Raw genomic sequence first — 141,721 nt, forward strand, 5'->3', positions numbered from 1 at the left:
GTCACTCCCAGGTTTTCTCCTGGTTCCTGGCTATTTCACACCTCCAGCAGGGACTATTATCCTGTCAAAGGGCTTCTCTTCACATCAGCGGAACGCTTCGCCCCAAGAAAGTCACACCCTCCTGCCTTGTTGGCCGGTGGAGCGTGGAGTTCACACACTGGTCTGAAGATGGTCATCGACAATTAGAATGGATGGGGGGAAAAACAAGGCCTGGAGGTGAAACACAGGCCGAGTGGGGTTGAAAACAAGGGCTCTGAACCTTAAACTGTGGGCAATAGAGACTTATTAAACTTTCATTATTATTAATTAGTTACAACCAGGAAGCATTTTGAGGAAAAACATTTTGCTCCAGGCAGAAACTAATAAACACACCCTCTATGCTTATATTGTCCTCACCTCAATATATTAATATAGCAATTTATTTAAGCAGTGTAACTCTACAGTTAGCACTGGGCATATAGCTCCTTACTCAAAAACCATTGCTTCTTTGCCAAAAGCGCTTGGTTTTTAAAATGAATAGTGAAAAAAATATATAATGGATAAAAAATAAACTTGAGCAATAATCTAAGACAAGATGGGATTTGTTGCATCATACTTCTTATAGTGACAGGGTAAAATGTCAGATCAGCACTTCCAAATTTGAGGAGTTAAGGCCTTATCAAACTGTAGGGTCATTCCACTGGTAATAAATATTACTCATTCTGATCTTGATCCTACATAAACTGTCATTTGGTCTGTGAGGTAACCTTGAGTAAAATTTATCATTTCTAAAAATAACAGGTCTGGTATATTAACAGTCTCAAGTAAGATGACAACTAAGTTCAACCTGAGCAACTAGAGATGAAGGTATATGTAGTTATGAGGAAGTGAAGACATACTTAAGGAAGGTGTGGATGTTTATGTTTACTAATGTATTGTACATCTGACACTACACATTTAACAACTATTTTCATGTTGGCATTATGCTACACAGGGTTAATTAAAAAAGTGTGTATTGTTTTTGGTACATCTTAAGTGCTTTTGTCTGAACCGATTCATGATTCTGATTTCCAAAAGTTTGATAAGTGTGGTACTGCCCCCTACTGGGGAAGGAAAGTAAAGCTCCTCAAAAACATTAACCCCAAGCATACATCAACTAACAGTGATGGAAAATATTTCAATAGGAACAATATTCATTTTGTTTATCAAATGTATTTTTGTATTTAAAAAAATACAGTGTAGGAATGCTTGTAAAATACAGATATCGGCATTATTAGTCAATTGAAACTGTTAAAAAGGTAATGTCTATCTTTAAATACAATGTCAGTTAAAAGGTTTGGCTCTTTAGGTTTAAAGAAGTAGTCTAACACCAGTGCTATTTTCATATTATTCAAGTAACTACACAACAAAAACTACACATATTAAATCATTGTGACAGCAGACAACAGGTCACATTCACATTCATACAGGTGAGAAAAATAATGAAAAATACACTGTACATTAAATCAAGATGTACCAAAAGAAAAAACTACCTGCTTTAATCAATTGAAAATAAAAATGACTTAAAGAAATAATAAAAGCATACTGCATGACCATAAACACCGCTAATGTAAGACTTGTGTGTCATTAGCACTTTGAAATAATCTCCTGACAGCTTTTGTAAACTTTCACTAAGCAGTTCAGCCTTGGCTTCGAACTCTGAAAAATGAGAAAAGAAGGTCCATTAGAAACCGGTTACTGTGAATGACACTGTGTGCATTAGAATCCTATACACAGGAATTAAACAAGAAACAAAACACAAAAGCAAGTTGCTCTATGGGATATGCGTACACCTTGCATTCAACCTCACCTGAAACAATGGCACAACACTTGACACTGCATCTGGATCTGAAGGCTCCTTCAACAGCACACAAAGGTAGTAGATGATTTGATGCTGAAATAAAAGCATTAGATGTCAATGCGCTCTTCCTACAAAAAGCCTAAACTGGCGTAACTGTAGTATGAATAATATAGAATAACGATGTTTATAATGCAAATGTTCTTATTCACCATGTAAATAGCTTCATTGATGACAATGTCCTTGATCTTGCTCATCTCAATGAATGTGGTGGTCTCGCGGCCTGAGGCGTAGCTGGAGGACACTTGTATGCCTAAGGAGCCAATGACAAGCAGGGACTCGTGGTCTACCTTCACAAAGTGGATGTGAAGCATCATGCCAACCAGGGTGATGAATATAGCGCTGGACAGAACAGCGGTGTTCTGCAAGAGAGGGAAGACATATATACACACGAAGATCTTCCTAGTGTTAACATGTTCATATGAATCGTTATATACCACTCAAAAACAAAAAGAATACTCTGATCATACACATTTACAGATCAAATGGGAGCACCACTAATATTCTGTCCACTAAAAAGTATGACAGTAATAAAGATTTAGAAAATTGTATAATTAGCTTTAACTTAATGCTACGTGTATAGAAAACTATCACAGAAACAGCGCATGTTGTATGCTGGAGTAAAACTATGTCACAGTACATTGATGTAACACTTGTGGACATGGTTTTGGTCTAGTATTTAGCGATCTGGGCACAGTGATTCAGTTGGGAGTGACTCATATGTCTTACCTCTGTGAGGAAGAACACAGCGTACGCCAAAAGCCAAACGCAGCAGGTGTACACCATCACCTTGCCGATGGACACTTTGGGGACGCTGACAATGAACTCGCTGCAAAGGCTAGAGTGACTCTGACAGTGCAGAGATATGCTTTTGCCATTAATGTCGGTGAAGGCTTCATCTTCCATCATGAACCCAACAAATACCGGGAGAGTAACGTGAGAGGAAGAGCGAACTCGCAGAAACAGTTAGCTTAGCCAGCTAGCTAACACCAAAGAACTTCTAATATACCGTAGACCGGCTTTGCTAACACTGAAGGTTAGCACTGAATTAGCTTTGGCTATCTGTAAACAGGCAAGGTCAGTCGCATTCAAAATCATGAAGTAGTCCTTTCTTAGACGGAAAATGATACATGCATACTTACATACATACATAAAGTTACATACATACGATGCTAAGTCTCTCCAGTTAAATATAAGAAAAAAAGTGAGGCAAAAGAAAAATACTGAATACTCGCAACTGAATTGATGTCACAATCAATTCTCACATTAGATGCACTCGTTACTTACACCGGGTTGTTCGGTTGGATGTTGTTAGAGTAAAAAAATAACGTACGGTGCGGGCACCGTCGTTCTGCGTGTTTACAACAACCACAGTGAATTAAATATTAAATTTACTTAGTAATAAAACACGTATGACGCCGAAATTAGTTATAACACGGTGTGTACCAATATCAGTTGCTATCTCCGTCTAACTTTGTAAGCTTCGGTGTACGCCGGATACAAATAAAAGTGAACACAGCAGCTGGAAGTTGCAAAGCATTATGGGCAACGGTTAGTATCTTCATCCACATTTATTTGTTTAACTAGGCGGGTGGCTGATGGTAGCTATTGTCAAACTACATTTAGAAACCATTTCAGGAGTATGAGTTCGTGTGTGTACTATCAAATAGTTATAATTCCGATGTAATCCTCGTCTTTCTTTGCAACTCCCAAATCCTGCATTTCCCAAAATGCATTCTGTTTTATGACTTATGAACTCTGGATAAAAACAAGCCGATCAGCTGATGTAAAAGCAACAACATCTACAAGGGTCTGACACAGAATAGCTCAGCTAGCTAACCTTTTCAACAACGTTTGCTATTATGTGGCAGTCGGCGGTATGGTGCTAGACAGTATACGTGTCCAGTTTTAGACTGTTGAGGCAGCATTTTAGTAAGTCGTCGTCCGTCGGACTGGAAGCCACAGCTAGGTCAGTCGATAGAAACGAAGGTTGCTTGTTTCTTCAGTGTGTCTCTTTGTGTCGCTATTGATTGATAACATAAACATATCTATTTATTACTGAGTTTGAGAACGTAATTTTTTTTAGACACGACGAGCATACCGGGCTACTTTTAAATAGCAACGCAGCATCGACAACTAAGCAGCAACATTACCAAAACAAGACAAGAGATGCAAGGCAGCAACTGTTAGCTACACTAGCAAACTGTTGTGCCAAACATAAAGTAATTACTATTCTGAACAAGTGTTTGAAATTGCTGCCTGGTCTTGCTTTTACTACCGACTGAATACCCTTAATAGTAAGCAGTAATTGGATCCTCGGCTTAACGTCATAATAGGCTACTTTATGACAGTGTGAGTGAAATGGCTTTTGGGATCATTTGAACAAAGAAGGTTACATCACATCTGGTCGTGGGCATTTGCTTAACCGAGTCGTTGTGTCTTCCGCTGCATTGCCTTTGCAACCCTAGTTACTCTCACTAAGCCCTGGCCTGTCGGCTTTGAGATGAGTGGTCAAGGTCCAGCTGTAGATAAAGGAATGAACACAGTCTTAGGCTGTCAGGAGAGCTACGCCTGTGGGGGCTCCGATGAGGCTGCCTTTGAATGTGATGAATGCGGCAGCTTGCAGTGTGCCCGCTGTGAACTGGAGCTCCATCGCCAGGAGCGGATGAGGAATCACGACCGGGTTCGGATTGCACCAGGCCACGTTCCTTTCTGTGACTCGTGCAAAGGGGACAGCAGCTGCTCTTACAACGGTGGACGGCTCCGAGCGCTGGTGCGCTGCCAGGGTTGTAAGATCAACCTGTGTTTGGACTGCCAGAAACGCACCCACAGCGGAGTCAACAAGAGGAAGCACCCTCTGACACCCTACCCCCCTGCCAAAGCTCCCCAGGATAACAGTCTGGGTGCTGGGGAGTCCCAGATGGAGATCCTGAAAGGCGAGCTGGAGAAGGTGTACAGCTTCCTATTGGTGGACGAGAGGGAGGAGATGCAGGTAAATATCTTTTAAAATCATGTTTTAATCATTTGATAGCGCCTCATCGTGAGGAGGTTATGACGATGATGGGGCTGATCATGTGTGGATTCTCAGGTGAAGGATGAGGACGACTTTGTGAGCAGACTGGGCTGCAGGTCAGACGAGCTCCTCAAAGTGGTCTCCATCTTTGGAAACACTGGGGAGGGCAAGTCGCACACCCTGAACCATACATTTTTCCTTGGACGAGAAGTGTTCAAGACCTCACCCACCCAAGAGTCCTGCACTGTGGGTGTGTGGGCGGCTATGGACCCTGTACACCGGGTGGTAGTCATCGACACAGAAGGACTGCTTGGGGCTGGTATGGGACTAACAATGGATTAGCGTATTATCACGAAATAAACAGGGTCTAGTGGGAAGCTGTTTTTCTCAATTAACACACATTTACCACTGCGTTGTTTTCACTCTTCAGGAGCTAATCAGGGTCAGCGAACACGCCTGCTCCTCAAAGTCCTGGCTATCTGTGATGTGGTCATCTACCGAACCCATGCCGACCGTCTCCATGACGATCTCTTCAAGTTCCTTGGTGATGCATCTGATGCCTACCTTAAACATTTCACCAGGGAGCTGAAAGCGACTACCACCCGCTGTGGTCTGGACGTCCCGTTGTCCACTCTGGGCCCTGCTGTAATCATCTTCCATGAGACCGTTCACACCAAGCTGCTAGGATCAGGTACCCTTTTTTCCTTTTGTTGGAATTTAATAAACATGACTGGGATAAGAAATTTTTTTTCTCCTCTCTGTGACTGTTCTCCGTCTCTAGACAAACCATCTGAGTCGGCCGAGCGTCTTCTCCAGGAGCGTTTCAGGAAGCTGGGTCTGTTTCCAGAAGCGTTCAGCTCCATCCAGTACCGTGGAACTCGAACCTACAACCCTCCCACAGACTTCAGCGGCCTACTGCGTAGCCTGGAGCAACAGCTGGACAACAACACCACCCGCTCGCCACGCTCTGCCAGCGTCATCTACAAGGCTCTGCAGGTAGTGATGCTTGATTGTACGAAGAAGTGCGTATTAGAATGTGTTGTTATTTACTATTGATTGACCAATAATTGGCCTGGCCGATTATCGGGGCTGTTATTGGGCAATTTTGCAGATTATCTGTATCAGTGTTTTATTTGACTGATAACCCATAAAGTTAATTAATTAAAAAGGCTCCGCTACAGCTCTCTGAGCAGTCTGCAACGCTTGCAAACAAACTGTTGGCATGCTAAAACTTCAGGAAGCTATTTTAGTTTTTATTTATTCATCTTTTTTTACTGTGTATTATGTTTTAAAGTTTCAGTTTTATTAAATAATTGCTTAAAGCATTTAAACAAACTTTTGTGTTGGAAGTTTGTAACATTCCAAAATGTCAATTTTGACTAAAAGATCAACATTTTTACTGTAAATGCATATCGGTTCCAAATATCAGTTATCGGTTTTATTAACTACTAATAATAGGTATCGATATCGGCCCTGAAAAAACAGTATTGGTCGACCCCTCATATTTACAGTGAACGTTACTGACTCTTCCTGTCCCTCCATCTCCTCCCGGCTCCTTCCCTCAGGCTCTGAGCGAGCGCTTTAGCGGGGAGATTTCCGAAGAGTACATGGCCAGCAACTCTTTCTTTCCAGATGAGTACTTTACCTGCTCTAGCCTCTGCCTCAGCTGTGGGTACGTGTCTCTCTGGATCTATAAATGACAACATTGTTAACAAGATAATTATTAAATGAATAAGTAATGGAACAGTGTTTTTTTTTTTTTGAAGAATCAACATTAATATATCCCTTAAATATTCTGGCCTTTGTCTCTGAACTTTCAGTTCAGGCTGTAAGAGAAGCATGAATCACCTAAAGGAGGGACTCGACCACGAAGCCAAACACCGCTGCCGCTACTCTGCACAGTATGACAACCGCATCTACACTTGCAAGGCAAGTACAAGCCCAAAATGCCAGATATGTACAGTATATGTTAAAGTATTCCTGCTTGACGAGGTTCTGAGTGTCTGTTCTGAACTTCTCAGGCCTGCTATGAGGGCGGGAAGGAGGTAGTGGTGGTTCCCAAAACGACGGCCTCGTCTGACTCACCGTGGTTTGGCTTGGCCATCTACGCCTGGTCTGGGTGAGTCCAGCTTCAACACAACCATTTGGAAGATGATTGGAAATGGCTTTCCTTTGTGAGCACAGTGTGATCAACCTACTTGTTAGTTGCTATTAGTTCACAATTATAACAACAGAGCGTGCATAGAGAAATGTATTGCAAGACCAAGAGGCAATAGAATCTGTCCCCTTCATACTGGAACTGAGATTTATTTTGTCTTTGTCCAGGTATGTAATCGAGTGCCCCAACTGTGCAGTGATCTACAGAAGCAGGCAGTACTGGTATGGAAACCAGGACCCAGTGGAAACAGTGGTTAGAACAGAGATCCAGCACATCTGGCCAGGGGTAAGGCCACAGTGGAACAGCCTAAATGAGATTCTGCCTAAACCAATTAAACAAAGTTGCAAGCCAAGATTTCAAAGGTTTTAACTCGAATCAATGTTGTCACATCTATTGCGAGCTGCATGTGCAGTATATTCTTGCAAGTCAGTTGTATGTTGATGCCCAGAAAACTAATGCAAAATGTGGTTTATGACCTTTTTCATGAAATCATGATGACGTAAGCATATACTTAGTCAAAAGTGCTGAGTCTAGAGGCATAAATGCCAAGCACAAATCATGCTACTGCCTAAATGATTGGATTTCTAGCATTCTCTGTGGTGGTCAGTTTTCAGTGACGATGGCGAATCGCACACTAAAATACTCTACTGTAACTGTACACAACTCTAAAATTAAGATTATATTATAAAATTAAGATTATATTACAATATATAGTTACAGTATGATGCGGGTACAACGGAAAGTGTATTCATTTGTATCTTTTGTATGTTCTTCTCTTCTTGCATTTCTTTTTAGTCTGACGGTTTTTTGAAAGACAACAACAACGCTGCCCAGAGGCTGCTGGATGGAGTCAAATACATTTCTCAGTCAGTGTCTGAACTCAGCGTCAAGCCCGCCAAAGCAGTCACCTCCTGGCTTACCGACCAGATCGCTCCCACCTACTGGAAACCCAACTCCCTTATCCTGGTACGTGACTAAAACTGCACAAAATGAACCATTGCATTGATGCGTCGTGATAGGGACGTGGATGATTCAGCATCGATGCAGTGACAGACAATAACCGATTATGATGTTGCTCGATGATTTAGATTTTCCATTCGCTGCTTTTTTAGGTTTTGCCTTTTGTCCGTTGTCTGCTGTGTTCAGAACCATGTGTCGCAATATATAATACATGTGAGGAGGTGGCGCATTGTGATATCGAATCATTGACAGGATAATCGGAATCGAATTGAATCGTGAGACCAGTGAAGATTCACACCCCTAATATAGGGCTAAATTCAGAGAATTTAACTTTTCTTTCTTAAGAAATTACGCAAACCGATTAATCGATAATCCAAATAGTTCCCGATTCATTTAATAGTTCACAGCTGATCGATTCATTTTTGCAGCGCTACGCTGAGAGTGCAATTGTCGATTCAAGAAACAGAACTGAGGGCGACTGGCTAGCTCACCTGGTAGAGCGTGCGCCCATATACAGAGGCTTAGTCCTGGACGCAGCGGTCGCAGGTTCGATTCCGACCTGCGTTCCTTTGCTGCATGTCGTCCAATCCTCTCTCTCCCCTTTCGTGTCTAAAGCTGTTCTATCTAATAAAGGCCTACAAATGCCACACACAAAAAAATCTTTAAAAAAAGAAACCGAACCATGAGTACATGCAACTTTGTACTAGAGTTTCACTTTTCTTCTCACACATTCCAACCTCAGTCACTGCCAAGAGCAAATAAAGTCCACGCGTCATATATTTCCATCAAATTCAACTTGGTACACCGCTCAAGCTCGGGGGTTTTGCCTTTTTACTTCACGTATTTGTGTGTGTGTGTGTGTGTGTGTGTGTGTGTGTGTGTGTGTGTGTGTGTGTGTGTGTGTGTGTGTGTGTGTGTGTGTGTGTGTGTGTGTGTGTGTGTGTGTGTTGCAGAAATGTCATAAATGTGGGGAAGAGTTCCAGCCCAACGACACCAAGCACCACTGTCGTGCCTGTGGAGAGGGCTTCTGTGACCCCTGCTCCTCAAAGACTCGTCCGGTCCCGGAGAGGGGCTGGGGCCTCGCACCTGTCCGAGTCTGCGACGCGTGTTTCCACAACAGGGGAATCCCAACCGGTAAATCCCTCTCGCAATATCCAACGTGATATCAGTTTAAACGTGTGCGAGTGCCTGATTTCACATGTGCACGTTTCCCCTTTTGCAGAGTTACTGGATGCTGCCTTGGAGGAGGAGGGAGGCACCCTGATAGCCAGGAAGGTTGGGGAGGCGGTTCAGAACACTTTAGGAGCTGTAGTCGGTGCCATCGACATACCTCTCGGTGAGCATTACATCCGCTGACGACATGATCAAAACAACGCAGCCAAAAATCACTTCTAACTGAAACTACCCCAGCTGTTGATCAACAGTCATATTAACTAGGGCTGAAAGAATAACTGCGTTAGCAATAATATCGCAATATGTTCAAAGAAGATTTCTTTTAAATCGCAAAGGCTGCAATCAAGCGTCAACTTGGCGCGCTATACCATACCTTGACGGAGCCTGACGCTGCGGAAACTTTAGTGTCAAAAAGGAACAGTACGTCAGTTGTGTGGGGCAATTTTGGCATTAAAGAAGATGCGTCAGGTATTGTGCCAAAACTGCCTCACACTTAAAAAAATAACCGCATATCATATAGAGGTGGGGGGAAATAAATCGATACAGCATAGTATGTTTTCCGTGGCAGTACTGTATCGATACACAGACGCCAAGTTTCCATCTATTATTATATATGTACTGGTCAGTTTGTCTGCTTGACAATCCCATTTTGCAGCAATAAAATTGGAGTGAGATAAACAAACAGAGAAATGTATCTTTTTAGATAAAACAAATGTTGACAAAGTTTCCTTTTGGGGACATCATTTGAAATTGGGAAAAATTTGGAAGTTTGGAAAAAAAGGTAATACATTTCAGTATATTGCAATGTTCAAAATCACAATATCGTATCGTGAGGCCTGGCCTCTGTTGACCCTAATATTAAATAGCAACCAAAATATTGGTAAAAAGAAATCGCAATTAAGATTATTTTCCAAAATCGTTGAGCCCTAATATTAACCGCTGCTTCCAGGCCTGGTGAAGGACGCAGCTCGGCCGGCCTACTGGGTCCCAGATCAGGACATCCACTCCTGCAGCGAGTGCCAGAGGGAGTTCTCCCCACGTCTCTCCATCCACCACTGCCGCGCCTGTGGCCAGGGAGTGTGTGACGACTGCTCTCAGGAGCGGCGCGCCGTCCCCTCCCGCGGCTGGGACCACCCTGTGAGGGTCTGCAACGGCTGCAACCAGAAACCCGGGGAGCTCTAGCAGGACGAGGAGCGGGAGGCAGAGAGGGGACGGTTAAGGAAGCTGGCCTCTGCGAAAACTGGAATTGACAACATTTTTGGCTTAAAGGCTTCAGTTCCCTTTCGTCTCTTTAGTGGCATTTCTTGGCTGCCACTAGACTGTCCTGTGGCAGGTTGGACTCTGTTTTTTTTTTTTTTAATGCCGTCCTCACTTCACGTCAGTCCCCTGATGCTATTTCACTTTAATATGCCTATATTTGACACTGTGAAGAATACCAGTCAGAGTGAGAACTTGACAGCGTTTTATAAAAGTGAGTATTGTACGTGCTTGCTTGCAATTAAGTTCAGGTAAATACCCATGTACCCATTTGATCCTTTAAAACTTACGTAATGATGCACGTGCCCCCCCTCCCTTGGCAATCCCTCCCAGTGTGACACACTAGTACTATTAGCACCTTTTGTAGTCTGGGGCTACATGGGTGAACAGTTATAATAGAATTACTGACTGAGCACCTTAAACTGATTCCGCGTAAAAACTTTTATTCTAAGATCGTTTCTGCAGAAGCCCTGGATGTAGCATTTAGGGCTGGCTTTAGAGGGAACAAAGGGAAAAACTGAAAATATTATCCACCACAATAAATTCTGATCCATTTTGAATGGATCTACAGTAGTTTTCCTCTACTTAAAAGCGTAACTCTCGCCAAAATGCAACCTAGGGTCTTCTTGTGAATGTACCCGAGTCAAACTTTCATTTAAAAGCATAATTAGGACGGAAGCGCCACTCTTAAGATTAAGACCCTTTTTGACTGGCAAGATGGCAGCGAGCTGATAAACCAACTGCTAAAGTGAAAGTGTTCAAAACCTTTTTTAGTAAACTGTGTACACAAACAATATTCACAATGCAGGAGTTCACGTGTAGAGCCCCTGGTGATACTTGGAGCAAAGTTTCATGTTGTGTTGAGACTTTTTAGTGTTTTCAAAATAGCTATTTTGATGCAATCATAGAAGTGCCCCTAGCACTCCCATTCAAAAAGTCAAAAAATTGGCGCTTCTGTCCTAATTATGCTTTTAAGTGAAAGTTTGACTCGGGTCCATTCACAAAAAGACCCTAGGTTGCATTTTGGCGAGAGTTGCACTTTAAGCCCTGCAAGCTTTAGCTTTCCTGCCACTCTTTGGCTTCAGGAGAATTAGAACAATCGGAAGCCAACGATTTATTGTAGCATGGTCCGAGATGCATTCCGACTTATAGAATCACACAGTATTAACTTCTTACATCATCCCTCAATGCTTTGTGGTTGTTTGTCCATTTGAATGGGCAGATAATAGAACAGCCTTAATAATGCTGTCGACCTTGTTATTTTGCATAGAATATACATATATGGGAAAACAGTTTACTTAAATAGGAAGAAAGAAATGGCCTCGTTTTTTAAAATGTTAAAACTGTTATCTAACAAGACAAATCTGACTGCAGTGGGATGAAATGCAACTGCTTTTATAGTGGCTGGCTCACAGAAGCAATATGGAACAGAGAAGACTTGAAACCATCTTTGAGGCTGGCCCCTCAAACCAGGAACTAATTAGAAGAGTAATCGTTTACTCTGTCAACTCAGGCTGTGTGGCTAGTTAGCTAGGAGCACCAAGTGGACAACGTTTTGAGACTGTCCCACACAATTATCTGACAAATACAACATATAATGATGCAGATAGGCTTTTGACTGTATTGATCTGTTTTTTTTCCTATCAGGTTCTGACTAGGAGAGTTGGTTTGGTTACCATTTTAACAAATAAGCTGAAATAACACTTGGACCTGAATCAGTGAACTATCTAATCACTGTCCCTATCTCAGTGAGAGATGTTCAGTGAATATCACAAAGAACAAATCAATACCTTTACATTCATGTATGCTCATACCGTTATGTATTAAACTGCAGAAACTCCGTCTGTGTGTCACTTAGGAGCAAATACAATGCAACAGATCACTGTGTTAACCATTTCTTTCTTTTTTCTTTAGAATAACAGCAATTATAAACTGATTTATAGTATAAACGCAGTATCATTCTTTTCAAATTCAGATCAGAGACATCTTAAATTACATTAGAAATCATACCGTCAATTATGTCACAAGTAAGAGCACTTTTGTGTAAAGGTTACACAAATCTTAACTGTAGTAATTGTGTGCACTCGTGTATATAGCACTTCTAATTCCTTTTGGCACAAACACGTGGGTCAAAAAATAACTTTCCCCTGAGACTTCAATGTAACTCTTCCGAGGTCATCTTCCCAATCAAAAGTTCACTGCAACCTTGTGGAAATGACCTGCACACGTGGTCGAACCCTTTCAATTATAAAATACCTATAGATTTTATATATGAATATAACTCCATCCGTACATTTGGCAAAAAGAAAAAGATGGTGTCCTTGTCTTAAGAATGATTTTTGAGAAGAAGCATTCTGAGTCTTTCCCTAAAAGCTGGCCGGCTGCTCTCCTCCTTCCTGGTAGTCGGTGCTGTATGGGAAGTAGTAAAGGTCGTGTTTGACGGCCATTAGCAGGCCGGGGAGCCCCCTGCAGCCACCCAACTTGGAGGAGAAGACCACGCTCGGGATCAGGTCGTTTGCGGTCGGGTGGGGGGATGGGATAGTCCTCAGTAGGTGGCCATCTTTTAGGCTCCATAACCTTGTGTAGCAATCCTGACCGACTGGGGAAGGAAAACAGAGGATTGGGGGTTGGAAAGCACCTTGGGTGAGAGAGACATCTTTGGCAGGCTTCAGATCTCTCAAACTCTCTCTGAAATACCTTATCTGGCCATAGCTTATTTTTTATCTGCAACTGGCTCCATGTTGACTTACACTAAGTACGTCAGAGCATAGTAACTGTGAAGCCTGGTATTTCTTTGATTAAGACGGTGAAAGTTTTCAACAACAGTATGTTGAGTATGTGGTGTTCTCTCCTACCTGCCAACACAAGCCCCTCAGGCTCATTGACGTGGATGGGAAGGTAGGCGTGCTCATTATAGTGCCCTTTGTACTCCTGCACTGCCTTAGTCACTCGCACATCCCACAGCTTAATCTGCGCATAAATGAAGAAAACACACAAAGCTAAAGCAGTAATAAAATCCATGTGGGTTAATATTTATTTTCTATCTCTTATCTTGGGGTCATTAGCCTCATCTCTGGACCATAACATAGTTAAAATACTAGTCATTTAGAGCTCAATGTTTGCATAACCCACAAAAAAATGAAAATGTTCAAGCCAAGAACCTGACCTGGCCCAGCATGTCAGCAGCAAGCAGGTAGTTCTCATCCTGCAGGACGCGTATGGAGGTGATGGCTGATTCTTGATGGAAGCGGCTGGATTTCCAGCTTTGATCCCTGCGGCCGCCGCGCTGCCGCAGGTCAATGCTGAAGATCTCTCCTGATCGGCAACCGTTAAACAGAACAGGGACCTAAGACAAGAAAAAGGAGGTATTTTACTTTCCTGGCCTTGCTTTTCTTTCTTACATTGATCTTAGCCACACAAAGATAAGTCCATACTACAGCATGGTACAAGTGAACTCAAACATGCTTGAATCACTTCAATGTAACCGATGACTCACCCTAAGGGCAAACTGCTGAGCCAAGACATCGCTGCCGGTGCTGTACGTCTGCGTTCGGCCCGTCTCTGCATCTTTCACTATCACTCTACGAGACAGGCCTGCCAACACATGCGAGAACACATAATTATTTTAGATTCATACGTTTGTGTAGAGGAAATGTTTGTCCCCTCAATTAACAAGCTCTCTTTTCTAGATCCATTTGTGTCATTTGTTATTTTAACGAACTAAAACAATAAGTGACCAGATTACTCTGTATTGCGTGTTGGTGTAGCTCAACAAATTGAGTATGATTTAACACCCCAAAACTATAGCTAAGCCAACAAACTCACAGCTCTACAGAAGCTAATGACTACGATTATCGGTTTATGAATATCATATTTGATCATGGGTTGCAAAACAAATGATGACAGCTGGACATACCAGTGCTAAAAGTCTTGTCAAACTGGGGGTTGAAGCACCACGCACAAGACCAGGCTGACGATATCTTAAAGCTACACAGCATCCCGGGCTGGTCTGATGAAAGAGGAGGACGGACGAGAGAGAAGAAAAGTTAAAATGGGGAGGTAAACAAACAATACCAACATGAAATATGTCTTTTTTTATTACTATCAATCTGCAGACATATACTGTAAGTTAATTACAAATTTAGGAATTTAAAAGCCAAATGAGGGTTAATGAACTAAAAAGGGTCATAATAAATTATTCTGATTACTTTGGTAGGCTTCTGCAATACCAATACCATGCCTTATGTCAAAATCCACCTTCTAACCATAATGAAATATAATAGCCTAAAAGCTGACTACACACGATCCACGGCAAAACTGCTTTGCGCTCGCCGCTCCATTGTTTTCATAAGGGGAAAGCGGTGCCGCTGGAGCGCTGCGCACAAAGTTAAAATTATTTCAACTTTGACCTTGTTGCCAAGGCGCAACCAATTCCACAACGTATATATATCTGCGCTGCGCTTTGCCTCTCTGCTCTGCGCCCTACCTCGCGGTTCTAACGCGGATCGTGTGTAGGTGGCTTAATGTGAACGTGTTAAATAGCGTAAGAAACCTGAGAGGATTCTATTCAGTACAACCTGGGTTGGAGTTGCTGAAGAGGGAAGCAGGAAGTAAACTGACGCAGCCGGGGGTGTCTGCCGCTCCTACCAGACACAGCCTGACAGTCAGCTCAGTCAAGGGAAATACAGGCAGTGTTTTAGGACATGTAGGCTGACTAAAAGCACTACTAAAGCTGAAGAAGGATACAAGACGTGGGAGTCTGGGTAGTTGACCGAGGCCCAGCAGATGGAATTCACCTGAAACGCATTAAGCCGACCCTTTAGCTTACGGGATTTAAAATATATAATAATACATACAGTATAATATAATAATACAATATAAAAGGTGTCCACAAAATGTAAGGTGGAAGTGAAAAACATAAAATGTCTACACATTCAGAGTCACTGCTCCAGCCAAACGCTCCCACCTTGCGATTTGTGAAGTAGAGGTTGTCGCACATTTCCACAGACAGAGATCCCCGGCTGCTGCTGCTGAAGTTCATGATGCCGTACTTGCAGCCTCCGTGTGACACATCATTGACTGTGAACACTCGCTCACATGCAGAGTCCCCCTGAGAAAGACGAGGAAGAGGAGGGAGGATGGCGTTCAAAGAGGATATGCAGACCAGCAAGTACACTATAAGAAATTATTCTCGTGATTTTCCAACTCTGAAATGTGTTTATACAGTGCATCTGTTACGACTGCAATATTGTATTAGCCCTAGCGTGTTTTGTGTGCGTTCTCACCACTATGAGCCGGAAGTTGTCAGTGTTGGGGTTGCTGTTGTCCGTGCTCTGGATCTCTAGTTTGTGGCGTCTCATTCCACTGACCTTCACCTCATGGACCAGCCTGGAGACACACAGTAACAAGGTCAACACTGATGAGAAATATCTGCAAACAATTCCCCAAACCAGAACCAATATCTGACCATGTGTGTCTGTGTATTTATGTATTAAAAAACAGGTTTGGCAAAAGGACGAATATAAATCATTTGGGTTGCAACTGTGTGTGAATTTAATTTATACAATTGAAACTGTCAGGCAGCACAATATTTTAGCATGTTTCTTTTTCGGACTATTTTCAAACCCATGTCAAAATTGATAAGCATCATTATTAGTGGGCCGGCAAAGTTTCAAAGAAAACTCACTCTACACATACAGAACTGATTATCGTTATAGTTAGACTGTTTTTTGCTGGGGTTGTTTGCTGTAATGGATTACAGCTGTGGGTATTGCAATGTGGATAGGGTACAAGGAGAAACAGCTTTATGTCCTCTGTACAGCAGAGTGGTACTGTACCTGCAATAGGAGTTCTCTGGTAACATGCCAAGGTGTCTTTTCTGCAGCAGCAGCGAAGAGTTCAGTCCTGTTCTTGGTGCTTTCTATTAAGAAGATAATATATAAAAAAAAGTATGAAACCCAAGCATGTGGTGAGAAAAAGTATAACTGAAGCTTCAAGCACAAGAAACATCGTAATGCTAAAAGCTAAAGAAGGATTGACAAGGTCCGACAACAGACTCACTTTTCTGGGCTTTTCATCCTCCGCGAGCATCTTGTTTCTCTGTTTCTCTCTTTCCTTCTCCTGCAACTGCTCTCTGGTCAGCGGGTTACAGTTGTTATGTCCAGGCAACAGGCGAAAGTAACGATTTTTCTCCGGGTCAAAGTAGAAACCAGGCAGCTCTGGCAACAGAATAGGTGGTAAAAATGAAGCATGGACATCTCGTCTTCTTGCTATTCAAGTTACACCCCAGGTTATTTTGTTTACATTAGGAATAACCATTTACTGTTTTGCAAGGATTGTGTGTTGCAGTGTTTTCTGATGAAGTCTTCATGTGGGCACCAAATGTTGAATTTACTTCCTCTGACAGCTTACCATCACTAACAAAACAGTGCTTGTTATGTGGTATGGCTCATGACTGAACACCAGAGAACTAATGTTTGTTCAATAATGGAGAAGATTGATGTATGGTACTGACCTGGTGCAGCACTGCTGGTCTTATTAGAGGAAGAAGAGGAGGACGACGAAACAGGCGCAGACTGGTTTTCATTTCTCCTCTGAGATGCTCTAAATGATGGCCCTGCATCATTATGTCCAGACCTGTGAACAGAACATCACTCTTACTGTCGTTGCCAACACTGCCTGTGCTGGGCCGTATTGATTCAGACACATATCACAAGTTTTAAACTTAGCCATGGGTCAACATGTCCTTTAACATACCACTGATCATCCTGTGTTGACCTTTGCCGGTTGCCTCTATACCAACCATGGCGTTGACCAGCACCTCGTCGCCTGTACGGTCGCTGTCCTTCTTGCCAGTTCCACTTCTTCATCCCTGCTGTTTGAGTCCACAAGTAGCTAAGGATCCTCTCGCCACGCTGTCTATTATTAACTTCTAGCTATGTGTTCGAGTGTGTAAGGCTACTTGATGCAGCATGTTTACTTGTTAGCTAGCTAAGTTAGCAAGCTGCAGTCATTAGCATTTTTGAGCTAACGTTGACTACACATCTTTCTCGACACCTTTCTAGTAATGGTGGAAATTAAACACGAGTTAACGTGAATACGGTTTTATTACGTTAATAAACAGGCTTTCGGTTGAATGTAAACATTCTTTATTTTCTTAATAAACTGATGTTTTGTTACAGTTTCAACCCTCATAAGCTAGCTAACTAGCTAACTGCTGTACATTGAGTTCCTGCTATGTTCTCCCGCCTCCAAATGTCATTCATTGGCTGATTGCTAACAATAGTGCCTGACGTTGCAGGCATTCATAGGTTGTTTTCGTTGCGAACGTTTGAGCCACGCATCACACATTGTATGACTTTGTTTTATTTAATTTGATTGACAGACGATGGGCATTCAAACTACTCTAAAGACTCTAAAGTAACACAACATGTGTTCTCTCCAAACTCGCATTACCATTTACCCCAAAACTATTTTAATCAATTGACAAAAAAAAAGGTTGTATTACAGGCTGGTGAATTATTGTCCACATACCCCTAACTAAACAACTATAGTCATGACAGAGCTCATGATGTTTGATATTCTTATTTCCCATTGTGATGTTTTCACTAAAATAAAGACAAATGCATTTTATTACATGCAATTATTATTACTCTGAGGACTGGGACATTGATGTTGACAGATTTCTCTGAGACCACGCCTAGTGTCTTGATGCTAGTGTTGTATTGGTAGGGCGCACAGTGCCCATGCAGGACCGCATTGGCTGTTGTATTTTTTCACAAGGGTCCCAAACTACACCGAGATTTGGAATATTACGTTACTGCAGGAAAATGGCGACTGTCATTCATAATCCTCTAAAATCGTAAGTAAATTTCTTTTGTTTTTTAAACAGTTATTGTATAGTTTGATTGCATGTGATTGATGTATACAGGGTTAAACGTGCGTTTAAATAATTAAGAACCACAAATTAACACTTTCGCCTTTGTAGCCTACTTGGACAGTCCGTGTTATCTGCAGGTACCGTTGCCTACTTTCCGTTTTGTGCAATACTAGTATAAAAGCATGCTCTCGTGCACAATCTGCAGGGAAAACATCTCCAACCCGCGGGTAAATGTCCGCACTCTCTCGTGCAGTTGGTTTCACTTAGACAGAAAGTTGCCATCGTCCTCATTGTGCTTTATAAACACGATTGGCAGAAGTTTGCATGCAGGGCTTCTTTGTCAGTGGTAGACCGGAGAATTTGCATAGATCATTTCATGCAATTATTGTCACAAAGCGCACATTGAAAGGGCGACTCTAATTGCGCGGCTCGGGCTTTTGCTGCGAATGTCAAATGCATGTCAAACAATGGATAGCGGATTATAATGTGTTATTATATTGTATTGACCTCCTTGTATGCATGTAGAAGAAAGTTGCAATGTAATACCGATTTAGGGGGCGTGCAGTTTCCCTGAAGTTAGATTTTTAAACCATGATTGATCACTTAACGGTGCCTAATCGGTGCATGGCAGTTTATGATTTGTAGAAACATCAACCATCGAGCAGCAAACATGCTACCTTTGAGAAAATAGGCAAAAAATGGCCAAAAATAATAAAATAAATTATCAATGCAAAAAGAATTTGTTAATTCGTTTAGATAGATCCCCCTCATGTCTGCCCTGCATTAAGTGCACCTATAACTTTCAGCTCAGCCCTACCTCGCTGAATGCATGTCTAACCTGCTGGCTAACAGCAGATGTTTACCACTTGTCATGTGGAATGTGCAGAGAGTTAGGCAGTTATCACATAATCTGGTGTGCAAGAGGCCATATCCATGATTCTAATGGTGTGGCTAAACCATAAACCATATCTTTTCACTTGAGGTAATTTTGTAATAATGTGGGAAGTATAAAGACATCTTTCCAACTGTCAAATGTAGTACATCCTCAGCTCTACACCCTCTTAGGCTTTTTTTTATTTTTATTTTTTTTATAATTTTACTCAGAACCATTAATGTGCTAAATATCATTTTCTATATTCATATTCACAGGAAAGGAAAAGGAGCATGACATGTTTCTTAAGTACAGAGAGAACTCACGATGGTCTTGTTTTGTAGTGCTCTTTGTTGACATCCAAAAAAGATCCTACTGTACACCCAGCACTTGGGGAAAAAGGCTTTTTAAGCTGCTGTATTCTGCTTAAACAGATTAGGCTGTCGAGGATGTAGGTATGGGTGTTTTGTGTCTGCAGTTGTGCATGTAGAGCAGCAGATTAGGCGTCCCAGTATTCTCCTGGGTCCATCTGTTGAGAGAGGGAGAGGTATACGTAAAGACAGACAGTATGATGGAGGAAGGGAACCCCATCTGCCCTTCATATGTGGCACGACTCTCTCAGACAGACCCCCCTACACCATCCAATATCTGCAAGAAGGGAAAACAATGTGTGTACATGTAGGTTGGAAGAAGGACTCAACCTACCTAAACAGACAAATACGCATAAGCCAATACTGTCATGTAGAAGTGTAAGAGCACATATACAAGTAACATGTGAGGTATTACTATGGGAAATAATTATTGCGGCATAGTTTTCAGGCAGCACGGTGGTTTTAGTCCACTGTCTGTTTGAAACAGGCTTGTCATCTGTCCTCAGGATGTGACTGGTAAATCATAAGCAGCCAGTAAAGGACATGATAATAATCTTCCCTACTCTGGAAGATGAATTACAACCGTCAACAGCTCGCAGTAAATGCGTCTGCCTCTCTAGACTCATTCAGTCATGTTTAGCTGTGCATATTTACTTGATTTATTTAAACTCTCTTTTTTTTTTTTTTTTACAAAGACCTCTTTGTGATTGAAACTGGGTGGCTGTGTGGGATGGGACTAATGAAGAGCTGACGAGAAGTATTCAAATGAGCGATGTCATTCATATGTAGATATGTGTTTATGTGCACGTCCTGTGTCCGTTTACCTCCTTTTTTTTATCATTGGGTTAGGATGTGGGCTAAGATTTAGGGAAATGTAAAGGAGGTGGTGTAGGTGGGTCAACGTGTATGGGGTTGTGTTTTTATTATGTGTGTTTGTTGCATGTGTGGGCGGTTGTGTAGCCACCCGCCCCTCCCCCAATTTGCGTGAGAGGGAGCGTGAGTGATGGAGGTTTGGGGAGAGGGGGGGGGGGAGTTGTCTGTCTGGCTGCAGGCTGCATTTACTGCATACATTTGTACTACCTCAGCACAGGGGCGAACTCTGGCCTTTGTCTACCCGAGCCTGGGGAATGGGAATGTCCGGGAATGGTTTCCAGGCATGGGGAATTAAATGTCCAGGAACATTTTCTATTAAAAGCACCATTCAGTTATCAATCTTTTTTCCCTTTTTGTTTTCTTTTCTGCACATGTAACTGGGACATATTTCTCTCTTTATGTGTTTTGTTTGCATTTGTGTATGTTATTGATCTCCACATAGAAAACAGCCTCTGAAACAGCCTCTGAATCAGGGTTTCCCCTTTGCAGCACCCTTTCCTCCCCTCTCTCCCCACTCCGACCGCACTCTGCACCTTTCCCTTTCCATCCCTTTGTGTGTCTGTTTGTGCACGGACAAGCATGTGTTTGTGTGAGTGCGCTCGTGCGTACATACATCCACGTGTTTCAGAGAAAATGTGTATGACAGGGTTTGAAAGGGAACACGTGTGCCCCGGGACATATCGAACCCCTCCTCTTCCCTCCCATCCTGCCTCCTTGGCTCCTCCTCATCCTCCTCCTCTCCGTCCCCCTCCTTTTCTGCTTCACCCCAGTGCTCTGCCTACAAAGTGCCACAAAAGACGCCCATCAGTGCCCACATGCTGTTGCACTGCCCTGTGTTTCCTTTGGGGCCTCTTACCTATTCCTAGCCAAAAGTGGGCTTGCTTTCCCCTCTCTATCTTTGAGAGATTGTATGTACGTTCTGAGCAGATATGCAAGCTTTATGAGAAAGATGTGTCTGATTGTTGAAGAGGCTTGTATTGTGAAAGAGTTAGTGGCTTATACAGAGTACAGTTCCCCATTACTGTACTCCTGACTCAGTGAGCTGAATGAGGTCATGCGAACAACATTTAAACAGTTCATGCTGAGAAATGTTGTGCCTGTTTAGCCATACAGTCTATATTATCAAGACATCAGTGGGATTTTTCAGTTCTGCATTTTTATGTATGTATGTATGTATAAGGGACAGTATATTTTGTAGAATATCATATACAGTAACATTTTGAGAACCCCTCCCGCCGCCAAGTTGTTAACTTTAGCAAAGGAGCAAAAGAAAGCATTCTGACTGGAAACAATACAATGGGCATGGTTTGTGCACGGCTCAGGACAGGAGTGCTCGGCAGCAGGTGATTAAAAGCGCGTTGGTTCCCATCTACCGAGCATCAGGGATGTATTTAAAGTAGGGCTGTCAAACGATACTTTTTTTTTTAATCGCGATTAATCTCTGAATTTCTAGAGTTAATCGTAATTAATCGCATGTCTTATCACATGATTAAAATTCTATTATTTTGCATTTCAGAACTGTTTTTAAGTACATATTAACAATGCAAAGCAATTCTTACCAGTGTATCTTAATTTGGAATCAAATGAATGCAAAGAAAGCTACTTTATGAACTTGACTTTAAGATTTGTATCAGTTTATTATTTATTTACTGTAAACAAAAGAAGAAAAAAGAAAAAAAAGAAGGGTACTAAACAACAGTCCGGAACTTGTTTATTGTTAAGGCCATGGTCAAAATTCAAGATTTTATAATAATGTAATAACTATAACAATAACTTATTTCACCAGTAAATTGCTGTTGAACAATAAAAACAACCACCAGATGGGAAAATGGTATTTTACAATTACTGTGAATGCACCACAAGGCTACCTGTTTTAAGTGAAAACTGTGTTGTTTAGAGAAGACTGCAGAGAAGACTGTTAGGTCCCGGTGTTGGAATCCTCTACAGTGAAATACAGTCACACTTTACACGTTAGCTGTCAGCATTTTAACCGTGTTTAATCCAGCTGCTAGCTAAAGGTAGGCTAACATTACCTGTCAGGTGTAGTGTAAAGTCAGGCACCGAAATGAGGCACCGAAATTTTCGTTCTTATTCGGTCTCGTTACTACCGTTTAGGTCGGCACGTTTCGGTACGCAACCCTACTTACCAGAGTCAATATAGTGTGCAGTAACTTCTAAATAATGTTGATTACTCACTGACGTCCAGTGATCACTGGTTGATGAGACAGCGTTTGCACTTTGGTTTCAATAACAGGTCGGCGAGTAGCACTCTCCAAAACAGTGCTTTGCCTGAGCCCACTAGCATCAACCTGAGCCACGTTAACTGTACTATGCTTAGCTCGTAGCTGGTAGCTCAAGCTTGACGTGCTTTGGTGATATTTTAATTCGGCTTTACACAATGTGCCTATGGCTTTCGACTTGTTTACGAGCCGTCCGGGAGTTTTGGAAAATAAAAAGCGCCATTCAGAATTGTGTTGCTGCTGCATTTCTCCATCATGCCTGCAGCCTGCAGCAGTAGGATGTGTTAGGAGGAAGTATGGCAGCTTGATGATAAGTAAAGGTGCGGCAAAGGGTAAAAAAAGTAGCCTGTTAGGCACGAGGTCAAGCAGAGTGAAGTGAAAATAAATTAATTAATGGCGGCATGCGATTAAAAAAATGTAACGTGTTATGCTCGGCCTTTAATCACAACGCGATTAACGCGTTAATGCTGACAGCCCTAATTTAAAGACGATACCTACCCCAGCAACAGCCTGATCACCCTGCAGCCATCCAACAAGCGATACAGAAGTCTGCTGTCGTACCACCAGTCCACAGAGCAGCTTCTTTCCTCAGACTGTAAGACTCCTCAACTCCTCTGTACTCCACCATACATTTCTTTTCTTTTCTTGTGTAGCATAAAGGGACTATGACTTGCATTTTGTTGTGCAACCCTGCGCTGTAGAATGACAAAGAATGAAACTTGAATCTTGAAAATGTGATTTACTGCGAGTATTAGGGCTGGGCGACATGGAGAAAATCAGATATCATTGGTGCCTAAACAAAATATCTTCAGACTTAGATTTTAGATAAATAATCGTCAGTAATGTGGACATAATGTCTAAGTGGGGAAAAGGCAACTAATAGAACAGCTACAACAGTCTGGTAAGTTCAGAAAAGTACATCACTTTACTCTAATGTAGCCTTTAAAACCAGGAAAAGACAACATTTATGTCATATCACGATATTACGATATCCAAAATCTAAGACGATATCTAGTCTCATATCACGATATCGATATAATATCGACATATTGCCCAGCCCTAGGAATTACACAGTGCAAAAACACTAGACTATCAGAAAAAAATAGTAGTACAAAAACTACTTCAGTGATTGTGTAGTTAGCACAAATACAATATAGTATACTCCAGCAACTACTACTACAATATTACTACAGCTGTGATTTAAATGTTTATCTCAAAATATTTTATTTATCTCAAAAGTCGACAAATTGTTTTTATAATAAATAATAATAACTTACTAGCTTTTGCCACAGCTGTCAGCCACATCTTGAGGCCTTCCGACGGATGTTTTAATTATATAGCATTTACCTAAAACCACAATTTGTGAAGTAGTTAATCAGAAGACATAGTAATATATAAACTGAATCATATAAGATGCAATGACATTGCGGTGATGTGTTTGAACCCGGGATGTCTACACACAGACGTACTACTGTTATATGTCCATAGGACACTAACAACATCTAACAAGTTCTTTTCTCATGTGTCCATATCATAGCTTCATCTCCTTCAAATGTCATAATAACAGCTAGTAATTACAGAGACAGAGCAACATTTCAACACTACCTTACATCTACTGCACACACTTGCAATAATGACAGACAGACAGACACACACACACACACACACACACACACACACACACACACACACACATCTGACTAAAAGCAGAGTCTGAACTGTTAATCTAATAAGGGGTTTTATTTTGTGGTGAAGAAATGAAACTAAGTTAGTTGGTGGTTGTTTGCAGATCACCAGAGGATGATGTTAGTGTTTCACTTTTATGTTCCTTTGATTTTATGAGGTGAACATCTAAAAGTCTTACGCATTTAATTTCTTATTCTCATTATAATAACACAACATAAATTGAACAGGTTTGTCTGTTTATTTCTGGCGGTCTCATGGATGCTACAAGCTCAGCCATCAGCCTAGATGCTGCCTGAAAGCAGAGAGCTCATTAAAATGACTGACAAAGGTATGGTTACAGTAATCTGAGGACAACACTGACAAAACACTTCCTGCCTCAAGGCAAAATGTGCTTTGTTGCTTTAACACAATAAAGAAACGCAACAATTGTTTTAATCATCCATTAATCTGCATATTAGTATTTTCTCAAGTAATTGAAAAATGATTTGGTTTATAAAATGAAAAAAAAAGTTTCCATTATGATCAACGTGACGTATAACCTGACCAACAGTCTAAATATTGACTTTACTATCCTATATGATAGAGAAAACATTAAAACCCTCAATGTTGAGAAGCTGGATCCAGTGAATGAAAAAAGAAATGCCTGAAATGCTTAACTAGAAAACAAAATTGTTGCAGTTTAATTTATGTGGATTAACAAATCGAATAATGGAATAATCAATTTGTTCAGTACACAAATCAATAGATTCAGTAACGTGACCATTTCACGAACTGCCATGAGACTGGGCTGACAGAAAGTCTGAATAATAGAGCTAAAGTTTGAATATTTATAATGTCCATAATAGGGGTGTAAATCACACGTTATATCACAATACAATATTATATTGATTCTTAGGACAAGGATACAATATTTCCTGAAGTCTGCCACGATACGATTTCGATGCGATTCAAATCAGGGGCCTGCGATCGATATGAGAAGATACATAAGCCCATTTAACACAATCAGTTACTTTTATATATATTTACAAAAAGCAACTAGATTATGATTTGACAATTTCATTGCTAAGCTCTTCCAGACATTTAAATTAAAACAGAATACATATAAGGTGGGAATTTTAAAATAAAGGCACACCTTAAAGATGCCGATATGTATCGATATTTTCAATTTGTATCAATAATATGCGGATTGAATTGATATATCCATTTAGATTGATGTATTGTTACACCCTTAGTCCATAAACTCTACCTCTATCAGTTTTACCTTGAAACATTGAAAAGACTTCCCATCGCACACAAAGCTCCTCTGTGCTAGTATGGGAGCAATTGAGACAATCACAGTGGTATACACAGGCACAAATACATGCATATACACACACACACACACACACACACACACACACACACACACACACACACACACACACACACACACACACACACACACACACACACACACACAACACAGCAACTGCAGATTCCATCAGTATCCAGGAAGCTGTTGACCAAGAGGAATGTGTTCCCTGACATGCAAAACTCCACTTACATAAGCTCCATCACTAGGATCAGCCATACAGTCCACTAATGGGTACAAACAGGAGCACATTGCAATCTCTGATGTTAAAATCTGGTTCGGGGGTTGGGGGAGGATATCGGACATGCACACACAAACACACACACACACACACACACACACACACACACAGACAAGTCTCTTTACTCTTACTAAGCCAAACACATGAGCTCACCTCTCAGACAAATGCATAGCAGTCAAGCAGGCACGTACGCTCACTTATGTAAGAGTTTATGAAGCCGCCCAGGGATGCTACACAGACGCTTTGTTGCTGAAAATGGGACAGAAACATCATGGGATGACACAGGTAGGAAATGAAAGTGGGGAAGACAGATGCCTGTAGGCACACATGCACACACACAAACACACCCATGCGCACACACACACACACACACACACACACACACACACACACACACACACACACACACACACACACACACACACACACACACACACACACACACACTTCAGGCAACAAATAGTGAAAGCAGAGATAACACTTCACCTCTGGGAATGTGAGTTATGTGACAGGAAGTCTCTTCTGGACATTTGGATTTGATTGGATCGCTGCGACTGCTGGTTCGTCATACTGTAAAAAAACACATGGCCAAAAACACCAGCTGCCTTTCTCATTTCTGTAGGTCTCCTGACACAAACCTCAGCCAGCAAATGCCACATGTGTTTAAGCCCAGATGTTATACAGTACAAACACTGTGGCACTGAAGGTGCACACAGAGCCACTATAGAGGTTTTCATTTTTTGCATGTTTGCTGTGCTACTGTAAAAACAACAATTTTTATGGGGGTTGCTTGCTAAACTATTTGTTAGCTGTTAGCAGTGACTTCCTGGAATCTCCTGCAGTTGCCTAGATTAGATAGTATCCCATAGCATAAGGTAGCTGTACTGTCCTATTATGTCATTTGTCCAATGTCCATTTTCCCTTTTTTTTTATTTATATTTCCTTTTTCTCTTTCCAAACACAAATCAAGGACCTTCTCCATACCTGTCTCCTCCCCCTTTCCCCTCCATCCGTACATGCAATACCTGCTTCACTCCCTGCTGCTGCTCACTCCAGCCTCTCACCCTTCTCCCTCCCTCCCCCTCTCCTCTTTCTCCTCCATCCACCCTCTGCTCCCTCCACCTCAAAACACTGCACGTCTTTGTGAGATTCAGTGTGACCAGAGTGCTGGTCTTTGTCCAGCTTAGAATTCTTTACATATCTGTGCTCGGCCAGTCAGAGAGACGGGCTGACGGGCAGGCAGAGAGACATGTATGCACATAAACAGAGAGACAGACAAGATCCTGCTGATTTGGGTATCTTCCCAGCAGCAAGAGATTCTCGTGGCATTATTTTCTCTTTTTTTTCAACCTTTAATTCACTGATTAGATATTTGCATAAATGAGGACGACATCTGGATATCATACATAGGAGATGCTAACAGCAAATTCTACTTTTGGCTGTCTCATTTAGTAAACTAAACAGTAAAGTGTGCCCAAAGATGGTTGACTAGTTCAGTGCACTGCCTCTGGAGCTGAGCCATGTGTGCCTCTGCTGGCTAAATATCAGACCCCATTAGAACTATCTTTCCTTTATCTTCCTCTCTGGATTTCCGCTATGTCATTAAATGAAAAATAACCGACTCAAGGTGGATATTTTATTTTTTGACAAAAGTGAGTTAGTCTTTTTTTTCCTCCAATGATCTTAGCTTTAAAAATCTTACCTCTAGACTAAGAATGTAGAGATTATTAATGGCTCACATACTGATTTATACCTTAGTTTCAGTTGATAGTGAGTGTGTGTGTGTATGGACTTTGATCCAGCACTCTCCCTTATCTATCAATTTGACAGAGAGAAACATTCTTCTCTTCTTATGGTTTCTCATTGTTTTTTTCTGCATGTGTGCCTTTACAGCCCTCATTGTGTATAGATGTCCCTTTTCAGCTCAGTTGTCTGCATGCTTCGTCCGATTCATGCAGCAAATCCAGACTTTACACAACAAACTGAGCTGAAATGCGGAAAGAAGTCTGGGCTTGTTATATTAAGCTAATGTTCACTAGGACTGGACAGGCCCCGCTCATACTTGATTTGCAGACCGTACCAAATCATCAGCCGCCCAGCACATGTTATTGCCATTAACTATCCAAAAATTTTAGCATTTAGCAGCCTGATAGGACTTCAAGAGCAGGGATGACTCAGTGCACAGAAAGCAGAAATCAAAGCAGCATGCAGCAAATAGCTTAGATCAATGGCAGAAATAGGACTATAATGTTACTTGTGGTTAACCTAAGTCAGATGTTAGATGCATGGGGCAGTTAATGTACAAGTAAATGAGCCTGCTTCTTCTTGTCTGTCTATCTGACTGTTTACCTGCCACATTCTCTATCTGTCTATCTGTCTGTGTTCAGGCTTGGTGACCAGTTCTACAAGGAGGCTATCGAACACTGCCGCAGCTACAATGCCCGTCTCTGTGCCGAACGCAGCGTGCGCATGCCCTTCCTGGACTCGCAAACTGGTGTAGCACAGAACAACTGCTACATCTGGATGGAAAAGTGCCACCGCCAGCCAGGTGGGAAACGCCACCTGATCCACTGAACAAATTCATGCTACTGATATGGCTTTCAAAATATGGGAATGTTTACGTTCTAAACACTGTAGATTTGGTTTACTGTTGAAAAAAGTTGTGGTTTTATGGGGGGTTATGTGCTAGACTATTTCTAGTGATTTATAGAAATAGTCGGTTCATTGCGAAATCTAATGTGTAAATTAGGAAAATTGCCAAGTGCTGGTAGGCAGATTTTGTCACTTTTGAAAAGAGCCAGGCTAGCTGTTACCCCTGTTTTTGGTCCTTATGCTAAGCTAGGCTAACTAGCTACTGATTGTATATTGAACGCACAAAGACTGGTATCAATCTTCTCATCTAACTCAAAGCAGAAATGCATAAATATGGATGGATAGCAAGGGTTTATTGTAAAGTTTTCCTCCCGCAATAAAAAAGCAAGTCAACCCCTCTTTTGTACATTACATGAGTTACCACTTGCTGATTTACCCTGAGACATGCAGTGAGAATGCACATTTGGGTCGCCTGCACAACCAGAGGGAACAATCTGCTCTTTACCGAGAGCTGGACACAAATAGCCTGTTCTCCATCTCGTATGCAAAGCCCTTCAGGCCACACCCTATACTTTGTGGCAGACCTAACTCACATTATATGCATTTATTCTGGGTTTATCCCTACCCCCTCCTTCTCTTTTTTTCTTTGCTCCTACTGACAGATATAAAAATATGCTTATTCCCCTTCATCTCTGTCTCCTACTAAGCTAATGGTGGAATATGATTAGACACAAAAATACCCTCAAGAAGTCTGCTTTGCTGAAATAGTGACACAGCATAAGTTCTTAAATTGTTCATTGGGGTAAAACTGAATGTAACCATCATCAACAATAAGTTACATTTCTACACCTTACATGTCTGATAAAGTACCTAAAATTCCAGGTTTTATGAGACTTTCTGGAATCTGAATATAAGACACATATGTGTGGACCATAAGCCTGAGTACTGAAAGCGGGACATATTAAGTGTCAGGAAAACAAGACTGTGTGTGTGTGTGTAGGGGTCTCAATGCAAGTTTTGTTAAAATTGTAGGCCTGCCAATGGTTGTTAAAATTCCTCTTGTGTGCCTGTGTCTCTGCATGCATGTATGTCTATATATATGTGTGTGTGTGTGTGTGTGTGTGTGTGTGTGTGTGTGTGTGTGTGTGTGTGTGTGTGTGTGTGTGTGTGTGTGTGCGTGTGTGTGTGTGTCCAGGCCAGGCAGCAGGACAGATGTATACCTACCCTGCTCGTTGCTGGAGAAAGAAGAGGCGACTCCACCCTCCCCTGGATCCCCAGCTCCGCCTCTGTGAGCTTCGACTAGGTAAGACAAACAATACACACACACACACACACACACACACACACGCTGACATGCATGCACAGTGAATGTCATAGATGCAGCAGTATTGACCACAGTAATGAAATGAAAGCCACTTTAACCGGTGCAGCCACACCTTTTTGTATTCACGCTTCACCTAAATGCACATTGTGTTTGTGCCCTCTGTGCTCTTGTGTAGCTGCAAAGAGCTTTAGGCGTGCTCAGTGGCGTTACTATCTGACCATCTGGCTCTGGTTAGCCCGTCTCTCTCGCCAGGTCTCCAGGTTCATTCTCTCTCCTGAATCAATGCCTCCTCTCACTGTTCTCTGGCAGGAGACACACATACACACATACATAAGCGCACAAACACCCCCACACATGACTCTCGCTCAGAAGCACCCTAACTGGGCCTCTATAATCATTTGTCCATGAGGCATTAGAATGTAAGTGAGTCTTATGAGGCAAAAGTGTGCACTTTTTTTTTCATGTGTGTGTGGTATAGGGGATTTTAGCAAAGGAATGCACCAGGAACCTGATAAGGGGGGAGAAATAAAGGCAAGTCTTTGTTTCGGCTTTGCCACACTATTGTTTCCCCCTCGCTGTCTTCCAGACGCAATATAATACTCCAGAGCGTTCCACCAAGAACGATTCAGCTTTAAGCAGAAGAGTCATTTTCAGAAAAAAAAAAAAAAGAGAATAAACTCCGCAGAAGCAAGCAGCCAACCAAGTAAAACACAGAAAGGGAAAGACTAGCGATATGCTGTAGTTTACAAGAGCTGAAAAGCCTTTGTAGAGTGAAAGAGTCTCCAGTTTTGTTTTTCAGAGATCCATTTCTGCAGTTTGGCCCAGATATCTATCATAACACGACAGAGGAATGTGAGTGCTCCCCTTTCAGGCTTTTGGAAACACTTTATGTTTATTTAATGCTTCCTGAGCAGAGAGGTTTGTCCTTGTGTGTGTGTGAAGATACACAGAGGCTCCGTCACAAGGTTACTTTGAAATAGTACAAAACCAGAATTTAACTCCTTGTTTTGTGCAGTAGACCCTCTGCTTCTCATGTCGCAGCTCCACATGTCAGTGGCCTTGCCTCAGCAGCCATTTTGCTTCCCTCATTGTAAACTCTGATCAGAGTTACAAAAAAGGGGTAAGCTAATGCATAAGAATAAGATATTTTTGAGATACCTAACATTCATTTTAAGATGTACAAAAAAAGCAATGAGCATGTAGTTTAAGTTGACCTCTTTTATTGTATTTTTTTCTCATGTTTTTCTTAGTTCATAACCCTAATTTTAATGTCAGGGGTGCGACGGTATTGGCCAGGTTACATTACAGAGTCACTACAGTGATTTAGTGTTGCACTCCCATAAAGTTATATCCTGATTTTTTGTTCGTAGTATGGGTTAAGCTCTTAAAAGTCTGGATCCTACATTTCCCATGATGCAACTCAAAGGCATCTTTCATTAGACCCCCCTGTCTCCCAAATGCTCACTTCTTTCAAACCCCACATGTCCAGTGTGAAATGCAGACTTTCTGTTAAAAACATGTAAGCCTAAACCCCACCCCACCCCCCCAAACCCAGATAACCCCAATGACATTACTGGGACATCATCAGGGTTAATTTTTCAAACTTTGGAAAGCTCCTCCACAGTCACAGACGGCATTATACAACTGCTTAGTGCTTTCACAAGCTAGAACTCCTTCTGACAAATAAACTGACCTGCATGTGTAAAATTGGTGGAATGCCACTTTAAATTCAGCAATGGATCCAAATCAATATATGTGTGAGCGCGTATAGGTGTTTGTTCGTACGGGTTGGGGGTGTAGGACGTTTCTTTGCCTCTCGCTGACAGAGCCGGACATTTAGCTCCACATTCTCTCCACCGCAATTGCCCCGGAGAGTCAATGGAGGGGTGAGGAGGAGGTTATAAAGGGGAAGGAGGATGGGTGAGGGCAGAGAAAATAGGGGAGAGGAAAGCAAAGTCAGAAGGGATTTAGTATTAAAGGAGGAAAGAGGGTGTCAGCGGAGAACAGAGGTGAAGGGAGGGATACAGAGTGGGGAGGGGAGAAATGTCTTGTCAGTGCCAGCAAGTCAACCCACACAAATAGACACAAAGAAATGAGAGGAGGAAGAGGAGGGGGGGGGGGGACCCAGAGGTGAAGCAGCTCTGTATTCACTAAGAACATCTCAGAGCCTTAATAGCCTTGCACACTCCTTGCCTTTCTTATCACATCCTTACTTTCATTCTGTTCTCATCTCGGTGTTAGAGATCAAAGACGAGGACAGAGAGTCAATGCTGCAGTTCATCCCCATGGAAATGAAAATGAACCAAAAAAAGAGTTTTTTGGTCCATTATTATTATATATTTTTTCCTCTTTCTGTGCACCTGGTGCCACTGTTACTAAAACTCCCTTTACATCCTGTGCAGAGAGAACACATTGATACGGATATATTTTCACTACTTTGGTCAATGGGCATGTTGTTAATTCAAAACAAGCTTTTTTAAAGTGCTTTCTAAATAGGAAAATTCCGATCATGTCATCTGGCACAAATCCGGTTACTCAAGTGGCCTGCAGATAGCCAGTAGAGAACATTTAAGTCATTTAACTTTTGTGTTTAATACGGTCAGCAACATTTTAGTCAAGATGATTAACTGCAAAAAGTTTTGAAATACATTTGCATTGGTAAGGACATTGGCTCAGGCAGACACACACACCTGCCATATCAAATGCTTTTTCTTATTCTCTTCTGCCACTACCTTGTCAGAAGCCGAACTGGCCCCTAAACGCGAGGGGCCCCCAGGGGAGGCCACAGCTTTGGAGGCCCTCCTGAGGGGGGACAGTCTGCTGGAGAAAAAAAACAACATATGTAAGGAGGAGGAAACGTTGCTGGAAATACAGGTATTTTATTACACTTTTATAACGTGTGCATTATGTAGAGTGGTATGTCTATTGTCAAAATAGTAACCCGACAGGCATATTTTAACTTTTACCTAACCCTCCCATTGTCTGTATGTGTGTTTGTGCTCTTTAGAGAGTTCTGGAGGCGGAGGAAAATGGGGACGGTCTCCTTGAGGACGAAGACTTTGACGTGGACACTCCAAAGAGAAAGAACAGAAACAGAGGCAAAGTGAGTGTCACACAGACAGAGACACAGCGTGTACACAGGCACATACATTTGTGTGTGTGTGTGTGTGTGTGTGTGTGTGTGTTTGTGTGTGTGTGGTAAAAGAGGAGAGTAAATCTATTAAATGAAAAAGTGATTATGTCTTGATCCCAAATTGGATTCATTATGTCTTGAATCCAAATGATCCCAATAAACCTTGTTTTTGAAATATGTTTATTCATGTCAAGTTAAAAGAAATGATAAAAAACATTCATACATTGGAGGTTTAAATATCAGAGCGTGTTTTGTTTCCTTTCAGACCAGAGGATCCAGTCGCAGGAGGACAGAGCCCGTTAACATCGACGACCAGGACAAACCTTACGTCTGTGACAGTAAGAGAAAAGGATGCTTCATTCGTTGTACATCATGTGCCATCATGTGATCAGGGTCATTAGTGTTCACTCTACACATTAGCCTACCTAAATTCAGAAACACAGTGTTTCCTAAATCTCAAGGAAGTGGAGAAACTCTCCTCTCCTTAGATTTGACTATTACAAATTCCTTTGAGATATATTGTCCAGAAACTGTTCTCTACATGCCTGTTTCAAATTCTTAGCTTAAATGTTTAGAAAACAGAGACAAATCCAGCAGACGAGTAGTTTTCTCTCATCTTTCAACGATAGCCCCCTCTCCTTCTGTTCTAAGAGCTGTCCTCTGCAGCATGAAGAAAGAGTTTGTGTCGTTAATCCAGACCTGACTAGCATGCCACTTGCATACTTGGACAGAACACCCCCCCCCCCCTCCCCCAGGAATGGATTGCCATGCGGATGTGGATCGAGATAGCCACGCTGACTGAGCCTCGAACAAATGAATCTCATCCTCATTTTGTGTCTTGTGCTGTCCTTCCTTTATCGTTTGCTTTTGTGTCTTCTCTGTTCCAGATAGATACAAACAAAAGCATAACTCAAAAAAGGCTGAAGAAGGTATCTGAACCTGTCGCCATCTTGTCTTTCTAGGGGCTTTATGATTAGCCTTTTTTTCTTTTTTTGCTCATGGGCATCTGGTGTGGGAATGGCTGACTGAATGCTAATACCTTTGGAGAATTCTAACGCTTCAAATGCTTCATGCTCGTCCAGGTTCCTGAATGCAGTGCAAACATTGCATGACACTAACGCTACGCCGTGTGCCTTAATGCTTGCTCATTGCAAGGCATGCACAGAATTATGCCTAAGCTGCGGATCCACTAATGTCGCCCTGAGGGATGCATGTTTCCTTAAAGCTGTGCTCGCTTTGATGTGATCCGCAGATGTAGCCATTGTAGAAGTGTTCACACTAGGTGGACTATTTTAACATGGGATTGGATTGGCAGCAAGTTTACAGGGAGATGGTGAAGCTTTGTGTTAAAATAATGCAAATTGGCAAATGCAAAGACAGAAGAAATGGCTGCCAATTCGGCAGCCATTTCTTCTGTCTTTTCAGACATTTCTTGGGTGTAGCAAGAAAAGCCGCAGAAATATACAGTATAATAAGAAACTTCTATGATGGCTACAGCTCTAATGTGCTCATTAAGTTCTCAATGACCCCAAGAGCTACTACAGTATTAGACTATAGATCCTATTTTTTCTTCATGTGATTAGCACATGAAATGCTTTCAAACAAATCCTGTTTTTATATATTAGATGTGTGACTTCCATTGCTTCACAGTACAGCAACAGCAGGGTAAAAAGGTGTCTGTAAAGCTCTAACCTTGTGTCGGTTTGCTTGTTATATGTTTTTAAAAAGAGTTGTAGGTGTACCTTTGATACATCTCGTGTCCATGTCTATTAGTCGTTTTCCTGGACTTCCTTGTGAAGAACTTATCAATTTCTATGTGTATTTTCATTTCAATTCAATGCCTGCTTTTACGTCAGCTTTCTGACGTTTGCCTAAAATGAGCTATCTTTCAACTTATTTCACTTACAAAAAAAAATGATTGGCATTAAACATTTAGCAGATAAAGCTCCTCGCTCGCTGTCTCAGCAGCAATATCCCGAATCATCTCAACAACTCTGTCTTAAACTAAAGGTTACATCCCATTTATATTCACATACAATGACTGTAAAGCAAACCATCAAACATGAGTACTGATAGCGAGTTGAAGTTCAAATTAAAATCAATTATATTCATATTTAGGCAGGGGTGACAGATGATTTTTGAACTGACCCTTACTCCACTGTACTCTACTGTTGCACGAGTTTTTTTTTTAAATTTTATTTTAGTTTTTTTTACATGTTTCTAATGCACCTGTGACGTTTTATCTGTAGTCTGTGGAAAGCGCTACAAGAACCGGCCCGGCCTGAGCTACCATTACACCCACACTCACCTGGCAGAGGAGGAGGGCGAGGAGGAGAAGGAAACAGAGATGGCCCCATCTCCTCCATACAACGCAGACAACCACAAACGTAAGCTGCTGGCTAGCATTTAATTACATAGAACGACGAAAAGTTTCAGTAAGTGCTAGCTCATGACAGGAACTCCCCAATGCACACAGTCACACGCACTAATAAACATACAATTTACTGTATGATAACCCAGATGGCCACAAGTTTTCAGAATATTAATGGCAGCTCATGCATCTTTCTCCTTACATGGATCTGTTCCGGCCGATAGCTCAAAAGGGCCCAGACGGCAGCATCATCCCCAACGACTACTGTGACTTCTGCCTGGGAGACCAGGACTCCAACAGGAAGACAGGCCAGGCCGAGGAGCTGGTGTCCTGCTCTGACTGTGGACGCTCCGGTGAGTCCCCAATCTCCACAACATGGAGGGTTTCCATCACAGCTTTAGGTTCTTGGTTGACGCCAAGTAGTTTTCCTGCCAATCAAATTAGTGGAATTTAAAGAAATGTTGTGAGTGTTTTCAAAAGCGCAGCAAAAACAGTACTCTTATCAAGGGGAATAGTTCGACATTTGGGGAAATACACTTATTTGCTTTCCTGCCGAGAGTTAGATGAGAAAATTGATACAATTCTCATGTTCATACGGTAAATAGGAAGGGGAGCGTGTCTATGTTCCCCGGGTCCTATGTTCCCCTCTTTGTATGAGACCGGGGAACATATTTTCCCCGGTCTGTTACTTTTTCCACCATTACTGCCAAATTCCAAGGCAAATAGGCCTATGTAACCCTAACCCTAAACCTAACCCCTAACCCTAGGACCCAGATTGATAGATTGCGGGGAATATAGGACCCTTTTTCAGAAAATGGGTCCTATGCTCTCCGGTATGTATTGCTGCAGGGGAACATATGACCCTTTTTGGGAAAAACAGGGAATATAGGAGCTTCTTTCTAAAGAAGGTGGAACATAGGACCCGGGGAACATAGGGATGACCCCATAGGAAGCTAGAACCAGAAGACTGTTAGCTTAGCATAAAGACTGGAAACGGGGAAACAGCTAGCCTGTCCAGAAATAACGAAGTCCACCTAACAACACTTCTACAACTCACTAAATAACACATACAGTATATCTGGTTTGTTTTGTCTGTACAAAACCTAAAGTGTAAAAGTTGTGTTTTTACAGGAGGTTATATACTGGACTAAGTAACTTCCTGGAGTTTTGTTGTTACCGTTTTTGTAGGTTGTTGTACAGATTCAACAAACAAGATAAAAACGTGTTAATAAATGAGCTTTAGAGCTGCTGGTGTTTCCTCTGGACAGAGCCAGGCTAGCTGTTTCCACCTGCTTCCAGTCTTTATGCTAAGCTAAGCTAAGCTAAGCTAACCAGCTGCTGGCTCTAGCTTCATACTTAACGTACACACATTTTCAGAAATGAGTTGTTTGCTCTCATACTTTATTTTGTGTGTACTACACATCTCATTTTTGTTTCCCTTTACTTTCTCTTTATCCACAATCTAGTTTATGTCTGTTCCTCATTTATTTTTGGTACATTGATTTAAATGGTGCTTCCCTAATGGCCACGAATGTGGTGCAGTTTAAAACTCTCCATCAGATATCTATTTATTTTTTATATTTATATATTAATAGATTATTATTACATAATTTCTTTTGGAAGCCACATCAATAAACTATACTATTAACAAGTTTACATTAATGTTCACACAGTTCATTTTAGTCCAATTATTCCAAGTCATCATTGTTCAAACCAACCTTTGTCTTTACCTGATGATGCGATCTGATTATACATTTATGGCGTGCAGTGAATTGAGCTTTCATGTTGCCACAGTGTCTTTTCAATGGGTTGTCAATGAGCCTTGTAGACCATCAGAAGTTTGAGCCAACTGCTGGAACTTTTTGCAACTTTTTCAATAATATTGATTCCTCAGCTCCGCTGCTTGCTTTCATCCTGCATGCTTCTCCATGTCAGCATCGCCCATCAGTAAGGACTTCTGCCTTTAGACGACATGCATTCACTCTTTTGTTGCTCTGTTTTCACCATTACTTTATGGCACATTTGGCTGCATTTTTGTCTCTTTTTCCTCTTTTTTTCCCCCTCCACACTAAGCCAAAGCCGCCTCTGCTGGATATCTCAGCAAACATTTCTCGAATCAGCTCAACCGTCTTACGCAGTAAGAGGGCATTCATTTCAACAAGTGAGATGCTTTCTTGCTACGGTAGACTTTGTTGTTGCGAGAGTGTGTGGCCTTGTCTGTGTTGCTCTGACGCTGATGTTTTCATGGTAGCTGGAAGAGGAGGAGTGAAGAAGAATGGGAGGAAGCCGAGTGCTCTAGAGGAATTGTTCGGCAACACGTCAGACAGCGAGGCCTCCACGTTTCGTGGCTTTGAAGATGCCGAGCTGGAAGACATTTTGTTTTCAGACGATGATGGTGCTGTGGATGACAGCTGATGACGGACTTCCTGACCACCTGGACATTTGAAGACATTTTTTTCTTGGAAATCTCTGATGGATACAATGGCATTTTTTTTAACATGCTCAGGTGGATTTTACTGTTCAACGCATTAAGTAATTTTTCATAAACCAACAATAATCTCCTTACACTTTAACTATGCTTGCGAAAGATAATCAAGATAGAGACTAAACTTCACGGCCACTTCCTAATTAGTTCTGGACTGAAAAGGTTAGTAGCAGACACAGTGGACGAGAGAAAAAGGAATAAATTACATGAGTGGTCGCTAATGTGGCAGGGGGAGGGATGAACGTGGACTGTTGAGTCACTCCATTGGCTAAAGAGGAGAGGTAAGAGCCAATAGGCACTCCATTGCTCCCCTTTGTCTTTATGGACAAGATCTTTTCTTTGCCGCTGAGTAGAAATGCTTTTTCTACTGCTTGCTGCTACAGTAAGTGATATCCAAGCTGATAGGCCATCTTTATAAACTGCCACAGCTCATTTCTCCCTGACTGTTATTCCTCAGTTTAATTTGGGCGACAGGCAGCTTTAAATTTCACTCAGATCACGTTTGTCTTTATTCACCCATCACAGGCTGAATAATGTGCTCAATGTTTCTGGCTGCTTTGCAAGTCCAGATTTAAATCAGCTCATTCTCAATTATGGCTCATTCATGGCTCATTGATACCCCATTGATACCAGGGTGATGCAGATAACTGTGTGCATGAGAGGCTGACAGGGAACAAGCAGACAATTTTATACCAAATATTCTTTTTTGAGTTGTCCCAGCTGTAGATTTATGGGGGGATGAAAAAAGAATACTGCTTGGCTGCGTTTTCCTGTACACACATCACGGCTTGTGTTTTGTTTTCCAGACATATAATCACTTGTCTTTTGTGGCTAGATTTCTTTTGAAGCTACATTTCATCCAGCTGTACGCACTGTCAACACTATGGGGTGAAATTACAGACAAAGTTAACACTTACTGCTGGCTCTTATAAAGACATAGCAACCTGCTTTTGAAGGGAGAAATAGTGTTTTCTAAATGACTTTCCAACTACTACAGCAAACTTTTCAGAGATCAGATAGCCATACTTAATCTACAGCATTAGGAAAGCAAAGTTACAAAATCTGAGTACAATGGAAGGAAATACTGTGTATTTATTCACTTTCATTTGCCTGAAGCAGGCCCTCAGATAAAGCTGCAGATCATGTAAATCATTTTTTTTTTATGGATTATGTAATTATGTTCAGATGTGTGTCGGTCTTTGTCTGCTGTCAACTCCAATTAAGAGCTCCTGCCACGTGTCTCTCAGCTATTACATAAGAAAACACCACTGACTTTGCTTTGTAAACTTGTCTGGCAATGCACCCTGTCACCCTTTCCTTCCTTCCTTCTTCACTTTTCTCTCCTCTCCTCACCGTCCCTCCGCAGGTCACCCCACATGTCTGCAGTTCACTGATAACATGATGCAGGCAGTGAGGACGTACCAGTGGCAGTGCATAGAGTGCAAGTCTTGCAGCCTCTGTGGCACCTCAGAGAACGATGTATGTATACTGTAGGAGAGGGAAGTCTTGTACAGTATGTATGATCCTCTGCGGCTAGAGTTCCCTTTAGAATTTGCTTTCGATGCGCATCACTTTTGACTCGCTTTGCTTTTAATGTTGTGAGCTTTCCAACCGTCAGCATTCACCTTGTCAAAGGCAATACATACAAGCCAAGCAGATATTATACATGAGAAGCCACCCTTGATGTGATTTGTATTTTCCACTCCAGTGACTGGCTCAGAAATAGGTTTTATATGCGTGAACAATACATGTTTTGCTCCTTTGGATAACACGTAAATTATCATAAATTCATGGAATAGCCAAATACGTTTTACTTTCATACAAATGCAGTCCACATTGATTTACAAGATTATATAAACAAAAAAAAACTTTAATTATGAAAACACTTCATAAAAAGGACTTCAGCTTAATAAATAATAAATACCCACGATAGCAAACATTGCATCAAAGGTGTATTATATAAGGTTGCATGTTACTTACCTCTTTTTTTGACAAATGTAGCAGCAGTTTGGGCATAAAAAGCCTCTTTAAAGCTCCATTAGCTGCCAAATTATGTTTTGAAAGCACCCAGTACTACTTGCCAACTCTGATTTACTTACTCCAGCATTTATGCCCTTTTCCTTTTCCAGGCAGGGTTCATGTTTATTTTTCTACCCCCTTATACGTACATATTTCATAGATATTATATAATTAAGATGTTGATTGTGTGCTGCTTATGCAGGACCAGCTGCTGTTCTGCGATGACTGTGACAGAGGATACCACATGTACTGCCTGAAGCCTCCAATGACCAAGCCTCCAGAAGGTACAACAGCCACTCTCATAGCTTTTGTCAGCGTGTTGATACTATATATGTCATGTACTGTATTTTTGAGAGAGGCTATATAAGGAAAAGAGCAAGGAGGACAAAGATTTCAGCCTCTCTTTCTCTGTCTCACTCTCGTTTCGCAGGGAGCTGGAGCTGTCACGTGTGTCTGGACCTGTTAAAAGACAAGGCCTCAGCCTATGGAGAAGCATAACTTCCTTGGACATTCTTCTCAACACACACGTACACACGCAATATATATATTTGTACCTATACATTAACTGTTTGACATGCCCACACATTAGCGAACACTTTCTCTCCGATAGAATCAAACACACACAGGTGCACTCTTTCACACACACACTCCAGTGCATTAGCAGGCTCAGGGCATTTTCCTGTGTGAGGCGAAAAGATCTTTGACCTCTCATGTAGCCGAGCAACGCTCCAAACGGCATCAACATGCAATCTCGACCACAAGTCAGCTGACAGCAGGTCTGCCGTTCAGTAATTTCTCTACCTCACCCCTCAGCAGACGGCCAGAAGCCAAAGCAAGATTGATAACGGCAAATACTGTGTAGTATGTGTATGTGAAATACTCATTTTAAACAAACCGTAGATGTTTCCCCCTGATTTTCATGCGAGTATGATTTGGAAGACGTTCGTCCCAGACTTTCTGCTGAAGCTGTTTCACTTGCTTCCCTGCTCAAGCTGTACAACTGGTTTGACTAATGTTTGTTTAAATGTCTCCTCCCAGCTCTACTCCTCTTCTGTGTTTAGACTTTACAGTGACAGTCGTTTTTTTTTTTTTTTTTATATCTGGACAGACTCAATGTTAGTTATGCCATTTTTCACAGGTTTTTGTCAAGCTTGGTGAAATTTATATATGCGCTAAGAGTCGACGGGGCGATAAAACCGCCTCAACTATCATTCCTGTTGGGAGTGTGGTGACATTCTAATCCATGTCTGTTTTTTGTATCCTTGCAGTTACTAGGATACCATGGTGCTCAATTCGACACTTTACACAAATTATAACATTTCTTTACATAGAATGTTATTATTTATTTATTGTTGTAATGGTCCAATGTTACTGTCAAGGCGATCATTGTTACTGTAAATCAGTGGTTCCCAAACTTTCTCTGTTGTGGAAGCTGGAAAAAAAAATACTGTCCCCTCTCCCGCCCCACCCGAACACATTTTTATCAACTTCTAACAATACTGGGGAAACTAGTAACAAAATGAACTGAATATATTAAAATAGCATTACTGTAATATATACACAAACTGCATTTTCTAGAATTTTCTCATCATTTTCTGGTGTTTATCGTAAAAATAATAATTAAATATTGTCTAAACTGACACACAAAAGACACAAGGTTCTATTGTATTTCAGTAACCGTCAACTCAAGAACAAGATTCTTAATATTTATTCTTACATTCTTACATATTTTTAAGAAAGGTACTTACTTCAAACTCTTGGGTACAGAATATCGTCCTTACACATGCCCCATGTAATGGTACAAGGCTTCAGCATGTGGACAAAAGCCTATTACAGTAACAGTTGCTAAGAGGTGATTGGACAATTGCTTTTGAGGGTAGGAGTTTAGTAAACAGTCAATTTATACTGTAATTAAGTATAGGCCTATATCTGTGTTGGACATTTCAAAATAGACTGCTGGTTTATTCACCTTTTGTGGTTTCCCCCTACATTTTACCCATTTGTAATGTGTACCCCCTGCAATACCTTTGTACCCCTCCAGAGGGCTCCACCCTACAGTTTGGGAACCACTGCTGTAAATTAACCAGGGCAATGTGTGTATTATCAAACCTTGATTCATGACTCATTTGAACAGGCAGTGTGTGGTGAATCATATACATGTCCTGAGGAAGCAGTAGGCTATTTACTGGTTAGTCCTGTCTAGAAGCTGGCACAGGTTATAAGACTTAATTACAGTTCTTTTATGCAGTTACCGTAACCAGAATATATTCTGGACATTCCGGATTTGTATTACCACGAGAGTAAGGGTGAAAATTAGAAATTGGTTTCACATCAAATCTTCAAAGCTCCATCAATGTCATTTATGTTTTTGTAGCACTAATCTAATGCTCTAAAAACATGGTTGATCATGAATAGGAAGAACCACCAAAAATCTCAAAACTAAACAGAAAAGGCCCGTTAAGTACACATTTGTGCAAGGCTTCACAGGATATCACAATCTGCATTTGTGTTTTTTTTTATTATGAGTTTGTATTTGATATTGCTTTTCCACAGACAATCATGAGCAAGCATAATAGATACAGTACATGATGTTGATAATATGCAGAAGGTTTTATTGTGCTTTTCCATGGCGGGTTTAATGACCCTTTGTGTCTTCCTTTTAAAAATGTCTTGGATGTCATTCTTATTTGATGCCATCCACCTACAGTGATTCAACATGTGTGTTGTATTTTGTTGAAGTAAATGTCATGTTTTGTGTTGAAATAAAGACTTTTCCATTAGTCTTGTTTCTTTGCATGTCATCTACCAAATTTTCCACTCATCTTCAGTGCATATCTTGCTAAATATATTTATAGAAATATTATTTTTAGTGTTTCTGAGCCCTTTCGATTATCCATTACCAGGAAACCCTAATGCTGTGTATCCAAATTGAAAATAGGCATCGAGTGTTTTTATGACTCTAACCAAGACTGCTGTGTTTGATATGAATCCATTATAATCTAATGGTCAGATAAGCCACCATTCTCCCCAAAGATATGGCTGCCTTTCTGTTTGTCTGGCAACATCTCTGTGTATGGATCTTCTCTCCAGGGATACAGAAGAAACATTACAAGAGGTTACAAGCAGTCTTTTGAAGTCTTGTGCAACCTGTATGTGTAATCCTCATAGATTTTATCACCATTTTTCAAAGAATACATTTAATTTGATCTTATTATAGGTATTATTTTAAATATCCTTTTCATCACATTACTGAAAATGTTACATGGTTTGTGCTTTGTCCTTTGACAATTCATGATAGGTTAGCACTGCAATCAAATTACCACTAGGTAGAGCTCCGGTTGGACCCTGTCTGAATTATTATTATTTTTTTGTATTTTATTAGTTTATTTGTCAGGGACCATGCACAGTTCAGGCCCTGTACCAGAGTTAGCTATACAGCTAATTTACATCTGTGGTCCCTGGGCAAGGGAACTAAAAGGACAATAAAAAAAAGAGTTATCTATATTATATAACTCTTGGATTATTATTAAGTGCAACACACAATCTTAAAAAAAAAGTAAAATGATGACAGTGAAATTAGGGTTTGTTGATACTTTATTGGGACACACATACTCACAAGAGAGTGACGAGAACAGAGACATACAGAGGTCTACCTGCTTTTAAATTGTAACCTGGAATTCCTGTTGATCTACACCTTCTGAATATTGGCATCATTTACTTTCAAAGAAATATCAATTATGCATTTTTGTTCTGCAAGTGTCTTCTCTTAGGGATCCCTCCCTCTGAGTAATACCACAGTACTCCTGTATTATGTACTGTAAAAAATGACAACTATGTAATTAGAGTTGCTATCTCTCTAAGTTTGTCTCAGCAGCTCGAAGTCATTCCAGTGATGATGGACAGGAAAGTTTGTGTGGCAAAGCTGGGATTCAGTAGGAGCTCCTCCAGCAACTTACTGCCTTTCTCTCTTGTGTTCACTGAACACATGGCACTTTTCCACATACTCACCAATGTCCCACCTGGTAGATGACATGATCATGATCAGCTCACACTAATCCAATAAAATAAAAAGCTTTATTACAGTGTGTGTGTGTGTGTGTGTGTGTGTGTGTGTGTGTGTGTGTGTGTGTGTGCGTGCGCGTGCCCTACCAAGTAGATTGTTCATACTGTTAATCCAGGAGAAGACATAGAGTGTGTGGTTCTCCTCCGAACTCAGATCGGCTATGTTAGGCGCGCTGTCGTCCACCTAGACGTACAGATGTGACAGACAGAACAACAATAAGATAAATACACAAGTTGTAAAAATGTGGTTTAGAAATGAATGAATGTCTGCAGTTCTAGTTACGTACCCGCAAAATACGGCTTGGGAGAGGGGATATGAACATTGAAGATTTTTGCAAATTGGATTGGAAATGAGCAGCAGAAACATACTCAGCTGAGTTCAGCCAGCTTTTTGCAAAGGAAACCTCTGTAGAGGAGTAGTGGCTCTGCCTGAAGGAGAGGAGAGAACAAGAGAGGGATACAGCTTACTTGTTTTGTTGCTGAGAGTTAGATGACAAAAATGATACCACTCTAATATCTCTCTGTCAGATATGAAGTAGTCTTATCTACACAGTGCTGTTTCAATGCTGGATTATGGTCTGACTAAACTGGTTTATCATTCTGGGATAGGTGAAAAATATGCTCTGGGTTGTTTGTATTTCTTTAAACCAATCAAAAATGTCTTGGACGGTGATATGCCCCGGATGCAGCAACAGTGTTTTATCTTATTTTAGCATAAAGTTTAGAAACAGGAATAATCAATTGGGCTATTTCATCATTCCCTATAGACTAATGCCCACCATTTTATTTGAGTGTCCATGAGTGTGTAAATGTATCCATAATATATTTTTTACTCTTTTTTGTTTTTTGCACGGATTACACTAACAACACATAATGATAGATAGATAGATAGATAGATAGATAGATAGATAGATAGATAGATAGATAGATAGATAGATAGATAGATAGATAGATAGATAGATAGATAGTTAGATAGATAGATAGATAGATAGATAGATAGATAGATAGATAGATAGATAGATAGATAGATAGATAGATAGATAGATAGATAGATAGATAGATAGATTACCTGGAGTTGCATGCAGCAGAGGCATAAGTTGAAGCCATTTGGGCCACCCAGTAGAGACCAAGGAGAGAGTCTTTCTTCTCATTTTCAGGGAGAGGAGAGTCAGCTGCAGCCTTGAGGCCCTTTAAACACATACATACAACATTAAGGAGGTACTCCAGCTATTTATAATTGCACCTCCATAAAGTCAGGGGATGAAGAAGAGAGACAGATTATCATCAATCTATGAAACAGTGTCCACTAGAGTGGATTGCTATATTGTATGTGTGTGTGTGTGTGTGTGTGTGTGTGTGTGTGTGTGTGTGTGTGTGTGTGTGTGTGTGTGTGTGTGTGTGTGTGTGTGTGTGTAACTCATATACCTGGAAAAAGGCATCCCACTTAGACATGGCGTCAGGGTAGCTAGCTGCACAGCTTGCATATGTGGTGCAATAGTCCTGTACGCCTTCAGGTATCTGCATCTGGACCTAATAGAATCGCATAGCATAGCATAGCATAGCATAGCTGTAGACTCTTTGTCTTGTTTTCAATTGTCTCACTTTCAGTTTTAGATGTCTAGCTGCACAAGTACCTGAACTCCTTCTCCCATGAAGCCCTGCTTTGCAGCAGACAGGAAGGGCAGTACAGAGACAAAGTAGGTCACACCTGGAGGAGAAAGAAGAAGTTTTGTGTTTTAGTTTTCTACGTGTGTGTGTGTCCGCATGTGCGTGTCATACTTACAGCTCCACCAGCTCTGAGTAGAAACACACATAGTATCTCCTGTTTGCAGGCCGCAAGTGGTAGCACTGGTTGGGTCAGCGAGACGCCCTACAACACATTGTACATAACGGCATCAGTTTGTGTGTAGATTCTTTGGTAGCTGGTGGCGTTATTGTTATTATGATCTCTCAGATTAGGACTCAGTGACTCTGGAACTCACAGTAAAAGTTGGTTATTTATTCATTATATGTGTGAGAAGGTGAAGGAAACAGACTGTGAAATAATTGTTCAAAAAAAGAAAAAAGTTTTTTATCTTACCTGAGGTAAGCATCCATCCCAACTGCAGTGGCAGTCCCCACAGCGGACTGTCTGTGGCATTGGTCCCCATTGATCCCATTAAAGGGTCTGTTGCAACTATCATCAGACGGTAAAGACTCATGCGATGAAGGAAGTTCCATGGGTCGGGGGTCAGGATGCCATTCTGTGTCGGCAGGTCAGTCAATTGGCCGGCCGTTTGGGCCCACAGGATGGGCATGCCATTTTCTAGAAATACAGCAGAGCTGCTAAGAGACACTGCACATGCCAGGAGAAGGCTGAGGAATGATGGACGCAGCATGACTGAGGACCTGGGTAGATCTACTCTGGACTGACACAATAGTCACAGAAATGCACAGCTTATATACTCAGTTTAAATGTGCTGACCCACATATCACATGGACTAACCAGGTTCAATGGACCCTCAATGAAAAACAGATTAGATATTGTGTGTAGAGTTCAATACTATGCAAATACTCAGATCAGAAAGTCTCTCTATCATGCACATACTCAACTCAACAAGTAGATTACCATGATCCATGATCACTGACAACTGACAATGTTTTTCACATCTGAACCAATCAACTAACAAGTCAAGCTGAATGTTCTCAATGGCACATTGGATTTACATTTAAAACTTTATAACTTATTCTATTCACATTGATCCATGTGATACAATTTTTAATATTGCCTTGTTAAGCCATTTGGCTTACATTTTCTGTCTTAAAATAAATACATTCTGAATAACCATAATTCAGTCTATTAGTACAAAATGATTGTCATTTGACCTTTAGCCAGATCACCTGAATCGGCATAGAAACCCAGAGACCTGTTCTGCTGACTGATAACAAGATAAGACCTATGCCCTGTAGGTCAACAGTAATAAATCCACATCTGCAGATGTGACTGACCACCATACTGTTTGCCAGCAATCACTGAGAGAGAGGCACACACACAACATAAAAAGAGAACACAGGATCTGTCCTGTGTACACCTAACACACAATTGCATACATACAATGGGGAGAACAAGTATTTGATACACTGTCAATTTTGCAGGTTTTCCCACTTACAAAGCATGTAAGTAATTGTATCATAGGTACTCTTCAACTGTGAGTGACTGCACATGCCAGGAGAAGGCAAAACAAAAATCCAGAAAATCACATTGTGTGATTTTTAAGTAATTAATTTGTATTTTATTGCATGACATAAGTATTTGACACATCAGAAAAGCAGAACTTAATATTTTGTACATAAACCTTTGTTTGCAATTACAGAGATCATATGTTTACTGTAGTTCTTGACCAGGTTTGCACACACTGCAGCAGGGATTTTGGCCCACTCCTCCATACAGACCTTCTCCAGATCCTTCAGGTTTCGGGGCTGTCGCTGGGCAATACGGACTTTCAGCTCCCTCCAAAGATTTTCTATTGGTTCAGGTCTGGAGACTGGCTAGGCCACTCCAGGACCTTGAGATGCTTCTTACGGAGCCACTCCTTAGTTGCCCTGGCTGTGTGTTTCGGGTCGTTGTCATGCTTCAATGCGCTTACTGAGGGAAGGAGGTTGTTGGCCAAGATCTCGCGATACATGGCCCCATCCATCCTCCCCTCAATACGGTGCAGTCGGCCTGTCTTTTTTGCAGAAAAGCATCCCCAAAGAATGATATTTCCACCTCCATGCTTCACGGTTGGGATGGTGTTCTTGGGGTTGTACTCATCCTTCTTCTTCCTCCAAACACGGTGAGTGGAGCTCTATTTTTGTCTCATCAGACCACATGACCTTCTCCCAATCCTCCTCTGGATCATCCAGATGGTCATTGGCAAACTTCAGATGGGCCTGGACATGCGCTGGCTTGAGCAGGGGGACCTTGCGTGCGCTGCAGGATTTTAATCCATGACAGCGTAGTGTGTTACTAATGGTTTTCTTTGAGACTGTGGTCCCAGCTCTCTTCAGGTCATTGATCAGGTCCTGCCGTGTAGTTCTGGGCTGATCCCTCACCTTCCTCATGATCATTGATGCCCCACGAGGTAAGATCTTGCATGGTGACCCAGACCGAGGGAGATTGACCGTCATCTTGAACTTCTTCCGTTTTCTAATAATTGCGCCAACAGTTGTTGCCTTCTCACCAAGCTGCTTGCCTATTGTCCTGTAGCCCATCCCAGCCTTATCTAGGTCTACAATTTTATCCCTGATGTCCTTACACAGCTCTTTGGTCTTGGCCATTGGTGGAGAGGTTTGATTGAGTGTGTGGACAAGTGTCTTTTATACAGGTAACAAGTTCAAACAGGTGCAGTTAATACAGGTAATGAGTGGAGAACAGGAGGGCTTCTTAAAGAAAAACTAACAGGTCTGTGAGAGCCGGAATTCTTACTGGTTGGTAGGTGATCAAATACTTATGTCATGCAATAAAATGCAAATTAATTATTTAAAAATCATGCAATGTGATTTTCTGGATTTTTGTTTTAGATTCCGTCTCTGACAGTTGAAGTGTACATATGATCAAAATTACAGACCTCTACATGCTTTGTAAGTAGGAAAACCTGCTAAATTGGCAGTGTATCAAATACTTGTTCTCCCCACTGTATGTTGCATGCACTGGTAGACTCTAGACTTGATGGCCCCATGTTTGAATAAAAATGCAGCAGAAGTGCCATCTTGTATGCATCTATGATACAAACCCCAATTCTAAAGAAGTTGGGACGTTGTGTAAAAAGTAAATAATTTTTAATTTATTGGCCAAGTATACTTACATACACAAGGAATTTAGGTGTTAACTCTCTATACATAGACAAATAGTATTATAGACACATACTGTACAATAGAGACAACAATATACATATAGGCACATATCAACATAATATACAAAAAAGACAAGAACACATAATATCAAGACAAGTACACATGGAGTGGGATTTAGAGTGCAAAAAGTAATAGTGCAAAGTAGTGTGCAAGATGCATATTGGAATAATAAGTATGTAATGTGTAGAGAAGTGGGTGAGTGGCCAAAGTGGGGATGACCCCACTTATCCGCAGTTCAGTAGAGTGATGGCAGTGGGAAAGAAGCTGTTCTTATGTCTGGTTGTTTTTGTGCGCAGGGATCTGTAAAGAGAGTGTGTGCAGTATGTTTGTGGTCATGGGTGATGTTCTCTGCCCATTTCCTGGTCCTACCAGTGTACAAGACCTGGAGGGAGGAGAGGGGTGCCTGCAACACGTTCCAAAAAAGCTGGGACAGGGGCATGTTTGCTACTGTGTTACATCACCTTTCCTTTTAACAACACTCAATAACTGAGAGGGCACTGAGGACACTAACTGTTGAAGCTTTGTAGGAGGAATTCTTTTCCATTCTTGCTTGATGTACTGTTTCTGCAGCAGGGGTGGATTTTGAAAGTTAAAGAGTGAAACAAAATAAAGACAATTTCAAACTAAACCAAGTTAGATTTTTGTATTTTATTATAAACTTGCAAGAATATAGGAGTACTACAGTTTCACAAAAAGCACATCAGCTCAGTGTGGAAAAGTTTCTTCAACGAGTGAACAGGAACACTGAGACAGTAAATACATCTTCAGAGTGACAGAACACACACTTGGCTTATCATGACTTTTCATTTCTCACAGACAATCTGATACACATGAAGACAATCGAAAAACACAGGCGACATCTCGGAGCCATTTTGCCTCCTCCCCCCTGTACAACTTTCACCCCCTTGGTTACATCTCAACTGGCATGGGAGACCTGAATCTGCACAGGGAGATAGTCTACTGTGACCTTGTACTTTTATCGGTTCAGACAAACAGTGCTCACATTATGTTCCAGACTTTGTGAGAGAAACTAAAACAGAAATAAGATAAAAAATATAAAGAATCATGCTTAAATGTAAATTTGCCATTACAGTACGACTTCAGTTGCTCAACAGTCTGGGGTCTCGGTTGTCCCATTTTGCGCTTCATAATGCGCCCCACATTTTCAATGGTAGACAGGTCTGGACTGCAGGCAGGCCAGTCTAGTACCCGCACTCTTTTACTACAAAGCCACCCTGTTGTAACACGTGCAGAATGTGACTTAGCATTGACTTGCTGAAATAAGCAGGGACGTCCCTTCTTTCTTTATTTTGGATAGCCCCTTGAGATGTACCATCTCATTTTCAAGGGGGTCCCTTAAACAGACATTGCTTGGATGGCAGCATATGTTGCTCCAAAACCTGTATATACCTTTCAGGTGCCTTTACAGATGTGCAAGTTACCCATGCCATCACCAGACCAAGCTCAATCTTTTAAGATTGAACAGACCTTCCAGAAAAACGCGGAGTTTTTTTGTGATTGTTGCGGGCAAAAATCCTTGATTATGCGGCACATTTTCTTAAAAAATGCGATGGAATATGCGGGATATTTATGCAATTTTATGCGATGAAATTGCAGGAACTTGCAAAAAATGCGGGAACTTGCAAAAATTGCGGGAACTTGCAAAAATTGGGGGAACTTGCAAAAACTGCGGTTTGATGAAAAAGAGAAAACACCCTGCTTTTTTTAAACTTAATTTCCAAAAATAGTTTACAGATATTCAGTCATTGCAATAAGTAAACAAATAAGATACAAAAATATATACAAATAATATAATATTATTTAAATAAAAGTAATAGTCTAAACAGAGGGAAATAAAAGATACAAAAGAGACAGACTTTCAAAAATCGTTAATAATATATAATAATATAGACAGTAGGAGCACTTAAAGAAATTTGAGTAGACATCAGATATTAAGATAGCTTTCTTATTGGATACAAACTTAAGAGACTCAAAGTACATGTCAAATTCAACCTCCAACACCTGCTTTTCGATGATGTTCACGTCGCGTAATTACGTCACTTCATAACGTTCCCATGGCAACAGGGGAAAATGGCTGCTCTTGTGTGAAGTAAACGCAACATTTTTTCAACTTTCTACTAAGATATATTATGTGACTTTTTTGCAACGAAAATGCGGGGATTATGAAATCATGCAAGCACCGCATATTTTGCGCGGAAATCTGCAATTTATGCGGCGAAAGTGCGGCATATTTGAAAAAATGCGGCCCCCGCATGAATATGCGTACTTTGGCTGATTATGCATTGAATTATGCGATCGCATAATCGCGTTTTTCTGGAGGGACTGATTGAACATTAGTCTGGGGAGTCTGCTCTGTATTTTCTCTGCACAAGAGGCATGATCAACGGCCATAGTTCAAATGACTCTGTACGCAATTGGATAGTCCTTCAACCAATCAGACCAACGATCCGTGTGACGTAGTAGAGACAGTGGCATCAACAGGTTGCTGCGCTTTGGTGGCCGGCTTGTTGAATGTAAACAAAAAGCTGCTTGTTTGCTTCTCTATCGTCATCGTGCTAAACAGCGCGCCAGGTGGATAAGCCAGTTTGTGATTGGTTCCCGCAAATTTGTAACGGAAGCAGGATAGATAAACATACAGGTTTCCAGCCTCAGCTGCAGGGTGAAATCAAATCGCCGGCAGATCGGGCTGGGTTTACCCAGTCTACATGCCATGGGCACTAACACACCCCCACACCATCACAGATGGTAACAATCTGGATGGTCCTTTTCCTCTTTGGCCCGGAGGACCTGACGTCCATGATTCCAAAAACAATTTGAAATGTGGACTCGTCAGACCTGAGCACACTTTTCCACTTTGCGTCAGTCCATCTCAGATGAGCTTGGGCCTAGAGAAGCCGGCGGCGTTTCTAGGTGTTGATATATGGCCTTTGCTTTGCATGGTAGAGTTTTAACTTGCCCTTGTAGATGTAGCGACAAACTGTGTTAACTGACAATGGTTTTCTGAAGTGTTCCTGAGCCCACGTGGTAATACCCTTTACATAATGATGTTGGTTTTTAATGCAGTGCCTCCTGAGGGATCAAAGGTCACAAGCATTCAATGTTGGTTTTCGGCCTGAGGGGCTTGTAATAATAAAAAAAAACTGAATTAACACTGATGCACTACTTGCAGCTACTGTGATTACTTTAACCAGTGACTTCATATACCAGCCCCCCAAATTTGTGTTCTTAAACACTGGCATTGACTATTTGTACTCTGCACTGACATCACTTTGTCCATGCAGAGATTTCTCTAGATTCGCTGCATCTTTTGATCAGGTTATGGACTGTACATAATGAAATCCCTGAATTCCTTGCAATTGTATGTTGAGAAACGTTCTTAAACTGTTGGACTGTTTGCTCACGCAGTTGTTCACAAAGTGGTGAACCTCGCCCCATCCTTGGTTGTGAACGACTGAGCCTTTTTGGGATGCTCGTTTTATACCCAATCATGACCAATTAACCTATACACCTGTGGAATGTGTTTTTTTTAGCATTCCTCAACTTTCCCCATTCTTTTGATGCCCCTGTCCCAGGTTTTTTGGAACGTGTTGCAGGCGTGAAATTCAAAATGAGTGAATATTTGCAAAAAAAAAATAAAGTTGATCAGCTTGAACATTAAATATCTTGTCTTTGTAGTGTATTCAATTGAACATAAGTTGAAAAGGATTTGCAAATCATTACATTCTGTTCAACGTCCCAACTTCATTGGAATTGGATTGGTAGATAAAATATGAAAAAGTTCCCTCTATGGTGGGCCATGTGCAAAAACACATTGATGAAGTGTCCTCTAGGCTGCCCTTCCTGTTGGCTACTGAAAATGCGACGAAGTGCCGTACAGGGAGCCCTTCCTGTTGGCTACTGAAAATGTGAAGAATATCCTCCAGTAGAGAAAACGTGATCAAGTGCCCTCAAGGGTGTCCTTCCAGTGGAGAATCGTGAAGAAGTGCCCTCCAGGGTGCCCTTACAAATGAGAAAACGTGATGCAGTGCCATATGGGCTGCCCGTTCTGTGTGCTATTGCCCACCCCACCCCTCCTCATGGCACTCATAGGACTCCATATTTGAAGGGGGGGGGAGGTAAAAAAGTAACACCAATAACATTGTTTTTCACTTGTACTGAAACAGCTGACAAGCTGATTGCATGTATTGAGTAGGAATATGCAGTGTCAACATTTATAACGAGACACAGGCAATTACACGTATTGTCACAATATTCGTTTTCAGTGTTTTCTGTTGTTGTTGCTATATAGCCGTTCCTTTGTCATAAAGTCATTTCTACCAGTGATTTTTGCCTCCATTGCTCCAGACATCATGTGACGGGGGAGGGGCAGAGAATCAGGAAACACACTGCTGCTGCTGCTGCTGCTGCAAGTCACAAGAAAGGTAAAGTCTAAACTTACATAACTGAGCTGAACATTTAGGAAGGATTGACAACACTGATGGCTTAGCGCGATAAACACTAACTAAAGTTGCCGTTTCATCTTTAAGAGCTAAGAAATTAAAAGTAATTTGTTCTCCCGGAAAACGAGAGAGAAAAATCTTCAAATGGTGCTGCGACTTTGTTAGTAACTTAATGACTTCTGCAACCGCCGCATGTTGGCTCCAACAGAGGAATAAAGTCCACATAACAACAACTTTAACCCGGATGATAATAAGTGGCTCATTAGTAAATAGTGATCATGTATGCACTCCTCTTCTTGTCATTGGAAAGCTCCTGTGATTTCCGCATTTTTTCTTGCTGCCGCAGCTACTGTATTAGTAAATGGACAAATACACACCCGGGCGGACAGGGAGGGTGCAACACGTTTCATTAAAGTGGAAGTCATGATTCAGTGTTTAAATTTGCCTAAGTAAAAAGCATCAAACGTATCCCCGCTCATAGCAATAAGAGGGCTGAATAGCCTCTGTTTGACAGTGTCTTAACAGATTGGGATTTGCATACCCGGCCAAGGTTTCAGTCACTCTTGAGTCAACAGTACAGGAAGTCTGCTTGGCTGGGCAATTGTAAACATCCCTGACCCAACCCTGTTACATAGGCTTTATATACAGTAAATAAGAGCAGATGCCCCATTAGAAAATGTATTACACTTTGCATTTGAAATTGACAAACTATTAAGAAGTGGTTTCCAGCCTTTTTATCCAGGTCCCTGTCAGATGAATACCCCATAATAGGCCTAGTACAGTTTTCCAAATGTGTTAACTTTTTAAATTTTTAAAATGGATTTTAAGTAAATGTGGATGTGCTTTTCATTATGATTGATATGTTCATGTTTTAATGTTAATTTGGTCAAGTTTACATTTGTATAGTGTCAGGAGCATTCAACCATTTATCCGGGCATTACTTTGCGTATTATTCGGTGTCCCACTTCATGTGGATCTCTTCCTTTTAGATGTGCTGTGTTTCTAATTGTCTTGCATGTATGCCTTGCTGCACCACAAATTGCCACTTGGGGACAATATTAATAAAGTCGAAGTTGAGCTAATTATTCCAACTGTTTATCCACTAAATGTAGTCTAGCTAATTATTTCAACCATTTATCTAATAGTTTCAGCTAATTATATCAGTGAGCCATCATATTAGCTAGTCATTTTTGGACACGTTTTTTTTTTCCCATTAGGAGACTCCACAGTCTTTCCATTTCCCCTGTTGCACCTGCTGAAGAACCCCAGTTTGGGAATCGCTGCTTTGGACAATAGTTTTAACATGACAATGAAAACTGTACACAAAGTTGCGTCAATAAAGAAATGGTTTTCTGAGTTTAGTGTGGAAGAACGTCCCAGTTTTTGGAATGAGGTGTTCTAAAATTCTGTATGGGTGTAATGTTTGTTTGGATGTCAGCCCAGATGCCCAAAGGTTTTTTTCACGTCAGTCACCAACAAGTTGCAATAACTGCAGTTACTATGGTAATGTCATCTCGGTCTCACTCACTCACTCATGAAGTGACAGTCTGACAGTCTGTGTTGTTGTGTGTCCTCACAGCTCTCCATCATGGCCTACCAGGCTGGGTCTCCAGAGGAGCCCAGTGCTTTGGTTCACAATATCAGTTCCAACATCCAGAAGCTGACGCTGCTGAGTAATACACACACACACACACACACACACACACACACACACACACACACACACACACACACACACACACACACACACACGGTACACACATGAAAGACACATGGAGATACTTCACCATAGATAAACAATGTCTGCACTCTTTTCTTCCTCACCAGCCTCGGAGCTGCAGAGGGCAGTTTCTCTGCTTGGAACAGAGCAAGACAGCAGCCAGCTACGACAGACGCTGTGAGTTATGGGGGACCGGCAGGGTTTCATAATTAGTCTATTACGGTAAACATCTTAATACAAATGCAGATGGAGAAAATGTTAAACCTTTGAAGCACACCTGTCTGAAAGTGATCAATCGTAACACATTACATTGGGTCGATACTAATAGTGTATTTTTAATCTAATAAAAGCCTAATGCGGATATTGGCAACTCCACACACAACCATGAATGTGTTGTTGTTTTTTAAAGACAAACTAACTGCGTATCATTCCTACTGAAATTAGGGTCCTGTGAGATCTTCTTTTTTTTTTCTTCTTCTTCATTTAACAAATTAAAAATATATTTGTCTTTGGTCACCAGGCAACAGAAACAACAGCAAGGCAACCAGCTAGCGAAGGAGACTGACAGACTGATCAAGGCATTCAGTGCACTTCCTGTTGGCCCAGATCAGGTACTGAACTCTTAACTTCTTCATTAACTATTGTTTGAAGTCACAGTTCCCCTACTTGTTAATACCGATTTTGTTCCACACTGTTTTGTTTCCCAAGCTTTTATGTTTTGTGGCCTTTCAGTTAACATTTCTATTTCATGTATTTAGCGGCAGAGGAAGATACAAAAAGAGCGTCTGGTGAATGACTTCTCCGCTGCCCTGAACAGCTTCCAGAAGACCCAGCGGCAGGCGGCCAACCAAGAGAGAGAGTTTGTGGCCAGAGTCCGAGCCAGCTCCAGGGTTTCGGTGAGTAACCTGCTGTGCCTGCAAGCTCACAAGGTCAGAGTGTAGACCAGTGAAAGGGACTGTGATTAAATAATATATTAGTGAGTGACCATAATCCATATGCCAGTTAATAATCATCATCATCCACATTTCTTTCTTTATGCTCATAATGCCTCATCATACAAAACCCAATTTCAATTCCTAAGGAGTAAATCTCATCAGCGTCAGTGAGCCAATAAGCATGCAGCATGCTTCTACCAAGATCTAATAATGCTGGTGATTGGCTGTCACAGAGGCAGGCAGGAAAAACAACTCTATGTTACGCACAGAGACGCGGCTCACGTAGTAGGAGATGAAAAAAAAAAAAAAAAGACTGCCTTAATGTTGTAATTTATTTTTGTTTCATAAAATGGGTATTGAAAAAAGTATCGTTTAGGATCCGGTATCAAAGTCACGGTATTGGTAGCCTATCGGTACCGGTATCGAAATTTTCATTAACGATACCCAGCCCTAGTCAAAAGTGTCTTTTTCTGGCCACCCTTCTGAACTTTAATATCATCAACAGCTTGATAGGTGCAAACAGACATATTAGGTGGACAGTAAGAGGGTGGATACTGTTCCCATCCAACCTCAGTTGGGTACAGATGCATACAAGTAAAAGGAGATGCAGTCTATTGTAAGATTCCTAGAAATGTAACAATGGAATGCTTCGACCTTCAACGTTTTCATCAGACATACTTCCATGTGAACAAAAGGCAGACAAGAAATAACAGCTCCACCTACAAATAGAATAGGATTGATAACCTTTTCACTGTGCTATATTTTTATATTAATTGTTACTGTCATATATTTAAAGTGTATATACAAAATTATATATCTGTATTTGTAATATTTGTCCTAATGATTAAGACCTCTGAGAACTGTGCACTTCGTCATGTCTCTGAATTATAAATAAATTCTAATCTAATCTAAAAAAAAGTTTCTACCGTCACACACTGCCCTCTTATGGATCTAAGATCAGTGACAACTGTATCCTGTAACAGTAATAACTATTTCAGGGAAGGTGCTGCTGAGCCTGCATTTTATATCATTGTTGGTTTCTCTACTTAAGTTGTGTATCTATATTTGTTTGTAGTGAGAAAAGCTTCATAGGATGTACAGTAGCTCTCACATTATGGTGCCATTTAATTGCGACTGTTTTGGACGACTACTCCCTCTGGAGAGCATTCTTGCTTGGCAACTCTGTATCTGTATCTGCTGTGTTCAGGCTGATAAGCAGGAGCAGTTCTTTACTGCTTTAAATGGTTGGTAAGGAACATATCTCGGCTGGGGGAGCTAAATGCTAAAGTACAGGTTTTATTTGCTCTATGTCACCATGCGTACATTTTCGACTACTGTTCATTTGATACTTCAAATCAAATTTTATTTAATGAGGTATTATGAACATGGGCATTCTAGGTTTTATAGCATCTTGTACATACTGAATTATTGCTGTACCCACAATCACAGTAAAGTACATTAGCACAGAATGTTTATTTAAACCTCTTAATTTTTCTTTAACAGGGAGGACACCCTGATGACAGCTTTGGAAATGTGCCTAATTTCCTTGGGTAGGGTCCACCATTTATGATCATTATCATAGTTTCTGTTTATATTACTGTTATTATTCCATCATCTCCGTTTGTCCCTGCAGTGATTCTCAGGTGCAGGCTCAGACTGAGGCCATCACTGAAGAAGACTTGAGGCTGATCCAGGAGAGAGAGTCGTCCATCAGGCAGTTGGAGGTACAAATAAGAATCAAATGTCTATACCAGCATGGCCACTAATCTGTCCAGTACGTCATCACATGAACCATCTCTCTTTATGTTGCTCGATTCAGTCGGACATCACCGATATCAATGACATCTTCAAGGACCTGGGGATGATGGTCCATGAGCAGGGAGACATGATAGGTGAGCTTTTGTCACCTGCTAATAGATTTCTTGTCTGTTCCTCTAATAATGTAACAATGCACAACTGGAAAAAAAAAAGTTTTTACTTAATGACAACAGGACTGTGGGCTGGGGCAGCAGTCTCACGCACGCCCTCTTTATTCAATGTAATAAAATATTTATAACAAAACATTTATTAAGAATAGCACTAATGTAGGACAGGAGGCACAATGGTTTATGGAATTACATTTTTGAAATATGTGTGTACACTCCAAAACAAAGTAGAATTACAATATGAAAAAACAGGGACAATATTATGTAAGTAAATAACATAAATGAAGAATATGACCTTGTCTAAGGGATCTTCTGTACTGACCTGTCTACTCATCTAGGGACGTGTGAATTATTGCCACATGTGTTCCCCCTTCCTCCCACCCCCTGCATGTAAAATGTGTGTGTTTCCTGTGTGTTCTGCAGACAGTATAGAAGCCAATGTGGAGAATGCAGATGTGAATGTCCAGAGCGCCACACAGCAGCTGGCACGTGCTGCAGACTATCAGGTAAAACTCGATGGGACAGAGAGGATGATAAACAAAATAGAGGAGAGACACATAAGCAATGAAGGTACCAAGGAAAGGAACAAGGAGAGGATGAGAGGAGAGGCATTCAAATGTATAAATGTTAGCTTGGAACTAGTAAGATCAATTGTTCTAGGGGTCTTTGAGCAGGGCTTAAATTGAGCCGGAAAACGCCTGAACATGTTCCAGCACCTCGTTGGATCTGGAACCTTTTTTGTTGGATCCGGCACCTCCTGTGTCACCAGGAAAAATGAATCTCCTAAATGAAAAAAATAAACTACTGTTTGTGTAGTGTTTGTAAGAATACTCTAAAAGACGTGATCGTTTGATTTCTGGAGAGGCTGGTGTCGAATTGAAAGTTAAGCAAAAGGTTTAATAAAACAACACGATGAAAACGACAGTCAAAACACAATCAAACATAAAACATAAAACACTGCCAGCAGCAAACTGCAAAACATGCTTCCCCTGTCGGGTCACAGTTAGCAGCCATGCGACATGACAAAACGAAACACTGTAAACAGCGGACTTCAACATGCTTCCCCTTGTGGGGTCACAGATTGAAGCCCTGAATCTTGCTCAGGATCCCAATTATATTCATCTCTCTCAGGTTAAGGACACACCTCTGAATTTCAAGTTTACTACAGGTCACAGACAAAGGTCATTTATCTTGGTAGTGCTGATTATATTCAAGTTTACAGAGTTTGCATTTTCTTTGTTCTAACCCAGACTTGGCACCAGGAGTTTGGAGACTCAAAGAGACGTTTCTCTTCATATGTTAATAGTTGGTTTTAACCTAATCTATCTGCAAGAAACAGGAAGAGAGGGGGAGAGAAATAACCAGCTGTTTTTACCTTAGTAGGCTAGTCATTCTAGATTCCATTCCTATTTTCATAACCTGACTGCAGCATACAATTTATTCTTTAAAACATAGACATGGTTTTAACTTTTTACAACCTAACATGTTCAATGTTGTTATCTGTCTTGTTAGTCTTTATTCCCCATTGAAGTTCCACAAAAATCTTGTGTGTGCATTTTCGATGCTTTTTGAGGTGAATTTTCAGGGTAAGATGGAGGGGGGAGAGGGACGGAGGGAGGGGAGGCACTTCAATAGCGCGGCGCTGCACCTCTAGTGACACAAGCATTTGTGCTGCTTGAGATTGCTGTTATAGCCTCGTTTCAGTCAAGTGATAAATGTCAAAAAGACAACAAGGTTTGCTTATCCCAAACAAGCAAAATCCGTTTCTGCCGATCAAGAATGTGCAGACCACGGTGGGTTTTTTGGTTAATTTAATAGTCTGATGGATAATTGCTGCTTGTGAAAACGATTGTTGCAGTGAATTCCTTTTTTTTTTACATTTCGCACCGATGCACTGCGTGTTCTGAAATAAAAATAAATGTACACACAGCGTTGTTTAGGTTTTTTAGTCAGAGAAGCTACGTAGGCAGTGTCATTTTAAAACCCCCGTTTTGAGTCGCCGGATCCACCCCCCCTCTGCGCTCTGGGACCTCCCACTTTACAAATTAAGCACTGTCTTTGAGGCAACAGTATGTGTGCATGTATGAATCCTCCTCCTCCTACACAAGAACTCCCTTGTGTAACCAAGTTCTTAGTCAGTTTGCTTTGGTAAATAAGATGTAGATAAAGAGGCGTAAAGGAGAAAAGAAAAGAAAAAGCTGAGTCGCAAGGTGATCGGATTCATACTGTGGTTGAGAGTCACTTCCTGAGTAAAACAAATCCATCTCTCCATTAAAGGTCCCATGACATGGTGCTCTTTGGATGCTTTTATATAGACCTTAGTGGTCCCCTAATACTGTATCTGAAGTCTCTTTCCCGAAATTCAGCCTTGGTGCAGAATTACAGCCACTAGAGCCAGTCCCACAATGAGCTTTCCTTAGTATGTGCCATTTCTGTGTCTGTAGCTATTGAGGAGGAGAGAGGGGGGGGCAAGGTGGAGGGTGGGGGTGTGGCCTTGACCAACTGCCACTATGCTCATTTGAAAACCATGATGTCTCTCTCTCTCCTCTCTCTCTCTCTCTCTCTCTCTCTCTCTCTCTCTCTCTCATGGGTGGGCCAAATTCTCTCCTCATAAGAAGCAAGATTCCAGATCGGCCCATCTGAGCTTTCATTTTCTCAAAGGCAGAGCAGGATACCCAGGGCTTGGTTTACACCTGTCACCATTTCTAGCCACTGGGGGACCATAGGCAGGCTGGGGGAACGCATATTAATGTTAAAAAAACCTCATAAAGTAAACTTTTCATGCCATGGGACCTTTAATAAACCGATTCTATCTCATCATTATTTAATACACAACCACTTTGTGCTTTTTTTCGCCCCTCCAGCGGAGCTCCCGGAAGAAGATATGCATCCTGATGATATTGTTGGCTGTAGTTGCTGTTGTTATTGGACTTATCATCTGGGGCGCAGTCAAAAAATGAGGGCTTCTTCTTCTTCCCCTCCTCCACCTCTCCGGTTTAGTCATCAGCCTGGACAAAGGATTGAGCACCGTCCTTCCTCTCCTCATCCTCCTCCTTTTCTCCCCCCCCATGGGACTGTCAATGGGAGTCAATGGGACTGTCTGTCTTTCTTTGACTTGATTTATATTTTAAAGATGTTGCATTCCTCATTGACAGGAAAACACACTCCTTCACTGTGAAAACAAAACGAGCGCTGGTTGCTTTATTGTTATAATCAGCTTTAATTGAATTCTTTTTTTTATTTAGGCATGATTGTCCTGTAACACAGGACAGGTGCAGCCATGTTAGCTACCCCTCTACCGAACGTTCAATAAGATACAATACAGACAATGCTTCTGGGTGCAATGAAGCAGCAAGTTGCTGTAGGCAGGTAAGAGGGAATTAACCTTCAGATCAGTTATATTGCTGCAGCTGCTTTCTTTTATCAGGTCAGATATGAACAATTAAAACCATGTATCAAGTGCACTCTGTAAATTTGGGAGTAAAGTCAGCCTTGGTCCATAGCACAATAAAGCCAAACTGCATTCAGCTTATTGCAATGCATTATTTCCTGTATTTAAAATTGTAATTAATTAAAATGACTAGCTAATTTCTATTCAAATTGATGTAGTTGTAATTTTTTGATAGATCCATACTAAATCTTGTGATTTGGACCTTATATTACACTCCACTGTCAGCCAGCTATTCCAAGTAAGTTTCTTTTTCTTTTGTAAATGCAACACATAATCGTTTGAGTTGTGTTTTATGGTTTGTTTAACTGTACTTCGGTATGCTTCTTTTAAAGAAACCACACAGGTGTCTTCAATTTTCTGGCTGATTAGAGCTCGTTACACGTTGCAGGTGGGCCAGAGCTGCGTCAATCAGTCGTGGTCTAGTCAGCCAGTCTAAGTGGAAACACCTGTGTGGGGGCTTTACTCATAGGAAAGTACCGACAGTCAATTATCATTATTTCTCTGTGATTGACAACCCACAGTAACCGTCGTTTTTCCTGATATGAAGAAACCACAACCCAAAGTAAATAAATTGAAACCAAACACTACAAACTATTTGCTACTACTATTTGACATATGTAAAATTATGATCACATGTATATTTTCAATATTGAGATTTGGCTGCCTACCATATATAAATAAATTACCTGACTGTACTGAACCTGAAGTAAGATTGATTTTTTTTTTAAAATGTAATTCTTATGTTATTCTTAAATTAAATTGTGAATCACCACTTAAAGTTATTGGTTTTTTTTTCAACACAAAGGTCACTAAAGAAGTCCTTCGAGTATTTGTGCAAAACTACAATATTCTGCAGTAAAAATACGGTATAGATTTGCTTTCATTTAAATAATCCCACATATTGCTCCTTTGGTTAAGACTATAATGCTATGGTGTTCCTCTAATACCAAATAGCATAGCCTAATTGTCACCAACACTGGAGAAACCGACTGTTTATTCAGTAGTTAGTTTTACATTCAACGGTAAATAAATGAGAGACAGACTGGCAGGTTGCTGGCTGACAGTCAGTTGATAGGTAGCTTTACATATCATTAGGTGCTTATTTATTTAGGTTTATTTAAGTGACTCCAAAAAAACAAAGATTGAATGTCATTACCTAACCTTTGTCAGGAATTTGGATAAGACCATAGGGAAGATGAATAAGTAATGATCCTCCCACCCTCACCAACCTTGACTATCACCCTACCCTTGATCAAGTAATTCAACTTAACTGCTTCATTACAACTCAGTATCTACCAGTACAGGACAGTATATTGTCGGTGATGCTGGAAAAAAAAAAATAGTGTGCCCAGTTGAATTTCCCTAAAGGTTAAAATAATGTTTTTTAGGCCCCGATATTTGGACAACTATAGGAAAAGACAGGAACGAACATATGGTGTAGTGGCTGAACTTGTTGCACAATAGAGAATGTCAAGTCAGAGTGATGATAATGTAGCTATTGTACATTTAAGTCATTCACTGTATCTGCCTGTGATGCAAGAGTGTCTTCCTGTTTCTTGAGAACAGCATTAACTCAGCATTGTGAGAATGAAAGAACAGTCTACATTCTCAAGGCTAAGATTATACCTTATCAAAAGCTAATTGCAGCTGAGTCGACGCCTCAATAACTGTTAGGGGTTAGCCAAACATGACAAGGTCTCAATTGCATAAACATGTCACAACCCACATTTTTAATATTCAGACATTAGAAAATACATGGGGTAGCTACTCATACATAAAATTTAGTCTGAAAGAGTTAAAAAAAAACAAAAAAAAAACATTATACTGTATGTCATCTCCCTGTTTACCCTAAAAAAGCATCCATGAAAGGATGAGATCAAGCAGCAGACAGGAGTTAGCTTGTATATGTCAGAACAGACAGTGTTGGAGTTGGATTGGGATGTGGAAGTAACAAGACTGCTGTGACGCAGAAGGCAAAAGTTTCCCTGGCAGAGATGTGGAGGATTTGGACACAATGTTGTAAATACGTAACTCGGACAGAGAACAGGTTGAGCTGGGGCATCAGTAGGACAGGGAGTATTTTGGGATGACCACACACACAGAAAGTAGCAGTTTGCTGCAAAGAGCTGAGCAGGATTTTCCAACAGAAATGTCACAGCTGAGGAAGATGAGGAAAGTTTGACCTGGTGCGAAGTTACTGCAAAGGAAGCGAAGAGGTGTTTGGTTTGAGGTGGATAGACACAATTATTAGGTTGTTTTTCAGCCTCCTTTAGATCTATTTTACTGCCTCATTTAAGAAAAATGCAAACCGCAATAAAGGTGTGATTCTAACAGATGTGCATCAATTCTGAACTTGTCGGTGGAAAGTACCTGTTTATTTGTCTCCTTCCTTTAATAGCATAATGTGTCTCAGGCACAGAGGGTGTTTTTACCTGCTGATGTAGAAAATCATAGATATGGCAGAAGTTACACTCACTGGAGGAGTTTCCCTCTGCTGTGATGCACATAAACTGGATAAATAACTCACTGAGCTCACTGTCTTTAAGGTACGTCATTAGGGAAAAGAACTGAGGAAATAAGTTGTTATTAGTTTTCCTTTCCATTGGTAAGCTGAAAGTCTCTTCTAAATATGCGACTCTCTGGGGCAAAGACACAGGTTTATGTACCAATTCAATCTTATTTTTAACTACTTTTGTTTTTCCTTTTTATTTCATGTCATTTGTGTGTATTTTTACCCTCTAGGAAGACTAGCAACCCCATTAGCAGAGGCTAATAGGAAACAATTCACATAGTGGAAGAGACAGAAGTCTTTCATTAAGTAAAGAGAAATAGTTTTGACATAATGAACTAGTGTATTGTAAATTGTATTGGTATTTCAGTTGCAGGTTGATTATATATGGATTCACAAATGTGAGTAATGTTTTATTTGCATATAATGTACACAGTAAGATCTAAACAATTTTATGCACATCTAATCACATCTTATGCTTTCTGAAATGTGCACTTGTTGCCAGCAGGTGGCAGTGCTGGACTGTTTACCATAACACTCATGAGTACTACCACTATCTAATGCTATTACCATGTATTGGTATTATTGTAGATACAATTATACAATAGCCACACAGTATACTGTCATTGCCCACTGTTTGCAATTGTACACAAATGCAGGGGGTAAATGTGTTATTCGAATAATACATCTCATAGTATAGAGTAATAGAATAAAACCAAGCGCTTCAAAAACCCCTTTAGACTTTTATCACAGCCAGTCAGGGCTTTGATCTCTCCCAAGTGAGATTTTTCTGGTCCGATCCATGTTAATTAGCATAGATCAAAGTCTGGACTATCCTTCAAAGTGGCTGCTCAGTTTCAAGCCCTCCGGCAGACATCATGCTCAAGTGTCCTTGAGTGAGACAATGAATCCTTGTCTGCTCTGTAATAATTATCTTCAGATGGAGCAGTAATAGCTATAGAGTAGTACATTATTTTTTCAGCTGAAATCGTGTTAGCAATAAGCTTGCCCTGAATCCTCTCCTCTCCTCCTCCTACCCTACTCTCATTTCTCCTCCTGTCTGCTTTCCTCTCCATTACAGCACATCTTGAGTGCTGTATCCAGATGCCCTCTCTATTCTTAGGACTAGCTAAAGCCCACAGGAATTCAGCTCTCTCTCAGGACAATTGTGACATAATATCAGTGCTGTAGAGCACAATATACAGTAAACGTTTTGATTGTGTGTTGATTAAATTTAGCCTTATTTGTTGGCTTGCCGAATACATAGTCTAAGCCGTATCTTACCTGTATCAAGATTAAATCAGGCTTCATATACAACAGAAAAAACGTGGAGAATTACAATTGAGATTACATCGCTGTTCATTTAAAGGTCCCATGGCATGAAAATTTAACTTTATGAGGTTTAACATTAATATGTATTATGGTCCCCCAGTGGCTAGAAATGGTGATAGGTGTAAACCGAGCCCTAGGTATCCTGCTCTGCCTTTGAGATAATGAAAGCTCAGATGGGCCGATCTGGAATCTTCTCCTTATGAGGTCATAAGGAGCAAGGTTACCTCCCCTTTCTCTGCTTTGCCCGCCCAGACAATTTGGCCCATCCGTGAGAGAGAGAGACATCATGGCTTTCAAACGAGTAAGGTGACAGTTGGTCAAGGCCACACCCCCACCCTCCACCTTGCCCCCCCCTCTTTCCTCCTCAATAGCCACACACACAAATGGCACATACTTATGGTGCGTTCTTTTTGTCCGACGAAGTCGATCTACGAGTCGTTTTCCGGAGTTACGACCCGGAAGTTGCAAAAAGAACGCCCCCGAGGTTGTATTTACGACTCGTCAAGTCGTCTGAACTCAGAGGACCCCGAGCTCACTTTCAAAGATGACTACGTCGTGCATCACGCGTAGTAAACATTGTGGTTTTCTACAATTTTAAGCACTTTTGTCGTTGTTGTAACCAAATGAAGAAGTCGTACACATAGCGCTGTATACTGCTACCTATAGGCATGTCGCTACAGTCTTATTATGAGTTAAATACCGCCTGATTAGTTATTTTGTAGCTTGTGCAGCTGAAATTGGCTAGAGACAACAATGGCTTTAAGCCGAATCTTGAGCAGAAAGCAGATCAGTAGCCTAACGTTAACGTTAATCAAAACGTAATTTTCATGTATCAAACTGTGAAATATATTTGTGTAATATGTCAATAACTGGGTGAATAGAATCCTAAATGTTACTAAAAATGTTACAAAAATCCATCTTTTCTCTGACTCGTAGTATTGTGTGACAAAAAGAATGCAACAACCCGCGGTTATTCGTTTTTCGACACGGATGTGACATCACGCTCGAGCTACTAGTCGCAATTACAAGACAAAAAGAACGCACCATAAGGAAAGCTCATTGTGGGACTGGCTCTAGTGGCTGTAATTCTGCACCCAGGCTGAATTTCGGGAAAGAGACTTCAGATACAGTATTAGGGGACCACTAAGGTGTATATAAAAGCATCCAAAAAGCCCCATGTCATGGGACCTTTAATACATTTTGCATTTTTAACAGTCACTCCAGAGCGCTTATAATAAACAAAATTAGCTATTTATGGATTTTCCTCCTCAAGTCTGCAGATCTGATCAATGCCACACAAAGTTAAACCATTACAGTCTGTGTAAATGAGCCTGTGTTGTTTATATCTTTAAAACTTAATAGTTACTGAGCATCCCAGTCTCCATCTATGATCCATGACTTGTAATCCTCAGGTCCAGAGCCCCAGAGGGCAGCATTCCTCCCAGCAGCCCAGGAATGTAAACTTTACTTTGGAGTCCAGCTCCGGTCCAGTAAGAGGAATGCAGAGTGTTTGCTGTTAAAATGTCCTCCCTGAGGTGTACTCTCTCTGAAATGAATATTTTGAGAGAAAAAAAGTCATAAATAAGGATGTGGTAGAGCTGGCACTGGTAGGATGACAACTGGCACTAGAACAGAAAAACATGCTAGCGGGCAAGGAGTTTTTTTTAGATTTAGAGGCTTCTGTGTATTCTGGTAAATATTGATGTTTTTCTGAAGAGGAAGTAGCTCTCAGGTATGTGTCAGGATGTCCCACGCTGAGAGGAAACTGCTGCACTCACCTGCCGTTTCAAAGTTAAAATTCCTAGCTCGCACACCCAAGAAACCCTCAGTACACCTGTGCAGAACTTTGTATTCCCTCTGCACTGAAAAACAAATAAATAAATAATATCAGGTAAGCGCAGATACTGTATCTTTAAACTTGGACAGCATCTCGTATTTAAGCCTACAGCGGGTACCTTATTATGCTGACAGCTGCTGGTGGGAGCTACAGGTAAATTTCCGGACTAATAACCAGAAACCACGTGATGGAATGTCAGTAAACAGCATGCAGCATCGTTATAAAGTGTCTTTTTAACTCTTAAAAAACTGCACTAATCAATATTTTATATATAAACAATGGATGAAATGTCTATGCGTAATGTGATAGGGGTCATTTGTAACGAACCTTTAGAGATGTATCACCTGACTGCTGGATGTGTAAAATAGGCAACTGGCTATTACAACGTCCACTTCATAAGTTAATGACATGTCAACATTGTGTTAACAGCTTAGTGTATTGCCCCCAAGTGGCCAGAAATAACTTTTTGAGTTAAGTTTAAGTCATCTTCAAACATCTTGAAGACTACAATGAATGTCTTGCTGCTTTAGACTTCCCACTACATAGCCCAGGGCCGCAGTTTGAAATATAATTGTCCAGGAGTCAGTCGTGGCTGTTGTCATATATCTGTACTGCTTCTAGCTCTAGCCTCTTGTTCCTCTCTCCTAGCCTGCAGTTTCTTGAGCTGTTACCGTAAATGTTCCACAGGCCTATGTGTTCCACATCTCTGCGTCACAGGGATACAACTATATCGTAATAAGTCTGGTTGGGTACCAGAGTGAAAAACTTCTCTCAGTTTACATTTAAAAAAAAAAAGTCCTATCCTTGCTCCTATCTCAGTTGTCCCATACTCTGTTTACTGTCTCCAACTAGTTCCTATAGCTACTTACCTTGTGGTTTAAATGCTGACCTTAAAACTTGTGCGTTGTATGTGGAAGCTGATATTGGAGATTTGTGATTGGATGATTTGTGTTAACACTTTCCTGAACTCCTAGTTTCTCATCCTGCAAACATCTCCGATTACAGCACAACTTGATTTATTCATTTGTAACAATGGAGAAAGTCAAAGAGGCCTTCATTAGCCTCCACCTCAAACATTTTTTGTTACATCCTGTGTGAACAAGTTAAATACCATCCTAGTTTGCTCACTTCAAATCATCTCCTATATGTGTAGGGGACTGTTTGTGTAGGCACACAAAACCAAGAGGAAAAAATGCAGCAAGACAAACTATGGTGACCTTGAGTAACGCAACAGACGTCATAACCTCCAGCTGCCTTGTCGTTGGTGGGAATGAAGAATGAAGGATGGAGGTAGGGATGGAGGAAGGCAGGGAGGTAATTGAGGAATGGATGTGTGTCTCCTAGGTGGCCATGTTGTTGCTCTGGAAGGATGTGGGCGCTGGTCAGACCACACACACATACACACAAACAGAGACACACATACAGACACTAGTAGCAAGGCCTCGCCAAGCTTCAGCTCTTATTATTGTTATGTAGTGGTAAGGATTTAACTCTGGGGCTTCACCATGGAGGGACCATTGGAATTAGAGTCTGGGTTAGTCCACTGGTAGGTATTTCATTCTCGGTTTCTATAATGGTTGGGTAATAAATTGTGGCCGTTTGTCATGGGACTGGAGGAATTTGGTTATGGGTTAGAAGTTCCTGTGGAACTACAGTTACACTTGGAGGATCTGGCTAAAGCAGGAAAAACATGCCAGCAGAGTAAGCTAGATGGTTTCCCATCCAAACTGCATAATTTTAGGTAATTAGGGAACCAAATCTAGATCATTTTCTATGTTAACCGTTTTTCCATGATGATAGCTATGTGCAACCTAACACAGAGGTTCTCAGTTTTTCTTTTTTGGTCAAAGATAGAGAATATACCTTATACCATGTATGTCCCTTGGAATAATTTGACTATTTTTACACTTCTTTAGTCTTGGAAGAACAATACAAGAGAAATGTATTAGAAAGAAATTAGGCATGCATTAAACATATTTGCATTTGTTAGATTAGAACGTAATCTATGAAGTATTATGAATTTGAACATTTTAATATTGTTTGTTGAACTATGAAGCCCTTTTGTTAAAAAAAAGAGAACATTTTACATCATGATAATTTAAATGAATGAATCTGAAAACCTTTAATGGACCCCCTGGCAGAGTGCCACGGACCCCTGGGGATCCCTGGACCCCACTTTGAGAATCACTGGTCTAACGTGTTTGGCTATTTAGACTGATAGTAGACTAAAAAATGTAATGCTATACAGAACACATACCTAGTTGATAGTCCATGTGAATAAAATAAAAAAAATAAAAAACACTGCAAAGCTTTGATTTTAAAGTCCCTGAAATCTTGGTTTCAATTTTTATGTATTTGTCTATTTGTCAAATGTCAATTCAAATATCACTCTGGTGAAACAGTGAAATAATGGACTGTTAACAGTGTTAGCATTTCAGACTTTGCTAAATGATTAATTCCTCAAAAGTGGGACATCTTTCATAGATTCTAAAGATAAGTTTTCTTTGTATGCACAAACTAAGATTAAAAAAGTGAGATTTAAAACACTTGTTAAAATGGATTATTTTTCAATTATCTATCTCAATGAGGCCGATTTACCAGACAACACCACACGAGCAGAAATGCACACCCATTATTTACATATCCTGGCACTGAGCCCTGAGTGAATTATACGTGCTAATCAGCTTCATTGAAAGGAGTTTGACGTCAGAGGTGGACAGAGCTAACAGAACAAGAGCTGTGAAGAGTGTGTGTGTGAGCATGTTTGAGTAGGCAGGTGGGGCTGTTGGGGTCAAAGGTTAAGAGGGGTTGATGTGTGGGGAGGTGGTGGAGGTCGGGCGAAAGCTGCTCGGCAAACACAGCTTGCTGTCACAAACACACCTGATATATGAATAGCCACAAGTCTGTGAGATAGACAGGGGAAGGATAAAAGTGTGATAGAGGGACGAGATAGATAGACAGCTCACGAGAGGGGAAGAGGGAAGGAGGGAGGCCCTCGGTTTGCTCACAGTGTTGTGATATGTTCGTCATGTTTTCACACCGGGGGGATTCTCAGACTGCTTGTTTCCATTTCACTGTCTGGCATTTATCCTCAACTGTGAAGATGTAGCTGAGTTTAATATAGCTGATAAATTAGACCAGCTAAGATAAAATGAAGTATACAGATTAGACTGGACTTGTGAGGCAAGATGAGATGATATATGTGATGAAAAAGTGTAATGGCAAAATTACATTTAAGCATAATTCCTTATATTTTTATGTTTTATTTCTACTTGGTTTTTCTTACAATGTTGAAAGAGAGTTTACTCATTCCCACATGTAGATTCTGATTCTAACTAAGTGAGAATCAGAAAGTCCGGAACATAATGTGAGCACTGTCTGTCTGAACAGATAGGGGCTACAAGGTCACCCTAAAACTATCTCTAGTTTTCCATGCCAGTTTGAGATGTAACTGGGGGGGTGAAAGTTGTACAGGGAGGAGGAGGCGAAATGGCACAGAGATGTCTCTTGTGTTTTTCGATTGTCTTCATGTGTCAGATTGCATGTAAAAACTGTAGCATCATAATAAGCCAAGTGCGTGTGTGCTGTCACTCTGAAGATGCATAAAGCCTAGTGTTGTGTTCACTCATTGGAGGGACTGACTCCACACGGGGCTGCTGTGCCTTTTGTGAAATCATGTTGCTCCAATATTTGCAAATATATTTTTAATAAAATATAAAAAACCTAACTTGGTTTAGTCCCCTACTGTCTTATTTGTTTCACTTTACTCAACTCTCAAAACTTTACCCCTGCTGCAAAGGAAACGGATGAGAAGTGGTGAGATTATATAGCATAAAATTAGCCATGCTGATGAGAAATGAGACAAGATGTTTCTTAATGACATGAGATAAGTAATAATAAATAGAAAAGGCAACATGACAAGATATGAGATGAGTGAAATTAACTTTATTGACGAGATGAGATGAACTTCATGATGACGACTTTGTGGGATGACACTGAGATGAAATGAGACAGCTAACTAAAATGTAAGTCATCTCTGTTTGTCTGTCTTTCTATATGTCTGTCCTTAGATTTTCCTGACAACCATTCATCTGAACGTCTTCACACTTGGCAGGTGTATTGCTGGAGACCCAAGGAAGTGCAGTGTTGAGTTTGAGCTCTTGAGATCTACGGGACATATTTAATAGTAGAGCATTATGTACACACTGTTACACCACCAAACAGCACAGGTACAGCTCACTCTCCATCGCTTGCTACAGTTAATTCAAGAACAGATGAAGAGGGAGAGACCGGAGGGACTGGAGATGTTACAATGTAGCAATCTTAAACATTTCAAGCTTCAGCGATGTAACTTTTGGAATGAACGCTATTGTTCCAGGAAATAGCCTTGTCCCAAATAGCTAGCTGTTAGCAAATGATGCGTATACTCTAGATTCAAGATTCAAAATCCTTTATTAATCCCACAAATGGGGAAATTCACACTGTTGCAGCAGCAAGGGATAAAAGGAAAGTAGAGGACACACGTTAACACACAATAATAAAAATAGCATTGCTAGGGGACAGGGGACGCAACTATGTCATGGCAGGTGTATTGCTCAGGACCCATGGAAGCGCAGTGTCGACTGTGAAGTTGTTTGGATGAGCGGTTCTCGAGAGAGCTGCAAAGCAGCAATACCGGAGGCCAAGCAATTGTCTGTTCTAAACAGGCACGTTTTGAACAGGCACTGCACTAGTTTCCTACTTTGTATTAAAAAATGAGTTAACATGAACTTCACTGAAGAGGCAAGGTGAGATGATATCACACAAGAAGATGAGGTTAAATGAGAGAAAATGTAATGAGCTTTACTCATGAGATGAGACGAGATGAAATGTAATGAGATTTGATAACATAGATGACAAACTTAACTGATGAGATGTGATGAAATGAAATGAGACAAAGATATTGATGCATTTTGTGAACATTTTATGCTTCATCTTTAGATTTTCTCTGTGGGTTACATCCTTTCAACCAAAGATACACAACTAGCTAAACAGGCACTGCTAAGACTTCAGCTAACTTCATCCCCATGTTTCTGTTCTGTGACCGGTTCAATCCGACCTTCAAAGCACAAATCTGCCACCACATCAAACATTTTCTTTTTAGATCTCAGTATAGACTTTTGCTTTTTGCCTTAATTTATCCTGGGAATATTTGCCAAGCACACATGCTCTCTTTCATCAACACCCTGCTTCACACGTACAATGTTACACACATTCCTACCTGGCAGCTGCCCAGTGCAACCACAGTCTTCTAGTGTAGGTCCACTGGGCAGCTCCACCAGAGTAATTTGAACATTAAGAAATGTGCTCAAGGACATTTCTATGGTGTTAGCTGAAAGAGAGGAGAACAGGCAGCATTCACTTTTCTGATCTACATTTTTCTTGGCAAATCATGGATCCAACATCTCAATTTTCTCATCAGCCCTTGTCTAAACTTAAGCCATGCACATATTGCAACTAGACCTTTTGTGTAATGAAAGATATTTAGAGGAGAAATAAGCCAGCATTTGGTGAAAGGATTTAAGAAATCATCATCAACAAATCAACAAACTTTTTAGACACCAGTCCCTCTAAACCCTTTATTTACTCTATGATACAAGTTACCCTATTGAGTAGATATAGATGGTATAATGTTTATCATGTTCACCTTCTTAGTTAAGCGTGTTAGCATGCCAACATTTGCTAATTAGCATTAAACACCAAGAACACTAGAGGCTCATGGGAATGTCACTATTTCTGCAGGTATTTGCTCATTAACCAAAGTACTGAACAAATCTTGATTCTTGACTGTTAATGGTGTTGGGTGAAGACGAATTAAGGGATGACCAAAGTAATTAAAATTCATCCTGAGGGGTCATGAATGTCTGTACCAAATTTCATGGCAATCCATTGAGACGTTTCACTCCAAACTACCATTTTGTATCTCATGTTGGCGCAAGAGGAACAGTCAAGGGGTCACCGAAACCATTTGGATTCATTGTCTGGGAAACATAATCTGCACATAATCTGCAATCTGGAAACAATATCTGCACAAAATTGAATGAAAATCACTCCAATAGTTGTTGAGATCTTTCAGTTTGGTAAAGTGGTGGACCAGCTGACAGACAGACATTGCCATGCTGCTAGCATGGCTAAGAACAGATTCACCATGTAACAGATCATCTACTGTTAGGCCTATGTGATTTCACTCCATTATGCTCAAAACCTTGGCACTAAAACGACACATGCTTTTCAACAAAATTGACATTATATAATTACAAAACCAAGTGCCAGACATCATGGATGGTCATCCTCAATGGTTCAACTGTGACTTGCTGTTCCAGGCAAACGGCTCAGTGCTCACATCTTCATAAGAGCCCTCCCTTCATGCGGCAACATGTTGCTCTGCTCAGACCAGTCTGAACTGCCCCTTGCTAGGACACGGCCGCTCCAGCATCAAACGATATTTTTAATCAAGTGGTCAAAAGCTATTGCACAAACATTCTAAAGTAGCTTAGGTCAACAGTGCCCCAGAGCCTGTTCTGTTAGCTGGAATGCTCCTGTACGCTGCAAACAGACCTCTCTTTGTATTTCAGTCCAGCAGCCTCACGCCACACCGCACCGCTCTGGAATCCTGTTTGTTTTCTTTCAAATTTCTCAACCTATTTCACTCCGATGTGGAAGCGCAGTGTGCTGTGTGTGTGTGTGTGTGTGTGTGTGTGTTTACTATGTTTTAAGGTGTGCGCTAAGTGTGCATCTGTGTTTGTACCCATGCAGCAACAGTATGGCTCATTGAGCATGTGCTCATTTTAAGCTGGTGCCAAAGTTCACATGCTTTAAAGTGGAACATACTGGAGAGTTAAAAATTATAAAGTTTGAGCCTGTGCAAATCCAGCCAGCTTCAGTGTAGATTGTTTATGTAAAGAGTTACAGATAGATGACTATTGGACCAAAACTCAGCTTTCTGTAGCCAACAGGCCTGGTTTTTAATTCACATTCAATTCAACCAATGCAGGATTTCTTGAGCAGAATTTGTCCCTGTATTTTAATGTTTGTCTTCTTGAAGACTCATACATGTTGAGTTTTCTCCACATTTGGGGACAAGACAAAACTTGAATCTGTTGTTTTGCATTTCTGGACTCCCCAGCATTTATTTCTAGTTAATCCACTTATCTAACCAGTAATCTGCAATTATCCATAATACAGAGGGCTCGTTAACGCCCTAGGTGCTGACTGGACAAACACCTTCCCTCTCATACTGTTAGTCCTCCTCCCCCTTTCTCCTAATTTCTACTGTTGGCTGACCAAGCCAGAGGAATTCATTATCCCGGAAACTTTTTGCAGAACAGAGTGAGCCAAGCAGGGCAAGGCTATTCTTCTTTCCTGTCCTTCCTGACAAGAAACCATGGCATACAATCAACCTATTATTACTGCTACAGATAACCACTGTTCTTTTGCCATATGAACTGTAACCCTGGCTAACTCAATGTCCTGTTTTTACCTTGAACAGCCTGGTTTTATCTGTTAAGAGGGTAACTTGCATCTGATTCTTTTTGTAAGGAAAGTGTCAGGCACATCACAACTTGCTCCAATAGTGAAGACACAATTTTTTCAAAAGCTGAGAATTCTTAAAATGTATTTGCTTATCTGAGTATAAACTAGGATATACAGTATATGAATTTAATTTGTGTTTCATAGGAATTTTGGTATGTCAAAAGGACTAAATTCCTTTCAACAAACTGAGTGGTCAGTTCAATTTTAATGAGAAAAAAATATATCTTGAAATAAGAAAGTTAGTTTTCCATGCATCCATCCACTATCTTTTTACACTAATGCTTTGCAAGGTAATAGGGAGCAGGAGCCTATCCCAGGTCACACTGGGCAAGAGGTGGTGTCCACCCTGGACCGGTTACCAGTCTGTGACAAGGTTGATACATAATATAGACAGGCAACCAGTCCCACTCACATTGACACCTACTGTATGGCCAGGGTTGACCTGCATGTCATGGGACTGTGGGAAGAAACATGCACAGACATGGGGATAACTCCACACAGAAAAGCCCCAAAAGTTGTCTAATCAACAAGAGATCCCAGGAGTAAGTCTACATATCACAAACTTATTCATATTACAGTAGATGACAAGATATTTGCTTTATAAGAATGTGATATTACACAAAAATTCATCCTGGACGCAGGGACGGACTGACAATCCTGACAATCTGCCGAATGCGTTCGGGAAAAGTCCAGAACGGCCGACTTTTCTCGAACAAAAAAAAAGTCTAACAAAGTGATATTAACAGCCAACAGCAGGGAGCGCTAATACGGTCACTTACTGTATATGCTACGTGTAAAAGAAACTGAGGAAGAAGAGTAGGCCTACTAGTCTGGCTATCACCAATCCACAGCCTGGTCATGATGAGGGGGAGACAGCAGAGTTAATGTCACATCAGCAAGAGGTACTGAGTGCCAGGAGCAGGGCACATTATAATAGGCCTTTATCCCTATCTTATCGAATTGCATAGTCAGCTATCAACATGGGTGTGCATTATGATTATGAAAATGATCGTGCCATTTTGTGCTGTCAAACTTAAAGTGTTTAATAATTTCTGTTAGGTTAATTTGAAACATTAAAGGTCCCATGGCACTTTATGAGGTTTTTTAACATTAATGTGTTCCGACAGCCTGCCTATGGTCCCCCAGTGGCTAGAAATGGTGATAGGTGTAAACCGAGCCCTGAGTATCCTGCTCTGCCTTTGAGAAAATGAAAGCTCAGATGGGCCGATCTGGAATCTTGCTCCTTATGAGGTCATAAGGAGCAAGGTTACCTCCCCTTTCTCTGCTTTGCCCGCCCAGAGAATTTGGCCCACCCATCATGGCTTTCAAATTAGCAAAGTGGCAGTTGGTCAATGCCAAAAAATTGAATCGCGGGTTGTCCGTGATTTCACTTCGTTCACTTTTGCTGCTATGATATTGAATTAAACGGGAAAACAGGCATGCATCGGTTCCACAAATGTGCTAACAAACAGGGAAGGGGGCTAAATAATTCACCAAATGTAACCAAAAGTTTAACCAAAAAAATTCTAGCTTGCCCTCTCTGTCTGTCTTCCATCAGAGTGCAGTTTTTCCTTGTCTTTCATATTTGTGTTTACTATTGTGGAACTGGCAAAGACCTGGTGGTTGTTTGTGAAAGCTTCACAGACTAAATTGATAGGTCCTAGTCATTTTCATAATTTCACAGCCTTAATATGAATCAAAAGTGTAATATGACATTGACAAAATATTAAATAGGTTATTCAATGTTAATTCTTTAACACAAAGCAACACATATTATATAAATAATAGCTAATAACCTATCTTTAAAATCATTTGTTTATTCAGGTTGAAGATAGTTTCAGCACAAAGGATGACAGGGAGAGTGCAGGGAAGTGCCAGGAAGTCCCAGGATGCTCTCCATCACAATATTTCACACGGCCCAAGTCAGATAGTCAATGCCTGGAACAATTTACCACCCTCAGCAAAAGCCTAAACACCTGTCTCTACAGAGAGTGTTTAGTTGTAAAGATGGTACCAACCGCAAATGGCTAATAAACACAACCCCAATTATCATCATTGGTTTTGAGATGTTACTTGCTGTGAATACCTTGTCTGATAGGTTACAGTTGTGGCATAGTATCAGGACTTCCCGGCTAGTGTCTGAAGCGCACAGCTAGGGGCGAATGGCCGGATGATGGGCCTATTTGGGAGAAAGTCCAGGGCTGTTTTTTAGCCCCAGTCCGTCCCTGCCTGGACGTGTGTAAAGGCAGAGATTGTACATTCCCGCAATCTGGTACTATTTGTTTAGCCTCGGGCATATCATCAGCAGACATAATATTGACTTTGGTTATTATGCAGAAAATTTTATGTCCCAACAACCTTTTAGTGCTGAAGTGTACTGTATTCTTCTTTTCTTTACCTTGATGTTGTTAAGAATTTCATGCCCTGCAATTCAGAGCAGCATATAAACAATTGTGAAGCAGTTTTTCAAGGTAAAATAGTTACATAATGTTGCTTTACAACACATTATCATCAATGGGTTCGTATGATATCTTACGAAAACGTATGCACAACAATGTGTATGATATCCTATGAAGTTACAGTGCGCGCCCTTACAGTTAAATTTAGCCGAGAAGAGGATACTGTGAGCTGGCTACAGGGCAACGTGAGGCCCCATCCTTTCAGGGGCCATTGCTGTTAAGTTTAGCCGACAAAAGGTGACTGTGAGCCAATTACAGAGCACCGCGGACCCCGGTCGTCTAAATGGCCGTTGTAATTTAGTTTAGAATACATACTAATTCCAGTGCATTACTTTTCGTAGCTATACATACGAATGGTTCATGATAACAGCCTGTAGTTTGATAGTATAATAAAAATGTGATGGATGATCATACTGAGCACTCTTGTTGTTCATGATGTTTTTCTGAACATTCATCTTTTCTCTGTCCTTAAAACATTTCTTACTCTGATGTGTTTGACTTAGTTTCAAACCCTTTACTGCCCCATTTCCAGTAACCTGAGGAAATGCCTTTTCTGGGCTGTCCCACTAAAATGCCACATATAGGCGGCCCCTTCTAATACTGCAGGATAGGCTGCTCTGAAGAGCCCCTCCAAAATACTCTGCAGGGCGGTGTGTCCTGAATGTCCTGCACCTGCATAAACACACCGAGCCAGGAGAGCTGCCTGTCGCCCTGCCAGGCACGCTAAACCACATGTCCAAAAGGCAGGAGAATAACATACCTGGGAACAGTTACCGTGAGAAGCGGAGGTAAAGGAGAATACAGTTAACCACAAAAAGGTTGCAGTCACAGGCACAGTAAGAAAGGTGCAACCATCAGTTTATACATGCTTAGTGAAAGTCAGAGTGCAAATTAAGGTTTAAGTTTTGCAAGTACACCCAAAACACAGTTTTGTTCTGGTAAAGAACAAAATAAAGAACACTATGTATGTGTGATATTAAACAAAGAACTAAAAGATCCTTGGCTATCAAACACAGAGCGAGAAAAAAAGAGAAACCAGATGGATGGAGGAGACCAAGTCAAAACTGAAATCAGAATTGGTTGATAAAACAATTTGGAAACTTCAGGGATATTTTAGTAAAATGAGCATATAAAGGGTAAAAGGAAAAATCTGTTAGGACCAGAGAGAGTGCAAATCGGGCCCCCGAGACTGGCTGCGTATTGACACGCTGTGACAGAACACCTACCTGTCAGACGTGCCCCATAAAGGCTCTCCTCAGTCGAACAAGGCCTTATATTCACACAGCATCACACGACACCTCGTAGTTACGTAACTGTCACACCCTTCAATCATTTTACTGTAACTGAGACCTCACAAGGGGCCTGGTCATATATGCCGTACTGCTCTATAGCACAGGAGGCTCAGTTTTAGCTAGTGGGCCTCCATATTTGATCCTGGAGGAGTCTGTAAAAATGTGATCTCAGCAACAGGAACAAAAGTTGAAGAATTTAAAGCTATATTTTAATTGAGCAATGAAAATACTCTAAAACCCTGTAAATACTGGTGTTATTACCAGTATTTACAGGGTTTTAGAGTATTTTCATGGTCATTATGTGGTCACATCCAAATGCATTACATGAACTGTAAAAAATAATCCGAGTCTGCTGCCACTGATTTGACAGATAGCAGCGTGATCGTTCCTTCCTGCGTCATCGCCTCCTCCTGCTCTGCTGCTGATGGATTTATACACTGAGCAGGACTGGATACAGCTGGAAAAATAGCAGTGAACTCACAGTTGATGATGCATGGGATACATCTAGGGTAACACATGTGGTGATGATGATACTTTTAACTGGATTAAGATTTGTAAATCTGACAAGCTAATTATCCTTAAAGCAGACATTACAGTATGTGGCTATGTGTTTTGGCTCTTGATTAATGTTGATGTTGCCATTGCGTCAACCAGAGATGTAGGCCCTACTGAAGAGTAATCTGAGATTTAGTTGAACACAGTTTATACATGAACATATATTTTCCACATTTTATTAGAAAGCTGCCTGACAACCTATGTGAAGCAAATTTGTAGAGACATAACGTTTCAGGAAATACACTTATTCGCTTTCTTGCTGAGAGTTAGATGAGAATATTGATACCACTAATTTTTGACTGATGGCTACCTTAGCTTGTCTTAGCTTAGCTTGGCATAAATATTGGAAATTGAGGGAAACATCCAAGCTCGCAAACACGTTATAGTTTATCTATTTATTTTTGTAAAATTGTAAGAGTAAAAGTGTAAAGCTGATGTGTTGGACTATTTCTTGGCTGGACATATAACATCGGGGTGTCTTGTCTTGTCTTGCTAAGCTAAGCTAACGTCTCCTGGCTGTAGCTTCATATTTTGAGTAGGCCTATCCATCTTATCACTCTCAGCAAAAAAGCTAATAGACATATTTTCCAAAATGTATTCCAAAGTATTCCTTTAAGATGACTATTTTAGGTAAAGACGTAGAAATAATTTGGAGGAAAAAATTAAGCTTCCTTAGATTGGCTGTTGTCCACATTGTAGTAAGTCTCATATGGATGACATGGTTTGCTCATCACTATTTTACCACTAAACTATTACAAACCTTTTGCGTGTATGCTCTGATTCACTCTTGCTGAGAGTGGAAAACATATTTCTTGCTGTCTGTGTTGAGGTAGGAGAAACATGTGAACCTTGGGTCGTCTGCTGCCGGTTTGACAGCTAGCTGAGCAATGACTCCTTCCTGCGTCATCACTTCCTTCTCACTTTGCTGAGGAATCCACCTTCCACTGTTCCAGCTGGGGAATAGTCCATGTTGTTGTGAAGAGGATGATGGGAGCATAATACATTTCTGGTCAGTTTGGAGTGGGCAGGTATGCTGCAAGGTGAATAACATTTGTATAGCATAAGGCACAGTTGGATACCATTGCTCTGTCTCTCTTGGTTATCATTAGCTTCAGAAAAAGTAGGAGCGGTTCTACTCAAGAAAACATGATACTGTGAGAGTTACCTTTAGCAAAAGAGAAAGAAAGGAGTGAGTAACAACAGGCCAGCTGTGACTTTCCAGCTAACAGACACACAGAGGAGCACAGAGTGGTCAGATTGCCACCAAACAGACAGACATGGGGCGAGGGTGTAGGCTACAGTCTGACCTTGCAGCTCTAGCAGACAGATGGGGAAAGGCCTTTCGTTCCAGACACACACACAGACAGGGAGGGGTCCAGTTAGCCACTGTGCAGAAACTTCATATCTGGAAACAATTAGAGCAGATGGGAGCCCTGGCCAGGCTGTTTCTATAAGACACAGCACAATTCTATCAAGACGTTATAGGGAACAGTTTGCTCTCCTTATGGTCAAAACCCACCAGTCACAAAAGTGCAGTTCATTATTCCATCAACATCGTATGAAGCAGCAGCTGAAAATTTTGTTTTTTCAATGCCTTATTAAGTTAAGAACACATTTGTGTTTACGCTGACAGCTGAGCAAAAGGGAAGGACCTCGGAGAGTAATATTTTCACAGCCGTTTACAAAGGAACAGTCCTCCTTGCCCTAATCGTTCACCTTTTGTTCATTTTCATTAGTCATCTGAGAACGGTGTTCCCTTTTGCAGCGTTCAGCACTAACAACTCTATCAGATAACAGATCTGCTGTTGACTTTGAATGTTTTTTTCAGTCAACACACCACACAGACGCTGGTTTTGCCAAAAAAAGGTCCAACTGGGTTTTCATCGGTAAAGCCAAACTCCCGCAGTGATGAGAGGTGCTCTTCACACACTTCTCTAATAAGAGCGGTTTTGGCTTGAACAACGTTCTATGTTTTTTTTCTCTGCGTTGATGTTAGTGCCAGTATGAGAAGCTGAATCTGTGGGCTGGTTTTATGTTTAAATCAAATACAAAATACTTTAAAGTTTATGAATTTATACCATTAGTCATACAGTTGCTATAGTCATACAGTGCTACGACTATTTATGATTACATACGGACCGTAGGCATTGTACAGACACACTAACCCTTTTTTTTATTGATCATCCATTCATATTGTGCCTGTGTGAGCTGTGACAATGCTATCAATTACAAAGGACAAAGTATCTATAGGCAAATTTAATTGTTCTGTTGTTGTTCTGATTATTTTTGGGGCATTTTAGGCCTTTATTGACAGGACAGCTGAAGAAATGAAAGGGGAGAGAGGGGGGAATGACATGCAGCAAAGGGGCGCAGGTTGGGGTGGCCTCTACCTCACCCAGTAAGAGCATTCGCCCCATGTCGGCTGACTCCTACAGCGGCACGTGTTCGAATCCAACCTGCTGCCCTTTGCTGCGTGTCATTCCCCCATCTCTCTCCCCCTTTCATGTCTATCCACTGTCACTACTACTAACAAAGGGAAAAGCCCCAAAAAAAGAATCTTTAAGACAGTGCTGCAGGTCAGAGTTGAACCCAGGGCCACTGCATTGAGGAGTAAATCTCTATATATGGGCACCTGCTCTACCAACTGAGCTATCTGGGAACCCACTGCTTCTCTACTCCAATCCAATCCAATCCACCTTTATTTATAAAGCACCTTAAAAACAACACTGTTGACCAAAGTGCTGAACACAGTCTATAAATAAACAATAACATACAACACAGGCACAACACAAAATAATAAAACAATAAAAAATAAATGCAACAATACAAAACTCAAAGTCAACCCTCAAACTGAGTTAAAAGCCAAAGAAAATAAATGAGTTTTAAGACGAGATTTAAAAACAGGAAGAGACTCAGTCAGTCTGATGTGCAAAGGCAGCTCATTCCAGAGTCTCGGAGCTGCCACGGCAAACGCACGGTCACCCCTGGATTTACGTTTGGTCTTGGGGACGACCAGTAGTGCCTGGTCAGCCGACCGGAGCAAACGAGAGGGGGTGTAGGGCACGAGCAGATTAGACAGGTACTGGGGGGCCAGGCCATGCAGACATTTAAAAACAAATAAAAGAATTTTAAAATCAGTGCGAAAGTGCACAGGGAGCCAGTGGAGGGATTGGAGGATGGGTGTAATATGGTCAAATTTTCGAGTTCCAGTTAAAAGACGAGCAGCTGCATTTTCGACTAGCTGTAATCGTGCCATATTTGATTTGCTAATACCAGTGTAAAGTGCATTGCAATAATCGAAACGAGTGGTGATAAAAGCATGGATTAAAATTTCTAAATCACGTCGAGATAGAACCGGTTTTACTTTGGCTAGTTGCCTCAGCTGGAAGAAGCTGGTTTTCACCACTTCTGACTTTGTCCACCAAATTCAACAGCTCACTTTTATTAGTGTCATCAGCACAATCTTACCTCAATGTGTAGTAGCTGTTCTGGATCATTCAATCATGTGAAGTGATCATTATCGGCAGATGGACTTTTCCTCAGTTAGAGCACTTTAAAGATGTTATAATCACCATTTTTTACATTAACAATGGACCAATTGACAGTGTGTATGATGTCTTTTAGCTCATTGTTTTAGTATTCTGGCAACTTTTTTAGTTGTTTTAGTTCACCCTCACCGCTCTCATCAGTGTTTTTTTCAGCCACAGCAAGCAGCTGGTTTCCTCAAAATAAACCCAGTAAACCCACTGTGTGCTATCTGCAGCACCAAACAGCAGACAGATACAGTTAGCAGCTAGCTGGTAAACACAGTGGAGCATTTAACAGCTAAAGAGCCAAATATTTCCTTCAGGAGACCAAACAGAGCTAAAAGGAGAATGAATATTGGACTTGCTGCGAGCTGTTTGCCAACAAGTTTTCCATGTCAACTGGAACTATGACAATTTTCAAAATTCTGACATTTTATTCCTATGGTTTAAGACAGTCCAAAAATGTTAGTTCACACAAACAACTCTCTCACAAATCCAACAACTAGAGTGCTTAAATGTGTGGTGTTTATAAGTATAAAGTCTGAACAATCAATAGACAATACATTTAAAGATGTTTTAGATGACACAGAGCACCCAGGTTCTGAGTATATGGGTACATATTCTATTCGTTTTCTGTTTCTGTTACAATAGAATAAAGCTCATTTGGGTATGAAAAGAAAACAAGCATTCTGTGGATCCAGAAAATTAGTCTCTCAAATAATATCTACGGAGCAGCTCAGAATTATACCTGATTGATCACAAGTTTGAGACTTAATTATCTGGTCTCTGGCTTTGCTACTGCAAGTCAACCAATAAGTCACTGCAGACTGATTCTTGTTCGATTCCCTGTCCCGGCTGATGTTTTTTTCAGCATATTATACTATGACTTTTTCCTGACTTTTTTCAACTGGTGACTCTGACCCCTGTTTGATTTTCAGTCCGGGCTGGACTTTTTTTTCGACATGCTATATTATGACTTTTTGTATCACTTTTTTCGACATACTACACTATGACTTTTTCAACATTCCATACTTTGACTTTTTAATACTATGATATGAATGTATTAAAACATAATTTCTTTCTTTGCAGAGTGGCTCAGGGGTTAGTATTCCTCTAACAGTCAACCAGAATGTAGTCACTGCAGACTCTAACCCGTGTGTCATGCCCAGTCCAGGCTAGCAATTTTTCAACATGCTATACTATGACTTTTTTATCACTTTTTTCGACATACTATACTATTACTTTTTTCGACATACCATACATTGACATTTTTATGGCTTTTTTCAAAATACTATCGTATGAATGTTTTAGACTGTAATACTGTAATTTCTCTTCTGGCACAAGGGCTAAGTGGTTAGCATTGCTCCAACAAGCAAACCAGAGAATAGCTGTGGAATCTGACTCATGTTCAACTCCCAACCTGGGCTGGATTTCTTTTTTTAATGGCTTTTTTCAACATACTATACTATGACTTTTTTTAATTGCTTTTTGCGACATACTATGCTATGAATGTTTTCAGTGTAGTTTATTTCGTGGCACAGTGGCTTGATGGTTGCCCCTGCTCCATCAGCCAACCAGTAAGTAGTCACTGCAGACTTATGTTCGATTCCCAGTGTGGGCTGTCCTTTTTCATGACGTTTTTTCAACATATTATACTATGCTTTTTGCAACATACTATGCTTTGAATGTTTTCAACAGCAGTTCTCTTGTGGCACAATGGCTCAGTGGTTAGCATTGCTCCAGCAGCAAACCAGTAAGTAGTTAGTGCGAGCTCTGACCCATCTTTGATTCTCAGTCGACATACAATACTGTGACTTTTTTATTACTTTTTGCAACATACTATACTTTGACTATTCTCGACAAACTATACTATGACTTTTTTTATCACTTTTTTGACATACTATACTATGACTTTTTTATCACATTTTTTGACATACTATAATATGACTTTTTTTTCACTTTTTTTAGACATACAATAATATGACTATTTTTAAACATACTATACTTTGACTATTTATCACTTTTTTTCGACATACTATCATGTGACTTTTTCATCACTTTTTTCTACATACTATGACTTTTTTGGGGGGGGCATTTCTGCCTTTAAAAGTTTATATATGAAAGGTGAGAGAGAGGGGGAAGACATGCAGGAAAACCATCACAGGTCAGATTTGAACCCTGGACTTTCTGCATCAAGGAATAAACCTCTGCATATGTGTGCCTGCTATACCAACTGAGCTAACCTGCCACAGACTGTGACTTTTTTTAAACTTTTTTTGACATACTATAATATTACTTTTTCATCACTTTTTTCGACATACTATACTATTACTTTTTTCAACATGCCAACGGCTTTTTTCACTCTCTTTGACATGCTGTACTATTACTTTTTTACATATGGTACCATCTCTTTGACATGCTGTACTATGGCTTTTTTTGATATATGGTACTACAGTTACTCCGTGTCTGGTTAGATATCTTAGGGTGATAAGAGTATACCTGGAACACAGAAGGTTCAGTGTTCAAATCTTATTTGTTTCAGTAAGTTTTGAGGTCCAATATCCCACGTTAAAGAGACAAATATGCCAAAAAACCCAAAGGCTTTCTGATAGGTCAGATAGCTTGGGGTGATAAAAGAATCGTTAACAGACAGAAGGTTCAGTGCTCAAATCTCACGTTTTAGTAGGTTTTGAGGTCCAACATACTATGTGAAAGCGACAAATGTGCCAAAACCCTGAACATTTTTGTCAGGTCAGATAGCTTAGGGTGATAACAGAATGATTGCAATACAGAAGTTTGAGTGCTCCAATTCTATATGTGTTTAAATTGTTCATGTTTCAGCAAGTTTTGAGATCTAATATTCTAAGCGAAACAGACATACATTCCAAAAATATTAAATTTGTGTCAGGTCAGATAGCTTAGAGCGATAGGAGAATGATCGGAAGACAGAATTTGTAGTGTTTGAATCTTATACAGTGCTATTAGTTTCAAGACCTACTTTAGAGGAATGAAGAATTCAAAAAGATTAAAGGAAAAGTTGTAACAGACTTGTAGCCTAAAGTTTGTGTTCCTGTCAGTCTCTTTCCCAACCGGTTGTTTTTAAGAGATAAATGCACTTTTAGACATATTATACAATGACTTTTTTGCCCACATTTTTCAACATACTATCCTATGACTTTTTTATGACTTTTTTCGACATACTATTCTATCACTTTTTTATCACTTTTTTCGACATACTATACTATGACTTTTTTCAACATACTATCCTATGACTTTTTATCACTTTGTTCGACATACCACACTGACTTTTTTGGACATGCTATACTATGACTATTTATCACTTTTTTTCGATATACTATACTATGACTTTTTTATCACTTTTTTCGACATACTATAGTATGATTTTTTTTCAACATACTATCCTATGACTTTTTCATCACTTTTTTCGACATACCACACTGTGACTTTTTTGGACATGCTATACAATGACTTTTTTATCACTTTTTTTCGACATATTATTCTATGACTTTTTATCACTTTTTTCAACATATTATGCTTTTACTTTGTTATCACTTTTTTTTGACATACTATACTATGACCTTTTTTGACATACTGTAATATCACTTTTTTATCACTTTTTTCAACATACTATCCTATGACTTTTTCATCACTTTTTTCGACATACCACACTGTAACGTTTTTGGACATGCTATACTATGACTTTTTATCACTTTTTTCGACATACTATACTACAACTTTTTTCAACATACTATACTATGACTTTTTTATCACTTTAATATTACTTTTTTTGGCATACTATCCTATGACTTTTTTTGGGGCATTTTAGGCCTTTATTTGGATAGGACAGCTTAGACTTGAAAGGGGAGAGAGAAGGGGAATGACATGCAGCAAAGGGCTGCAGGTTGGAGTCAAACCCGCAGCCGCTGCGTCGATGAGTAAACCCTCTAGATATGGGCGCCTGCTCTACCAGGGGAGCTAACCAGGTGCCCATCCTATGACTTTTTTATCACTTTATTCAACATACATTCTCACTATGCAATTATGCCAGCAATCCAGTTTAGCTTTAGCAATTAAACTTAGCATTCACATGCATTTTCTGCAGGAAATGCATTTTCTAGTTCTTAATTTAGGTGGTGTTCCCCTTTAAGATACATACTACACCTGAATCTGATATGATCAAATGCTCCATAACAGGTACTAACTGGATCTTGAAGTGAGATTGTTTTAAACTTTAAACCTCAAATGTTTTCATTATGACTGCAGGGAATAATTCTACAAAGACACACAAATCTCTTCATGCAATTCATAATTCTAAATAAATGAAGTTTTGTTAGAAGGTGTAGGTATGTTCATATATGAGGTAAATAAGCAGTTAAACCACGGTAAACAGCTTGTAAATAATTTGTATGTTTGATTGAGGTTATGTAAATTGAGATTTGTGTTATTGGCAGCTGCTAAATGATCAGAAACTAGTCAACAAGTTCTGTAGCAAGAACACTCTGTTTCTGACAGTAAACCAACAAACTGTAAAAGCAGTCACTAAGCTTTATATGCAACTTTATGAGAGCACATTTATCCTGCTGACAGCCAGTAACCCATCCAGTAAAACAGACAGTAAATACACACTTTCAAGACCAGGTTGACATCTCAGGCAACCTCAGTGTGAATGAAAAAACACATGAATTTAAATGAAAGCTTTTAAAAAGTCTAATGATAGAAAAACAGTCAAAGTTTATTTGATGTTGAGGAATGTTAAGGTGAAGTCTTGACCTGGATCGCTGCACATCACGGCTTAAAACACCTGTCTGGGAAGTAGAAACCCACAAAGCAAAATGTCCGTTTTTTCTCAGCTTGAAGTAACATTTACCTTGGCAGTGAATGAGACAAAGCAGCAGCGTGTGATTAAATACGATGTTTTTATTCAAGGCTTTTACAGGAAGCTAATTAGCCGAGGTATGCAGTCGTGTGCCAAGCTAATAAGGGGAAGCTGACATTCCTGCAGGGAAGCAGTGGCCTCAGAAAGCTACAGAATATGTATTTACATTCAGTGCCTACTATGTGTGAGCCACAAGACTTTCAATTCAAACACTTCACAACATGGATTTGTTTTACAAATTCAAATATTGAAAATGGTTAGGATGTGGTCTGGCTCAGGGAACCACAAGGTGAGTAAATTTGAGAACACTGAAAATCTGAAGAGGTTATTTGTTCTGTTGTCACTGGATGATAAAAGTCACTTAAAAAAAAAGAAACTGCCTCATTGGGCAAAACAGTGTCATGTGTCAGAGCAAAATGTTGTAAGAGAAAAGCACATGCAGATTGTGTTGTACTTTTGAAAAACAGTGGTTTGCAGGCGTTGTTTTATGTGTGCTAGCCTGGTTCTAAAAAACGTACTAGTCACACACTTTGTATCTTGTTTGTTTAATCCATATACACACAGAAATGTTAAATGTCAATTTGTGATTTTAGAGGTAGTTACATGCTGTTGCTATTTCTTGACGAACAACTCTATTCAACTCTAGAAAGACTCTAGGAAGTTATTACACCCAGCTATAGTAGTTTTTAACAGCAGACATTTTGACCAGTCCAAGCACAGGTCTTACGGATAACGTTAAGGATGGCTCTGTTCTAGTAGTGTCCCAGTGAGTCATGACAGTGTGACAGTGAGCTAACATGAGCAGGATATAAACAATACATATAGATAGATAGATAGATAGATAGATAGATAGATAGATAGATAGATAGATAGATAGATAGATAGATAGATAGATAGATAGATTTTTATGGATCCCAAAAATGGGAAATTACAGTGTTACGGCAGCAAGAGAGAAGAGAAGGTGCTCCTCTGTTGGACCAGTGTGGGGTGGAGAGGGTGGTTGGAGATATCCATGATAGATAACAGTTTGTTCAGTGACCTCCTCTCCACCACAGCTTCAAATGTGTCCTGTTTGCAGCCAATAACGGAGGCAGCCTTCCTGATCAGTTTGTTCAGTCTGTTTGTGTCGCTGGCTCCGATGCTGCTGCCCCAGAAGATGGTGGAGGAGAACAGAGCGCTGGCAACAACAGACTGGTAGAACATCTCCAACAGTCTGTTGCACACCTTGAAGGATCTCAGCTTCTTCAGGAAATAGAGTCTGCTCACCTCCTTCTTGTAAACAGCAGTGCTGTTGATTTTCCAGTTCAACCTGTTGTTGATGTTGACACCCAGGTATCTGTACTCCTCAACCATAGCCACATCTCCACCAAGAATGCAAACGGGCTGCGGAGCCGTTCCCTTCCTCCTAAAGTCAAAACCATCTCTCTGGGCTTATCCAAGTTCAGCAGCAGGTGATTCTTACCAGCCCACTCCACAAAGTTGTGTATAATATACATTATATATATATATATATATATATATATATATATATATATATATATATATATTACCATTTTATTTATAGAGCTTTAGGTTGTTGTCAGGCCAGCTGTTTCCCCCGTCTTTATGCACAAGGCTAATTACCTCCTGGTTCAAGCTCCATATTTAATGTGCAGCCATTAGAGTAGCATCAATTTCGTCATCCAACTCCCGCTAAGAAGCAAATAGGCGCAGACCTTCAACAAAATGACAAGCTTAGTCATTCTCAATGTGCTCTAGTTAAATGCTTCCATTGTGTCAGTAGCACTGTGTGTGGCAGGACCCATGTTATATTTAGGAACCATCACCTGTAAAGGCCAGACCATCTTTAGGGTCATAGGCACTATATGACCCCAAAACTTATGCCCATCAATAGGACTTCCAGAGAACAAAGTAGTCAGTGCGAGCTAAGAGTGCCAGGCATGATGTCTAAGATTAGAAACCTCCAGCTGAAAGGTCACTGAAGCAGAACAGAGGCCATCCTCGACCCACACAGAGCTATGTTTAAGTACAGACCACCTGACTTCCATATCCATGTGTGTGGCAGTAAATCCACATCTGAGATGAGTTTCTGCTGTTTGTTGAAAGAGTAACAGCCCAAATTCTCATCAGTGTCTCTAGTCTAAACACTTTCAAAGGACACAGGTTTCAAAAAGGCACGTTCCACACTCTCTCTCTCTCTCTCTCTCTCTCTCTCTCTCTCTCTCTCTCTCTCTCGCCGCCTTTGACATTTCAGCCACCCATTAATCCCCCTTGTTATATTTGTACAAATGTTCCCATGCACTATATCAAGTGCTAGTTTCCACCTGTGAGCTTCTGCCAGTCAAAAATGCTTTCTCCAAGGTAGATGAAAGCAATCTCTTCTCCCTTGTTAACACAGACTGGCAAATGCATTCCCCTAGATGTACCTTACTAGTTGATTTATGAGAAAATTTGACCAAAAAATGCAAGTCACCTTCCAAATATGCCCCTCTGGCATCTAACGGTCAATATATTATGCTTCGGTCCATTACCCCAAGTAATCCTAAACCCAACTATTTTGTGCAGACTGTGCCTGAAAAAGATTGAGTCTCATGCATGTTTCCAGTCTGAACATTTTCCACCACTCAAGGCTTTAAATATACACAGTTTCCATCTTGACAGTTCATCTGCCCACCAACCCCATTGTTAAATCTCAACAAATCATCCCAGCCAGGCTCCAGATCCATTATTAGTTTCAACTGCTTGTCTCTTCATAGGCAGGCTTTAAAAAGTTTCCGTTCCAAGTCTTTCATCTCTAAGTAATTGACCTATCCCTTCTTCATTGTTAAATTTCAACAGATCACCATCCAATCCATTAAATATTTTCCCCATGAGTGTTTTTGCAGCAATTTACTTTCCCAGGATGTTTTGATTAGCCTGTTTGCTTCACGGATGAAATACATAATGCAGATGACACTGTAATGTTATGCACTTATTCTACTGCCTTGTCAAGGTTGTTATCTTGTTTGGTCTGTATTCCTTATATGTGGCTGTGTGTAATGTTGATACAAATGTATGTGTTTTTTTCCCCCACTGCGCTTATAGAAAGTCAACTACAATGCCTAAAATCCCAATGAAGTACAAAATAACAGTACTTTCTCTCCTGTTTGCAACCATGTTGTTTTCAACTTCACCCTCACCTTCTCTGCAGGCAGGCTGCCCAAGAGTTCAAAGAGGCAGAAATATACAGGCAGGAAAATCATTTTGAGATTTTGGTTTCATGTTCAGTTTACACAGTGGTATATAGATGGTTGGTTTGAAGGCTAAAGCCAAGGAACATTCCTCGAATAGCCTGCCAGCTACCACTAATGGAATTTAGTTTAATGGATAGCTGAGTGCAGATAGCACAACCAAAGCTTCAAATTTGGACCCAGTTTGGGAAAAACACTCTGGGTTTGCCTACATATACATATATACATATACTGAGCATATATAGATACACACGTGCATGTAGCACACTATGGCCTCCAAAATGACCTTAAATTTGAATTAATGAATATGGGTTTTATTGCACGGTTGTTGTACTGCATAGACTGTTTTAACTAGGTTTACCTAATAAACTAAGTGTACATATAAAGTAAAGTAAAAACTGCAGCATGGTTTGGATAAATGTATCCATTAAACCTCACACCTCTTTTTCAAGCTGGCATAGAAGGTATAGTACACAAAAACAAAACAAAGACAGATGATTTTAGAAATGCTACATGTACTAAAAATGTTAAATTCCATATTTGGCTCAGTGTGAGAAAAAAAATGCAGCCTCAGGACAGAGTGTTCAGTGCAACTGGCCTTTTTACTTCTAAAGTTTATCTTCCTATTTAGCTTTAAAAGTGTCAGGAAGGTATGACTGCAGCTGTGCTGAATATGAGCAGTGTGTGGGAACCTTTGAAACAGCTAGAAGAGACCTCCTCTGTGACATCAGCATCGGGTCTGACATCATCAAGCATGGTGTGATGGAACTGCACACACAAGAGGTGTCAAAGAAAACTGGGAATAATATCCACTTTCCACGCCTGAAAGAGAGTAAACGTGGACAGTGTCGATACCAGAGCGAGAGAGATAAGAATCTAGCCTGGTCAGATGCTGAGTCTGTCATCTCCACACATCCTTGAGTTGGAAACTCCCCAGCTGACACAGTTATGTACCCCTGTGATGTCACACAGTAGCTACAAAACCAGCAGTGAAGTAATGAGGCTCTAAGTGGCAGGCAGTGATGTGTGTAAATCCAGACTAGGATAGAAGGCAGGCCTTGACCTGGAATAACTGCACAGGTCACATAACCTTACATCAGTATGACTGCAGAGCTAAAATAGAAACATCACTCCATCAGTTGATTCCCTTGGTAAGGGGGGTACATTTTCATTTTGTAAAAATAAACTGTGAAACAATACATCAGTATGGCGTTACTATTGTTGATTATACTGCCGTCAGATGTATTCCTGAGACCGATTCCAGTGTTCTGTGTTACTGTATACAGTATGTCACCTCTTGGCCCTGTTACTGCAATGCTGGCATGACTAATGCCAGAAAGTAATTATTACTGTTAGTTGAATATTTTCCACATCTGTCACCTGTCACATGTGATATTGGCGAAGGCATGACCCGCCCGACTCTGCCTCTGATTGGCTGATCTAACCAAACCTCACTCCTTATGCCTAAACGTAACCAACCCAACCAATGAAGGCAACGAGTACTAGCCAATCAGAGACAGAGTAGAGCTGGTCATGTATTAGCCATCCTAGGAAAATGAATTTGGCGTTTGCCTACATTTACACTTTCAAATGTTGATCAATATTTTCTAGACTAGGGGACTTTTACTTTGACATACTTCCTCTTGAAACAGTGTTGCAATTCTACTACTAAGTTAGCGACTAGCTGGTGAACATAGTGTAGCATTTGGCTAAAGAGCCAGTTTTCCCTCAAGAGCTGGTGCATGGAGACCAAAACAGAGCTAAGATAAAAGAGAGTGAATATTGGACTTACATCAATCAGGTGGACACAAACACAACTAAACTATATAGGCAACTGTTTGCTGCTGTTTACTTCACAAGGTGTTAATATGGCATTGTTCTGTTTACAGATTGTTTCCGTTGATGACTAACAAAAAAATCTGTTATTGGAAGTTTAAAGCAAATTAATGCAATTTTCTTTTATAGAGGATGTGGAGGGGCCTTATTTTGTAAAGGTTTAGTATTTAATTGGTTGGAGTTGTTATCAGTGTACACTGGTACATAACAACAAAGAACAATAATACAGTTTTCCAACATGTGAAATGTAACAGACTTAAGGTCACGCAAGTATGTTCAACAACACCAATGCCAACCAGCACAAAGCGGAAACAGACTCCCCTGACATGGTATCACCACCACAGTTCCATTACTGCTTTTAAACTACAGCTACTCTCTTAGACAAATATCTTGGTCTATACTTAGCCTTGACATATCTGGGCCTACCACACACAGAGCCATGTGTTTCCTTTGGCCACCGCAGTCAACCCATCTACACATCCAGGTCTGCAGAACAGTGAAGCACGTGACCAAAATGCCTGCTGATATTCAGCACAGGAAACCCTGAGACTGACAGACTGCAAAAACAACCAGCTGCATAACAACATCCAGAAAAATATCAGTTTCCCAACTTACAGTTACAATGTGACCATGCAGGAAAAAACAATATTTACTTTGTTTTCTTATAATCTTGCAATTGATAGACTCCTCTGTCATAGTATACCAATCAGATGTCCTCTCAGTACTCTTACTCAGTCAGACTTGATGCTATCTGTTAAAAAAAATAGTTAAATCAAACAAAGCTCGAAAATAACAACAGGATCTTCACACATCCCTTAAAACCATTCAAAAAATGTGCCTGTGATGTGAGATAAATTTACTTTATAAACAACCTGACAGAAACAAACAAAATGTCAACCAAGTTCGACTGTTGTTTTGCAGCGTGGCCGGAGCACGTTCCTCCATCAAGCTGTTTCCTTTAGATATCATGGAGTTGAAGTTTGGGCCCTGAGGCTGTGATGACGGGACTGACAGCACACACACACACACACACACATACACACACACACACACACACACACACACACACACACACACACACACACACACACACACACCACTTTCACTCACGGCTGTGTTTTTCCTTGCTCAGATGGTCTAATAGGAGTCCCTACTGTACTGAGCCAGCATAGAGAAAGAACACATCCATATTAGGAAAAGAGCAGACGTCCTTATATGGAAAAGCTTCCTCTATAGTAACAGCCCTGTCTGCTGGCTTCTCACTCACATTCCTTTAGCTCCAGGTTTCTCTGGGAGTTTTTCATTTCCGATTCGCTTGGCTGTAGAAGGAGCAGGGCCGCCTTTCATAAGAGTCTGGCCTGGTGTGTGATCCCCCTTTTTCAAAAAAATACACAAACCTCCGTCTAGCCTCTTTCCTGCAATCCTCCACTTTGGGGTTTGATGTAGTAAAATAAGCCTGGCCAGGGACAGGGCACACCTGGCCTTTTTAAGTTTGTCATAGACTAAACCTCATTAGGCAGGTGAGAAGCCAGAGAGCATGTAGCCTTTGTTCCCGTAATATCTGCCCCTCATGCCTTCATGGGCCAGGCTGCACTTTCACTAAAGTCGACTCAGGATTTTTAATCATGATTTGTCCTGACTAAGACCCTTAGAGTCAAAACGCCCAGTCAAATGTGAAATACAATCCTCAGCCTTTGTTTTCAACAGAATCATCTAAAAGAAACTGCCTTTTTGGGAAGGAAGAAAAGCAGCCTAATGTGCCATTAACTAAGAGCATTAGTCTTTGTCCCCTAAATACCTGTCCTGCATGCCTTGGCAGGGTGGTAAATTCAGCTCAGGTAATTTAGGAAACAGAACATCAGGATCATCTTGTCATATTCAAATAAATGACAGGCATAGCACATTTTCTATTAAACATTTGTCAAATCCATAAGGTTGAATATCTGCTAAACTGGAGTCTCATATGATTTTGCATAAATAAGGAAATTTGGATGAGGCGAGTATTATTTGAAGCAGTTATTTATAGTAGCTTGCATTATGGTACTCATGAAAGTTAGACTGGCTCATAGTTTGCAGTGGTGCAAAGTAACAAAGTAAGTATATTTACTCATGTAAGCCTATTGTACTAAAAAAGTATTTTGGGTACTGCCGTTTTATGCTACTTTATACTTATATATATATATATATATATATATATATATATATATATATATATATATATATATATATATATATATAATATATATTTATATACTATATGCTCTTCCACTACATTTCAGAGGGAAATATTGTAAATTGTAAAAAAAAAAAAAAAAAAAAAAAAGCAGAAATTTGACTTGTAATGGAGTATTTTTTACATTGTGGTATTGCTACTGTTACTTCAGTGAAGGATCAGAATACATAATCCACCAATGCTACTTTTAAATGAGTCTATATCTAATGTACATAGTCACAAGGGAATATAATTCACAAATAACATGCATATCATGTGTTTCATACAATCAAACAGAATCAGAGGAACTTTTTGTGAACAAAATGCTCCACTCATGCATAATAGATCATAATGTGTTTTAATGTTCAGTGCTTAAAGCTGCAGTTCAGCCACTGATGTCAGTGCACAAACATGCCATTGCAGTGTCCCAGATGTATCAGTAACCACACACAAGTACAGAAGACAAAGTTACAAGAATTTTGCAGCAGTTGCAAAGTCTCTGTGCACCTTGTTAGATAACCAGCTCAAGTTAATGACTCAAATGAACTTCCTTTCCTTAACAGCAGACTGTTAATGTGTTAAAGTACAGGCTGTCTGTGTGCCTTTGATGCCAAAGCTGAGGAATGCTGTAGTTGGCCTACAATCTTAACCACCCATCACACATCAATCAGTGTATTTAATCATCACATGTTGATACATATTTATGAGTTTCTACCTGTTTTTTTTTTTTAACTATTCTTCTTTCATTCAGAGCTCTTTGTGCCTTCCTTTTTTAACTGTTTTTTTTTTTTTTTTTTTTTTTTCGATTAATATTTATAGGTACCGGCTGTCTGTTTGTGAAGTCAGTCTTCAGGAATTCCCAGTGTGGGGTCCCAGGCCTCTAACCAGACTTAACCTCCCATTCCAGATGAAAGCCGTTCTAAGAGAGAGAGAGACAGTGTTGTTTGGCCGAGCAGCAGAGCCTTGCCTTCAGACAGCAGGAATGTGGGATGTCTGGAGTGGGGGTCAGGAAGTGAGGAAAGAATGCCAAGTATGTCCATGTTTGTCCAGGGCTGGCTCTCCATTCAGCCCCCAGTGACGTGCTACGAGGGCCAGTGAGTATAAAGGGAGCTGGGCTCTGCAGTCAGAACTCAGATCAACTCCTCTACCGAAGCTAAACTCTAGCTTTCACCAAGAAAGACTGTGACCGGAGCAGCAGAGACACGCTACGAGACAAGAGATCAACTTGATCAGAAACGGTTTCTCAAGCTCAAACTCTAAGACTAAAGGAAAACTTTCTCAACAAGACTTAAGGAAAAACTAGAATCTATTTCTACAAGGAAGAAAAGATGTCTGCTGGAATGAAGAAAATGATTTTGCTGCCTTTCCTGAGCATCATGCTCTCATACATGGTAAGCCAAAACTGACTTTATACTGCTGCTTTTCTTGTTTTGGGCTTAGAAGCTCAGGCTTTAAACATATAGGCAATGCTTAAAATATATTGTGTTCTCCATGTGCTGGATGTGTAACTATAACTATTGTATAATAAACTTTGTGGAGATGATATTTAACTAAGCATATGTCTGTGTGTACTCAGGCTGCAGGTCAGGAGTGTAGCAACCAGTGTTCGTGCCCCTCCACTCCCCCTCAGTGCCCCCCAGGAGTGAGCCTGGTGCTGGATGGCTGTGGCTGCTGCAGGGTGTGTGCCAAACAGATGGGGGAGCTCTGCACTGAGAAAGACTTCTGTGACCCACACAAAGGCCTCTACTGTGACTTCGGAGCCCCCGTCAACAGACGCATAGGAGTGTGCACAGGTGAGCCGTTGGAGAAAAAAAAAGTTCTGTGATGCCCTGCTGTAGATCATTAACTGTCCCTAATGTTGGAACCGACTTGTGACCTTTCCCTTGTCGTTTCCCCCTCAGCTCGAGAGGGAGCCACATGTGTTTTCGGAGGCATGATGTACAAGAGCGGGGAGTCTTTCCAGAGCAGCTGCAAGTACCAGTGTACCTGTCTGGATGGAGCCGTTGGCTGTGTCCCTCTTTGTTCCATGGACATCAGACTGCCCAGCCCAGACTGCCCCATGCCGAGACGTGTCAAGGTGCCAGGGAAGTGCTGCGAGGAGTGGGAGTGTGACAGACACAGTTTCATGGGCTCTGCTTTGGCCGGTAAGTCTGTCTCCTTTTCTTTTAGGCAAACAATACTCTAGTTTTTTTGTTGATCTTTATACAAAGAGGAGACATAATCAGAATGTCTTTCTAATCCAGTGTTTGCTCCCGTGTTTACAGCCTACAGAGAGGAGGAGACCTATGGCCCAGATCCCTCCCTGATGAGGGAGAATTGCCTGGTTCAGACTACTGAATGGAGCGCATGCTCTAAGACTTGTGGCCTTGGGATCTCCACCAGGGTCACCAATGATAACCGTGAATGCCGCCTGGAGAAACAGACCCGGTTGTGTATGGTGCGACCATGCGAGTCACAGCTGGAGCAGAGCATTAGGGTGAGTTGTTGTTCAAGTGCACTGCTTTCTTTTATGAACTGTACAGATACAGTATTAGCACTTAAATAGCCAAAGAATGCTTAATAAAGTTGCTTTGCTCTTCATTTGCCTCCTGCAGAAAGGAAAAAAGTGCATCCGTACTCCCAGACTCTCAAAGCCCATGAAGTTCGAGATCTCTGGCTGCACTACCACCAAGTCCTATAGGCCAAAGTTCTGCGGCGTCTGCCTGGATGGACGCTGCTGCACCCCCCACAGAACCACCACCCTGCCCATGGAGTTCAAATGCCCCGACGGACAGGTGATGAAGAAGCACATGATGTTCATCAAGTCCTGCGCCTGTCACCATAACTGCCCCGGGGAGAACGACATCTTCGAGTCCATGTATTACAAGAAGATGATGGGAGACATGGCGTGAGCCACTGAAGGACGATCACAGCTTATGACTTGAAAACAAACAGAACTCCATCTCATTTTGCAGCTCAGTATATATGTTTTTTTATGTTTAATTTTCTCATTTTCTCATTGTAAAAGTATGGTCCAGACACTTGTTTAAGTGTCTGTTTGTTTTGTATGGCTGGCGCACATCAGCCACATAGACTCAGACAGAGGGTTGCATAGCAGCTCCAAGAGATTCCTGCACTATAACTTCTATTTTTGACAAACCTACTGTCAGGTTGCTGCCCATTCCCCTTGAAATCCCCTTTACAGACCCGTCCATTTTACTGTATGCATTTTTATACATTATCTAAACCTTGACGTCCTCTCTAAATGAGGTGCCTAATAACTCCGCCCCACCCTTCGAGTCCAGACCAGACCTGGAAACTCTAAGCAGCTGTAGATGGAGCATGCAGACCACAGCAGGCCAGTGTTCCCCTGTCCAAACAGGTCTGAATGTGTCCTTGTATATGTGTGTGTGTGTGTGTGTGTGTGTGTGTGTGTGTGTGTGTGTGTGTGTGTGTGTGTGTGTGTGTGTGTGTGTGTGTGTGTGTGTGTGTGTGTGTGTGTGTGTGTGTGTGTGTGTGTGTGTGTCTGTTAGCACAGGCCTGAATGTCAGCCTTGTCTCTGCATCTACGCTGTTCACCCTGCTCACAGAGTAGAGGAAAGGTCAGAGTTTCCGCCCCAGCATGTGATGAGAAAGCAAGCAGCGTGCTGAGTTTAAGGTTAGATATGGAACATAGTGGGCTTTTCCACCGCACTGAGAAAAAAAAAAAAAAAATGACATGTTGACTATTACTGATTCAGGTCAGAAGGAAGAAACCAAGTGTCTATAGGAAAAAAAGTCTATTTTGTACAAAAATAGAAGAAAAGACTGGAAGAATTGTAATTTCATTCCTTTTTTATTGTTGATGTGTAAATTATGTATATATTTGTACAGTTTAAGTTAATTTAAAAGCCAAATTTGTTCTGTGCTTTAAAATGCATCGATAGTGTATTTTTTTTTTTTTGTCGACAGTATTTTTTACTATTTTATTGAGAAGTGTGACAAAAATGTTACATGTTTCACTTTGTAGCTGGAAATAAAATGTTATATTTTTTATACAAACATGAGTTCTCCAATTTGTCTGTCTTTAAGTCCATGATATACACTACTATGGGATCTATTGACCAACGCCTTAAACTAAGCATACTGAACAGGCACAGGAATCACATGTTAGTGATCTGCATACTGTAACTATTACTTGTTCATGTTTAACTTTAGACATCTTTGCCAGTGCATGTATTAATTTGTAATTAACACAAAGATCACTCTCCCAGAGTGCAGGAAATCAACCTTGCTCAGTCACTACATCAAGTCTGCAGCTGAAGTGAACAAAATTGTGAAATTATTTAATCAGGTGGGAGTTTTCTTTATGATAATAAATATTGTTATATTCCCACCACAGGAATAACATATGTTGGTTTGTTCTTCCACTTTCCACTTATGTAACATTATTTACTGTAATGCCTTCTTCAGTAAACACAGACGTTTAAAAAATGTATAAGTTCTTATACAGAAAACAACATTAATAATGCACAGGACTGGTGGCTGTTTACCAAATTGCTCCTTATTGATTTGTTAGCTGAACTGAAAAAGCATAACATTGTGATTTAAATGTATTAGTTTATGCATTGATGCATGTTTTTTCTGTCATGTTTACATAAGAAAATATGGATATATGATACTGTAGGTTCTAAAGAACAAAAATTAAATGTCTCAAGGTGACAACAGTGGCCTTTCATATCTCCCTGGCTGACAGCACTCACCTTTTGAAAAGAGGCCTGAGACAGTCTAATGTCGCCATCTGGTGCCCTTTTCATTTGGTTTTCATGGATTTTTTTTATAACATCTTCAGCTTGTTTTGGAAGCCATACGCATACATCTTAAAAGGAGGATATCTTCACAGCCTTAAATGAATCTCTCTGAGCCACAGTTGTAATTGTTGGTCAAACAGTATAATGGTTTGCTGCAGAACATTCTAAATATATGTCTAACAAGTATGTTATACTGTTGTGTACAATTGCCCACACATCTTTCTTAACTTTAAATTGTAATACAACCATTGCTATTGTGTTAGATTTTCTGTTTATAATGACACAAGAGACCACCCTCAAATAGTTGTGATTTTTAGCAATGCTTAGCTTATCATGCAGATTAAAAAACTTTTCTCTTGGTATTCAGGCTTTAAGACTCTTTGTATTTGCATATATCGGTGCTGTTACTGTGCATAGACACTAATCCTAACAGTTTCAGTTTTCAGTTGTGTCTACAGCAGCTACATGTACTTAAGCTGCCAGAGAAAGCAGAACTTGTTTTGCATTTTTTTAGTCTCTCCTCTGCCCACATTCTATTATTGCTTTCTTTTCAATCCATTTTTATTTTTTACTTCTGCTCAAGAGCTCTCAACATTTCGCTGTCTAACCACACCACATGATTCACTGCCCTGGCTCTTTTTATCTCAATAGTATTAACCAATGAATAATGCAATGCTGATGCCAAAACTAAGAGTTAACATGTTGTTGCCTTGAATATACTGTATCAAAAGCTTGTGTGTCACAGTGATGATTCATGTTCTCAGCTTCTTCGCCCACAAACACAACCAAGTGCACACTGTATCTACAGTATGAATCAATGTCTCCTTACAGTGAGAAGCCAGGTTCACAATGCGCTGTGTGAGTAACAAATACAGCAGATGTATAAATTAAACAGTATTAAATGACTCTTAATTCACTTGTCTTTACCAGTTTCATTTATATTTAATTATTGTAATGAAAGTGATGCAAAAATCATCAATTGTACCAGTTACACAATCCATTAAGATACCTACACAGTTGTACATTTGTTAGTACGCTGAGTTTATTGCATTGATCATCGTAAGCAAAAAATCCATTTGATTTTAGAGGCATTGAAATGATTTGCCAAAACAGAGATTTCTAGTTAAACTTTTCAATTTATTGGTTTTCTTACATAAATGAATTACAGTTCATTAATCTGCTATAAATGTTCACTTATTGCCTTGGCTTGATTAGAATCAACTGTATCTATACTAAGTAAGCATCTACGTCTTTTTCTTCCGCTTCCCCAAAAGTAAGTAAGCATCCCAGAAAGAGCTTTGTATACATGCCGTTACAACCGTTGTACAACCTCACCTTGTCAGTGTGTGTTTACCTGCATCTGCCTCAACTGTTCACATAAATCAATGTGCAGTGTTAAAATTATTTCAAAAGCAGACGAGATACATCCGCAGAAAGAGAGAGATGATTGTCAGAGAAAATGAAGTAAAACAAGCTGTCAACGTTAACTGACAAATATTTTTCATGAATATTATATGCATGTGTTCAAATGCACAGAACTTGTGCATTTCTTTGTTTTTAGTACAGTATGCATGTCTAACTGCAACGTGCATCTATGCTAATCTATGTGAGGGACAGAATGTCACAAGGGAGGCTGCAGCAGTGTGTGCATCCTCCAGAAAAATAGCGAAAGATAAAATCTTGTCACATATTCAAACTCTCTATCTGTGGAAACTAGGCAGCTGGTAAAGCGGAGGAGGACGAGGAGGTTGCGGCGTCAACATTTTTTTTTTATCCAATCTTTCTCTCTCAGCCTCGCCGCATCTCATGGAGTTTCTGGGCAACGTTTTCGAGCTCTGACTCGATGGCTGCCAGGCTTTCAATCTCTGGCTCCTGCAGATATAATGAGAGGACAGCAAGTGAGGAAAAGATAGTTAGAGTGCAAACAATCATATATATGTGCAAACCTTTCATGCACCACAGCTCTAAACACATCTTGGCACAATTATCTTCCATGCATTGCTGTTTTGGCTGTTACCAAGGACACATTATGACTAGAATCACCTCCTATAGACTCACTGTTAGAGCAAATGTGTAACAGTTTGTGGCCATTAACGCTTGTACAGTCTAAAAAGCTTACTTTGAACATGCTGCCAAACAGCCGCTTAGCCATTTTGTATCTTTGTGGGATTCAAGCTGTGGAAAGGATTCTGTTCATTATTTTTTACAGTAACCTAATCAGCTTTTAGGCTTGAGCTAGCAAACCAGACTGCTCAGCACTACAAAAAAAATAAGAATTAGCCTTGTTATGTATAGTGCAACTTTGGAAAAACATTTATTCGCTTTCTGACGAGAGTAAGGTGAGAAGATAGATACCACTTTCATATCTGTACACTAAAATATGAAGCTACCGCCAGCAGTTGGTTAGCTTAGCTTTATGTGAAGACTGGAAACAGCTAACAGTTTGCCTATCTCTGTCTGAAATCCCCTTACCACCACCTCTAAAGCTCACTAATTAACATGTTATATTGTTTAATCTGTACAAAAACTGAATTTTAACAATTATTGCAGTTTTACGAGGGGTTATGGGCCAGACTATTTCTTGCCTGTACACATAAAAAAATCAATTATAAGCGAATAAACTTATTTTCCAACATGTTGAACTGCTGTATTATTCTCAGTCGCTTCAAAAAGTCCCAACACTTGTTGGGAGATAAAGGGATGGACAGCAAACCTCTGACTTCCGGCTGGCGCTGCCCTCTTCCTCCAACCCCCTGCTCTCCTCAGGTCCCCTTCTAGCGATCATCTGCAGCTCCTTCTCCTCTTGACTCCTCTGCGTGTTTCTTTTCTTCTTCTTCTTCTCGTCTTCCTCTGGGACCTCTTTGGAGTGATGTGGCACTTTCTGCTGACTGTTGAGCTGCTGCGCTTTCTTCACTGGCATCTGCTTGCCCGTCTTGGTCAATCGCTTCAAGCTCTCCCTACTACTCTCTCTCTTCATCTCCCCTTCATCCTCCTCCTCCTCCTCTTGCTTAGGTCTATGTGATAAAAATGCAGATCTCTTATTTGTCTCCCCTTCATCTTCTTTATCAAACTTCTTCTCTTTTGATTTGATTCTGGGTGCATTTCTCTTTTCACCAGATCCAGCACCTGGGAATATGACAAAAAAAGAATGAGAATTTTTTCCCCTTATGTTTCCTTACTAAAACACCTACCAGACCGCCGCCAGAATACTCTCCACCATCAGCAAGATTCCACTTCTTGTAATGAAATATTTCTTGCCAGCTGGCAGCGTTGCCCCCAGTGTTACTAGCTATGCTTTATGGGAATTAACAGCATGGCTGGAGCATTCAGATGACTTGGCAGAGGCTCCCTTTTATAGTATTTCATTGTACTTTGTCATTTTAGCTTAGAAGAAAAAAAACAAACAATTTCTCTGTTTAAACGTCTGGAGATAGAGAAAGCTACATCTTGATTGCAGTCTTGCAGATTGTGGTGAATGATTCCAGCTGTAACCAAGCACACCAGCTCATTTGAATTCTGGGACATGGAGACATTTGATCATTTCTGTTGGTGTGCTGTCAGTGGGCCAGCCATGTTGGCCCTGCTTCCCTGTCGGGGGGCTGATTTCATCATGAAGATGGAAGCACTTCCATCAATCACCCAGTTCTGTGGTGGCAGGTGGTTTCATTTAGAAAGCATTGCACTCTCCCTAACTTAAGATTCTGCTATCTGCCTTTGGTCAACTTTATTACATATTTTAATTTGCTTGGATGAAATTTATCTCTTGAATAAAAATACATATGGCTTGACTGGCACTTAAAACATCAAGCCCTAAATCTGAATATGCATGTTTCCTGTCATCTTATTAGTTTCTTTTTCTTTTTGTGCTTTTTAAACTAAGATGGATTGCAAACCAAACACAAGCGTGCATAAAGGAAGAAGAAATCTACTTGCCTTTCTTATCCTTGATCATGTTTTCTTCCTCTGAATGAAATCTTTTCTCTTCATATTCTTCTTCTTCTTCGCCCCTCTTTTTAGCCTTGCCTTCACTCCACTCATCCACAGACTCAGAGACGTGATTTCCAGGGCTCTCATCATTTCCCCTCTTCTCTTGCACCTCTTCAGCAACATCCTCCTGTGACTCTCCATCTCTCAAACTGGCATCCTTGTCTTCCTCTCCGTCTCCATTTCCTGTCCTCTTCTTTTGGGACAGGATGGATCGTTCACCTGGGCCTCCTAAAGCCTCCAACATGGATCGATCTGAAAAAACAGGAGTGGTAGGAATTTAATTTATTAGAGGACATTGATTTTCCCGTGATGTTAAAAGAAGGCACTTACACAAAAGCACAGTTTATTGCCAGGGGCATTCTGTGTCCTAACATCAGATTGTGTGTGATTTTACGTAACAATAGTATAATTGTGTGCATGATGATCGTGATGCTTAAATGTGTCTGCCTTTGTAATTTTGTAATTTTTAAGTCATGAGCCATATATTTTTTCCTTTTTGATACTGAACAATTCAACAGAAAGATGATGCTTATATTAAAACTGAAACAATTAGCTGATTATTAAATTCACTGATATTGTTTTAAGTCATTTTTTCAATCAAAAATGCTGAATATTTGATTGTTCCAGCCTTTCAAATGTACATGTTTGCTACTTTTCTCTGTTTTGTATCATTGCAAATTAAATATTGTTCATACAAAACAACTTGAAAATGTTGGAAATATTTTGACTGAACAATTAATTAAGAAAAATAATCACCAAATTAATCAACATTGGAAATAACTGTTAGTTGCACTCTATTTAATATTAGCAGGTAAAGCTATCTGACATTGTGTGATCTAGTGGCAATAATCTGAATGGCCTTCATTAGCATGAAAAGTAATAAAAGTTACACATAAGAGAATGTTAAGGTTAATGTATCATAATGTAATATCTCTTATAAGTACTGTTATAAAACTGTATACCAGGGTAAATAACACACACACATTCAGTCCATGTACGTTATTAAATACATTTTCATAAACCTTTTTTTCTGTGTTCATCTTTTAAACTCTTAAATAATCTTTGTCTAATAGAGCTGAGACAGAATTTATGGAAATCATTTCTGATACATCCTTGATTAGACACATACAGTAGGCCTGTATGTTCACTCATCATAAATATACATTTTTAACATTGCCAGTTGCTTAAACTATAATCAAATTCACGTCCATTACACTGATCTGTGACATCATAAACAAAATACATTACAGATTACCTCAGATGTTTGAGATACATATATAAAAGTTGCTGCAATGTCCATTGTATACCTTAACTCTTTTAACACAATTTGATCAGTTCTCATAGAGGTCAGAAGCTCTTAAGGCTGGCTGTCAGAGTTTGGTGCACCGTATTAGTCATTACTACTTGTTCTTGCATTGCTTGTCCACTGTGTGCTCTACAGGGAATCTGGCACTAACATTTAAAAAAAAGCCAGGTGCACTGTCAGATGGAAGGACCTTGTGTATGTCCTGATTCTGTCCACAGAACATTAAATTCCCCTCAGCGTATTTCCTCTGTTTGTCATCTCCGCTTTGCTGACAATATAAAATGAGAAATAATAGAAGTAATACATAATTTTGACTGCTGGTGCATTTTAAAATGTTGATTAGAGGTATTCCCCAAAATGGAAGCGACTGAAATGTTGTTGAACTGTGATAAGAAATAAACAGCGTAACAATGCAGAAAAGCATGAATCTGAGCTTCTCACCAGCAACATCATCTGCAGTCTGAGGACTTTGAGTGGTTGGTTCAGGTGCACCAGTGTCTCTCTGCAGCTGAGCTCTCCCCTGACCACCTGGAATTAAAAATTTGTCATTCAAGCTTTCTATCTTTGCCATATATTTTCTATCTTCAAATACATGTAAACAAGCACGCTCAGCACCCAAACATCAGCTGTGTACGATCTGTGACTCACCTTGGACAGCGATCTCCTGCAGCTCCTTCAGAAAGTTATGATGACGAAGGATAGAAACAAGCCTGTCATCTGCATGACAAGCAAGCAAGCACAACTTAATTTATATAGTACATTTCATTCCAGGTGGAAGCACAATGTGCTGCACAACGCGTGAGCTACCATGCAAGTTGCAGCCACAAACACTATGCAGACAGTGTAAAGTTAAAACATTAGATATAAATAAACAGAATTAAAACAGTAACAGTAACAAAAAGTAATTAAGGCCAACAGTTGATCCATAAAAAAATTCTGACATGTGAATTAAAACCAAATGAAAAAGTAAGAAAAATATTAAATAAAATAATAATTAAGACCAGTAAAACCAGACTACTGAAAGTTGCAGGTAAAAAGGAATATTTTCAATTTAGTTTTAAAGGATGATAGCTTTGGAGCACACCTAATATGCTTAGTTAGGATGTTCCAGCAGCTATGAGCAAAAAAAGCTCAAGGCAGTTTCACCCACTTTCGTGGAGACCCAGGTGTTCCAGATGACCCGAAGGGTTCAAGGCTTACGAGCATGTCAGACTGATATTTGGGGTGCCAGACCATGTAGGGCCTCGAAAATAAGCAGTAAAACACACACACACACACACACACACACACACACACACACACACACACACACACACACACACACATCAAAATGAAGCAAATGAGTGGTTTAATGTCTCACTCTAGTAAGAAAAGAACAGACAAATAACAATAAAGGGATCCTGCAGGGAAGTAAAGGTAAAGCACAGGCATAAGTCTTTCCCTTTCACTTTTTCATAGGGCTCAGCAAGTTTGCTTCAGTGGTTCGTCAGAGTTAATTGCCCTGAAATGTACTGCTTTCGAAGCAAGAGCACAATTAATCATTTGGCCCACAGAGACTCCCCAAGTAAATTGCAGTGAGCACTGGACTATCTGCTGACCCACAAACGGCACTGCATATTGTACGCAGCGAGCACAAAAGAGACAACTACTGTACAGTGCTGTGCTCTGATATCAGTCTGTGATCTTTCTTTCTTTCTTCCCCCCCCTTTCTTTCCGTGACTTTGACTCCCCTTTTTTTTCCCTCTCCTCTCTTTGCATCCTTCTGGTGGTGTACAGTTTCAATCTCTCACTAGCAAACGCTCGGTGAGTAATGCTCCGATTGATTTTTGTTACATTAGCATCAAGGTAATTCACTGGCTATGTAAGTGAATAGTCCTTACTCAGTGCTAGTGATCCCGCTGCATATAACAGAGTTTTATACCCGGCAGCCATCGTAACAATCCATTAACCTGATGATGTGGGCATCGCGCTCTACATAAAAAAGGAGAGTATGTATCGATTCTCCTAGAAAGGCGGCGTGGCTCCAGTGAGAGCTGATTTGTGTCAGTCCTGGTCCTAGTTTCCAGGATGGTGATGGTAATAATGATGACTATGATCAAAATAAAGCTGAACATATGCATAGCCCTCATTTTTAGATCTGTTTAAACAACTATAAAGAAGAAGGGTTAGGGTTAAAAAATCATGTTAAATAAGTATCATTGTATCATTGTAATACATCCTCCTTAAAATAGAAATTACAGCCTGGGGTGGAATTTGTAAAAAAAAAAAGCATTATAACTGCTGAGTGCATAAACAAAACATGAAAAACTGTCTTCCGGGTCAAAACTGGAGCAAAGTCACTATATTTCAGCAGTTAATTAGGGAAATACATCAAAGAGGATGACATCATCTTTACCCTAATTGATGTTACCATTATCAAAATTGAGAGAATTTGATTAGAAATACTGAGAGATTGAATTGTGTCTGTCCTTTGGGTGGGGCTCACCTGTCTTCAGTGTGACCAAACACTCCTCACTGACAGGCATGGGGTGGGGCCTTGATAGCACATCCGCCAATGCCTCCACAATGCATTTCATGACCTGCAAACACACACACACACACACACACACACAAAATGTGACATTCTGATTCTTTTGATATTACTGTAAACTAATGAATTAGGGATGTTCTGGTAAAAATAATAATAAAAGTCCTCCTCTTGGTGAGGGCTATATGGGAATAAATCTTCACAGTTTTGTAGATCAAAATTAATCTGCTTCTCTTTGAATGCTGCTGTACCTCACCCACTTATTCAAAGCTGTGAAACTCTCAGAGGAGAGATCAAAATCATTTAAACTCTCATTGTGCTTTCAATGTCAAGCCAATCCTACATGCCTGATGATTTTTCACTCATTTTTTCTTTTCAAAGCATTCTGCTTAAGCCTGCCAGATCTTTGAAACTCCTGTCCCTCTTTCACACATCGTCCACATCTCGCATTGATATTCTCATCCCTCCAAACCCTATTCTAGAAACTACCTCCTTCTCTCTGTCTCTCTGTATCTCTGTATCTCTCTCTCTCTCTGTCTCTCTGTATCTCTCTCTCTCTCTCTCTCTCTCTCTCTCAAAAGTCAATACCAAAATCATGGCGGTAAATGCTCTTGAATTTATTTGAACAAGGTCATACCTTAGTAGAGAATGTACTGTACTTAAGTGAGTTAAATTGCTTGGATTAAGTATTCCTAATCACTGCTTGCCCTTTGAATGTTGCAAGTAGCCGGACTTTATAAATACTTTATAAATACTTCAAATGCCGCTAATAATGACAAAAGCTTTACCTTTACGTCCTCATTCTCCAGCTGACTTGGAGTCACTGGCAATGACAGAACTGCAAGAAAAGCAAGAAAAGGCGAATCATCCTATCATTATCATTATTTCTACAATCCCCAAAGATCTAGGTTATTGTCACTGTTACTAAAACGCGCCGACGGTTTCAGTTACAGGGGGCTAAATGTGCCAAAGGTGCAGGTGAATTGGCTCCATCTTCCGCCGCAGTTAAAGATGTGTGTGTGTGTGTGTGTGTGTGTGTGTGTGTGTGTGTGTGTGTGTGTGTGTGTGTGTGTGTGTGTGTGTGTGTGTGTGTGTGTGTGTGTGTGTGTGTGCCGCTGTCCTTGGTGCTGAACCCAGGCACTCACATCTCTAATGCAGATTTCTCTCAGAAAACTACACCATGATGTCACTTAACTTCAATGAGCATTTCCTTACCGCAGTTGGACAGTATTGTCAAAACGAACAGTCCTCTTCCGATCATGATTGGAAACGAGGCGCATAAAGCTCTCCAGGAATAGAAAAATAGCGAAGCTTGTCTCAGAATGTGTGATTTTACCCCTTTAAGGACAGCCGGTGGGTTTACGGACGCATCCTGAACTAAACTTAGTCGCCTTTCGGTATTTCTGGAGAGCTAAATTTCCTGCAGAAGCATCCGCGACACGGCAGCCTTCGTCCTCGACACCTCGCTGCAACAGAGCCCGCTTTTATAGGACGACGTGGGAAAGGGAAGTGACATCATCCTGGGGCAAACTATTGCTATTGTACCTGATCATACCTCGATGGTTGTCAGGGCGTGCACAGGTTTAGAGTACCTCATATAGCTATGGAAGCATCCATGTGTACTAATAGAGTAGATTCTGAGATTTCAGCTTTTTAAAATGTTATTCATAAAAGTTTTGGCCTATTCTCCAGTGATCAAGATCAAGACATAAAAGATTATTTACAAAAAAAACATGAATCATTGGAAGATGCCTTTAATCTGATCAAGCAGGCGTGTCAATTTGAATACAGATGCACAGACTTTATGTCTCTGCCTCCATTATGTTGTGTTCCCATACAGGACAAAGCTCTATCATCATACTGTATTTGCTGATCATGTCTCTTGACTAGCTGAATGTGTTGCTAGGCGACGGTTTATTGAAAATGATTGCTGTAATGGCTGTTACTCTGATCATGTGAGCAGCTGGATTGAATGAATGGATAAAAAAAGACCTTTTACACGCTTCATAACCAAAGGCAATGCAGCTTTAACCCTTCTTATCAGAGACTAAATGGGATCTGAATTTAAGATGTGTGACATAATAGACAACATACAGTATATGTTAATAATTATATAGCTAATAACTATACATATTGGTTAATAAATACCATGGATATATCTTGATCAGATATAGCGAGCTCCAAGATGTTTTGCCACACACATGACCATTTTGAAATTGGTTATTGGTGGATTCCTCTTGGACAGTCTTTGGTTGGACCATTTAAGATGTATAGATGACAGTTAAAGACAATACTTTATAATAAGGGGTGTACAAAATATGGTTAAAAAATTTGTGAATTCCTGTTGCTCACCATAAATAAATGATTGAATCACTTTGACTTCATGGGATGAGTTAACACCTAATGGATTATCAGTTAAAGAATGTTAATTCACAATTATTTCATACATCTATTTATACGCCACCAAATGAGATGGACTACAGTTAGATATAATAAGGTATTTCAGGGCCATGCATTTGATCAACCTCTCTGACTCACACAGAAATATGTAGCCGTTTTTATATCATGAGCCCCCGAGGATGAATCCTACTGACTTTTGGGAACCCCTAACTTTTCCCCTAAATAGCGCCACCAGCAGGTCAAAGTTTTTTCACTTATTCTGTGAAATATCTCAACATCTACTGGATGGATGAGCAACAAAATGTGGTTCAGACATTCATTGTTACCAATTGCTAACTCTATGTTGTTTCACAATTACAAGCTATGGGATGGCATGTGAATTTTTATTTTTATTTCATCATTATATTTTGTGTTCTAAAGAAGTGTGTAGCGCAAGAGAGAATAGTGCACTAAAACCAAAATCATCTAGCAAGTGCCGGTTGACAAATCAGGGCAGAATGGACTGACATGTTTAAACATGCATCATTGTAATAAAGTGAAAAAGAAAGTGTCAGGAATCTGATTGTGACATGTTACCATTACTAGAGATTGAATATTGTGACTGCTGGGTCAGATGTTTGAATGTCCTTTTCTGTATCTAACTGGTTTCCAGAGACCGATTCCATCGGATTTGGTTGAAACATAAACAAAGTGACTGTAACTTAACACTTATGACCTGAGGATTCTGCATTATTTTATTGTTATGTATTACTCAAGCATGTGTGTGTTGGAACATGTTATAAAGTGTTACAAAATAGCCAACAGTCATTTTAATTTAAACTTAAACAAAACTAAACACATAATGCACAATTGAGTTTTATGTTTTGAGTCATTAAATAAAGGTGTATTATACAACCAAACTATGGAACATCCTAATATTGGTTGCTCTCTTCTACCTCATAATCAATCAATCCATTTTATTTGTCACATAAAATCGTACGAGGTACAGTTCCAGGTAATCCCAGAAGCGCTGAGTCCCAGATGTACATGAGCCTATGAGGTCATTTTCTCTTTTGTTACCGACACATTCATTAACAAACCAACAGACAAAGGTTTCCAAGGTGGGGGTTGGACTGTGTGCTGTTTCAAATTGCCTACTCCACCGTCCACCGAGATCCCAAAGATCTCATTACACTTTCAGAGAGACAATAAAGGCCAATTTGCGTCAGTTCCATATTTGTCCCGCGTAAACCGGCAACGGACGGCTTTGTTTAAACATGAAGAGGGTTTTCTTTGAATGCAATAATAAGGTCATTATGAAATCCAACAGCTACGAGGACTGATTGAAATTCAGCCCACTGCAACACGCAAGAGAAATGGCAGAAAACTGGGACGCAGGAAATATATTTTTTTAGATCCTTTAAGTGTTTGGTTTAAAACATACTGGGAACAGTTTCACTAAATAAACACATTAAAAAGGGACCTCTACCGTTCATAGTCAATGTCCAAATGGTTTTGCCTGTATTGTGTAAGACACATTTACCTCGAAATGAGGTTCAGAAAACCATCCCATTCTTCTCTTTACAACCCTACCTTGCTGAGTACACCCTGCATGGTTTTCATTTCCATTCAAGAGCTAAATTAACATTTCTATGAGAACCTGAGCTGTGCTTAGTATAGCTTCCACCTGCTCTCATAGTTCTACTAAATAAACAGAGTCAATACATACTGTACTGTATGCTCTTAACCAAAAAGAAGATGAATAGGGAACTAATCTTTAGATCATATACCACAGCTACTTATGTTAGATGATCATTTGAGGGCAGCTTAACAACAATGACTCCTCTGCTCACAATTGCGCACAATATTGGGAGTTTTGGTTCAGTGTACTCACTCTGGTGGATTACTTTGTCTCTTCTAGTGCTGAGCACATACAATGCAGCTAACTGGAGGACAGAGACGTGAAAGTGGGCCAGCAGCAGCAGACTGGAGATCTGAGGAACAGACGTGAGACTAAATTGTCTCTGGTTTGAAAAGTCACATCTTTCTGGTAACATTTAGCATGGGTAAGATGGTTGACAAATCATTTTCCATCTTTCAAATTTATATCACTGAGCTGATCAGAGTTCATAGGGCTCCTCGGTGTGCGCATGTACACTTGTTGGAACATTTTCATTGTCAACTCAACAAACACAATGAACATTATACATGTTATTATCATAAAATAAATAATTTGAAATAGTTGAGGGTTCATGATTCTTAAAGAAAACACTTCAGTTTTGGGCAAAGTCTAATAACTTTAATGTTTTATAAGCATGTATACATGTCAAAAAAGTGTTACTTCATGCTTCACGTGTTACAAACTCTAATGCAATTAATATTAGGTAATACAGTGTAGTTAAAGCAGCTCATGGACAGACATCTCCTTAAAATTACACCTACAGAGTATTATTCTCATTACGAATGTGTGTGAAACATTGAAGATCGTCCCCACAGTTAGTGTGTGGTCAGAGCAGGTAAATCATCTTGGTTCAGGGATGATGAATTCAAATTTAAAAGCAAAATAGAAAACCTTATGCTTTGAGCAGCAATGGTTTCATCCAGAGAAAGCTTCCCACCAACAACCACCTCCACCTGCCTCTAATGCTGAAATACTTAGGTTGCAGCATTCACTGTCACATTATCTACGTGGTTTCAGAGCTTATCACTGCAGTCCTTTCCTGTATGCTGCTATTTGGGGCCAAAGACATGCAATGTCTAAGAAAAGTGGCTCACAGACTCTCCTTTGCAGGTGATCCTCTGTATCACCTCAACAGTGACCAGTGTAGCAGTAGCATGATTGTAAAATAGTCCAGCAAAGTAAAAGCTACAGAAGTCCGAGACATGCCAAACCCACAAGGAGCAGGAGCAGCAGGAAGTACGCTGCCTCTGACAGAGCGGCAGACTGCAGTGGAGGCTGACCTGACTTGGCTGCAATTGGTCGGGTGAAGATATACGGCTGTTCCTACAGATAGGACATGGGGAATATGGGATTATATAATCACTTTGTGTTGTGCATCTTAAAGCATATAAAGGATCATAATCTTTAATTACACATCATTGGGGACCATTTCCCAAAGCAAGACATAGTTATTACATTGATTTACAATCATCCAGAAGGCCACTATAAAGAATATCAATCAACTTGCCGACTTCTAACTTATGATTCAAATTTAATTTATTTCCATTTACTTAATTATTTCTTTTTGGTCTTATTCATATCAGTGTTGCATGGTAAAGCAGTTGCAAACAGGGACCAAGAAAGATTTCAAATTAGTTTCTGCTTGCAACTGCGTGAGCATAACTTTCACAAAACAAAAATGGCTATAACATCTAAACTATGAGTGAATACTGTATCTTAAAGTGCTCATATTATGCTTTTTGTCTTCTTCCCTTTCCTTTATTGTGTTTTATATCTTTTTGTGCACGTTATAGGTTTACAAAGTGAAAAAGCCCAAAGCCCACCCCAAAGGGACTTACCATCTCCAACAGAAAACACTGTTCACAAACTACTCCAAACAGCTCTGTTGTAGTCCAGCCTTTACTTCCATGACGAACGTGCGTCACTTTGTAACACACCTTATAATGCTCGCCTAGCTGCTAGCGTGGCGCGCCCTCATACTCTGCTTCTGACTGGGTAGTAGTCCTTACCTAGCTACTGCGCATGTGCAACTCCCAACAAAGGTGGAACAGAAGTGCGATGCCTCACTCTGTAGCTAAAACAGAGAGCTCAACACACAGGGTGAAAAGAGGAGCTGCAGCAATGTGCAGTACAACATAAATATGGTGTTGTTTGAAAATTAAACCATGTAAACCTATTCTGGTACAACCTCTAAATACAATTATTAACCTGAAAATGAGCATAATATGAGCACTTTAAGAATATTTCAAATATCTGCAAGATTATTTGCATTCCATGTTTAAATAAGTAGAATCAATTTGAGAGGAAATTACTATAAAAACCAACAACGTCCTTTGGAAAATGAGTTCAGCTCGCTAGAACACGTTATAAAGAATAAAGGTCAGTTTCTTCTTGTTGAGTTTAGGTGTTTTATCAAACTTTCAGGTTAAAGACACAAGTAACATATGCTGCTCTGGTGTAACAACATTGTCGTATAGAGAGCTGCCTTACCATCGGTGGACAGATGAGACTGATGGGGTCAGAGAAGCTGCTCACAATCATCTTTCCCCCCTCAGGCTGAAACTGTGAGCAGAAGAAAGAGCGACAAAAAGGAATAAATAAATCAATATGTTGAAGTTTTTTTGTTTTTTTTTAAATGAAGTTATAGTAATAATGCGTGCTTAAAAAGCTGTGTCCTTCATTTTCCTACGCTTGTGAGCTATTTCCCATTGAGTCATTCATTATTTTTCATCCTTTTGTGACATTTCTTTACATAATAAATCCTTCTGAATGGTAATGGATTGTTGACCTTTAACCTCCTGGTCCATTAAATACAAACAGTGTGACTCATTGTTCACCATGTTGTTCCACAGTCCCTTGGCCAGCTCCTCGTGCCCCTTAATGGTGAAGTGGAAGCAGTCGTGAGTGAAGAAGGTCATATCGATCTTCCCATTCTGCTCAGAGAGACAAAACATAAAGTGGTGTAGATTTACTGATGGAGCTGTTGTTGGTGTTAACAAAGCCAAAAACGTTACAGCTGCCACACTCGGGATCTTAATGATTCAATAATTACTGTGCAATGTTTCACACTGATTCATCTCCTGAGAGCAGACACCTCTGCCACCTTGATATAGGTGTGGCCTTTGGAGGATAGATTACCGGGAGGCGGGGGGGGTCAGCTTGTTTCAGAAAGGGCTGAAGAACGACGGCGAAGTCATCCCTGAAGAAACGATCGCTATACAGCAGCGACTCAAGTCTTTTCTGTGGACGAAAGTAACATCTATTACAATCGATTTATAGAAACAGCAATCGTGCAAACTACTTACAGAGAATCGTTAACATGAAATCAACACGTGCTGTTTTGGGTCCAATGCAGCACTTTGTACAGTAAAGTGATTAAGATGCATTTTCTTTTAAATAAAGTGATCTTGCAGGATGGTTGATAATGATTTAAACTGTTATTTGTTATGGATAATATGCACATTCCATAAATGTAGAGTTATAAACTATACCTGGAACTCCAGATTGACTTCTACCAGCTCCTGAAGCTCACGAGACTTTGCTTCAGGCTCTATCAGGCACGAGCAGAACGACCTAAATTAGAGTAAAAACTAAATAAAATTCAGCAGCGGAGATTGCATGGGGGGGCGGAACTTGTTCTGACAGAACATTTAGGTGCAAAAGGAATAAAGATGGTTTTCTATTTAAAAAAAATAAAACAATAAAAAATAAAAACACAGAAAGGACGATGGCTACATGTCAAGTACATACAGTAGTTTATGCTTCTGCTACAAGATTTGGCTACGTTAAAGATCCCCTCCAGACATGTTTTATCACATAAAAATACTTCACTTATTTATTTATTTATTTATTTATTTATATATATATATATATATATATATATATATATATATATATATATATAGGCTATATTTATTTTTCAAAACTTTAAAAACAAAATGTTCTCTATGTCACTGAGAAGTCTATTGTCAGTGCGCTGGAGTGTTCACGTTTCAACAGTACACTTATATAAGTTGTAGATTGGACCGTGATTGGCTTCCGAGTTGTGATGTCACAAAATCCTGCTGGTATGTCTTAAACTCAGATTGACGCATAGAGAAAGCTTTCCTCTTCAGCAGAGGAATGTGAAAACAGCCTTCTAGTGTCAAACTCTGCAGAGTGAAGATCAAACATCACAGGGATGCGACAGTAAACAAGCAACACATTTTTGAACGGAGGGGGCACTTTAAGGCTCACGTAAATGTTATTGTTAAGAACGAGCGTCTCACCTTTGTAGCAGGCACCCCGGAGTGGGCTTCTGCACCTCCCTCAGAGTCTGCATGGGCAGGATCTGAACCACATTAACGATCATACGGGGAACCTGAAGCACAACGAGAAGGAGCCACGCTGCAGTGAATTCCAGCACCGTACTGAAACCTCACTCAGACCACAACGCTCAGTCGGGTTTCTTTCACTTTACCTCATTCAGAAGCATTTCCAGGGACACGGTCATATAGTGAATGTAGTTATCCACTGAAAAGAGAGCCTAGAGAGAACACGGAGACTCTGCAGAGATTAATGACACATTTCTGTAAAGAGACATTTTTATTGAACTAAACTAGTCGGGAAAAAAAGAGAAAGACAGACCTTATCTTTGCAGTAATCGCAGATGTCATTCATGCCCATGAGAATGGTCAAAAGCTTCCAGTCCTTCTCGAAGTTCAGACCCTAAAGGAACAGACAACAGAGGGGTCAGAGTGTATAAAAACAGGTTCAGGGACAGCATCTTGCTGCAGGATACCTCAGACTCTGGCTGTTGAACTTTAAAAAAAAAAAAACACCTCTATTACTGTAATCGTTCATCCCTCTGTTGTTACACGTTACTGTACCTCATAACCTCTCAGTGTGTCGATCAAATGTCTCGTCTGGCCGGGGAGGTTGCTATAAAGACACAACAACAACATACGTCTAAGCATCATAATAAATAAAGACTAACACATAAAACAGAAGGTCACAGAGCGCACAGTTTGAAACAGTCACACTGATGACACTGATGATTGCTTACAAGGTGTTATGTCCAGTCACAGCCAGGTTAAAGCCTGTTTCGCTGATATGAGCCTGCATCCCATGAACCGTCTTGCCCGGAGCAGCACCAAGCAGATTGGGATTGAACAGCTTGATGATGTCTATATAAAAAAAAAGCACAAGTGGAAGAGAAACGCGTAAAGACGATGTATTGTCTCTTTTCTTTAGCTCACTGCGGTTTATGGCACAGTGATGTCAACAGATATCTGAGATATCATCAGTGATTAACACATCTTACTTGCCAAAGTAATGACATCCTGAAATGACCCGTAGCCTCCAATGCTGCGAGATGAAGAAATGTCACATTATTATCAAAACTAATTGTGTATTTTTAAGTAATGCTAATTTAACAGTGTTATCTACAAACTGAAAATACAAAATAAAAAAAATAAACTTAAATAGTCTGATGAACAGAGCAAATTCCATCTCTTACATAAAAACACAAATGTTTGTGATGAAATTTTGAAACAAGTTGATCATGCACATGCATAATAATTATATCATATCCTGGTTACTCGCAGGCCCTCTACCTCTTGCATGGATAATAACCTTTATTATCCATGCAAGAGGCCCATTACAGGTTTCACACATGGTTTCAGTCACCTCCACGACACATGACGGAACTCAATAGGAATCCCGAGGACAGTGGTGGCGTTGGCACCGATGGCCGTCTGAAAAAGAAAGACACAACATCTGAGGAAAATATGATCAGAACTTTGTCAAAATAAAGAAATCTTGATTGTGTGTTTGTGTTTGGAGGAGGTGATTCTGTGATCCATTGCATTTCTGGTATCATCTACTGCATTTTAAAGAGGTATTGTATCCTTGTAAACAAGAGATAACTGACATTTACGCTTTTGCTTTAAAAGAAAAAAAAACCAAAAAGGAAACTGATGGTAATGGTAAGTAATCTGGCAACATAACTGTCATCGCAACATTTAGTCATCCTGATTTCAATTGCATATTACTTACAAAACACCTACCGTCAGTGAATCCCCCAAGGCAGCGATGACTTTGATATCTGCCGCCTTCACAAGTTCAACTACACCAAAGGGTGAAAGGAGACATGGGAGAAAAGAGAATGGAAGAGAAGAAATGAATCAAAAGTTTCCATTGGGTAGAAGATTGATTGAGATGTGACCCTGACAGACCTGAGGTGGGTACAGAGTGAGAAGGACTCATGTCTGGGCACTGGAACACAGGATGTTTGAAGCTCGCCGGCCGAGTTTTCTCTGGAAACTCCTGAGAAAGAAACAAGAGAGAGAGACCTCATCACGATCAGGTCTAATCTCTTATTTTCAAATACAGATTGAATGTGTGTCCTATATGTGACGGTCTTCCTTACAAGAGGCAGTTCATTAGAAACAGAGATGAACCCTGTATCGGTTTTAGTTCTTATTTTTTATTTCTTCTTTAGTTCTCCTTTAACTTGTTGATACCATATGCAACTACGTTGCCATTTCACTCACTACCCCCTTGCTTTGCTCTGTGTCTTTAGTCTGACACAGCTACGCTTGGTGTGCGCATACGGATGCCCGCTGGTCCATACGCTGTGGTTAGATGTCGTCCCATGGTAACCTGCCTCTTACGTTAAAAGTAGGCTACCCGTTATTATATACTCATTGTTTTTGTTGGTTTTCCTTTTGTTCATTTGGGTGTCTTTTTTAATAATAAATACATCAAGGCCTTGTGGTCATTGTCTGCCTGTTTAAATGATAAACCAAATAAAATTCTATGAGAATTGGATTTTTCTTCTTACCCACTTTCTAATAATGACAGCATTTGTATGTTCAGTGCTAAAACCAGGTGTACACAGTACCTTGTTGAGGGCCTCCTTGCTGTAGTGTCGGATCCCCTCCTCATACTCCCACCACCAGTCGTTGCCTTAAAGAGGATTATTTCCAAATTGTCCATTTGAAACATTCCAATAACACACATTTATCAATGAAACAAGTAGTTTTCCTTTGACAATCCTTTACAGCACAAAAGTAGGCTCTTTTAAAAAGGCACATCAGTCTTTACTCATGATCTGATAACAAAACACACACATTTATATAACATTCAACACACCGTAAACAATCTGTCTAAATTAAAAGGCCCTGTTTCAGAGGCTGTTGTAACAATAAATATAGCCCCACAGCCTCACGTGTGCTTTGCCCTCTTGCTTGTTCTAGCACTTACCTTTGACAGAGCAGGACGTGAGCATACATGTTGCCACGGCGATCCAAAGCCACTCCATAGTAGTGCGTATGGGCCAGTCAATGGGTCACCCCTACAGAATGCACAATGTGATGCTCAGCTTTACAGCGCTGTCACTTTGTCTCTCCCACCCTCTAAAGCGGAGTGACACCCTGCGGGTCCACTGAGAGCCAGTCGATCAATGTCAGCAATACAATACCTCATACCCAATACAATACCTCATAACAAGGTTTCACAGGTTGTCCACATTACAAGCTTTGCGACTTAACAAATAACCACCATAACAATGAAGAAAAAAAAAAACACCATTCTAAACAACCATTAAATATCCATATATCATTTATTATTTCTTTATAAACTTGTATTTAGGATGGTAAAAATGCAGTCTTCTCAACAATCTTGACCAGTGATTCATTTTAGACAAATTGTGAGTAGTGTGGGTGTTGATGTGTGAATGCAGGAAACAGTTTGGAATCATTGATTGTTTCCTTTTTGACTTCATACACTACATGCAGACGTATCGGGAGATCAATTCTCAATAGTTCTAACAACAAGCATATATCGTGGAACTGAACAAATGGACTTTAGAGGCGAAAAACTGCATGTGGCAAAATCTGAAGTTTCTAATTTTGTTTTGATAAATACTGTATGGCCTAACCATGGCAAAGTGTAGGCAGGGATCCAAGTTGGATTTTTGGTGAGTGGGTGGAAATTCTCGTAACAGCCACATGCCACAGCCACACACGCACTGTCTCAGCTAACTTGAGGCTTAATAAACAAAACAAAAAAAAGGCAGATGTGGGATGAGAGGAACTATTGAGCTACCAACCACTAGAATAAAATCAAAGCCTGTTGATGGGAAAATATCCCACCAACAAAAAGTACATCTTCAAAACTGTTCTTTTCCTTCCACTGGACTGTATACATCCTACAGATCAGGCTATGCTTGGAGATGTGTCTGTATGCATTTTTAAACAGAATCTGCATCAGGGCTGAGGATTTGGTGAGAGCTTAGTGGCTTTATCTATCCAGTACAGCTTTTTCATAGATTACTGTAAACCACTAAACAGGTATCTGTTCTCATTATACTGACTTAAATTACATTTTAGCACTGTTACTAATGCTGAAGGAACATGAATTAATCTTTCTCAGTGAATTGCAGGTATGAAAAAGGTACAGAACCGACATATTAACTAAACAAATAACCAATTAATGGAAAAGGTAATGCAAGATTTGTTCACCCAAGTATCTGAAAAAAAAGGTGCCTAAAATTAAAGTCTGCAAAATGAGCAGAAAAAAACATGCAAAACCATGACTTGCTTTACCAACTAGACCGGGTCTAGCAAATAAAAGTATTTGAATTCACATTTTCCTGCCCGATTTTTTTTCTAAATACTGCGCTAAACTAGGATTGAGGCAGTTCCACTTAAGAGTGATTTTCTCAATAAGAGAAATAGGAAGAAACTAAAGCACATATTAGATTCCAACTCTTTTGACTATGTTGATTAGTCAAATCCAAAAAGCCTTTGATTTCGCAAGCAAAAGGCTATTTCCATGGTGAGGACACGGGTGCTTCTGGCAGTATCCTGAGTCACAGACTAGCAAGTCCCAAGTCTGTGTTCTGTAGCATTGTCGGTAAACACCCCCAGTGTCTTTCTTCAGCCCAGGACCAGCATATATTTTAAATGGAGAAAGGGAGATGTGAGACTGCACAGTTCAGCAGCCACCTCAGTCTTCTTTTAGCATGTGGAGTAGGAGAGGTGCTCAAACTAGCAGGTATTCAGCTAGTAAGCATCAGCTGCTCCATGGGGCAGCTGGCAGAGCCTCTTGTCGGTCTTTCACTGCCCTTGCTCCGTCTGGCTTCCTCTCACTGCTGCTCCTCTTCCTCCTGGGCCGGGCCCTGGGCTTGTGTTTCTCCCTGTCCCTGGGGTTCGGCCTGGGCTGGGGACTGTTCCTGAGGCGGTCTAGGAGGGGGCGCTGGGGCAGGGACCGGTGGGCGAGGGGGAACTATGATTTGGTGTTGGCGTTGTCTGTAGGCGATGACTGTGCCTAACAACAGGGCGATGACGGTCATGAGGTAGAGGTCCCACTCCGGGCCCAGAAGCTGGTCCAGGTCCACCTGAGAAATCAGGTCCTTTAACTAACAGGAGCCAAAGCCAAATGGAGGGAGAGGATGGAAGACAAAGACGCATAATATTAATTTCATTTCCCCCTGATGACATAGCTTTTAACTTGGTTGTATTATAAGTTTGACTTTATTTTTCAAAGCCAAATTGTCACAGCTCCAGCTTGATAATTTAAGATGAAGTACTCACATTAAAATCCTGCAGGTACTGCAGAGTGTAAACCAGGCCCAGCTTGCACAGGGCCATAAAAACTGGGACTTGGGCATCAGGACTGGCTTCAGCGGCCATGTCGTAGAAACGCTTGGCTAAATGGATGTCCTGCAGAAAGAACCAAAGGAAAAAAAGTCTGAATCACAAATCAGTCCAGTGACGGCATTAGCTACACTCTGCATTCATAAATCAATGTGACTAAGTGGATACGAGTGAAATGCTAAGAGCAAGCTGATGTTTAAGAGTCACCGGTGGAACTCTGTGCTAGAGCTGTAATGGGGCCTTAAAAGTACGGCCCGAAAAGGCCCGAGCCCAACAGAGTTCGGCCCGAGCCCGACCCGTACATTTTGATTGACAGCTTTTTAAAAGCCCGAACCCGTTTACAGCCCGACTGTAAAGGCCGTCTATCAGCATCATTAGAGGGTCAGACACGCGGCTCGCAGCAAGCGGGCACACGCACCACTCGGCGGAAAAGGGAGAGAAAGAAAAAAAAGAGACTGCGCCGCACGCGCACAGCTCCTTTGTCTTTCGTAAAAAATGAGTCATTTATACATTTTTTTAACATCATTTATTCATGAATAACGGAGGCTATAGGCCACTTGGAAGTTGCAACATAGAAATTAATTAAGTCCTCCAGAGACCAGCCTCTGTTTCACCTCCTCAGGATCCATTTTCATGCTAATCGAAACGCATCAGCTGACTGCTCATATACCATGCAGTCCGAAGCGCAAGCCGAGCCCGGCCCGAGCCCGTGTAAAATAATAGAAATTAAGCCTGAACCCGTCGGGTCCCGTCGGGTTCGGGCAAAGATCTTCAGTTCTACTCTGTGCCCACCTGTTTGATGCCCAGGCCTTTCTCATGCATGTAACCCAGGTTAAACATGGCCTGGGCACTGTGCTGCTGCTCTGATGCCAGTCTGTAGTGGATGACAGCGGTCTCATAGTCCACATCTGTCCCGTAGCCGTAGAAGTGGTAGTCCCCTAGTTTTATCCTGGCCACAGTGTAACCTGGGAATGAGAATTATGTGTGTGAACTTTCATCCCAAGTAGGGGGTTTGGTTTTGAGCAGCCTAAGTCAACTAGTGTTCTTAATGTGAAGCAATCATAGATGCATTCCTGATTGAGAAGATATGCTCAAACTAAATCTGGCACAGACGTAAAATGGATAAGGGACTGAGTGTGTATGGACTCACCTTGTGCTGCAGCTCTTGTCCAGTGGAGTAAAGCACGAGGGTAGGTCTCATTCTCACTGAAGATCTTTACTCCTTCTGTTTGTTACAATCCATACAAATACAAAAAGGAGATTCAAAGGTTAGGATGTTACATGTCCCAAAGTTGGTAGTTTGTCAAATACTTGGGAAGTTTGCATAATAAAAAAAACACACAAGAATGTTTCCCTAAATTTGTTTCATTAAATCTATTTTGCCATTGTTTACCACAAAGTCAACCAACTGTGATTAAACAGTTTGCTAATAGAGACGTTAAGCCTAATGTAAACCCTAACTGTTTCATGGCATTTGGACCGGATGTGCTTTTCACCTAAACACACTTTCTTTCCACCCTGGCATGATACTAATGTCCCGGTTTTTCTTACTCTGGTCCAGAATGAAGGCCACGTTGCTCTGGGCCACCTCGTAGCCTTGCTCAGCCAGCAGCAGATACTGGACCAGCGCAGCGTCTGTCTCACCCTCCTTAAAGCTGCCGTAGGCCGTCATAAGACGATCTGACCAGCGACCACGTTCACACACGTTCTTGAAAAGCTGCGACGGAGATACAGACACACCAAAAAAAACTGTGTCTACAGTGGCGCACAATGATGTCGCAATTAAGAAAGAATGGAGCAGCTGCTCCAGGGTGCCTCACCTCCACAGCAGTGTGGCAGGAGCGCATAACACCTGTACCAGTAGCATGCATCTGGGCCAAGTTGTAGAAAGCCAGGATGTGGCCAGCCTGTGAGGCCAGGTTGAAGAATTTAAGTGCCTGCTTGTAATCACGCTTCACACCAATGCCATCTGAAGAACGACAGGAAGAAGAGAAAGATAAAGACTGAATGGAGGAGAAAAGAAGTTTTCTAGTCAACAACAGAAATGAAAATGATGTGAAGAAGGGCCAGTAAAAGAAAGATTATTCAAAGCTTCAGATTCAGTAACAATATTTAACAAATTTGACAAACAGACGAGGAAACAGGGACAGCTATGACAGGAGGCCAGGATACATTGTGTACCACAAGAACAAACCATGCACAAGACTCCGCTGTAAACACTCACTGTAATACATGGTGCCCAGCTGGAGTTGTCCGTCCACCCAGCCCTGCTCGGCTGCCTTCTGGAAGTATTTCAGTGCCAGCTCATAGTTCTAAAGACCCAAAACACACACATTTTAAATGACTGCTGTGATTCCAGCATGGGGGCACTCTGCTAGCTTGTTATCAACCTCGTAAACCAAACGACTTCACTGGGATTTAAATTTCACCTTTCACATTATTCCTCGTGCCAAGAACTGTATCTGCCAGGTTAGCAATACAGAGTAAACTGTACATTAAAATGGGTTTGAGAGAGTGCATCTTAAACTTAGACAGGATTTTAAAAAGGTGCAATGTGTAAACGTTTCTTACCACGGCGACACCTCTTCCATATAGGTAGGCCATGCCCAGGCCACTCTGTCCCACTGGATTACCCTGGATTAAAAAAAAAAAGCAACAAGTAAATAAAAAGGGTTGCATCCAAGAAATTAATGACAGTGAATGACACGTCAGCTAAGAGGTAAAAGTGTGTACAGTAACAGAAAGCTGTTCCTCTCTAGAATATTTGGAGGGCTGCTTTCCCTTACAGGAATAACTGTAATGATAAACGTCCAGACATACACACAAATACACATACAAACACTAAAGGGTAAATTACCAAGTCCACATAGAGATAAAGATAAAGACATTAGTCTACAGCTTTGTTCTTACCAAGTCAGAGGCCTTCTGAAAGTACTGCAGGGCTGTCTCGTTGTTCTGAGGGATATACTCGCTGCCTTCGGAGTACATCTAAAAGGACAGAAGGATTCACAGCTCTTAGAAATCAAAACACTTGATGCACAGCCTCAAATACAAAGGCACTGCACCGCCCTCTGTTAAAACAGCAATGCCAAATCATTGGCTTCATTTATTTTGGATCCAATGTAGACCATCTCTCTGCTCTCCAACTCGCAGACTGCTTCTCCCAAGTTCTCACACAGTATGGCCGACATATTTTTAATATTTACAAACAGAGAAGTGAAGCAGATGGGTAAAAAAAAATAAAAATAATACCATTTAATACTACCATTTGATTTTATAGGCAGGGGACACTGACACGGCAAGCTTGTCAGTATATAAAAAAAGAAAGAACTGTAATATAACTGTCTCATTACAAGCAACTAAATCCCCACCGTTCCCACAGGCTAATAGAGAGACAAAGGGCACGACAGACATCTCCCCCACCTTGCCGAGGAAAGCCATAGCGTGTGTATTCCCTGCATTTGCAGCCTGGTTGAAGTAGTCATACGCCCTCTGTTGGATAGGAAGCATCAGAAATACATTTACTAGTGCAAATTACAAATCACAAAAATAAAATACTGACATGAATCTTTGAAGAAAAAAAAAAAAAAAAAAAAAAAAAAAAATCACCTGATGATTCTGTTCTACGCCACGTCCTCCATGTAGGTGAAGCTGACCTAAACCCACCTACCAGGGGAAACAAACAACCTAGTTAACTTCAATAACATCAAATTAGTATTTGAAATATGAAAAACACATTTCAGATTGATACTCTATACACTTCATTTAGATACATGTACTGTATAAGACACCTCATACTCTCAGTGCAGAAATAGGTTGTCATGAAAGAAAATGGTTGCTGCATGGAACAAAGGAACACTTATTGCTGATGACACTAGTTTACCTGAGCCTGGACATCTCCTTTCTCAGCAAGAAACTGATAGTACTGGATCAAGTCCTCCTCCAACATCCCACTGGTAGATCCTGGGTTCTCCACCTCATCCAGCAGCCTGATCCTCTGCACCGCTGAGCCCCCCGTCAGGGACACGTCACTGGCCACTGGAGGTGGTAGCGTAGAGTGAAGAAAAAGCAGATGGAAGAGAAATAGTTTTAATCAGGTTATTTGCCCAGAACATCACACCTGAATATTATATTGTTAAAAAAATAAAAAATGCTCACCCTGATTTGCCACAAGCCTGTAGTGGGTTAGTGCTGACTCACAGCTCTGTGGAACACCGACACCTCCCCAGTATCTGTAGCCCTAAAAAAAACAAACAAGAGGAAACGTCATTTTTTTTACACTTAAGACATAACGTGACTGTGCATTGCTCCACTGACAGACAAATCAACTCACCAGGATCATATGAGCTACCAAGTTTCCACCCAGTGCCCCAAAGGTGTAGTAAACCAGGGCCTGACAAACAGAGAATGTAGGCAATATGTGAATAATTGTTGGAAAAAGAGATTACACAACATTATTTTCTCAGATGGATTTCTCCAACGTAACTTATAATAAGTACATTTACAGTAAAGACATAACTTCAGTCATACAGAATAAAAAAAATAAAATAAAGTACCTTAGCCTGACTCGAGTTAACTCCAAGTCCTGCTGCGTACAGAAAGCCAAGAGCCTGTGGAAACGTAAACAAAGCAAAGTGTTACACAACTGATTCTCTAAGCACAAATAAACAGCATATCTGATAAGATGTCAGGCCAAAAGGGCTTTCAACACATCAACATTTCGGATGAGATCTTCACCATCTGAGCTTTAGGCGAGCCCTCCATAGCCAGCTTCTCAAACATTTCTTTGGCCTTAGTGACGTTCTGGTTCATGTAGTCTCCAAACAGCATGGCATACGCCACCTTCTCCATGGCTTTCTGGTGGCCTTTCTCTGATACTTTCAGCAGTTTTTCGTATAATCTGAAAATGGTTGGATAAGCAGAGGTGGCGTGAGTGAGATTGGATTGACACAGGCATAATTAAAATGATGTGTGTACATAACAACAGTATTGACATGACAATCTAAAGCAAATAAGGATGTGTTGAGCAAAGTCGCATGGTAATAAAGCACACAAAATAAATATAACCATACCAAAACTAAATGTGCAATCAAATCAGGTTATGTTGTCTGCTAGATACACAATAAGTTATACAAGTTTTAATTTGCTAACAAAAAGACAGTAAGCTTGCAGGTCTTTAAGCATCCCTGATGTTTGAAATAAAATTTAAAAAAAAAAAATGGAGATAAGATCTACCATCGTTAATGTGGTTAAATAGATTAAGCAACATTTTGTAATTTCTTTTCCTAAACAAAATCACACAATCTTTGTCATAACACCATTTTTTATAAACCTATTCAAAGGATTCTTGCAAAAATACAGATGTCTTCAACACAGAAGATTTAAAAGCAGGTTGGCTGATAAAAACAATGAAATAAAAGCAGAAGAAAAAAAAACAACTAACTCTTTCTTCTGGGCCCTCCTGGTGGTGGCATTGAGCATGCGTAGGACAGTCTGATACTGCTCCTCAACCTCCTCTGCCTGCAGTCTCTGCTGTGCCTGCTCATCCGCTAAGGGATAGAGAATGAGAAAATACAGAAGAAATGAAACGCATAGCAATTCTGGAAATGAAACCATAATGCGCTCTTGGGGTGGATTCCATCATCAGTTTCAGTAGCTGTTGAGCTTTTCAAAGGCTTTTATTTTGATAAGGAAAACATAAGTAAACAAATTCTACAACTATTTCTCTTTATTTTGGCTTCAAATAGGGCTGCACAATGTATCGTTTTTTTATCGTTATCGCAAATCATTTCACATATTTTCCTCATATCGTGCAGCTCTAGCTTCAAAACAAGACACTGAAGGTAGTTTATAGCTTTGTCATATTTGCTTTTGGTAAGTGTTCGCTTTATGACAAGCAGGCTATTAAGTTGAAGACTTACTCTCACAGAAACCCCACTTCTTCTCCTGGTCGTAGTCGTAGATTGTGGCGCACCACAGCCGTCCATCCCCCCGTCCATCAGTGGTACAGTCATAGTACTCCTTCCCCTGGAAGAGGAATGGGAAGATACAGGGCTCTCCATGGTCTGTACCTCCATTCACCACAGGAACTGTGTAAAAAAAAAACAATATAATTTAAATAGATTATAGACAAAACAAAAAATAAAGTGAAAATAACTGGATATAGTATGATTTGGTCATGTCCATTGAGATCTCGGTTTTCAAGCTTCATATTAAAGATACAAAGTCTGTTAATTCTAATAAATGTCAGTAAATGTCCATCTTTATACAAGCTCAATATTAAACTTGTGCAAGACAGCCACAGGAACATTACAATCCCACAACTAAAATGATGTAACAGAGTGCAAGAGGAGCCACAGGTGCAAGGCGCTGTTCATTTCTCATGGGCTTTATCTGTTTATCTAATCTGGCGCTACCCTGACACACACGTCTTTGCTCAGAGTGAGCAAAACTCAAAACAGGTTAGCATGTCAAGACTCAACAAAGCTCACAAAATAAGACAAGACAGTCTTCATTCTCAAAAACAGATGTGACCTAAGACAAGGTGAAATCCTAATAGTGAATTGAGGAGTCAGTAAAGCTACTGACAAACTATCACTGCTACAGGCCAGCCACATGAGCCATAAATGCTTAGATAAGAGCTAAGATGCTGTGACTCAGAGCTAAACTCGGTTTTTGAACATCAAAATGTTGAAATTAGTTTCCGATAGTCAGCGGTTATATTTGAAACTACAAAGTGCAAGCCTCAACCTGAAATCTCCCTTCATTAAAAGAATGACCAGAGGCCCAGTGGCTCACCAACCCTTCTTAACACAGATACATGAAGCCTTACAGGATAAATGACTGAAAGAAAAAATAAAAATAAAAAAAATCAGATATGCATCATAATCATGATATTTTAGGGGTGTCCACATGCAACTGCAGGCTGCTGGAGCCATAGTTTCTAGTGTAAAGTTTCATAGCTATTCCACTATTCCATCCATTACTGTCTTTAATTGGGCAGGCAAAACCACTCTACTCAAAAGTCTGCTACCACAGACAGAAAATATGACAGCTCGTGATTTTTGTCTCACAGACATTTGGAGACAAACGCATAAGCCAAGAACCATGACCAGAAAAAGCGTGTGTTCAGTAGTTAAAACAGAGGAGCTCAAAACTCAATTCATAACATTCAACATACTATGTTGTGTGTATGTTTAAGGATTTCAAGTAGCTGATTGGACTGAGTGCAAAGTTAACTAACTAACAGTTGTGATTCTTTTTTTCTGGCTGCACTGCATGAAGTTCATACAGCTCACGGTTTGAGCTACATTTTTAGTCCTTACCCTCTTTAGGTTTTTCCTCAACTGGGGGAGGCTGCTCCGGCAGGTCCTCCTTCTCCTCTCCCTCCAGTCCATCCCCATGTGACTGTTTCTCCTCTTCTGCCTGGGAGACTTCATGACCAGAGGTCACAGAACCCCCAGCCACAATTCCTGATGCCAGACGGATGTCTTCTTCTTCAGAGTCTGGATCATGGTAAGACTGGAGCCATAGGCATGAAGTTATTGTAAAAGGAACAGATGAAAGAGGGGAATCACATTGCATATCAAAATAGGTTGAATGAATACAATTACATAAGGCAAAAGCTACAGATGTCCGTTACAGAACATTTGTGATCTAGATTATTTGTAAACTTAACAGTGATCGTTATCTCTCAAAAGTCCTGCAACACTTATCTGCTCACTTCTTCTTCTTTATTGCATTAGACACAGCTCAAATTTGGGCTCAAACATCGCAATTGTACTCATGCATGGAAAATAGAAATCACAATTTTTAGAGTCAGCACCTGAACAAGACAGATTAGTTTTTCTCACTGATACATTTAAACATAACAGTGCCAAATTGTGATTAAGTACTTCCTCCTAAAATAAACTAAAACATCTGGTTAACATCAAAGTGAAGTAGTACATATAAAATGTGCAGTATTTTAGCCAATAGCTTGGATAGGCTTAAATCAACTGCTGTGGCAGTGTCAACATCTCATGTTGACAGATAATAACACACATGGTAAGGCAGTACATGCCAGATGCAATCCATAAAACCCATAAGACACTGGGCAGCAGATAACATCCCAAGCAATTATACCAACAGCTGTTAGCATAGTGGTCTGCTTTCAACCACATCTACATTTCTAACAGAAATCGTTCATCCTCAGGGTTTGATGTGCGAACTTCAAGACAAATATCAAATAGCTCACGAGGTACCTTTAACTCTGGTCCGTCATTGCCGTGTTGCTCTTCATCTGAAAAGTATTAATATGGCTGGAGTAAACAGAGTGTAAACTTGAGATGGACAAAGCTGTTCGCTAAATATAAATAGCAGCTGGCAACAGTTTAAGAAACGTAGACACTTATGTCCGCACAGACATTAGCCAGTTATATATTTTATACTTACCAGCGGTTATTCCTTTGACGAAGAGTATCAGCAGAATGGTCAAAAAATAAAACTTCCTTGCTGTATTTATATATCTTTGATAGCCCATTGTTGTTGATGTTGACAAAGCTAACAATCTGCTAGCTGTAGCTGCTGCTATTTCTATCACCCAACATCCAGTTACAGTTGAGTCACACTAGTGTTGCATAAATAAACTCACACACACGCTCAACTAAACGGAACAGTATCTTCTCTGGATAATAGTAGCTAGTTAGTTGATTTGACTACTGTAGCTGTCAAACAAGCTAACACATGCAAAGCTACGCTAGCTGGGTGAATGACGTTTTACGTTAACGTTAGCTAACAAGCTAGCTAGTGTTAACGTTACATAGCCGCACAAAAGACCAACCACACAGCTCAATACTTGAAAGAGACGCAACTGCTCGGTCTAAAAAATGGTTGCCTAATACCTCTTGATATTTCAAAACTTCCGAGTTTAACAGCGACATGCAAAAGCTTTCGACTTCGGTTTTAATACTAGGTTTGTATTAACCAAATACTACTTAGCTGGCCATATTAAGCCCTTACTACTGATCGACACTTCCTATTCTCGCAATTTGACCAATCACAGGGCGTTTAGTTTTACAGTAGCCAATAAGCGTGCGACAGAGAAGTGGCAGCGAATCAGGTGCGTACACAATTATGTTTCTAGTTGACGGGTTTGTCCGTTTGTCCACGACACCAAAACAAGTTGTGGTGATGATAACTAATTACCTAGAGGCGGTTGCTTTGGGCACGCTATTACTAGCACCATAAACATAGTGAATCCGAAATATGTATACATATATATATAAATAATTGTAAAGTTTTCTGTTTTGTAAATAAGCCTTGAATGTATATATATATATATATATTTTAATGCTTTTATTTTCCTAATATATTGTATTCTAATTTATTTTGTCTGTCTTTTTTTATTCACTGTTTTCCTTCATTACTTCATAGATTTGTTATTGTATTATATTATTTACCTAGCCCATTTTATTATATTCTAATTTGTCCCCTACATTTTCTACTTACTGATTTTCTTTAATGGAGCCTCCCAGCATGCTTTTCACACGTATACTCGTACTGGTCATCTTAAATCTTGTTAATTATAAGGTTGATATTTCAAATGTGAAGGAAAAGCACACATAATTATGTGTTTTACTCTGCACTACTGTCACTTATCTTTATGACACCAAAACGTGGATATTATATAACACGGTATGGGGCCTTGAAGGAATTTGAAGATTTCAAGGAAATAAATCTAAGGATAACATTTTTATAGTTTTATGGAATGCTTGGCATCAGGTAAAGAATAATAAATAAATAAAATACCTCTCATGAGTTTATTTTAATACGTTTCTGCTCCTTTCTGAATTGGCTGCAATATTGTTCTGTTGCCTAATGGTTTCAGCAGCTTAAAAAAAATATTTTCGTATTTAAAATCAAAACACTGTACGGATATTCTTGGATATTATTGCGCTCAGGTTCGACTTCAATGGCTACCACAAGGAGAGGTGATGCTCTGTTAGGTTTGGTGTCTGTCTGATCCATGGTAACCAGTGCACTATGGCTAAGGCCCTATATAGCACTCTGACCATTTGGAGCCATTAATTCTTACAGGACATTATCAGGGCTGTCAGCTGGACAGAGGTTACTGTAAGGAGGTTTGCACATTTAACAGTGGAGACTGAATTCATATGACCCAGATAAATGAGCCAAAAACACACACAGACACAATGGTATTCAAAGTCATCCAAATAATTGGTCTTTTCCACACATAAGCACTCATACAAGCAGATGCTGTAATTAATAACTGCATGTTTATTTACAGGCTGCTTAGTGGTCATTTCAGAGGTGGTAATAAGACAAAGACATCATTTTTTGAAAAAACAGAACATTCACAGTAAACAAGATAATACAAGGCAGAGAGTTACTTAGTTCATAACATTTTCCAACAGGGACACATTATTTGTATTCTACAGCTTTCCACAAGAGTAATATCCATGATGTTTGACTTTGTGGTGCTAAAATAATCGTCTACAGGCTGTTGAAACTGTAAGAAACCACACAGAATCATATTAGGCTTGTGTTGAAAGCCACCAGAAGCACAGCTATGTGCCAAAAAGATAAAATGGAGATTTTCTATTCCTGGATTAATACTTAAATACTTAAATTAAAACTTTCCTCAGTGTGCTATATCAACTGATCCAGACTGTGAAAAGCACAGAGACAAAAATCAAAACAGCAAAAGCCAAAAGTATTAGTGTCCACATACTTTTGGAACCCATCATGTGACAGCGTATCATTGAAGGCCATTTATACAGTCAGCCATTTATTTTTGGTATATACATATTAAATATCTTTAAAATGATTAAGTATCTGGTACAAAACTTGTAAGACAATTGATGAATTCCATGGGAGCAAACACATAGGCTACTATATACAGTACATATATAAAAATGTGTTTGTTTACATTTGTACACTGGCGAGTAGCAGTTTTTGAAGCTGGATCACACGTTAACATACTCAAACATCAACGGTTTAAAATGTTATAATGTACAGCAGTATTAATGTACCCTAAAAACATTGATGTCATCATTGCATGTTCCGGTTAGCTGTCAGTGACGACATTATTATGAAAGGTTTTGGGGTCACTATTGAGGTGTGCCACATAAGGGGCCCCTCCCTCACATATAACTTACAGTACAGTAGTACTTCATCACCTCTCCTGTCTCTAAAGTCCCCATCCAGCTTTTCAACCCCTATATGCCCATTCACTCCAATGTTCATTCCTTTCTGGTTACAATCAAGTGCTTTGATATATTCACATTTAATATTGTGACCACATATTTACTTTTTGGGCTTTTAAAAAAATAAAAATAAAATAAAAGCCAATTTTCTTAAAAGTATTTGTACAGAAACTAGAGCTAATGTAATTGATTCATGATTTAATTAGATTTGATATTTTATTGCCCCAAACTAGATTATGTCAGCGTATTACTGAAGACACAACAAAGTGATTAGTAGCAATAAATCACAGTATACAACTGCAATACTTAGAGTATCACATACTATTAAGAATCACAATGTTGTGGCTTAATTGCTGGGAGAAACGTGTTTCAACCACAAAATAAAAGCGGTCTGTCAGGACTCCACAGACGACAAGGTGGTTTTATTTCACCTGCTCAACTGTCGGATGCTTTAGGCTAATGGTAACTGAGGCCCAAAATTCCAACATCTAGTATAAGGCAGAGTGGAAAAAAGTCTGTGTTGTGGAATATCCAAGCACATATTTTTCCTTTTTCTTGTCTGACAATGTGGTTGTTAAATTAAGTGGAAAAAATGCAACGCAGATTTAACCAAAAGGGATTCATACAGTATGTTTTTAAACTGCCATTGGACTAGTTGTATTTTTTGGCAGTTTTCAGGGCAAACCAATGCAACCACCACCAACAACAACAACAAGTTGCTACAAGCAAACAGTCTGAGTACATTCAGAACCAGCAGAAACCACAGAGATCCAGGTGCAGTCTGCTCTTAGTAGCATACATTGGGGAACATTTGGAGCAGTCCATTATCCAGCAGGGCATGATGGTAGGAACGAGTTTATCGCTGCACAGCTTTGATGACCCATTCTGCTGCAGGGTTCAGCTGGAAGAGGTCTTTCATGTAAGTTTCCCCATCTAGACATCTCTCCTCTGAGGGACGACAAATAAACAGGAGAGACACATGATGTTGATATGACTATAACTATGATGGATTACTGCGCTATGGCCTTTAGACAGGCCTACAACAGGAAGTACATTTTTTTTCCCCCCATTAGGCCTGTTGGCTCACTAGCAGGGTTATCAGCAGATAATATACATCATCTAAACAATGTAATTAATCAGATTTTAGTAGGAGCAGAACTTACCGATGTTTCCACCAATCTCATAGAGACACAGCTCTTCTCGTTTCACTGCCACTAAACTGGGAAGACAAAGAGAGAAAAAGGAACATGAGAGGACAGACCTTATATAGCCAAAAGAAAAAAATACTGTGTGTGTGTATTTGAATGAGCAATGTACACACAACCCATTACCTCTCTTGGCTGAGGAAGCGTGTTAATACATCAGCAGCCTGCAACTCTTCAGTAAGCTGAACTGCCATGGACACTTTACTGAATTGTGGTGCTTGAACTCGAATAAATCCCTGTGAACTCTCCTGGTTATGAACACAGACGGAGACAAACCGAGAGGGAGAGAAACATACAGTCAATCACACCGCCAAAAACACTGTCCTCGTCACACACAAACACTCGCATGAGACGAGGACTTCAGACCACAAGAATGTGGACTTGTCCGTTTAATAAACTCCAAAACACTGTTTGGCCTCATAGCGCTTAGCTGAGCATGCAGGGTCAAGCGTTGCCCTAGTTACGGTCATTGTCAAGAAAACAGTACTCTCTAATATGCTGCTATACCTACAGTGCCTTGCGAAAGTATTCGGCCCCCTTGAACGTTTCGACCTTTTGCCACATTTCAGGCCTCAAACATAAAGATATAAAACTGTAATTTTTTGTGAAGAATCAACAACAAGTGGGTCCCAATTATGAAGTGGAACGAAATTCATTGGCTATTTCAAACTTTTTTAACAAATAAAAAACTGAAAAGTGGGCGTGCAAAATTATTCAGCCCCTTTACTTTCAGTGCAGCAAACTCTCTCCAGAAGTTCAGTGAGGATCTCTGAATGATCCAATGTTGACCTAAATGACTAATGATGATAAATAGAATCCAGCTGTGTGTAATCAAGTCTCCGTATAAATGCACCTGCTCTGTGATAGTCTCAGAGGTCCGTGTAAAGCGCAGAGAGCATCATGAAGAACAAGGAAGACACCAGGCAGGTCCGAGATACTGTTGTGGAGAAGTTTATAGCCGGATTTGGATACAAAAAGGTTTCCCAAGCTTTAAACATCCCAAGGAGCACTGTGCAAGCGATAATATTGAAATGGAAGGAGTATCAGACCACTACAAATCTACGAAGACCCGGCCGTCCCTCTAAACTTTCAGCTCATACAATGAGAAGACTGATCAGAGATGCAGCCAAGAGGCCCATGATCACTCTGGATGAACTGCAGAGATCTACAGCTGAGGTGGGAGACTCACTGAGGTGGGAGACTGATTGTTGTCCATAGGACAACAATCAGTCGTATACTGCACAAATCTGGCCTTTATGGAAGAGTGGCAAGAAGAAAGCCATTTCTTAAAGATATCCATAAAAAGTGTCGTTTAAAGTTTGCCAAAAGCCACCTGGGAGACACACCAAACATGTGGAAGAAGGTGCTGTGGTCAGATGAAACCAAAATCGAACTTTTGGCAACAATGCAAAACGTTATGTTTGGCGTAAAAAGCAACACAGCTCATCACCCTGAACACACCATCCCCACTGTCCAACATGGTGGTGGCAGCATCATGGTTTGGGCCTGCTTTTTTTTTTCTGCAGCGGACAGGGAAGATGGTTAAAATTGATGGGAAGATGGATGGAGCCAAATACAGGACCATTCTGGAAGAAAACCTGATGGAGTCTGCAAAAGACCTGAGACTGGGACGGAGATTTGTCTTCCAACAAGACAATGATCCAAAACATAAAGCAAAATCTACAATGGAATGGTTCACAAATAAACATATCCAGGTGTTAGAATGGCCAAGTCAAAGTCCAGACCTGAATCCAATCGAGAATCTGTGGAAAGAACTGAAAACTGCTGTTCACAAACGCTCTCCATCCAACCTCACTGAGCTCGAGCTGTTTTGCAAGGAGGAATGGGCAAAAATGTCAGTCTCTCGATGTGCAAAACTGATAGAGACATACCCCAAGCGACTTACAGCTGTAATCGCAGCAAAAGGTGGCGCTACAAAGTATTAACTTAAGGGGGCCGGAATAATTTTGCCGCCCCAATATTTCAGTTTTTTATTTGTTTAAAAGGTTTGAAATATCAAATAAATTTCGTTCCACTTCATGATTGTGTCCCACTTGTTGTTGATTCTTCACAAAAAATTACAGTTTTATATCTTTATGTTTGAGGCCTGAAATGTGGCAAAAGGTCGAAAAGTTCAAGGGGGCCGAATACTTTCGCAAGGCACTGTAGCTAGTTTAGCTATCTTTCAGTATTATAACACAACAGCCTGTTTGCCAGAGACGTACAATAAAATCAGTAAATGTGTGTGTGAAATTTTTTTAAATGTTTTGTGCTCATTGGATATTACTAAATACATCCAATTAAAATAAATATACTGTATGGAATGGTGAAAACCATTGCACTATTGTGATAGGGATACATATCTTATGACTGGTTGACTGACTGCCCTGTCTTTGGCTCCTGATGCACACATGTTGCACCATGGATAAAATATACCCACACAGGAACAACAGTCCTATACATCACCACTAGATGTCACGGTTTCTCAATATACTGTATTGAGAAATACCATACGATACCATACCATATGATAAGTTGGTATCAAATTGTCACTGTTAAGGTTTTTATGGGGTCTTATTAATTTCAATTTTCGCTGTAATTTATTTATCTAGCCCTGCCATACAGGGTCAGTATTAAAAGATGGAGGTTTATTTACTGTTGTTTTTGGAGTTGAGGCATACAGTACAACGACTGTAACGACTCAAATCATTTTGTCGCTGACAGCGACATGAACATGAATTAAACCCCCTACCTCAGAGACAGCTTTATCAGATTTTTCAGTGGTAATCTTCTTCAGCAGCTTTCTCACAGCCTTCTCTTTATTTGGTTTCCGATGGCTTTCCATGTTTTGTTGTCTGACCTGGGTCATAATGAACTTGGGGATCTGGACGGACGGACGGACGGACACACACACACGGACACACACACACACACACACACGATAATCTTAATACACACTGTATCATCCTCCATACTTAATGAAAAAAATAATGTAGATGCTTTTTTGAGTAACTATGCATTAAGAAATAATGTTCTCCATTGATTTCAACTATATGAGTGTTGACATGGACACAAATGTACAGTTTGTTTATAGTGGTGACTTGAATGGCAGAATATATCAAGTCAGAGGGCTTTTTTTAATCCTTACCGTCCACAGAAGATTCTGGTATCGGATCAGCAGCCGGACAATGTTTGCTGTGCTAGTTGCCATGGAGAACTCCTGTTGTTCTGTAACCTTGGAGCGGAAACCTTTGAACATGAAGATGTTGGGTGCCATGACAACAGAGACATTGTTAAGAGTCATTTTATTCTTGGCCTGGTGGTCAATCACACGCTGGAAAAACTCCACTAGTGCCTGGGGGAGCAAACAGAAATCACACTTACAACCGAAATAGTCAAAGGTTTCTTATTTATTGAAATTAAACATTAAAAAGCACATTTCAAATTCAGTGTGCATTTACCTTCAAAGTGTCCCGATTGGCCGTAGGTAACAGAAGGACCAACAGGTTCAAAGCCTGCAACTGCTGCTTCTTTGTGGGGAGCTCTTCAAACACATACACATGAATGCTTAATGCAAGTAAATGTGGCTGCAAAGCTCTTGTGATTAAGCAGAATACTTTCATAAACAGATGCTATACATACTGTTGACAGCAATAAATGCGTTGAGGTACTCCACAGTCAGCAGTGGATGGGGTAACTCCCTGATGAACAGCTTCAAAAGGCTAGCAGCATCGTGCTGCTTCAACTGTTGCCATGGAAACATCCCGTCATAGAAAGAGGACTCAAGCTCCTGGCACAGGGACTGGATTTGGGACAGATACACATAAGCAAGCTTGTTTCACTACTTCACCAACCTCAAGGACACCTCATGATGACAGGCTGGTAGTAGGAAAATGTTCTTCTTTACTCAGCTAATGCTACTAACAGTTTTGCCATTTTACAATGTATCTGTAGCGATGGCAGTCAAATGCTTTAACAAACCTTGACTCTGGTGGCTGCCCCAGGGATCCGCAGTAGCCCCTCGGTGTCTAATCCCTCCTCCTCAATATGACTAATAAACTAGGAATAAGAGAGAGAGAGAGAGAGATATAAAGGTAAAACATCACAAGTACAAAATGTAAAGTCAGTCCCATATACTTTAGATTCAGGTTGCCCTGTGTGTAATGTAAATTATGAGATTAATATCGGGAATACAGTAGGATAAATTGACATATTGATCCATTGCTATTATACGATTTCCTCTCATCATCGCTGTAATGTTGACTCGTCCACGTCTCAGACTGACAATGTGACTGGCCGGCATGCTCGCTCACCCTCTGCAGTATGAATGGCACTTTGGTCCCAGGGGTCCGCCTCTGGTCCTGTTCCAATAAAGTGGCAAGGGGAACACCAAATAGACCACTTTCTGCACACACACACAAGCACAAATATTTTGTAAAACATACATTTCTACAAACTGTACATGTTTACCTGGACAAAATAATAATTTATATTAATTTTAGCTTTTTTTCTAATGACTTGTGTTTGCATATATCCCTCTTTGTGTGTGTGTGTGTGTGTGTGTGTGTGTGTGTGTGTGTGTGTGTGTGTGTGAGTGGTCTTATTTGTTGTTTTGACTCTTCATGTCTTAGTTTGTGTCTCTGTGCATGTTTGATTGTGTCAGTGTTGTGTGTGTGGGGTGAGAAAGCGTGTTTATCTTCAGGGCCGTTGTATATGCATGGTGTGTGCGCATGTGTACCTTTAGTCTTAACTTTGACAGCTTTGTGCGCTTTCAGGTCTATCCCAGCGGTGTCAAACAGAGCAGTCGACTCAACAAGCACCAGTCTACGCACCTGTCAGAACAATACAAACAGACAGAAATGTGGAAGACAGATATTAATTAGTAACTGGTTTTAGGAACAACTCAACTAACTAATCTCTTATAGGGCAATTTGTCTCATGAAGGCATCGTAATCATAAATAATAAAATAAACAGCACTAGATGCATCACCGATCATAATGTATCAATCATATAAACACAGTTTTCCTTAAGTACCTTTTTCATATCCAGAGGAGACAGATCTCCTATTCTGGTCTGACCCGTTTTATCTCGGAGCAGCTTAAAGTTCTGGAGAGGAAAAACAAAGAGAGAGTGGCATCAGTGACATTGATGCTCTATAAACACTGTGCCTGTAAAAACATAGCACAGTGGACTTAATCTGTTATACCAGCTTCAACCACCAGATGGCACTACAGACCTGCACTCAAACTACTCCCACACAAACATGCTTTCTGTCGATATGCAACACAACCTGTGTCATAATTTATGCTTAATGATAGCCTAACTGTACTGTATAACTACCACTAACTATACATACGATATTCTAATGTATGTTGTTGGATTTTACATTTAATTCCCTGTTCTATATCCTGTTTTATTACATCACAGGGCCAAGTAATAAGACAACCTGACTATACTATAACTTAAGAATAACATTTCTCAACACAAGCTGTAGCCATGTAGATCCACTTTAGAACATAATGTAAAACTTGTGGACATTAAGTAGATACTTCTATGGTTGTACAACTGCAAGACAAACATCCAAGGTTCTTCCTAAATTTTTATTATTTTAAGAATGTATCTGATGACATTCCATTCAGTGGCAATAAAGACCTTTGTCACACCTAAAAGTGCACAGTGAGCAGTAAAAAAAACAATCCTATGATGTAAGGTTCTTAAATTTCTGATGTCAAATGTCTGTTCTGCTATCTCTGGTAATTATTGACCCACAACAATTAAGTTATCAAAACAAGCTCTAATATACCCCTGCACTACAGAATGCTCACAGCAAAAGGGCAATTCAAAGTGGCACTTCATAGGATTGCATGCTAATGCATTTAATCAGTGCACACAGTTCGTTAATTGTAAAGAAACAAAGTTCAGGGAGTAAAAGTGCACATAGCCTTTGTGTGTGTATATATGTATGTGACTCACTGGTAATTTGTCGTCAGGTGAGTTAGGGCTAGCGATGACGTTTAACTTTTGGTTGTTGTCCCTGTAAGTGAGCGCCTGCTCTGAAAACGCCACTTCAACGTTCAGTTCTGTCTCTGTTTCTGCTGACACACACACACACACACACACACACACACACACACACACACACACACACACACACACACACACACACACACACACACACACACACACACACACACACACACACACACACACACACACACAGTGAAGTACAAATGTGTTGATGTAGGCAAAGTGCAGTTGTATATACACAGAGAATTACATGTAGTTGATAACAGTGTTTAAGTCACTGCTGCACAAAGAGGAAGAAAGAGAGGCCTGCTGCTTCTCTATTGGTGAATAAACCTGACTTTTCCACTCATTTTAAAGTGATGTACTATGTAGAAAAGTCTATCATTCTGATGTTGTGTAGATCTGAAATGGTGGAAATGAAGTTACATTGTATTGTATAGTGTTGGATTATTTTATATTGTATTTTTTTACACTGTATCATGTTTAATTTTTTCAATTCTATTTCCAACATGTGTAAAAGTATTTGGGCCTCAGTTTGTCATTCTCTATGGTGACTCATACTGTATGTGTGTGTGTGTGTGTGTGTGTGTGTGTGTGTGTGTGTGTGTGTTCATACTGTAGCTCTGGATGAAGGTAAATGATTAACTCCTGGGACGTCATGTGTGTGTCTGCCAGGTTTAAATCTGCTTCCCAAAAAAGCCTTAGGTAAGGCAAGGAACATCAGTGGGGGGAATGACTTGCTAAGTTAGCTATCTTTCAAAACAAAGTGGGTTAGCAAGGAGTCAGTCAGCATGTTTCTACATGTCTTATCACACAGTGCTTAGACTAGATCCTACTGGGAGGAAGGGAGAAAGGAGAGGAGATGGTACCATAAGGAGAGAGAGATGTAGGAAAACGGAAGAAAGCAGGGGTGAAATACAAAGTACTAAGTAAAAAGGAAAAAGAAAGAAACAAGTCCCAGAGGAGGTGTAGGAGGAGAGGAAATAGATGAGGAGGGGAGTGGGTAGAGGGAAAGAAAAGAGATGGGTGGAAGGACGGAGAGGAGGAGGTTAATTGTTAAAATGCCTCATGTTCTTTGTTAAAACCAGATCAAAGTGTGTGTGTGTCTATATTTACTGTGTGTGTGTGTGTGTGTGTGTGTGTGTGTGTGTGTGTGTGTGTGTGTGTGTGTGTGTGTGTGTGTGTGTGTGTGTGTGTGTGTGTGTGTGTGTGTGTGTCAACGTACCAACTGAAGGGACATCTTTTTGTCCATTCTCACTTCCCCCTTTGAGTTTACTAGGCTCGCCATCCTGCAGCACACAGCACAACACAGAGACACAGAAAAAAAAACAAACCACCCACAAAAACACAACAACCCCTTTTCCTTTTTTTTTTTGTCACATATTATCTTGTCTGTTAATTAGTGGACAAATTGTGCATTCAAGTGAAAACATGTGCAAAACGGTTTAAAACAGTTTATTCTGCTGACTGCAGTAGTTTGGAGTAGCATTAGTTTACTTTTAACTAATTTTGTCAGTCCAGAGAATTAAAGTGGACTTGATTTAGCAGGAATGGAGCAGGATTTGGTGGTGTAAAAATCAGCTTATTAAATGGTTACTGATTTACCACAAGACTGGAGAAGTAACAACAAATGCAAATTTAGCAAAGTTATGACCACTTCCTTAAAAAAGGAAATGTCTCTTGTGTGTTGTGGTAGGATGTTCAATTCATGTTGTCAAAGAGGGAACAGCTCATGAAGGAACAAACAGTATCAATTCAGTTTGAAATAATTTTTCTTGTCACTTATCCGACATGATTTCATGTCCCTCATAATCGCTGCTTACTGTGACAGATTGTGACAGACCTTAATTAACGCAATAATAATCAAAAACCTTAAAGGAAATCAACATTTTGGGAAATACACTTATTTGCTTTCTTGCCGAAAGTTAGGTGAAAAGATTGATACCGCTTTCATGTCTATCAAGTAAATATAAGGCTACAACCAGCAGCTGGTTAGCTTATCTTAGCATAAAGACTAAGCTTATAGTGTTCATCAGTGATCTTTAGAGGAGCTGGTAGGTGGATTTTGTTACCAAGGACAGAGCCAGGATAGCTGTTACCATTCTTAATGCTAAGCTAAGCTAACAGGCCGCTGGCTCTAGCTTCATATTTAGCCCGAGTGGTATCAATCTTCTCAACCAATTCTCAGCAAGAAGGCGAATAAGTGTCCTAAATTATGAGTTACACCGATTAAAATGTTTGATAAAACAGATTTGTTTGATAAGTTAAGTATAACCACTGTCACAGTATACAGCTGAACACCTGTAAATGTCATTTCTCTGGTGTTTCAAGTTTACCCTCCCAGATATTCTTTCATGTTGATATAATATCATTAGTTTATGTCTGTGTGTGTGTGTCTGTGTGTGTGTGTGTGTGTGTGTGTGTGTGTGTGTG

At 40.4% G+C, this 141,721-nt stretch overlaps 11 protein-coding genes and 1 long non-coding RNA gene across 19 annotated transcripts in view; 4 read left to right on the forward strand and 8 right to left on the reverse strand.

The window, feature by feature from the left end:
• Positions 1-890: 890 nt before the first annotated feature.
• pigh (phosphatidylinositol glycan anchor biosynthesis, class H) lies at positions 891-3,273 on the reverse strand. The gene is made up of 4 exons (XM_039781227.1): positions 2,606-3,273; positions 2,029-2,238; positions 1,829-1,912; positions 891-1,677 (listed from the first exon to the last, which is right to left on the reverse strand). The coding sequence occupies exons 1-4, from the start codon at positions 2,783-2,785 to the stop codon at positions 1,606-1,608; spliced, it is 546 nt and encodes a 181-aa protein (XP_039637161.1). The 5' UTR covers positions 2,786-3,273; the 3' UTR covers positions 891-1,605.
• A 208-nt stretch (positions 3,274-3,481) lies between these two features.
• zfyve1 (zinc finger, FYVE domain containing 1) lies at positions 3,482-10,748 on the forward strand. Its single transcript, XM_039781221.1, has 12 exons — positions 3,482-4,868; positions 4,965-5,208; positions 5,320-5,580; positions 5,671-5,885; positions 6,455-6,561; positions 6,710-6,818; positions 6,911-7,008; positions 7,215-7,332; positions 7,843-8,013; positions 8,961-9,141; positions 9,230-9,343; positions 10,130-10,748. Exons 1-12 carry the CDS (start codon positions 4,380-4,382, stop codon positions 10,360-10,362), a joined length of 2,340 nt encoding a protein of 779 aa, XP_039637155.1. The 5' UTR covers positions 3,482-4,379; the 3' UTR covers positions 10,363-10,748.
• A 790-nt stretch (positions 10,749-11,538) lies between these two features.
• Positions 11,539-17,642, reverse strand: wdr21 (WD repeat domain 21). The gene is made up of 13 exons (XM_039781222.1): positions 17,194-17,642; positions 16,952-17,073; positions 16,498-16,655; positions 16,275-16,357; positions 15,723-15,825; positions 15,404-15,547; positions 15,184-15,233; positions 15,015-15,094; positions 14,354-14,446; positions 13,934-14,031; positions 13,604-13,783; positions 13,293-13,407; positions 11,539-13,036 (listed from the first exon to the last, which is right to left on the reverse strand). Exons 1-13 carry the CDS (start codon positions 17,304-17,306, stop codon positions 12,804-12,806), a joined length of 1,572 nt encoding a protein of 523 aa, XP_039637156.1. The 5' UTR covers positions 17,307-17,642; the 3' UTR covers positions 11,539-12,803.
• A 322-nt stretch (positions 17,643-17,964) lies between these two features.
• dpf3 (D4, zinc and double PHD fingers, family 3) lies at positions 17,965-42,653 on the forward strand. 5 transcript variants are annotated; one of them, XM_039781224.1, is made up of 12 exons: positions 17,965-18,298; positions 28,337-28,497; positions 29,737-29,844; positions 32,606-32,739; positions 32,873-32,968; positions 33,264-33,336; positions 33,886-33,927; positions 35,248-35,385; positions 35,594-35,722; positions 39,221-39,333; positions 40,076-40,157; positions 40,304-42,653. In XM_039781224.1, exons 1-12 carry the CDS (start codon positions 18,183-18,185, stop codon positions 40,369-40,371), a joined length of 1,260 nt encoding a protein of 419 aa, XP_039637158.1. In that variant the 5' UTR covers positions 17,965-18,182; the 3' UTR covers positions 40,372-42,653. The 5 variants fall into 5 exon arrangements, 3 of the variants coding, with proteins under 3 accessions (XP_039637158.1, XP_039637159.1, XP_039637160.1); XM_039781226.1 differs by lacking the exon at positions 17,965-18,298 and adding an exon at positions 26,057-26,234; XR_005636865.1 differs by lacking the exons at positions 40,076-40,157; positions 40,304-42,653 and adding an exon at positions 37,621-38,135 and having other exon boundaries at positions 39,221-39,305.
• On the reverse strand, positions 19,521-24,020 carry LOC120546341. Its single transcript, XR_005636867.1, has 3 exons — positions 23,949-24,020; positions 23,170-23,366; positions 19,521-19,716 (listed from the first exon to the last, which is right to left on the reverse strand). It is a non-coding gene; the product is annotated as an uncharacterized LOC120546341 (long non-coding RNA).
• A 796-nt stretch (positions 42,654-43,449) lies between the features above and the next one.
• LOC120546258 (protein LEG1 homolog) lies at positions 43,450-46,362 on the reverse strand. Its single transcript, XM_039781078.1, has 8 exons — positions 46,016-46,362; positions 45,719-45,805; positions 45,570-45,643; positions 45,361-45,465; positions 45,005-45,123; positions 44,223-44,364; positions 44,023-44,119; positions 43,450-43,892 (listed from the first exon to the last, which is right to left on the reverse strand). Exons 1-8 carry the CDS (start codon positions 46,311-46,313, stop codon positions 43,741-43,743), a joined length of 1,074 nt encoding a protein of 357 aa, XP_039637012.1. The 5' UTR covers positions 46,314-46,362; the 3' UTR covers positions 43,450-43,740.
• Positions 46,363-53,067: 6,705 nt separating this feature from the next.
• Positions 53,068-62,001, forward strand: stx7l (syntaxin 7-like). Its single transcript, XM_039782619.1, has 10 exons — positions 53,068-53,252; positions 54,850-54,943; positions 55,098-55,167; positions 55,511-55,601; positions 55,749-55,886; positions 57,429-57,475; positions 57,559-57,649; positions 57,745-57,817; positions 58,274-58,356; positions 60,715-62,001. The coding sequence occupies exons 2-10, from the start codon at positions 54,859-54,861 to the stop codon at positions 60,808-60,810; spliced, it is 774 nt and encodes a 257-aa protein (XP_039638553.1). The 5' UTR covers positions 53,068-53,252; positions 54,850-54,858; the 3' UTR covers positions 60,811-62,001.
• A 33,679-nt stretch (positions 62,002-95,680) lies between these two features.
• Positions 95,681-99,238, forward strand: ccn2a (cellular communication network factor 2a). The gene is made up of 5 exons (XM_039781271.1): positions 95,681-95,950; positions 96,136-96,352; positions 96,461-96,703; positions 96,824-97,035; positions 97,154-99,238. The coding sequence occupies exons 1-5, from the start codon at positions 95,888-95,890 to the stop codon at positions 97,448-97,450; spliced, it is 1,032 nt and encodes a 343-aa protein (XP_039637205.1). The 5' UTR covers positions 95,681-95,887; the 3' UTR covers positions 97,451-99,238.
• Positions 99,239-100,443: 1,205 nt separating this feature from the next.
• chga (chromogranin A) lies at positions 100,444-108,627 on the reverse strand. The gene is made up of 8 exons (XM_039781272.1): positions 108,363-108,627; positions 107,936-107,985; positions 107,106-107,199; positions 105,269-105,337; positions 105,062-105,148; positions 103,261-103,566; positions 102,041-102,453; positions 100,444-101,199 (listed from the first exon to the last, which is right to left on the reverse strand). Exons 1-8 carry the CDS (start codon positions 108,406-108,408, stop codon positions 101,116-101,118), a joined length of 1,149 nt encoding a protein of 382 aa, XP_039637206.1. The 5' UTR covers positions 108,409-108,627; the 3' UTR covers positions 100,444-101,115.
• Positions 108,628-111,846: 3,219 nt separating this feature from the next.
• si:dkey-177p2.18 (phospholipase B1, membrane-associated) lies at positions 111,847-118,659 on the reverse strand. Its single transcript, XM_039781274.1, has 16 exons — positions 118,453-118,659; positions 118,091-118,155; positions 117,423-117,513; positions 117,255-117,313; positions 116,875-116,942; positions 116,510-116,553; positions 116,252-116,372; positions 116,076-116,127; positions 115,834-115,914; positions 115,667-115,732; positions 115,476-115,567; positions 114,699-114,780; positions 114,346-114,447; positions 114,045-114,140; positions 113,698-113,769; positions 111,847-112,530 (listed from the first exon to the last, which is right to left on the reverse strand). Exons 1-16 carry the CDS (start codon positions 118,508-118,510, stop codon positions 112,393-112,395), a joined length of 1,287 nt encoding a protein of 428 aa, XP_039637208.1. The 5' UTR covers positions 118,511-118,659; the 3' UTR covers positions 111,847-112,392.
• A 132-nt stretch (positions 118,660-118,791) lies between these two features.
• Positions 118,792-129,870, reverse strand: sel1l (SEL1L adaptor subunit of ERAD E3 ubiquitin ligase). Its single transcript, XM_039781273.1, has 21 exons — positions 129,282-129,870; positions 129,092-129,129; positions 128,174-128,369; positions 126,770-126,937; positions 126,292-126,397; positions 125,586-125,748; positions 125,405-125,458; positions 125,182-125,241; positions 125,007-125,088; positions 124,732-124,886; positions 124,458-124,514; positions 124,272-124,340; positions 123,759-123,836; positions 123,420-123,482; positions 123,073-123,160; positions 122,669-122,817; positions 122,400-122,565; positions 121,999-122,073; positions 121,641-121,813; positions 120,786-120,914; positions 118,792-120,610 (listed from the first exon to the last, which is right to left on the reverse strand). Exons 1-21 carry the CDS (start codon positions 129,367-129,369, stop codon positions 120,338-120,340), a joined length of 2,430 nt encoding a protein of 809 aa, XP_039637207.1. The 5' UTR covers positions 129,370-129,870; the 3' UTR covers positions 118,792-120,337.
• Positions 129,871-131,103: 1,233 nt separating this feature from the next.
• The window catches only part of arhgap18 (Rho GTPase activating protein 18), a 22,704-nt gene continuing 12,086 nt past the window's right edge, over positions 131,104-141,721 (reverse strand). For 3 of the 4 annotated variants that reach the window (XM_039781047.1, XM_039781045.1, XM_039781048.1), the window contains 13 exons: positions 140,514-140,577; positions 139,235-139,356; positions 138,296-138,367; positions 137,999-138,092; positions 137,574-137,665; positions 137,242-137,319; positions 136,903-137,062; positions 136,722-136,804; positions 136,409-136,615; positions 136,013-136,144; positions 133,387-133,508; positions 133,219-133,274; positions 131,104-133,003 (listed from right to left, as the gene is read on the reverse strand). In XM_039781047.1, coding sequence (XP_039636981.1) covers positions 132,912-133,003; positions 133,219-133,274; positions 133,387-133,508; positions 136,013-136,144; positions 136,409-136,615; positions 136,722-136,804; positions 136,903-137,062; positions 137,242-137,319; positions 137,574-137,665; positions 137,999-138,092; positions 138,296-138,367; positions 139,235-139,356; positions 140,514-140,577 — 1,374 coding nt within the window. In that variant the 3' untranslated portion in view covers positions 131,104-132,911. The remainder of the gene's footprint in view (positions 133,004-133,218; positions 133,275-133,386; positions 133,509-136,012; positions 136,145-136,408; positions 136,616-136,721; positions 136,805-136,902; positions 137,063-137,241; positions 137,320-137,573; positions 137,666-137,998; positions 138,093-138,295; positions 138,368-139,234; positions 139,357-140,513; positions 140,578-141,721) is intronic. The other variant, XM_039781046.1, reaches the window with a different exon arrangement.

The sequence above is a fragment of the Perca fluviatilis genome, chromosome 18, assembly GCF_010015445.1.
Source record: "Perca fluviatilis chromosome 18, GENO_Pfluv_1.0, whole genome shotgun sequence".
Classification (NCBI taxonomy): domain Eukaryota; kingdom Metazoa; phylum Chordata; class Actinopteri; order Perciformes; family Percidae; genus Perca; species Perca fluviatilis.

Excerpts from the sequence above, each read along its gene's own strand:
- pigh (XM_039781227.1), bottom strand. The coding sequence starts at position 2,785 with ATGATGGAAGATGAAGCCTTCACCGACATTAATGGCAAAAGCATATCT. Across the intron at positions 1,913-2,028 it reads TCAATGAAGCTATTTACATG|CATCAAATCATCTACTACCT; the intron begins GTGAATAAGAAC and ends CTTTTATTTCAG. Across the intron at positions 1,678-1,828 it reads GTGTTGTGCCATTGTTTCAG|AGTTCGAAGCCAAGGCTGAA; the intron begins GTGAGGTTGAAT and ends CTCATTTTTCAG.
- zfyve1 (XM_039781221.1), top strand. The coding sequence starts at position 4,380 with ATGAGTGGTCAAGGTCCAGCTGTAGATAAAGGAATGAACACAGTCTTA. Across the intron at positions 5,886-6,454 it reads TCATCTACAAGGCTCTGCAG|GCTCTGAGCGAGCGCTTTAG; the intron begins GTAGTGATGCTT and ends TCCTTCCCTCAG. Across the intron at positions 6,562-6,709 it reads AGCCTCTGCCTCAGCTGTGG|TTCAGGCTGTAAGAGAAGCA; the intron begins GTACGTGTCTCT and ends CTGAACTTTCAG.
- ccn2a (XM_039781271.1), top strand. The coding sequence starts at position 95,888 with ATGTCTGCTGGAATGAAGAAAATGATTTTGCTGCCTTTCCTGAGCATC. Across the intron at positions 96,704-96,823 it reads CATGGGCTCTGCTTTGGCCG|CCTACAGAGAGGAGGAGACC; the intron begins GTAAGTCTGTCT and ends CCGTGTTTACAG. Across the intron at positions 97,036-97,153 it reads AGCTGGAGCAGAGCATTAGG|AAAGGAAAAAAGTGCATCCG; the intron begins GTGAGTTGTTGT and ends TGCCTCCTGCAG.
- chga (XM_039781272.1), bottom strand. The coding sequence starts at position 108,408 with ATGATCGGAAGAGGACTGTTCGTTTTGACAATACTGTCCAACTGCG. Across the intron at positions 105,338-107,105 it reads TTTGGTCACACTGAAGACAG|ATGACAGGCTTGTTTCTATC; the intron begins GTGAGCCCCACC and ends CTTGTCATGCAG. Across the intron at positions 101,200-102,040 it reads GCGCCAGCCGGAAGTCAGAG|GAGCCAGAGATTGAAAGCCT; the intron begins GTTTGCTGTCCA and ends TTATATCTGCAG.
- LOC120546258 (XM_039781078.1), bottom strand. The coding sequence starts at position 46,313 with ATGCTGCGTCCATCATTCCTCAGCCTTCTCCTGGCATGTGCAGTGTCT. Across the intron at positions 45,466-45,569 it reads TCATGGGAGAAGGAGTTCAG|GTCCAGATGCAGATACCTGA; the intron begins GTACTTGTGCAG and ends CGATTCTATTAG. Across the intron at positions 43,893-44,022 it reads CAGTATGAACAATCTACTTG|GTGGGACATTGGTGAGTATG; the intron begins GTAGGGCACGCG and ends GTCATCTACCAG.
- wdr21 (XM_039781222.1), bottom strand. The coding sequence starts at position 17,306 with ATGAAGAAGTGGAACTGGCAAGAAGGACAGCGACCGTACAGGCGACGA. Across the intron at positions 16,656-16,951 it reads GACCAGCAGTGCTGCACCAG|AGCTGCCTGGTTTCTACTTT; the intron begins GTCAGTACCATA and ends TTCTGTTGCCAG. Across the intron at positions 14,447-15,014 it reads CTTCAGCAACTCCAACCCAG|ACCAGCCCGGGATGCTGTGT; the intron begins GTTGTACTGAAT and ends CTCTTTCATCAG.
- dpf3 (XM_039781224.1), top strand. The coding sequence starts at position 18,183 with ATGCAGGACCGCATTGGCTGTTGTATTTTTTCACAAGGGTCCCAAACT. Across the intron at positions 18,299-28,336 it reads ATTCATAATCCTCTAAAATC|GCTTGGTGACCAGTTCTACA; the intron begins GTAAGTAAATTT and ends GTCTGTGTTCAG. Across the intron at positions 33,928-35,247 it reads CTCAAAAAAGGCTGAAGAAG|TCTGTGGAAAGCGCTACAAG; the intron begins GTATCTGAACCT and ends TTTTATCTGTAG.
- stx7l (XM_039782619.1), top strand. The coding sequence starts at position 54,859 with ATGGCCTACCAGGCTGGGTCTCCAGAGGAGCCCAGTGCTTTGGTTCAC. Across the intron at positions 57,476-57,558 it reads AATGTGCCTAATTTCCTTGG|TGATTCTCAGGTGCAGGCTC; the intron begins GTAGGGTCCACC and ends TTGTCCCTGCAG. Across the intron at positions 57,650-57,744 it reads CGTCCATCAGGCAGTTGGAG|TCGGACATCACCGATATCAA; the intron begins GTACAAATAAGA and ends TGCTCGATTCAG.
- si:dkey-177p2.18 (XM_039781274.1), bottom strand. The coding sequence starts at position 118,510 with ATGGAGTGGCTTTGGATCGCCGTGGCAACATGTATGCTCACGTCCTGC. Across the intron at positions 116,554-116,874 it reads TTCCGTCATGTGTCGTGGAG|CATTGGAGGCTACGGGTCAT; the intron begins GTGACTGAAACC and ends TTCATCTCGCAG. Across the intron at positions 113,770-114,044 it reads AGGGACTGTGGAACAACATG|TTTCAGCCTGAGGGGGGAAA; the intron begins GTGAACAATGAG and ends TTCTGCTCACAG.
- sel1l (XM_039781273.1), bottom strand. The coding sequence starts at position 129,369 with ATGGGCTATCAAAGATATATAAATACAGCAAGGAAGTTTTATTTTTTG. Across the intron at positions 126,398-126,769 it reads GAAGTGGGGTTTCTGTGAGA|CGGATGAGCAGGCACAGCAG; the intron begins GTAAGTCTTCAA and ends TCTATCCCTTAG. Across the intron at positions 120,915-121,640 it reads AAGGCCTGGGCATCAAACAG|GACATCCATTTAGCCAAGCG; the intron begins GTGGGCACAGAG and ends TTCTTTCTGCAG.